At 35.6% G+C, this 144,179-nt stretch overlaps 3 protein-coding genes and 1 long non-coding RNA gene across 10 annotated transcripts; 2 read left to right on the top strand and 2 right to left on the bottom strand.

Annotated features, from left to right (window-relative positions):
• Nucleotides 1–25,947: 25,947 nt before the first annotated feature.
• LOC116167602 lies at nucleotides 25,948–27,952 on the bottom strand. 2 transcript variants are annotated; one of them, XR_004144578.1, is made up of 3 exons: nucleotides 27,450–27,952; nucleotides 26,364–27,406; nucleotides 25,948–26,310 (listed from the first exon to the last, which is right to left on the bottom strand). It is a non-coding gene; the product is annotated as an uncharacterized LOC116167602 (long non-coding RNA). The 2 variants fall into 2 exon arrangements; XR_004144577.1 differs by having other exon boundaries at nucleotides 26,364–27,398.
• A 14,037-nt stretch (nucleotides 27,953–41,989) lies between these two features.
• Nucleotides 41,990–64,667, top strand: LOC116168176 (ammonium transporter Rh type B-B). Of its 4 annotated transcripts, none has more exons than XM_031483857.1 (7): nucleotides 41,990–42,176; nucleotides 59,307–59,644; nucleotides 59,693–59,846; nucleotides 63,238–63,539; nucleotides 63,593–63,893; nucleotides 63,955–64,127; nucleotides 64,258–64,427. In XM_031483857.1, exons 1-7 carry the CDS (start codon nucleotides 42,032–42,034, stop codon nucleotides 64,282–64,284), a joined length of 1,440 nt encoding a protein of 479 aa, XP_031339717.1. In that variant the 5' UTR covers nucleotides 41,990–42,031; the 3' UTR covers nucleotides 64,285–64,427. The 4 variants fall into 4 exon arrangements, with proteins under 4 accessions (XP_031339717.1, XP_031339713.1, XP_031339714.1 ...); XM_031483853.1 differs by lacking the exon at nucleotides 41,990–42,176 and adding an exon at nucleotides 42,714–43,002; XM_031483855.1 differs by lacking the exon at nucleotides 41,990–42,176 and adding an exon at nucleotides 48,023–48,427.
• Nucleotides 64,668–66,531: 1,864 nt separating this feature from the next.
• LOC116167638 (venom acid phosphatase Acph-1-like) lies at nucleotides 66,532–68,370 on the top strand. Of its 3 annotated transcripts, XM_031483060.1 has the most exons (8): nucleotides 66,532–66,688; nucleotides 66,742–66,843; nucleotides 66,896–67,129; nucleotides 67,180–67,489; nucleotides 67,537–67,757; nucleotides 67,808–67,989; nucleotides 68,063–68,075; nucleotides 68,134–68,370. In XM_031483060.1, exons 1-6 carry the CDS (start codon nucleotides 66,608–66,610, stop codon nucleotides 67,961–67,963), a joined length of 1,104 nt encoding a protein of 367 aa, XP_031338920.1. In that variant the 5' UTR covers nucleotides 66,532–66,607; the 3' UTR covers nucleotides 67,964–67,989; nucleotides 68,063–68,075; nucleotides 68,134–68,370. The 3 variants fall into 3 exon arrangements, with proteins under 3 accessions (XP_031338920.1, XP_031338919.1, XP_031338918.1); XM_031483059.1 differs by having other exon boundaries at nucleotides 68,063–68,368; XM_031483058.1 differs by having other exon boundaries at nucleotides 67,808–68,368.
• A 3,945-nt stretch (nucleotides 68,371–72,315) lies between these two features.
• Nucleotides 72,316–113,239, bottom strand: LOC116167637 (insulin-like receptor). The gene is made up of 5 exons (XM_031483057.1): nucleotides 113,213–113,239; nucleotides 99,956–99,997; nucleotides 81,593–81,764; nucleotides 79,388–79,544; nucleotides 72,316–75,936 (listed from the first exon to the last, which is right to left on the bottom strand). The coding sequence occupies exons 1-5, from the start codon at nucleotides 113,222–113,224 to the stop codon at nucleotides 72,918–72,920; spliced, it is 3,402 nt and encodes a 1,133-aa protein (XP_031338917.1). The 5' UTR covers nucleotides 113,225–113,239; the 3' UTR covers nucleotides 72,316–72,917.
• Nucleotides 113,240–144,179: the final 30,940 nt, after the last annotated feature.

Here is a 144,179-nt window from a genome sequence, read left to right as displayed (position 1 = left end):
TATCCGAACCCAATTTATTGACAAACTGATAGCATATAATTTCGCACTTTGTGTTAGTGCAAAGTGGCTTTTTCTTTACGCATCTTTCCCCTGATATTATTTCCTAGTGCATGTATCAAACTAAACCTCAGTGTGGTAATGGTAATATGTTTTTAAGTTATCATAGACACGTGGGTAAGAGATTTATTGCGAGTACGGGTAATACGGAAACTTTAATTGTCATATAAAATCAACACTGCCTTCGTTTTAATACCTCTCAATCGAAATATAGTGCTAATACACCCTCTACCAGGTAACTATCAGCTAAATTTCGAAACGTTAAATAGGCTCATTGGTTACATTGTTTTATATTCATTGTGTACAACGTACACACAAATTAATACGCAAAAACCAACAGGATATTAGGCTAATTACACTTTATAGTATCGAAATGGGAATCGTGTGGAGAATCTTTGTTTTATATAAACCGTACAATACCCCAGTGTGTTTGCTCATCATAATTGCGTAGGGTGAAATTGTTTTAACGTATGTGTATTCTAATGATTTTCATGTGTGAAATACTTTATTCTGATGTGGAATCCAATTATACTTACACGTCAATTTCTGAATGAATTGATAAACTATAGGTATGGATTCTACGATTTTTTGTATATGAAAAGGGAACAATATGTAAGTCTATGTAAAACGACGGTGCAAAAAGCGTAAGAAAAATTAAACCCGAGGGATGCAGGTGACGTACTGGTATTGATGATAACAGTATCATCTTATAACTATTTAAGATATGTGGCTTTACCTGCCGGAATTATGAATGTTTTTAGTACTGAAGCATCTTTAGCTTTTGCTTCGAAAACAAATGATCCAGATTACCATGTGGAAATGAAGAAAAGTTTTCTTAAGTGGTTTGCTACCAAATTTAGAAGAACCATTGCTGATTATTATGGACAATGCTAGTTATCACGGTCTGTAACTCACTGGAAAACTTACCAAATTTTTGCTGGGTTAAAGCACAACTACATGCTTATGGGGTTCCCTCTAAAGTCGAGTCTACGTGAATAAAGCAACAACAACAATTAAATAAAAATATTCGTTAAGAAATAGGTGCCATATCCGGCGCTATGCGTCGAAGAGTTTTCGAAAGTCTAAGGGGCAGGTTTCATGAATGCCAATGACGAGATGGCGACCACTTGGACGATATTATTTTTCAAAAATAATTTTCCATGTTGTACTCTTTATTTTGAATAAACATTTATTTGAATTTTCGTTTCATGGCAATTACAAAAGCACGAAAATGTATGGCCCACCCGGTACATTTTATATGTTCTTGTTTTTTCTTACGCACAAAATTATGAGTTTTTGTACAATTTCCTTTCCCATTTGTGTATAAATAGAACCGCTACTTTCAATACCGACTGCTACCCAGATTCGAAAGTGACGCGGAACGTCCATTGTTTTGGCATGAAAGTAATGATGACTCTGCTCGTGAGTATAGGGTAAGTCAAGATTGCAGCATAAGAGAAGAAGAGTTTCCTGTGACTATAAAGAAAGCGTCGAAACACCATCTACTGCAACATTTGCTTCCCTTCGAAGAATAGATTGAAATAAATTTTTTAGGACAAATGTTATAGTAGGGATTTTATAAATCTTTTACTCTCAAAAATCGATGGGGTGGTCATCCAAAAAATGTTTTTTTGAAAAAATGTTAATCGATCGCTATTTTATTATTAAAAAAAATAAAAAATAATTATAAATACAAAATGTTTTAGAGAGGTGAAAGGAAGTTTTAAAAATTTTTGTCTTTTTCAATGGCCCTTAAAATAAGGAAGCTTGTGGAACTAAGAAAAGTTGTTTGTTTTCGGGGTGTAACGACTTAGTATCAACACCCTGTATACACGCTGGTGTCATTGATTATATACGAAGATATTCAATGGTGGTTTGTATAAACCGTACGTCTTTGACGTTTTTCCCTAGATAGAGAAGGGTTCATTATATGAAACGAATATAGGATCCCGATTCCCTCACGATGTAATATTGGAGATATCGCTTCCTGTAGGGTAGAACCAAAGACCGCATATGAACCAGCAACTTTTGTGTTCTCTCTGATTACCAATAAATTTGCAATCCCGCCCCGACGCTAGATCTTTTTGCAACTAAACACCAAATTAATGCACACGTTTTATATTCTGGTTTCCATAACCTGTTGGTCGCAAGAATTTTTCTATGCATTTCCCCCTTTTTCGATTATTGGGAGGGTGTTGCAAAAGATACAAATTGACAGAGCACGAGGAATTTTAGTACTTTGAACTAGACAACCTTGGTTCCCAATCTTTAAATCCTTAGTCATATCAGAATTGATTATTTTACAACCGAAACTAAAACTTATTACTCTCTATTAACAGGACCCCACGTCCATTATAGCGCAACCTTTCCCTCGCGTGCGTGAGTGTATCAAGATCTCCTGATGCAAGTTAAAATTAGTACCCGACGTTTCAACAGAGATTATAATAGAATCAAACTTGGGACCCTAGTATCGTGTTAACATTTTTCGGTGATCCTGCTAATAAGTATTTATCGTAGAAAAACCTTTTTAAGCAGTTGGGCACCCTATTGACTTTGATAACGGCACATAGACTCCAAACACTGAGACTTATTAAAGTCATTACCTCAGTAGGAGAGTCTGGTAGGCATTTTTGGGTAGATATTCAAGGCACGGCGAAAACTTATTGTCCAATACTTCCTCAGTAATACCCAAACAAAGAATTTCAGGCCTGGCTGAGGAGTAGGGGACTAAATCATCCCTTTTATTTTTAAAGATACGAAATTTCTATCTACAAATTTAATATTTAAAGAGCGAAAAAATCAATAAGCCAAATCATTTAATCAGGTCTTACATTTTGCCACGCGCTTGCAGTTTCAAAAAATGTATACTGGGCGCCATAAATACATGAACACCCAGTACACTTTGATCAATTTTGATGAAATTTGCAGAACAATTGTCTTTATTTCGAAATAAGAAACGATGAAAATTTCAACGTGATCCAATTAGGTACAACTAATTCAAATAACCCTAAGCGCTCTTTTACAGGAGGCACTGTATGCGAGATATACTGCATCCGAAATACAGTCTGTCGTCATAGGTAATGAAACAAAAGTTTCTGTTGACACTTGGTTTTAGTTTTATTAGATGAATTGAGATTTCTAGAAACACCGTAATCAATAAGTTATTGGCGATGTTAAAATAGGTACTTATTAGGCATCACACGCATTTGTGCTGCTTGAATAGTAGGTCATGCAAATCAATTACACCCCCAGCTGTGATGTAGGACTCGAACGATACCTAAACACATTGGCTATTAACCTTAGCCAGCCTAAGTGCACAACTTGTACAAGATTAGGCAAATTTCTTTGTTAATCCGATCACGCACTTCACCTCTGGTTTTCCTAGATAAACCGTAAATTCTTGACGATTGAATTACGATCACTTTTATAACCTCAAGCTAATCATTAGGCACACTAAAGCAACCCGAAAAGCAAAAATGAGGAAGACTCCTCTTTCCAACTGGGAATTTCACAAGTTCGATCAGTTGTTCTAAGCCTTGACTATTGGAGTGGGGCAGGTAGGTAGGTGTCGGAAAACTATAATAAAGTTAGAAGGGATTTATTATAGAAAGGGTCGAATACCTTACATAATTTATATTCGGAATTGACCCTTTATTACTAGAACCACTGCAAAGTTCTGATCTATAGAGGAAATTCGCACGGAAAATGTATAATGTTCACTAATAGCAATAATAAAATGAATTTTCGGTTTTTGCAGTCGTTTACAAAGCACTTGCATGTCGAAGTGTAATAACGTAGTGAAATTAGCTCGCATATACCTCGCAAATATTCATTGTGCAATTACTGAAGAATTCGATTGACATTCTTGTAATTTTTTCACGAATTATTGTAAAAAAACTAGTCGTGCACGCCACATTTTGATTTCGAGTGATTATTTTTATTTGAGTGATTACTCACATTAGGGCCAGATTATACACTTTCTGTTAAATTTAATGGATAATGATTTTCAATGAAACAGTATAATTTATCACAATAGCGATCTATTAGTTGCATTTAACAGCAAGTGGAAAAACTAACCGCTACTAAATTTGTATTACCTAAAAGCGAGTTTTGAAATATTGACTCTTCGGAACTTTTAGTATTCGTACCCCCTCTCCCAAATGAATTGCTTTTTCCAAAGTAAGCGAAGCGAATTTCCAGGATTAGGGTAAACAAAATGTTTCGCGTAACACGTGTCAACTGGTCAAAAAACTTCGACAACTTGTTTCATTGAATAATATAATCCCCTTTCTCGTTTCACCAATATATAATGTGCATCGGAAAATCAGGAGAGAGCTTATACTCGTATAATGAAATATTATATTCTAATGGTTCCTCAGAAAGTTGGATATTACAATTCGTTTGGTATTAAGTTGGTATCAATTATCATTTGGCTTCGATTTAGCAGACCCATTAGGCATTAAGAAGCAAATACTAATTTCTGAAAGTTGACTGCTGATACACAAGTAATAATTTCCTATATTGAATAAACAACCATATGTGTCGTAACCACATTTTAATTATTAATAGGTACATACCCTAAATACAAACGTATTAAGAAAATTATTGAATTACTCATCCGTCTGATGTAACCGTTTTGTTTGGCCTCAAGAATTTGGCCGCCACACGGAAATTTGCTTCAACACATTCGACATCACTATTTGTATTGGTATTGGTATTGGTAACATAATCTTTTTGCCTTGCAAACTCTGTCTAGTGTATGTTCGTAGTTTCTTGTGTTTTGACGAATTAATAGCGCCGTTTCTTAAATAATAGTGAACTAGTGATATTTACACTTTTTAAATCAGAAAGAAACCCTCTATCAAATGATACAAAAAGTAAAAATGACTTCCATTAAAAAAAACAAGGTTGATGATGGTTAATCCGAGACGAAATAGTGGCCACAATAATGTGTGATTTATTTTGAAAGTTTTTTAATAACTTCGGCAAAAAATAAAAAAAACTTGCAAAATTTCGTTTTTTTCAGGATGTTTCCTAAAATACCCGGAATTTTTTCAGTTTCAAAACGGCATTTTGTTCAGCATCAAAACACGCAACTTTGCCACATTTAAACTACCTATCTATCTCTTGCAGTTTCCAAGATCTTCATAGTGGCCCTCAAATTTGAATCAGCCTGTATAGCGCCTACAATGTATTAGTTTTTTTCCTTGCGATAGAATACGTAATTTTATTCTTTGTGGTTTTAAAATTAGTGCCTTCCGTTTCATTTCTAAGAGTATACCCACCGGTTTAGATTTTATTCATCAGCGGCTGCAGTTAATTGCTGGGTGTGCTGCCGAGTCCCGGAGGACCGTACAAGGTCGCTTTCGCAAGCGTCTGGTGGCGCACGAGTCCGTCCGTCCGTCCAACCACCGCCGCCCCGCCGTCGTTTGCACCAATGGTTTAGTTCGTAAATAATCTCAAATACTATAGATTTTTTACTTTTTTTGATTTAATTAAACTTTGTTGTTTAAAAGTCTGTTTAATTTTTTATTATTTTAAAGCAACTATTTGTGGCGAACTTCTCGACAAAGTTCGTCGCAATGTTGCTTCTGCATATCATAACCCTTGTCGGGCGGTGAATAAGCAGTACGTAAAAGTGGGGTTCTAATTAACATATTTTCTTGTATTCATATTGTGTTAAGGAATTTTGCGTTCTTGATTTTGGGAAAACAACTTAATGCATCTAACATTGGCGTTACCTTGACATTCTAGTTGAAATGTAGTTTGATTGTTACGGTACAAATTAGTACAAAGTGGCACTTAATATGTCTCGCTGCAACCTGTAATCGGTATATTATTTTTCCCAAAATAAATATGCAAGTGAAAAGACCAAATTTCAAAAGCAAAATAACATACTCAATTTAATCGAAAAAATACAATTTTGATGTAGTGCGTCAGGAATAGTACAACCATTGTTTATTAAATACTTTACAATGGTACAACACACTAGAGAACCCGTTATACAATCATCGCAAAACGTTAAAGTTGCGAATAGGTATTTCATGCATATTTCTTATTGCCTCAATAACGCAATATTAGCGCCAAGATTCCTCTGAGATAAAAACGTACAGAGCAACTTGAGGAATCCGTGTAATTTCTTATTAAAATCATAGAGTAATACTCTATGTTAAAATACAACAGTATTCACGCCTCACATGAGAAATTGTGTCTACTGCGCCGTGCCAATTTAAATTCTCTTGTTCAATAGTCGTAAATCTGGAATACAATGTGCACATGAATTATAAAAAGTAATTACGCAATTTTTATGTCCTCTGCAAATAAAAAAACCCTGCCTGTTATCGCCGAAAAGGGCGAAAAGCCTATCGAACGGAGAGATTTTATAGCTCAATACACGCGTTTGTACTTTGTGACTTTTCTCAATATTCGACAATATCCCGCTGACCTGCAATATGAGAAGTTCACTAATTGAGATTTTAAAATGATTCATTTTGGTTTAGAACGCATCCTTACAATTTTTTATTTTGTGAGACATGTCACGTATTGAAAACGCACTTGCACTTCTTTTTGATGGTACTAAAAGGGACTGTCATTTACACATACTTCACAATTTCGGCATCAGAAAGTATGCAAATAGAATTCAAAAATTCAGTCATTTCCTGTACATTCTCACATCATTAGGAAATTTTTTAACTTTTTCTAATATTGTCCTTGAATATATAAGATTTTTAAATAATCTTAATATTACGCAATTATTATTTATTAATTTTTTATTGTTTAAATAACTTTACTAGTTTTTTGTAGGTGTTACAAAGGAAATACACGACTAACGATTTGATTTTATTACTGATATACCCTGTTGGATTCGGTGAGAAATTGTCACGTGCAAATTTTATTACGCAACTTTTTATAAGCTTTGGCTTATCGTTTTTCTTTTTCATTTCTTGGATCTAAAGAAGTGGGACAATAGTCCATTCTTACCATTTTTTATAGTCAATACACCGACATCTTTTTTTATTTGCGACGCAATCGGCTATTCATAACTGCTTCTACTGCAGCGCTTTGAATTATAATTCCTGCACGGTTACTTTGTGCAAGAGTCTGTTAATTAAATTATCATTAATTATTCTACCGTAACAATCGTGACATTACCAGGTACAAGATTGTACAATCAGACAAATTTTTTTCAATTGTAAATCTTAAGATTGAAATTGCTGTAAAAATAGCACAGGACTAAACTGCGTCCTAGTCCCTCGGGTGTTTCGTTTCGGGCAACAAACTGCACCCTCGGAATTAAAACACACATGTATTTAGTCCCTTGGTATACTACTATTTACTATGCAGGTTTTGGGTGGAACTGACAGCTCTCACAGAACTTCGTGTTGAATACAACTGATGTCATATCGATCTGGCGAAACACAAATCAATTTTCCCTTTTTTTTCTTCAAAAACTTTGCTTCATATTCTTCGTCCACTTTCTGGTCCACACACCCTTCTTTTTTATCGAAAACTCCAGATGCGACAAAAAAAGGGGGGAGGGTCGACGCTGAATCTGAACCTGAATTTTTGTCAAAGTCTTAATTTCAAACCCTTTGGGGGTATATGGCTTAGAAAATGATCATGGGAATTGATTCATTCGTATATTCGTTAGTAGGTAATGGGTTTTCCAGAATTTCGTGGATATCCATAAAAATTAAAATTGGATTCTTCTTGAAGTCGTGCGTATTTTTAACAACGCAAATTTATGAAAGGTTATCCATCCACTAGAATTATTGGTGGAGCATTATTTTAGACATAAAATCTTTCAAGCTTTCTCTCAAACAAATAAAATCTGGCATCAGCAATGTATTTCCGGCTGCATGTAGCACTGTGCACTTGCTCCGCAGCTTTTTTGGTCAATATCTTGAGGGATCTATAATCCGTTGTGAGACCTGTATTATCCCAGTTCCGTATAGCACATATCCCATATCTCATTTCTATCCACTCTCCCCTATTCTGGTCTATAGTCCTTCGATCAGAGATGCATGGATTTCCGCTTTAAAAGTGAAGTGAAGTGATACCAGAAGTTTGGATATGCGATCAGATGTCGCCAAATTAAAGATGTCTTATACAAACGCACTGTATAGTTACTTATTTCAGTTTTAGACAGTTGTAAATAACATTATGTACACCATGCGGTCTCAGTCTCGGTCTACCACCTCGTCATGTACAATTTCCATACTCATGGTGTAATGATGCTTCTACCCCACCCCACCCCACTTGTAGTATAAATTGTCGGAAAAAAATTGGGTGTGTTCGTACAGTTCGACCAATCAGCTTGGTGATTGTTTCAAATTTTATCTAATCCGATGATTTTTGTAATGATTAAACGCTTAGGTAGCTTTTTATCCGCGATACAAATGCGTGTAAATTTTACTGTCTTGTACCTATTAATCTTCCTAAAATACACTCGATCTTAGTTTTAAATCAGTATAATTCTATTTTTAATTCGCTCAAATTTTGTTGCCTCCTGGAAAAAACTCTCGATCATAAGCATTCTAGTTGCAACAAACCTTATCTTTCATGTAAAAATAAAATTATCCAATTAAAAATCAAGCTCTTATGTATTTACAGGAGCGCCACGAAACGGAGCTTTGATTGATTGTCATGATGCTACGTCAATTGGATGAAATTATTTTCGAATTTTGGAAATACGGAAGACACGTTAAATACTAGAGTTGGCGTAAAAATGGGGCCGTTTGCCAATTTCGAGGCCGAGTTGCTGTTCGTTGAAAGCAATTACATTTTTCTTCTAAATTTAAATTGTTTCAATCGATCGCTTGTGCATGACCCCGAGTGCCTATTTTTATTTCAGTTTTATTAATAGATTTTGTAAAATAAATCTGTTTCATATATAAAAATGGTTTACTTTGCGGTTAACTGAGCCCAAATTACGACCTAGATAAGAGTTCCCATGATAAAGTTTCTATTCGTACCCAGGATAAATAATTCTTTGGAATTGTGAGAATGGTCAAGGCTTCTCAGTTTCTCAAAATTTAAAATTCTTTATCAAGATTTTTCCTAATAGTGGATGCCGGACGTGTTGGGAAAATTGTATAGTCAAAATTTTCAAAGTTTTTGTTAATACCTGAGTTGGCTCAATTAGAGCTAGCTGGACAGGTACTTTTGGGGGTGGTTTAGTGACCGTTTGTCTTTGCACATAGAAATCTACTGGTAAAAAATTATTGCGGATCTGACTTATAAAAAGCTAGAAAAACACCCAATAAGAATTGTATGAGTGTGAGAGAGACATCACTTTCCCAATGTTGACATTGACCGTAGCAGTTAAATGTGCCATTGATACTAGCTAGCTTGCACAAAGACGCATTTCTGACCTTAACGCTTTTAGTTTTTGGTGTATTCTATCTCACTTTACAATAATATAATGCTTATTGGGTTTCTTTCTGACTTATTATAAGTCAGACCCGCTATAATTTTCGTACATACCTGTATAAATAATAGTTATTTACATAGAAGTCAGGAAAATCACACATTACTGACGAGGAAATATTGAATTAATTTCCGAGGCAAGTAGTGTCACTTTACTGATGAGTTTTGTATTGACTTTAACTCGAAATCAGACGGACCGACAGACTGACATCATCGAGATTTTGTTTGATTCAGATTCCTGGTGCTTCAAAACGTGTATTTCCGTCAAAAAAGTGGGGGTAGAGTCTGTTTATTACTCCAATGCAATGCCTCCATTACTAACATGATTTATATATTGCTGCATTTTAAGTTTTCGGATGTAAATAATATAAAATGAGAGAGAAAGATACATATATTATTACTCCCTTACTAACGTGCGGGTAGTAAAAAGGACAGTGTCGAAATTGCTATATTAGCACTAAATTTTCTTTTCATCCTCTAAGATTGGCAAAAAATAACTTGATGGGAATTAATTCTGTAATACCTCCCATATTCTGTAAAGACTGTAAAGATAAAGGTAATACAATTACTCCCTGTGACAAACTACGGTCCAGATTTAATGAAAAAGACACCGCAAAGTTATGCGTGCTTCTCAAAGTATCACTTATTGTCTATCTATTTGGATTGCTAGATGTTATTAACGAGATTATTAGTTAATTTATTTCCAGAAATTGTTCTATCGTAGATAATTAATTGATGCTGTCACTTGCAGTAATTGGGTGGGGCAACCAACGCCATCGCATTTACATTGAAGTAATTGTTTCTTTGCCATTTTCAAATTTGTGGCGGTTATAGTTATACTCGTACGATTGCGAAGACTCCTTACGAATTAAGGCACGTAAACTGTTCGCTATAGAAACAATTTGTAATGCAACTGCACAAATCGTAACCAATTTAAATTTTTGCCAAAAATTACGAGAAATGGGGTTGTTTTTCGGTAGTGAGTGGAAGGCCAGATGTTTACCCAATAATTTCACGTTTTGTTGTCAAGAACAGTGTAAACTGTGGAGCAATCGCTAACAGCCTTTTAATTAGAATTGTTAATGGAAAAAGTTGCGGCACACGCATTCTCTCCACGTCACACGTTTTGAAAGATATTCCCAAGCTCATGTTTTTTTATTTCGTGTGTGTGGTTTCGTGTGTTCTTGGTCGTTCCACCATAGTGTAAATTTACACTATGCTTATATATTAGTACCAGCATACATCAATTAAATATCTACAAGGTCTCCCGTCAAACAGATTGGTTAATTACAAACTGGACGAAGACGATTTGATATACTGTTCTTTGATGAAATTATATGCATTGAAGCGTTAGTTTATACATCTGGTGGTATGGATCTTTCGAGTAATAGTTTTTTTTTGGTGCTGTTCGTAATCCAGAGCTAAAGCTCTCCTATTCGTGGTGTTTCATGTAACGAAATGAAATTTAGTGAATCCTGCATATGACTTCAAGCATGTAATGTAAAATGATAAAATAAACAAACCAGAAAATATAATAGTGTTTACAGTTGCATGCGATATAATTTATTCGCGCGGTACTATTTAAATTGGAGCAAGTGGTTCCACTTCAAACTGGCGTTAAGTGGAAAAAGCAATTAACCCTAATGTTTGAAGCAATTAAACATAGCAATGTTAATTACAATGAATGATTAATACATATTTCAAAAAGGGATCGCATTACAGTTTATGCTTTGCAGGTATAAACTGTTACATAATAGCGTTAAATTCAGTATTCGAAAAATCCATTACGTATTTTGTAAAATAGCGGTGTATTGTTACAACTCCATTACGTTTGAGCGGAAGGTTCATTTTAATTACGCGAAAACGAATCCGTGTAGAATTGTTATCGAAAAAACTTTAGAAAAACTCCTCGCTCTTTCAAAGACTAACTTTTCATGCCGATTATAAAAGTTCCCCGGGAATGAAATTGATTTTCAAAGTTGCCATCTATTAATTGCTTTCACCCCTTTGAATTATTCGAAGTTTTATTTCCACTTTAAAACACAATTAAGTACATACCTACCTCAAAATTCTCCATTTTGTAATGAGCGGTGTAACAAATGCAAAAGATATCAAATGGTTGCTACATTTGTGGAAAATTGAGCATTTTTTTATAACGCCAATCTCTAAGTGGCAAAATATGCCTAAAGTATGTATTGCAAATTGCATAGTTATTACTGCATAAATGTATTTTAATGACATTTGTTTTTCTTGTATTGGAAGCCTGCAGGTCAATTGATGAAATTTTTATGTCTGTGTATATTTTTCGTAAAAGATCCCATAGTTTTCTTACAATTGTCCCTCTATGTCAGAAATAACGAAAATCGGGTACCGAGCTGTGATTACCGCCCTTACGCGTTTGTCCTCAAGACATTGGTTGTCGTGTATGTGGAGTCGTCGCCTTATTTTATAGTGAAACATTAGCCAAACGATTTCGACCATTTAGGGACGAATAGAATTAATGCAATGTGGGTTCCCAAACAACCCTGGGCAGTTCAGCGCCAGCGTGAGGTTGAATCTGCTCGATCTTTTTTGGAGTTCTGACCGGGGATGAAACTATGGTTCTGTACTATGATCCACAACCCAAAAAGGAGTCAATGGAATGGTGAATAAAAGAAGAAAAATCTCAGATAAAGTTCAGGGTTTGGTAGACATTAATTTCCATGGTGGCCATCTTCGCTTCATTTCTTCTCCCCCGTAATTATTCCGCGATACAGTACTGACACTGGAAAATTGTTTTATTGAAAAAATTACGAAAAATGAAGGTTGTTCCCTTCACAGTATAGTTCCGTCCCTATCCCAACCCGCTCTATTAGAATTTTCCATTGTTGGAAGCGGTGCTGCTGATGATTCTCTATCCACCTGTAGAGCATCTTTGCCAGTTTTTGTTTAACAGTCTAGAGAGATCCCTTCACTGTCGATTTTGGGCAAACGCACACGGGACGAAATTGGCAAGAGTATGGAGGATGTTGCAGAATAGACCTTCACGCCTCTGTCGGTTCTTTAGGTCTCCTTTCTGCTGTTTATTTAGTCTATAGTTCCTTGGTTTCCCAAGTATTCATCTTGAAAATCATAAAAGAAGCCCTCTATGTAACAATAAGTGACGAAAACATCCCCATCAACCCTATGACTATTTTTCAAAGAATTAGAGTTGCTAAACAATCTGATGAGCAACTTGGAGAGTTTTTAAAATGCGAACTGTGACCTTATCCTTTGCCGTTTTTTGACGACTATGATATAAGAATGGCAATACCAAACATTCACACCAACTGAATTCACAACTATTTTTTTAGGCAAGCCCTTTTAGTCAATCCCTCTTCGCCACTAAAATTCTAGTCCGAGCTACTCTTTGCAAAGGTTTTTTTCATAAAAACCCTCGCAACCAGTCGTTTATTGTACTCTCGCCTTTATCCCAGGCTATTGGGAATTCAATTTGATTGCTTTTTGCAAAATTATATATGCTAACTCTAGATTTGGCTTTCTGTTAAAAGAAAAATTGCACTTCATTTATTACTAAAGTAATATTTGAAGATGGAAAAAGTGTACGGTTAGAATTGTGCCAAAGCTGCTGAGCGATGAGCAAAAAGAAACTCGAAGAATTCTGACATTTTGGAAATCATCTCAGTGAAACCAGTATCCGCTCCTTCTCCACACAGATGAAAAAACCAAGATGGGCAAGTCGAAATTCAAGGCGATGATCATCGTTTTTTACTAGTACAATCGAGGCGTCATCCATTATAATAATAATAAATAATAATAAAATCGTGGGTTGGTAAATAATGCACATAAGTAGCGGAATTTTCGATTAAAGTTATGGGAATGCTAAGCGGCGAACACCCTGTATTTTACATTACTCAAAATTTGATCAGGAAATCTGGTGGAATTTTGTTACAAAGAGGCACATAATTCATTAATTGTGTTTACTTCTATTTGTAGATTTACTTTTGCAGTAATTTTGTTCAGTAATAGACTCCATTTGTTTGTGTAATTTATAATGTTGAAATTAAGAAACATGTGGGTAAAGGAATTTCTGCATCTATTTCAGAATTATTTAGTAGATGTGTTTCATAAGTGGATTTTATCAAAGTAAATTAATTTAGATCATCGATTGCACATGTGCAAAGTTGTAAATAAGGAAATGGCGCTCGCATTTTGTCGGTCCTTGGCAAACATGAAAAGATGGAGATGGTCTGGACTTAAAAATAACAATGGCGCGTAACGAGGAGGTCTCGGTTTATTTGACTTAGCTTACCTAACACGCCGTTACGTATAAATTCAAATATGCATTTTCCGGTAGTCGTTTCAAAGTTTTGTTTGTCAGTTAGTGTTTACGCAATTAGTTAATATAATATCCACCCATTTAAATTTGCGCTATTGAACTGGAAATAAATTGTAATATTGTGTGTCCCCCAAATCATATGTAAGATAAGTCCCCATAATTCTAATGATATTATTGTTGTCTATTGCTTAACTAAATACATTTTAAATAAATTCCTTTCTTTTGTACACTGCAAGTAGGAAAAATATTGGCATTACAAGTATAGCACTAAGATTTGAATTCATTACGTACGGTATTTTTATTTGTTTGAGGGGGCAAAATGTATGCACAACCTCTCTAACTGTCTGGAAGTATGAATGCAACTGCTGATGTATTTGTATGGATTTTGAGATTCAAAATGGAAAATTATGTGTACACAAGAAATGGTAGGCCTTTCACCATTACAATGGATTAGACGTACACTTTTTTCATGTTGTACAAGAATACATGAAATCAGTTTTCCAAACACAAATCTTTATAATTTTGTTATTTTTCTTTTGCCCTCAGTGCTTTCTAGCTTACGCCAAATTGCATTCTTTACGAAAGATTTTCGAATTATTTCTATGTAAGCACGAAGAAAATAAAGAATGATATCCGCTGCATATAGTATGGCTGAAAGGATAATTGCCTTGTTATCCACCTTCTGCTTTATAAAACCTTACATTACTGACAAACCTGCATAGAACATACGTCTCGATAGACGAGGTTTCAGAATGTAATCGCATATTTTAAAAATAATGGTAGGCGAGTTAGAAGCAGATTTGAGTAAAAAACAAATCTCGAACACCATTTTTTGCAAGGTAGTAAATTTCTAAAGCGAAATCCGTAGCAAAATAAACTTAGTTTATAGAACATCCTATAAAACCTTTATTTCCCCCATTTTTATTAGCTCTCCCTGGAAACTCTATTGTTTCTGTGTTATATCTGTTTAGTTGTGATTTATCAATTTTTGTTTACCAAGTAATTTTCATTCATGAGTAAATGGACTGAAACATACAGTTTACCAAGACCTTCGGTTTTATTTCTGCAGCGGCAATCTTTAATAATCCCCTCTGCGTATAGCATAAACTATACTAAATTTACTGTTGTCGTGCACGTCATTTTCAAAAATTAAACTTTTGTACGCCTCTAATGCTTTAATACACGTATGTGCAAAATGAGTTACTTCACGAAAATTAGAATTTTAAATCAGTTTGAAATTGTATATAAATGGGGAAACGCTAAACCGTTGTCGAAACATTTCTCTTTATAATGTTGGTATTATGCCTTCTTATACTAGATATATTCGATAACAAATCAATCCTATCTAAATTCAAATGGGCTCGTTTCTATTCTGGAACATCGTTTCGAGGGAAAATTTACCGCATTAGGGAAACAGGGGTGCAATGGGCGTGTCGGTGCGTGATGACATCATCGCGACATTAATTATGAAAGTTCGTAGACGCAAAACGGTACGAAAAGTGGGCGGAAAATTTTCGACGGAAATTGCTGTCTGGAATTCCTACCTAATCCGGTCCTGCCCAAACGACTATTTAAATATGAACTTTTATAATTTCCCTTTTTCAGGTAGTCAATTTGGTTGGTAATTTCAAACTCAACGGCAAAGTGTAACTTTCTTTCACCAATTTCCCGGTCGAATAAAATGGATAGAAAGCTAAAAGATGCACGAATACTCTTGCGACCTGTCGCAAAACTACAAATTTTTTGGCGTTTTTAGCTTTATGAAACTTTTAACATAACCTTCGTTATACTGGTGCTGAATTATGAAATTCGGCACGTTGTGTAATATTCAGATTTTTCTAGTGGAAATAAATGCTGTTGCAATGTTTATCACTCTGAGCAGTACTAACGATTTTTTTGTAAAATGGAAAACTTTGGTTTCAATCCACTTTAGAGAAAATTTAAAAAGCGTTTTAATGTTACGAACACTAACACTTAAACATCACACTAATACCAGAAATTTCAAAGATAACATCAGCGGTAATTAAAAATTATTGTAATCTTTCCTTTTCAGAGCTTTTAAACAACAAAACAAAAAGTGAACCATTTTTTCAGGCATTTAGATCAGCGCATCCTTGTTTCAAAATGGACGTAACGTGGAGATATAGTTATCACTATTCAATATTGTTGTGTAAACTACGTCATGCGGACATTTTCTTTGTCGCATCTTCGATAACGATGGGTCATCCGGTATGATGCAAATTTCAAATTTGAATATGGTTGTTATTTGAGATTGAAAACCAATTCGATCATTCTATTTGAATTCGAGATCAATGTTATTTTGTCCCAGTTTTATTAGATGTTGTGTTTGTTTCGATGATCCCTTCGTTTGTTTTGATTTGTAATCATAAATTTGAGTTACGTGTTAAAAAGTTATGGTCTTTTGGAAATAAAAACGTGTTGTTGTTGTAAGAGTTTATCTCCAGTCAGTACGATAAAAGTACGTTATCGCTGCGTGAAGGTAATTAGTTTCAAGATATGCAGATGTTTTGCGCGGAGGGTAAACACAGGTGTTCAGTTTATCCTTGAAAGCACACATCAATTCTGATAAACAAGTAGAGGCGAAATGTGAGGAAAAGAAAGAACGTTTTTAGTCAGGGAAGAAGGCGGAACGGGGCCTTTTTTTGGCAAGCTTTTTCTTTGGTAAGAGCTTTGTTAGTGTATGGCAGTCTGCCGTAATAGATTTGTTTATGAAAGTTTGTCAGTTTTGTGTTTTTTGTGTCATTTAAAAAGTGTCGCAGTTGACCGCATATTAAGTATTATTAACTTTAAGGTAATTATAAATTTTTATTAATTTAGCTGGTTTCATCGATCAATGTTGCATGGTATTTGTACTCTGGCCCTGATTGTATATTTTTTTATTTCCGCTTTATTGATTGAGCATTTATCCTGAAAGGTTTTCAGCAGCTCTTTTGTTTTCTTTGTAATCAATGAAGTCCCTATGGCTACTAATGTCGTTTTATTATGAGAGGGGAGACTCCTGTTTATATTGCGAATTTGAAATGTGTTTTAACGGTTTAATTACATTTCATTCCCCCCTCTCCCTTTTCTTATATCTTACTTATACTGGTGTCATCGGTCCTCCGACCAACACACTCGTTTCACAACCCAACGTAGGTCCTATCACTAGACAGGTTCGTTACTTGACGATAATGTGCATGGGTTTCAGTTAGTTTTGATTTTTGATTTTGAGTTGCGCATCAGTCGCTTCTCTGCTGCATCCTGAGTTCAATGATTGTTTCAATCTACGAGGGGTTCCACTAATATTGACTGCAACTAGTAGTCCTCAATAGATTGCTTAACAAATGATAAACCAGGCACATCTGATCGCCAACTCATTCGTTCTTTCAATATTTAAACAATTCTAACAATCGCCGATTTTATACATACATAAATCTCAATTTAGTGAATAAATATTAACGTCAATCTCCTATTTTGAATTGGAAATAATAAAAATTATACAATAAAAAAAAGTAAAAATAATTCTACAGATATAAAGTATGAGGCAGTGACTAGAACAGAATCTTTAAAAAAAACTAAAATTTGGGTATCACGTTTATTCATCAAAATTATTCTCAAAATGTCTGTCTGTTTTTCATTGCCATGGTCTCTTCTGAGCGGTAATTTTCATGTCGCCACATACTTTTGTATATACTAGGTCGCTATTAAAGATAGAACGGAAGCTCTCACGTTCAAACCGTTTGAGATATAAACATGAAAATTAAAACGCTTCCATTTGAAGTTATTTCCACATATTTTGAAGTTAAAAAGATTTTTTACACAGGGTGTTTGAATGCGAATGCCATCTTGAATTTTTTTAAATGGTAATGAGGTCATAAAAATAAAGGCAATAAAATAAATAAAATGTAAAATAAAGGTCATGTGATACATCATTAGAAAGTTTATTTTTTTCTCTTTCTTACTACCTTAACCATGTTAGGTGTTAAATTAGAAAATAGTGCAAAAAAAATAAAAAAACCTTGCCGCACGTTTGGCTGGATAATGTATTGCACTTTAAATTTAGATACCTTTAAATTAACAGATTGCCAATCCAAAAGGCAATGAGCAGGTGTTTAATAAGTGACAAAAACACAGTACATATGGTTTGTTTCCTTACAAGTATTGTATCACGTAAAAAATAAATCATGATTAAGGTAGTAAGAAAGAGAGAAAATAAGCTGTCTAACGACGTATCACATGGTTGCCATTTAAAAAAATTCAAAATAAAATTCAAAATATGCGAAATAATTTGAAATGGAAGCCTTTTTAAATTTCATGTCTGTATCTCAAACGGTTTGAGCGTGAGAGCTTCCGTTACATCTTTGATAGCGACCCTGTATAAGACATTAAAAGAAAAGTATTTCATATTTAAATGTTTTGGTCCAATTCATATGCGTCTCGCACTACAACGTAGGGTCAATATGACCATATTTTAAATGTCTTATTGTTATAATACCTACATTTCCCTTGCTTCTTATTAACTACAATATTTTTGGCAAATTAAGCCGTTGGATATTAATATGTTTTATCCCAAGTTATTTCCGAATTAAGAGTCACACCGAACAATAGCTTTAGTTAACTATAAAACGTCCCCCAAGGCAGAATGGTGTATTAGGCTTGAAGGCTGTACCTACTTGCAATGTACTTAACTTAAAAATATTAGCAACTTTATGCGATAAATTGCGGGTACTTGCCGATTACGTTGTGGAAGCGAAGAAATTATTGCAGTCTAGGTATTAGTGCCCTAATCACTTTACTGTATCATACAAACGCCATCCGCTAGGTTCCTTTTTTAACATTAAAATGCTCTGTGTATATAGCAGGGATGCGAATTCGAATCCAAAACTTCAAGGGAGTAATTCCGCGCCGCTTTAATCCAATTTTTCTACTCAATAAAGCTAGAAAAAGGAAGAAAATTGCGGTATGGGCACTACAGTATATCAACTTTCCTGGTCTTTTTTGAGCGTTTTACATTAGTATCGGGTTATGTTACACACAACTCGTTAAACCATTGCCTCGAATAAATGTCTTCATCCATTTCAGTTTTGTGTAACAAATGTTTTGTACGTACAAGTCCCTAAAGACCTCAAACCTGTTAAGAAAATGTTTCGCCAGATGCAGGGAAATTGCTCTACTATCTTGTGCACATAACAATGCTTTATAGCGTATATAACTTAATGTTGTGCTCTTTTTACTGGGCGGCGAACGCCGTATTTTTATAATTTGAACCGCATTCGACTTTCAATACAAGTTGACGAGTAGTTTTCCGGAATACAAAAACAATTTATTGGGTAACTGTAACTAGTTCATGAGCTGAAGATACTCTACGTCACTAATTAGTTTAATAGGCAATGGCGAGAGGCGAGCTCATAACGTTTTGAGGTAGGTGTGTTAATTTATTACAAACTATATTATAATTAACCCCTCGCGTGGCTTTCATTCCCTCGGGTGTAATCATTTGTAGTGTAATTTTAATTTTACCATGCCGAGCAAAATCGTACATCAATATGAAATAGTTTTTATGGCAATAGACGTCATTTCATTTATAAAGTCGATGTTAATTCATTAGGATGTCATAAATCCCGTTGAAACTCACGTTAATCTCATTACGGACACAAAGAGACGTAGTTTCATTAAAAGTTCACGTTTGCGCCAGGCTTTTAAACATAATATGTAATTGCTTATTTTGCGAGTGAACTATAAAATAAGGTGCTGGCAGTGCACGGAATCTTAATTGTTTAATTAAAAATACTTCATTCTTCAAAATTTAAGCGCAACTTTTCTGAAGCGTTTAATCGTTCATTAATATGATAATGTTATAAAATCAATGTCACTCAGTTGGCATTTCATCTATGCTTCACGTATTTACGTCAATTTCAATTTTTTTTGTTGAAAGTTGCTACGTAATGATTATCCGACTTTCTGATATTGTCTTTTCTAAGATGTCACGGAGTAATTTAAAGATTCTCCATTTGTGACCTTCTCAATAAATGACGATAGTCATAAAATCATAAATTGGCAAATCCTATGCGTGAGTAATTTTTAACATCAGACCATTAAATAAAAATAACGACACTAATATAAATTAAGGCACGGAGATTGGAACTTGAAGTTTATCTTTTTCTAAATCCGTTTATAGATTTGTTCTCCCGTTGCCTTCGTATACTTTACTATTGTCTTAAAGCCTGCGAAACCACAATTAACGTTTAACTGAATTCTCAAGTTTCACTCTACCACCTTAGACGGCTTTATTTAAGTACGAAAATTGCCATAATTAAGATAAACCTTTAGTTCTACTCTGAAAGAGGTTCTTTCGAGTTAAAAGCTCTCTCATGGCTTTGGAATTTTAAACCTTGCCTTCAAGTTATAATTATTTGAATCTCTTAAGTAGTGATAAAATGTGTGTCTGCCGCAGGCATACCGTACTAGATCATAACTTCAATGACGAAGGTATTTGGGGCAAAGACAGATTTTTCTGCCACGGAAAAAATGTTATTTGCCTTGAAAAAGCCTAATTGTGACCACACAGGAGAAAACAAAAATTATGTAGAGGAGGAGACAATGCCAATACGCAGAATTAGAAAGATAGAGAAATTGTCTGAATAAGTAATGGAAGTTTAACGATCGCAAAATATGGGAACAACGTAAAAATTCTGTCAAAAGGGAGATTACTTTATCAGCATTAGGTCTTCGGAACAAAGGAATAGAAATAGCTAATGTTTACGTAAACGTTTTACTCTACATTGGAAATAACGAGTGAGGGAATAAAAAGTTTGTTGCCTACCTATAACTTTTTATTAGTTTCTTTTGATAGCATTTCTGAAAACCTCAAACTCATAAGTAGTAAATGGATGTTATAAAACTTTTTCTTTAGGTATAAATTATACACGCAACGCGATAACTTAACATTATATATTAACGAAACGAATACCTTCCATTTTCGATAACTCGAAGGTAATTTGTGACTGTTTGAATTGCGACAAACGTATTTAAAAGGGTTTATTAACCACTTCATACAAGAGAAAAGTTTTTTCCTTTTCACTACCACCATTAATAACAAATCTCGTGGGAAAGTATCCATCACGTACACTTCCTTTCCATCCTGAGTAAATCCACAGCAAATTAGAGGTAATGAGTTAACAATACTGACATGATTTCTATGTAAATTTATGTTTGTCTTGCGTTCAACAAACATACGCATACTTGAATTTCTGTATTTTTTGAGCGAATGAGTACATGGGAATTTGTAATGCATACTTTGAAAGATCGCATATACAAGTATAAATGCATATTTACGAAACTGTGAGTGTGTCAATATATCCAACTTTAAAATAATACAAAATTAACATATTCTTATTTAATTTATTTTAAATCTTTTCGGGATCTGACCCATTTTAGCCTACATTAGAGAAACCAGGGATTAACACAGGGATTGATACGTTCACGCTTTTCGATAGCCGATCAAAGCGACTTACCACAAAATATAGGTAGACCACGAAAGATTGGTAACACAAAAGGATAACATATCACGGATTACAACGGTAGTTTACTTGCAGCTACAAAATGGACTAAAACGTCATAAACATCCTTATTGTTGATAATCGTTGGTATACATCGAGGGGCAACGTCAAACCCACCTTGAATAAATTTTCCATCATAATATCGGGTAATTTGTATTTTGCGGACAGGCGAAAACTAAATGATCCAAGTCTGCTACATCATAATTACAAAATCGACGGTGTAGCTCAGTAGTAGAGCATTGGGCTACATAGCCGAGAGGTCTGGTATTCGAACCTGGACTGAGCTAAGAATTCTTTGTTCAATTTATTCAAAACTTCTTCATCTCGCAAAATGTTCTGATTCCGCAAGAATCTCTTTGTATTTCGTCCAAAACTACCTTCAATTTCTTAATTTAAAATACAAGTATTGCACATTAATTAAGTTGTGTTCTCTCATATTTAACATTTTAAAAATTGACTTTGTTTCTCAAAGCTTTTTTCTTAATTTTTATTAAAGTTTTTTAGAATCTTCTCCATTTCATCCATAATATTATTCCCACAGTTTTCTATTCCCTTTTTCTTGCATTGGCATAATTACCCCAACTTCTAGAGGAAGGTAATGGCTCAAATTTGCGTTTTCGTTTCTTCAAATTTCCCTCTGATTTAGTCATATATTTCCCGAGAATCTTTTCGCCACGATTAATTTCCGCTTATTCTCGCGTTATACCTCCTTATAATTTATCTAGAGCTTTCCCAAAGCTTCTTGCATTACCTGAGTTGAGGTGAATTTTTCATCTGTGGCAGAGATGGGAATTTCCTTAGATCAGTTTCGAGCATTCTGCCGGCTACTCCGAATTGGGTTTTCCTGCAGTTTTCCTAATTCGTAAGGTGCATACCGTAGTAGAGTATAGAACTACTTAAGACCTTCTGTAAAGGCACCTTTAAAAAGCATCATGGTCACTCTGTAATTGGGCGAAAGCCTGTTGAGGGATCCGAACAAGAGAGGGATAATAAATAAATAAAAAATAAACAACAATTTTCTTCAATTTTTCGACCATTTCACCGTAACAAATATCATTAAAGCACTCTGTAGCAAATTTTTCACCGTTACGGCAGCATCGAATACGTGATCTCGTCCACCCTTGGCGCTATGTTGTTGCATTTTTCCATCATCTGTAGTAATTCTGTTTTTGAAAATGGCCGAGATATAAAATGGTTGCACCGATCAAATTGATGGGACCTTTGTCTCGTTGACTAATGTGTTGGCGTAAGTTTTTCTAAAAAAAATCGGAAATCTAAGATTCCTCACCAATAGCCTTACCACGCCATAAACCTTTGAATCTTCTAATATGGTTTCAGAATTCCGAAATTGGCAAATCTCTGGTGATGTTCTGCCAAAAATCTTTCCGCTATTTCCTTTTCTTATATTTCAGGAATCGCTTTGAGTATTCAGTAAATAATAATAATAAATAATACCATTGATCTGGTAGAATTATATTTTTAAAGCGCCTCTCGTCGTCGTTTAATTTTGACGTTAAGGAATATTCAAAACCCACATAATAGTACAGTCGAGAATCCAAAAAATTATTGTAAGGAATATTCAATAAATTCCGATAGACATCGAGGAACCATAAAAAATTAGTTCTCAAAAACGAAAGCGTGATTGTTCAAGAACACTCTAGAATATATGTGAGCATTTGGAAGCGTTCGAGAATAGTGACGCTACCAGGGGTGGGCCGGATGGGATCTGGCCCACCAGTTGCGTTGCTGATTGCGAATTGTGCCGTTGTCGTTGCGGCATTTTGTTTTGGTAATATATATTCACAGTTTATAAATATGTTGCATCAATTATCACATGTGACATGCCTACTATAGTTTTACCACAAATATACACAAACGATACTGTGTGAAGTACCTGAGTATGTATTTTTGGATTACCGTGTATATAACAATTTGCAACCAAACGTTATTAGAAATAGGTATACATTTTGTTTTCATTGTAATTTAAATTTAAACGAATTAGGGCGGGATTTCCGCTCATTCGTGATTTGACGTTCAGTGGCATGAAGGGGATGCGTGAGGGCAGCTTACTTAAGGCGCGCTTTGTATATTTTTATATGATTTCTAATTAGATAAATTCAGTAGAAAAGGTGCTATTGTTCCAAAAGTGTTTTTACATACACATTAACAACAAATCTATGTGTAGAAGAACTTACTTCCTACTTACGAAGGCAGCTATTAAACACCGTATTTTGTGAAGAAATGGCATTCAAACCAAAGATTACTGTTAAAATGATGGAAAGAGGCCGTTGTAATAATCCTATCATTGTCGTCGTTCCACACAATTCAACAAAATTTTCCCACTCTGCGTCCATTTGAAATAAAAAAATTCCCAGGTCTTAAGAAGTAACTTGAATGACGCTACATAAAGGGTGACCTGGCAACTATTTCCGATACTTAACACGTATTTTTACACTACAAGGTGGCTCGATCTCATCTTCGACATTGTTTCAACCGAGAGAAACGACACCCCCATACAGTTGACAACAATATAATATGTTAGACCTCGTGTTAGACCGAAATGAGTGCAATTTGTGAAGTAAAAATTAATTTGAGTGGGGTACTTTCTGTGCAAATAAACGCCTCTACAGAATCTACAGACGATACAGTTAATGGCCCTCAATTTTTGTCACTATAATGAATTCGATTGTTGGGCTTAGCCCGACGACCATTATTTACGTCACATTAGTTTTGAAACAACTCGCGAATGACCAAATCAAAACAATTATACTCGCACGTACAACGATAATATTTTCTATGCGAAAACACATTAATCGAGAGAAGGTACATACAGTGATGATTATTCATATACCGCCATTCTATCATTCGGCAACACTAAAAGAATGTTATTTCAATTGTACCCCACATTACTCTGCATTGCAGTTCAAATCCATCGAAATGTTGGCGCATTATGTTTATTAAGCACGTTTAATTAATTCTACAAATTAGTAAGAGGTAATTTGGTAAATCGCCAGCTATACCGGATTCCCTTTATTGCAACGCGGATTAAGTTCCCTCTCGTTCCAATTCCAAAACGTTTATTTACAAAAACGACAAGTTGGCGTAATGAAACTGACTTCAAGAGAAGCGGGATGGAAAGTACGGACGAATCAAGTTTGTGGTCACGTTCTCTTTTTTCTTGGGGAAGGAAATCTGAGAGGTATGAAATGTTTGCAAATGGGATGATGAAAGTTTCTTATTGGCATACTATAATAGGGGTTCGGAATATGCATAATCTCGAAAGTTTTACACCGGATACTACAATTTCTCTTCGTTAGTTGGAAACTTTTTATTGAAAAAGGAACTTACCAATATTCGTTATGTACGTCCTGTTCGCACAGTGTAATTTAAAGTATCTACTGTACGTTCCTTTTGTAGTTCTGCTACCCCATCTTCACTAAAACATTTTTCGAAATTCGTTACTAATATAAAAAGTATCTATTGTATCCATTTTTCTGCTATACGGTAAACACGTTATGCAAACGGAGTTCTGCCCATAAACTCTATTGAATTACAAATACTACAACAAAACCCTTTCTAAGTTCTTAATAATTACAATAGTAGTGGAGAAGCCGTCCAATGTGGCACGAAAGAAAAGTTTTCCTATTAAAATTTTACGCTTTAACATTCCAAATAACATCTGAAATCCTCCAACGTGGAATGTAAATATTTTAATCTTCCAAACTGAGATATTGCAGATAAGAAATCTTGTATTTTGCTTAATTTTTCGTAAACTGAAAATAGGGTGAGAATTTGTAAACTTCTCGCTTAAAAGCTGCTACCAGTAGGTACGTTTCACAAAAGCTTTACCCGTTCCTTTTGTGTAAGAAAAGAAGCACGTTTATTAACAATTTAGGACTTACATTCCATTAAGCAATTGCTTCGGGTAACTTAATATCCTGTTAGGGACACAAATGTTTTATCATTTTTAACTGCGTATTCTTTTTCAAGTTAAGAAGTTGTGATTTTTTCCTCTAATTGTATCTTTTTATACCTTATAACGAGTGCTTTTGGCGTTTCGTGACATTGTGCTTTTAAATATTTTACTGATTTTTTCATTTTGTATGAGGAAATTCCTATTGGTTCCAACTTTTCTGTGCCCGGCATGTAGGGAAAGATTGCATTTATCACAATAAATTATAAATAAACTAATAAAGCTAAGAAAATTTCATCTTTCTCGGGGTCCGGTATTTACTTTTGAGATGGGTCTTCATAGTAAGGCTTTGGTGCTGCGTTTTTGTACCAAAAGTGTCCACAATTCTGACCTATATACATTTAAGATTTTAAATTGCGGTGGCAGGGCGTTTTTAGAAAGATATTTTATTAATCAACCGAAATATCTAGATATGTGTCGTTTGTAACGCACCACCACATATTATTCAAACAACAGCCATGTAGTTTATCGGAAAATTAATTTTCACTATTTTCACTAAATTATTTAATAGGCTACTATTATACACAAATAGGTGGCAAAAATGAACTAAAAATATGCTAAAACCGTTGTTTTCGCTAAAATGATCACCAACGGATTAATTTTCGATCCAATTACATACCAAGAATGAGTTTTATTGCATGACATACTTCACAAATCTAAGCTAAAATTAACTTATGTTCTTGAGTACATGGTGTGTGGCAATAGGACTGTAATATTAGGCGATTTCAATGTTCCGTATTTTTGTGATAATCACACAGAGGATCCTAAGTCTACGGCATGTAAGGACTTCTTGAATGCAGCTGGTTTTGAGCAGTACAACTATGTTCTTAATGCCAACTTGAGACTGCTGGACCTGGTAATAACAAATGTCCATTGCGCTGTCGCCCGTGAATCACTGCCCATCGTAAAGGAAGATTCCCATCATCCTGCAATTGCTATAACCTTGAGCCGTAGGCTTCCGCCGCATACCAAAACTAAGAAATTTAATTACTCTGATGACAGACAATGGAATTTTCGACGTGCTAACCTTACAAAACTCTATTGTGATATTGGTGCCATTAATTGGTCGTTCTTGGATCATATTACTGATGTTGAGCAGATGGTAGATGCGTTTTATGAAAAGTTGTATCGCACTATGAATGTATCCGTCCCGCGGACGGTCCCAGCTAATACCAATCGACACCCTTCCTGGTTTAATAAACATCTGAAGTCGCTGGAACGTCGTAAACGGCGGTTATTAAAAAAATGGAGATTAACTGGTGACAGTCTTGATTACGCTAACTATCAATACTTAAGGCGTGAAGTGAAAAAGGAGTCAAGAAAGGCGTATTATGCTTATTTGAAGAGCACCGGAGAATCAATCTCTACTGATCCCAAAAATTTTTGGAAGTTTGTACAATCCCGTCGTGGCGTTTCGCGGATACCTAGCGTCATGATTGGTGTCGACAACGAAAAGTTGGATGATCCTGCAAGGATTGTCAATGCATTCGCATCTTACTTCGCTAACAGCTTTGCTGTGGACTCCGCTGACCCAGATAAACTTCATAAAGGTGATAAAATTTTTCTCTCTGAATGGATAACTGTAGAGGATGTTTTAACTGTGTGTGGTAAACTCCCGACAACTTTCATAAGTGGTGAAGATAGCATTCCGAGCTTCCTAGTGAGGGACTGCCAATATTGCCTAGCGCAGCCTCTGGCGCGCATTTTTAATTTATCCATATCGTCCCATGTATTTCCCACCAGATGGAAAACGGCGCAGGTGCTACCAATTTTTAAAAAGGGTGATAAATCAGTGATTCAAAACTATAGACCTATCTCTATACTCAGTAACTTTGCTAAAGTACTCGAGTCATGTGTATATAACATCTTGTTTGGTCAATGTAAAGATTATTTCTCAAGCAACCAGCATGGATTTCTTCAGGGTCGCTCGACTGTAACCAACTTGACTTGCTTCACTGAGTTCATAATGGATGCTTTTGGTTCTGTATCTCAAGTGGGCGTCATTTACACCGACTTCTCCAAGGCGTTTGACAACGTTTGTCATAGGTTACTCATAAATAAGCTGAAAAACTTTAATCTTAGTAAAACATTTGTTCTGTGATTAAGTTCTTACCTTACTGATCGTCGTCAATGTGTATGTTATAAGAACTTCAAATCGGATTATTACAAAGTGTCCTCGGGAGTGCCACAGGGGTCAAACCTCGGCCCACTCTTGTTTATTATATTTTGTAATGATATACTTTCATCCCTTGGTGATTGTGCCCTTGGTTATGCGGATGACATAAAAATATTTAATAAAATTGAGACTTTGAGTGATGCACGTGATCTGCAGTATAAGTTAAACTTACTCGTCAATTGGTCGCTGTCTAACAAATTAAATCTTAATGTGGATAAGTGTAGTGTGATGTCGTTCTCTCGTAAGCAGGTTACGCAATTGCATAATTATGTTATAAATAATTGTTCGCTTAAACGTTGTGTGATGATTAAGGACCTTGGCTTAACGTTTGATTCTAAACTGAACTTTAATACCCACATTACCACCATTTGTTCTGAGGCGTTAAAGCTCTTAGGCTTTATTTTTAGGAATTCAAGAGAGCTGAAATCTGAAGATGCTCTGAAGACACTATACAGGGTGTTTTTTTGGGAGCCTTAGTTAAAAGTTTCTGGGAAAGTAAAATAGGTAGGTTTTTGAAAATTTGTACTTAGGAGTTACTCTGAAGGCCGAATCGATGTAAAATATTTTCAAAATGGCCGCACTTCCGGAAACACCGGAAGTAGATAGTAACTTCGTTATTTTAAATGGCAACCCCTATTTTTTATTGCTTTTTTGGATTCTACGTGAAATTTCACTTCTTTTGATACCCATATGTCGATATCTACCATTTATGGTTTTTAAGTTATTTTGACTTTAAGAAAAAAAATGGCGGATGCAGATGGTACCTTGATAATTGATTACTTGCAAACGGTTGTAGTCATGGCAACCTATTTTTATCAGTGCATAGAGAATGAATAGGGCTTTCTTTTAGTGCACTTAAAAAAAAGTTAAGTTGCGTACGACCGCCCCTATGGATATCCAAATTTATGAAACTTCAAAGACTAAAAACTCAGTTTTTTTTAATGGAATGACCACGTTCTTACTATTCCATGAGATAGAGAATCGAAATGGGCATATTTTGACAATACATGTTCCTATAGCTATCTTTAACAGTTTCTGACTTATTCCCATTTTATTGAATTGACACTATTTTTTTAGGATTTTCTTTTTAGTAGTCGGCCATGATTCTATAACAATTGAATTTTAAACAAATCTAGTGACACTAATCCATCACCCACTGTTATAGGTTAACATAAGTTTTTCAAAAATCGAAAAATGACTCGCAATGGTTTCACCTATTTTGGAATTTAATTGTTATTTATGGTGAAATGGGCAGAATCGCGGCGCGTGCTTTCCGTACATTCATTCGAAAACTAGAACGAAATTGTATGAATTTTTGAAATTTTGTACCCCTAATGCACTACAAACCGTTGAAGCACAAGTTATACAAAGCTCTACAAGAGAATATTTAAGAAAATGAATTGAATTGCAAATGCAAGATTAACAAAATAAATTCAATGCAAAATATAAAAAACTTTGTTGAAACATTTTTGGTATGGAATTTTTGCTAGAACAGATATCGCATTACCTCTCTTAATTTCCAGACTTATACGTTGTTTAAGAAATTCAGTTGAACGACTCTGTTTAGATTTTTCAAAAATTTTCTGTCCTATATCCTTATTAAATGAGTTATTTATTAATGAATTATTTAGACTAGAACTAGAATCAGTGGTATTAAAGAATCCATTCCTTGATTTGTTTAAAATTCGATTGTTATAAAATCATGGCCAACTACTAAAAAGAAAATGCGAAAAAAAATCAATTCCGAGATCAATTCAATGAAATGGGAATAAATCAGAAACTGTTAAAGATAGCTATAGGAACATGTAATATCAAAATATGCCAATTTCGATTCTCTATCTCATGCAATATTAAGAACATGGTCATTCCATTTAAAAAAACTGAGTTTATAGACTTTGAAGTTTCTTAAATTTGGATCTCCATAGGTGCGGTTGTACGCAACTTAACTTTGTTTTAAGTACAGTAAAAGAAAGCCCTATTCATTCTCTATGCACTGATAAAAATGGGTTGCCATGACTATAACCTTTTTCAAGTAATCAATTATCAAGGTACCATCTGCATCCGCCATTTTTTTTTCTTAAAGTCAAAATAACTTAAAAACCATAAATGGCAGATATGACATATGGGTATCAAAAGAACTGAAATTTCACGTAGAATCCAAAAATGCAATAAAAAATAGGGGTTGCCATTTAAAATAACGAAGTTACTATCTACTTCCGGTGTTTCCGGAAGTGCGGCCATTTTGAAAATATTTTACATCGATTCGGCCTTCAGAGTAACTCCTAAGTACAAATTTTCAAAATCCTACCTATTTTACTTTCCCAGAAACTTTTAACTAAAGCTCCCAAAAAAACACCCTGTATAATACACTCGTACGCACTAAACTTGAGTATGCTTCTGTGGTTTGGTCGCCAATTTACATCACCTACAAAATTAAACTTGAAAACATTCAAAGACGTTACCTCAAATATTTACTATATTTACGCCACGGTGCATTCCCAGAGAGAGGTGTAGATTATGGCTCTCTGCTTCTCGAGGGTGATATTGGAGCTCTTGAACGTCGTAGGGAATTTCATCAAGCCAGGTTTATTTACAACTTGATCATTAACAAAATTGACTCGCCTGCACTCTTGGCGCGCATTGGTTTTCATGTGCCTCAAAAACATCTCAGGAGGAACAACCTGTTTGTTTATAAACAATCCTTGTGTACGTCACTGATATCGCGTATGTGTGCCTGTCTTGAATCGGTTAATCGACATGTTGATATCTTCAACTGCAACGTGCGCGATATCTCTATCTGTTTTCTGTGATACTTGTATACTAGATTTATTTACATTATTTATATTTACATTTATTCACTTTCTCATCTGTAATTAGGCTCTGCTGTTGATGGGAAATAAAATATATTATTATTAAAAAATATATTATTATGGATTTTTGTGACAGACAATTTGTAAAAAAATTCGTAATTTCTTTGCAATGTTCGATTATTTTCCCCAAAAACGCGTTCTTTCCTCGTAAATAGGAGAAAACCCCGGAAAAATACCAGGAGCATTTTTTTTTGTTGGAAAAGTTGGAAAACTCTTCATTAACATTTTCTTACGAAAATATCTCGGAAAATATGAAACATAAATTATGAGCAAACCCGAAAATGTAAAATTGCGAAACTTGTTAAAAAAATTTAGTGGATGCCTAACCGGCTGTTCACATGTGGCCAACCCCATTTAAACTACATTATTATAGTACTATACAGCCGCCTTTCTAAGCAAAAAGCTCTATGCAATGTTCATGATTCTCCTGAAAGTAATATTAAAAGCTATTTCGTTTGAACAAGACTAAAATTGCTGTTGTTTTAACGTTTCAGTTGAAATTATGCACCTCAAACGATTCGATGACTATCAGAGGTTGCAGTGGAAGCCGTGCAGAACCAATTTTGAATCGATAAGCTTGTGTTGAGGATATTAAAATCCACACTCCATACAACACACGGGACACATTCAATTTTCGGTGTTATTCAAATACTTGTCCCTTTTTTGAACAATTTTCCCCCAATTTAAATTTTATTTGCTCTTAAATATTAAAACAGGTCTTCTTTGTGGGGCTATTCAATTTTGTACGCTTTCCTTGTATGTCTAACCGCAAAAAATCGCAATTTCATCTTTGGAGTTTACTTAAGACGCAATTTCTGTCGCATAAAGCGAAGTAGTTGCTTCACTATATTTTTACAATAAATTCCCCGACTTTGGATAACTATTTAAGGGACTGGTATTACTAAAAGTAAGGTCGAGAAATATGCTTTTAACTTAACTACCCCGTCAAAATATATACTTATAGCCTTTCGATAGAGAAGAGCTTTTCATTAGAGGATGGGCCCACGTGATTGCAGGTGCCTATACAACTTCAGATGTAAGGGTGGCAACCATTACCATTCTCCCTTACTTAATTTACTAAGAATTATTCTAAAAGTGAGTGTTGTGTCCCGTTGTAATATAATTTTTTCCTTTAACATTTCGTTTTCCGTTTAACTCGTTACCTTCCGTTTTCCCTCCCTAGCTTACTTAAAGTGGGTTTCTAAGAGAGGGTAGTCCGGGCGAGAAATTCAGTAAAGCGCCCTGTTAAGGTTCTAACGGCAAATCGTGAGACAAAGAATTTTAGTCTGTTTTTAGGGTAAGTGGACACTGGTGAATTCGATTTTACCTGTCACCATCTGGAAATCCGGCTACTAAGGCCTCAAATCAAGATGGCGGTCAAAATGGCGACTAAAACTCACTTTAACATTTTTTTCTTGTTGAAAACAAAAATATTATCACGATTTTTATGTAGCACATACGTTTTTCGAGTTATTATTATTTTATGAAAAACTTTCAAGCCAAAAAAATTTAAAATGGCGACTGAAATGGCGCTCCAAATACTGCGTTTTGTAGTATTCTTGATTTATTTTACCTTAAGTGAGCAAAAGAATTGTAATTTGTTTGCAAAGTCCGGATTAAGTGAATAAGTAATACAAACACTTCATTTACATTTTTTCAAAAATGGCGGACAAGATGGCGGAGACAATATGACGTTCGACGCTGAATGTAACTCGCCAAAACTTCTTCTTTAACGTCATGTAAGCCGATACAGTGGCAAGTCTCATAACGCCTTCAAAAGTCATTAAAGTAAGCAATACAATTTCAAGAACTAACCAATCACCTCCGACAGCAGAGTTCAGGTCTCTTAACAATCGAGTTGTACCTTATGAAACACCCAGAATTAGTACACCACTTATCGTTACGGAAGATATTAGCGCTGCCCTTCCAGAACCGAACCTGTCTCAGCAAAGGAAGTCAATACCATTGATATGCTGTGGATGTAGGGACACCAGATCCAAAAAAACTCCCGGATTTATTGACGCAGTAACTTCTAAGAAGAGTTCAAGACCGATAAACTTCTTCCATTGCCGTTCGTCAATCTTTCGCCTTCCAATCCTACTACGATTTACAGCTCCCTTCTAATCACCGTGGAGCCATGCAGAAAGGCGCAGCAATCGACTTGCGTTCGACCGAGCTCTCGAAGGAATTCAAGTAAGTTTCTACCGCCATTTTGACCGCCACCTTTTTTGCTACACATTTTTTAATAAGATAGTAATAAATAGTAAATCGCATGTACTACATAAAAATCATAATAATATCTTTGTTTACAAGAAAAAATGTTATAGTGAGCTTTATCCGCCATTTTGGCCCCCCATCTTGATTTGGGTCTTTTGTAGCTGAATTTCGTTGCGACAGGCAAAAACGGATTCAGTAGGGTCCAATTACCCTAAAAACACTTGTCACGAAAATGTCTCAAGATTTGCCGTTAAAATCTCAAAATTCTCGCCTGGACTAGGTAGGGTTGATTACGTCGCATTGCGCGCTAGAAAACCCCCAAGTACGTTCATCGCTTATTAAGAAATCCACCATCAATACATTGGTTCTAAGAACCACTATTACTTGGAATCCACAATTCCCAGCAGCAGTTCGTCCACCCGGTATATTACTCCATATTTGTACGTACGAGTTAGAGTGGAAACGAATATCAAAAATTTATCACGATTCTTTTCGGTGTAAATTATGTTTTGTTTTCAAATATAATTTACACCTGACAAGTTTGATACTATCAGTAATTTTAGGCACGTACAGAAAATTGATCTATTTTTAAAGCTCCTATTATAGATAATGCGCCATCATGCTGTAGGTAAGTTGATACTATGATTGAGTGGAATTTTTGTTAGGGATATTTGTTGGAAACACGCTTGGGTATGAACTGAAATTTCACATGTGAGGGATTTATTTTTCTTCTCGTAGAGAGAACAATTTGTTGTGTTAATGGAATTGCATTTCAGTAAGCTACACGCCTAGAGCAGACCTATTCATCTCTGAATTACGCTTTAGTCTATGATCATAAATTTATTTGTAGAGTCCGTAGTCGCCCATACAAAAACGGGATAATACATAAAGCAGACAAACCGACGTGCCATTTGGAAGCAAGGTGTCCATAATAGAATCTCTACTTCCTTATTCCCGACCAACTAAATCTGGATCTGTCGACGCTATCCTACTTTGTAATGGGAAGGCTTCAACTAAATCCTCTTAATTCGGGTACAGTTGACGACGTGTATAACGATTTATTACGAGGTCGGCGATTATCAACAGCGACAAAGCCTTTCAACGTCATGTGAAAGTTTCACAACGAGCAAATTTTACATGCTCGTTCGAAATTTCCTCCTTTAGGATCCACGAATTAAAATTACCGAATCACAAACTCGCAAATGACTTTTAAATTCAAGCTGATGGTAATATAAAATTAGGGTTAAAAAAACTCTATTGTGTAATGTGTTGGTTTCGTTTAGTTGTACAACAAAAGAAAGCAGAGCAATTTTAGTATGTAGTTATAATTACTTTTATTACAAAGCATTTTGTGCTCTCTTGAAGATAAATGGTTTTAGCCTATTAGGGAACTCTACGGTAACGTGGAAATGCAGGATGTATCGAAATGTGTGTTTGAGATGAAATAACTAAAGTGATCTCAAAAATACATGCGTTGCCAAATATTTATTTTAGACAAAATTGATAATGCCGATCAAATACCGTTAAAATATTCCGAACCCATAAACATTCAAGTTACACGTACAATGTACATGATGTGTCCGTATTGCTTGCTACTTTTCAATTTTGTCCGCCGATGACGGCAGCTTTGTTGCCAAAACGCATCCGACTATTGAATAAAACAAATAACATTATACCATATAATTTTATCGAGGTAATGCTCTATAAAATCAACTTACTGAATGAGTATAGTTCGATTTTGATATGTGGATATAGCGAATGTCGTGTATCAAAAATGCTTCAGATAATCTAATATGGAAGACGGTGGATGGCGTATAGTCATTTTTTGTCAATAATTCTCTTATCCCGTTATATCAATAAATCCACTTATTGTGCTTTAACTACAAATTATCTCTCGTGCTCGACTTGACTTCCAATGAGAAGCTGCTCAACATCATCCATTAAGATTTCCTTTACAATGGAAGTTATACTTTACAGTCGACTTTCGGTAGTAAGAATATTAATCATGCAGAAGTCATTTATAACTTCAAGATAAAACGTTTGTCATTCCTTATTTTCCATTTATACCGTTTTTGTGAACAAAATTTGAAAATCCGTCAAAGCAATAATCGTAACGGAAGTAGACATAATCATTTTCCGAGCAATTTACTTTGCCATGGGCTTTCAACACTAGTAAAAAGTTCAAGTTTTCTATTCCCCGATTTCGGTCTTCACTTTTAAATCGCCTTCTCTCGAGCTTTAACGTTCCTTAATAAAACGTAATAACTCGATCTAATTGCCTTAATTGAGTTACTTAAGGCGCGTATTTATAGGGTTATTACCCCATTTACACACAAGGTAGGTAAGTGATACATCCGATTTACATGCTACTGCTAAACGTTACGCTTACGCGGTAAACGTCGTTATATACCCATAATTAATTTCATTCATCGCATAATTAGATCTTTAACTGAAAAGCGTTATTAAGACGGGAGACGGGCTTGCACTCAAAGGATAACTCTAAGTTTAGTTCCCACAAATACAATTGTCGTTATACAACTTGAATGAACCCAATTAATTGAGACAATATTATTTCGTAAAATTAGTAAGAACTGTTGACTGTATTCGTTAAATCCGTTAACCGTTTTGGCAATGTAAGTTGCTATTAGTAATTCAAAGTAAATTAAAATATATTTTCGTATTGATACCATTCATCAATTAAAAATTCGCGGTTATTCCCAACTGCATTCAACTTTTTACCGGTAACGTCGGAACTTTTAATTATTGTTATGGGTGTATAATATTTTATTGATTTAACAATTTATCACATTGTAATTTTCATATGGAGTTTAAGAATATGTGTATTTATCACGAAAAGGAACCATTAGGTGGGAAATTATGCTAATTATGTACATATACAATACATTTATTTAATCACGGCTGTGTCTAAGAAGATGGATGAGGGGATTAAGGCTTGCCACAAAAAGGTTACAAATGTATCGTACTGAAATGCCTTATAAAGCATTTAATCATCTTTTAAATAATGAAGATTGTCAGTGCCCGACCATTGCAAAGCCGTTGTCACACTGCCTGAAAGCTTATAAACAGAGCTACACTTTCTGTAAAACAGACCTTCATAGGACTTAAATAGATCTCTACCAATAAACAATTTTTTTGTGAAAAAACGGCCAAATTTGCGAGTTATTATTTTATGGATTGTTTGTAGTATAAAAACCACACGAATTGTGACTGTTCCTAAGCTTTAAGGAGTTATTGCCAAATTTGTATTATATCGCATTGTGCCTTTTCATTCTAGAAACAAAATAATTAAAAACCTGCAAATTTGGAGTTTTTTTTTTAACAAGAACGTGGTTGTTTTCATATAGATACGATGAAGTCACCAAGGTGTAATATAGCTTTGTTCCATTTGGAACAAATTATTTTTTTTAATGTAATTTTGGCGTTCTTGAACGATATTCAAAAGACCCAGTGCGAAAAACTTCGGTAGTTCGCACACAATCGGTGGGCTTTAAATTAAACGGTATGATTAGTTAAATCCAAAAATGTAATTAACTATAAAGAAAATATACATTCACAATTAAATATACCTACGAAATAATTCCAGCTCAAGAGGAAGCTGACGGAACGAGGCGGTAGATGGGCGTCAGCAGGGGAATGCGACCTTGTTCCTGAACGGTTGCGAAACATGTAATGATTTATTTTCTCCATTACGTAGAATTGCGGAGAACCCCCGTAACATAAGTGGACATAATTAAAGTTTAACTAACGCCATCTTCCGGATTCTTTTCATGCCAAAGAGCGCAAGTTCTAACTCGTGAAAATTTTCTTTCCTTTTTGGAAGAGACTCTCTTTAACAAGTATGTGTAGCGGAAGTATCGCTAATTCTATGGGTCTAATAGCACAAATTAGTGTTGATAGCAATTGGTCCTTTTTTGTGCTCAGTTAATTGTCGTTTGGAAGCAAACTGAAGCACTTATCTTCATATACAGCATTTTGACGTAAGTCAATCGTCACTGCATATCACAGTTTTTTTTACGAAAAGCCCTCTTATTATTTAGAAGTTTGTTTTTTGTTCCTTGTGATCCGATTGAAATCTTGAATTAAGGCGCCAGGTCACGAAGGAGTGAATAACGCCGAGGATTGAAAAGCATCTGGGACAATTTCCGTAAACCTTTGGCGTCTAAATTTTGCCCTTTGAGGGTTATATGCGATTATATTTAATCGAGTCTGTGTATTTAATTAATTTGTGCACATCCGTATCTGATCAGTAATCTCTGTTTGAGTTATGATCGAGTTTGAAACGCGAATGTTGTTGGAGCAGATTCCGAGTAGAGCAAGGTCCTTCAGGCATTAATCAACTAACTAATAATAATAATAATATAATAATAATACTCTTTATTCCGTCGACTTGTTACAGTATGGAATGCGTCTAACATCTATTATAAAACATACAATACAGAAAATTGCTATTTAACATATAAATGTATATAACATTACTTACTTGTACACAGATCACAAACTTATATCACAGAACTGAAATATTCATTGAGGGAATAATAACATTTGATCAATAATACTTCTTTAAGCACAGTCTTTAAATGTCTAGTAGCTGAAGCATTAGTAATATGATAGGGGAGATGATTGTAAATTTTTAAAGGCATTACATAGCAGCTATCGGCTGTGTAAGTTAGTCTGTGAGGAGGATGGGCAGCTCTTATTGGATACTCATTCAATTTTCCCCTTTGTTTGATCTTACGGCTTAATACTTTTTTGTGTACATATAGTTCATTATGTATATTGCTGTCACTGTTAGAATTTTCAATTGCCGGAACAAATCCTTACAATGTTTCGTATGGGGCGCAAAAGTCATTGTACGTAGTATTCGCTTCTGGCAAACAAAAATTTTGGACATCCAATTGGTATTACCCCAGCATACAATACCATAACTCAATATCGAATGCACACTTCCAAAATAGTATGAGCGCATAGTTTCATTATTGACTAATTTTCTAATTCTAAACAGGGCAAAATTAGAAGTCGTTAATTTTTTTACTGAACATGTGTATGCCAATTTAGATTGCTGTCTAGATGTAAACCTAAGAATTTTACAACGCTATTTTGTTGTATGGATTTTGTATGTAATCGAATTAGAATATTAAAATTCTGCTCCCAATGTGAAAAAAAGAGCATGTCTGTTTTGCAGATATTCAATGAAAGTTCATTGTTACGACAATATGCATTCATTAGCTCTAGCTCTACTGACTGACTGCCCGTGATGCTTAAGGAAAGTATGTTTTCCTCTTGTACGATGACTGATGTGTCGTCCGCATATAATGTTAGTTTTACACGATTGCAGTGATTAATTACGTCGTTGATGAATAACAAAAACAAAAGAGGTCCAAGAGTACTACCCTGGGGAACTCCTTTAGGTACAACTATACCGAGTAGGGGAGAACGCACCATAGGGGAACAGAATTAATGTATTTTTTCGCGAAGGATACACAAGGCGTTTGATATGTATTTGAAGTTAGCGTTCAGCGTACGTTATTGCAATTGCCCAATGCCAGAAAGAAGATTGGAGTAGTACGTTGAACGCTAATTTCAAGGACCCCGTGGATCCTTCGCGAAAAAATGCATTGCCATTTCCCTATGGTGTGTTCGAGGGTGTGTTCCTGTGTTCTACCTGGAACACACTGTTTACCGAACTTTGCGGCTTGGGAAATTTTTCTTTGATTGTTTTTAGGATTGGATGCGAGAATTGAGCTCACTTCTTGGCGTCGACGTTCCGTTTTATTTAAGGTAAGCGTCTAAAATTTTTTATTACTTGTACTTGGCATTATCGGTACGAACTTTCAACCTTATAAGAGACGTTATTCAATTTTGGAGACAATTTTAGTTCATATTATTTGAGGTTCATTAATTTGATCCCACTGTTATTACTTCCCTGGTATCTTCTCAGTTTCATACGGGCAGAGTTATAGTAGAAATTGAGTGGCACTCAACCATATGGTAATTGGGTAGTAACTGGTAACACGTCAGAGAAACAGTCTCCAAAGATCTTGTGGCAACGGTTTTCTAAAACGGAACGGAAGCACAAATTAAATAACGGTATCTACTGGGAAACAAGATGCAGAAAAGCAGTACACAGCCCCCGTTATAGTTATTGGAAGAAAAATAGCAAACTGTTACCTTTAAATTTAATGGAACGGTGATCTCAAAACGTACGTGAGAATACCGTGAAAATTACCAAAAGATCCCCATAAGAATTTTGCACATAAGTATGTCGTGGAGTTGGTGCCTATGTCTCAGGGCTCTTTGATCAGTATGTAATAAAAGAGTCATCAATTCGAACGCTCGCAAAATTGACTACAGAGTCTGTTCATATCATTCTGAAAAGTTTGGGCGAAAACGATTACCACTGGACAATTGATCTCTGCGAATTAATGTCCCAAAGATATACTATGAAGATTCCAATAATCATCTGATTTAGCGATGAATGTACTTTCTTTTTGTACGGATTTGTGAGAAAGCACAATCGTAGGTACTGGAATGACGAAAGTCTACACTTGTTCCGAAAAGACCGCATAATATTCCGAAGAAACGAGCACCACAACCAACAAAAGATACTGTAGAGGTGTAGATTTTGGATGTAACTGTATCAAATTATTGCCAACATCACAAGCTACTACTTGTCTATTTCTTTGCCGTCACAATCGTCATTAATTTTTAGTTTCGCAAAATGGAAACTCATTTACTATGACTACAGCCCCATAACGTCTGCTTTATAAATATTAAATAAGATTTCAACAGCAAACACCAAATAAGTAAGATATCAGTTGCAAAGGAAATTCGGTGGGGTCATGAAAATACACAGGTATTATAGTAGTGTTGATCGTTTCGGCGATAAGGAGGTATTAAGCAAGAGGGTTGCAGTCAAAGGGAATAATTCATGTATTCGAGAAACAACGAATTGTTGGCTAGGTTGAAGGCATGACAGATTCCACCATTTTATTATTGATGATAAGTAAAAATCAATTTCGATAATTTGTTTTCGGAAATGGGAAACACCGGATTTAATCTAAATTTCATTGGAAAGTATGCGTTTATAAAGTAAACAAATATGTATTTATTTAATATGAAATTCGACTGTTTGTGACTTTCCCGTTTTACGTAGCACGCCTCGATCAGGGCAGATGGTCAAAATTATTTTTATATGACGTTGATTTGGACATTGAAAAACATTTAGAAGCGAAATTCCAGCAAAATTTGACAAACAAACAAGAGAATATTTACGAAATTATAAAAAACTGAACAATAAAGCTACATTTTATGCGTGGGTCGCGAAATGAACAACGTCACTTACTCGTTGAGTCTTCGAAGCAGGCACCGAAGTAAAAGATAAACGATGCTCAAAAAATGTATAATTATTGGAATCGTTGCAAATGTACACTGCAGTCACAAGATTAGGCAGCAATAGGGGTGAGTGCTGGGGCCACACTTGCAATCTTCTCCAATTACAAAGCCAATGAGAAGCCTAATCACCACAACAAATAAAAAGTGGTCACCATAATAATTCTAAATAAAGAAATTGAAAAATCTGTAGTATTACGCAATGGTGAAAGATAATTTCAAAGGGAATTTGATTTAATTAAGGTATTTTTGAAATAGTTAACCGAATCTCCATATTTTGAGAATTACAACAATTTCAAAAATACCTTATTATAATCGAATTCCTTCTGACATTCTTTTTTGCCATTGTGTAATACATACTACTAGGTGCATTTAAAATAAATAAAATTATAATTTAGGCTAAGAATCACGTGGGTTCTGTGTTCCCGTTTTTTCAGCATTGAGCATTGAAATTCAACTGGATAGTAAGCACTTTTTGGTCTATTTAACGATCCCGTAGAGATTTTGAAGAAATTTTGAAGACAGTTTGCAGATAGTAGAAGAGACCAAAATAAATGTGTAGGTGAAGGTCAAAATGTTTAATTTGCGAAGCTACAACCCAAAAAATAATAAAAAATAATAAATAAATAACTTTCTTCCAACTTTTTCTCAGCATCCATAACTGACAAACATAGGTCTTTGGGTTTCCCTGAATGAAATTTCGAATCTGGGTGTTTTTGAATATGACAATAATTAAGAATTGATGTCAAAAAAATTCAAGATGGCTACTTTTGAGGAACTTCCTAAAGTTAAATAGGCGCCATATTAGGTATTAGGAAGTTTGTAAATGTTTCTCAAAAGTAGCCATCTTGAATTTTGTTTTTGACATCAATTCTAAATTAAGCGTATCAAGAACAATAACTTTTATATAAAACTTTTTTTATATCTCTTATACTTTCGATGAGTTTCAGGCTCTTCACACGAAACAAAAAGATAGAGGGTTTTCGAACCTGATATTCCTAGAACACCTCCAATTTTCATTTTTAATGCAGTGAAACCCAATAATTCCAGATAGATCTGCAAATTCCCAGAAAAAGGTATGAATTCCTTTGGTGATTAAGGTAATGATCACCTCCTAGGAAAACTCCTGTTGTGAAAAGAATAAAAATGTGGGAAATTATATAATCATTTAGTCAATTTGAAAAATCTACACTTCAAGGTAATTTCAAAACTATAATAAAGAGATGCATTTGGTGTGTCTTCTGTGAAAATAATCAAAAAATTATTAGAACAATTCGGTTAAATTTAAGCCAAAGCACTAGAATTCAAGTTTATGCCCCAAATCCAAATAATCTAAATTAATTATAGCATATTAGTTTTGCTCAAAAATTATCAAAAAAGGTTATCAAAAGTTAACAAATTTGCAGTGATTAATTTCATTTATTATGTTTTTTACTCTGCCCTTTCGATGAACTATATCAGTTGTAATATTAAATAAACTTAACGTTGTTACATCACAAGGAACGTAAGTTATTTTATCAGATAGTAAAGAATGTAGAAACATAATCTACACTAAACATTTTAATTATAGTACAATTACAACCTTGCGACAAGACAAAATTAAATATGTACATTCGAGTAATTAGTCTATAAGTAACACGTTTAAGTTATATTAGGTTGTTTAAAAGTTATGGCACTATTAAGTGTAGTCAAGTGGCGGAGTACGCCATACCGCGAGTGAAATATGAATTCTAAAATTTTACGAGGAAATTTATCGATAAATTTGAGCACCTATCCGAGCTTTATAAAGCTATTGGTGCATTATCGTAAAAAACCTCCACGGAAAGGCTTTCGATGTAAATTATAAATTTTGTTTGTCTCACTATAATCATCCTTGGAATTTGATTACATTGGCCAACTCGGTTGTTACTATCGCACATCCCACCTATCTTGATATCCACCTCCCCCTTTGGCATTACCTAATTTGATCAGTTTTTATGCATAATTTAGTATCGCTTGGATCGTCGCAGCATTAGCAAGGATATGGCCATCGTTCCTAGTACACACTCGCTTATAACATCAAAAAGGAGCGATATTGTAATCGTGTTAAGTTTGCAAGCGATTTTGCTCGTACTTTTTGTATTTTTTGTTAGATATGGCGCAAGTGAGGACGAAACGATTTATCCTAGTAAGTAAATTTCATTAAATTTTTGCACTAGCTTTATTATTCCGAGGGTTGGTTAGCGCGCGAGATCTCTCCTAAGCACCTTGTAATCCGGAAATTAACTCGATTAATTTCAAATAATGCTCGCTACCTAAATATCGCAATGAGAATGATGTAGATTTGCATTCTAAACAACTGAGATAATGTGTTTTCTCATCCGAATTGGATGGAAAATGGGGTGCCTAAGACATTTATGATTGAATGAAATCGGCTTGTTTACTCGTAAACAACTTAATATAAATTTTGGACTACTGGTTCCCTCATTACCCGACAATGCTAACAAGTCGTTCATTACCATTGAGCAACTTCTCGACGTACGGCGCCTATTTACAAAGTCAACATTACGAACCCACAGATATTTGTTATATCATTATTCATATCTCAAAGCAACGTTTTGCGTCAACACAAAATTTAAATTTGAGATTTTGCTACCGTTTTGAAACGCATCTGTTATGTAGATTTTCTTAGCAGTTAGTAAGTGTGCGTAACACCACACGCGGTATTGTCTAATTGGAAATGATTAAGAGGCTACAAAAAAATATGTACGAAATAGCCTTTCAAATTCGACGCGAGGGAAGTTACACTTCTTTAACGCGACCGGAAATTCGCAATATAGAGCAGTTTAGTGCCGGGCTTATTTTATTATTCGCCCAGTTGATAGTGCTGGTATTTTTGATCGCATTTACCGTGTACGCACCCGATGCCGACGCAAGTGACTTGCACAATACGATTCATCCCGTTTATGGTGGATTCGATCAAAAATTCAACAGGATCGTTAAGTACCACAATCGTCTGTATTTTCTATTTTCATTCTAACCTAAATCTGTATTGACAGTAATAAAATGAATGTTATCTAATCCATTATCAAGGATAAATTAGCAATGTAAACCGCTGCATTATTTTTATTGACTAACGGCAATTGAATGCGTTGTAAAAATTGGCCGTTGAAAGTGATTTCAGAAGTTGCAGTTGCGATAATCATAATTACTGTACAAAACGTTTCGTGCGTGCATTATAAAGAGATTTATGGTTATTACATGAGAACTAAAGCTAATTTTTGCGTAATAGTACATTTTAGGTGCGCATTAAGCAAGTGCTGAAATTTTAAAACCATGAAGGATTAGGATAGTTAATAAGCGTTATACATATAATCTGCTTCCGTATTTAAAATGAGAGTGTTGGCTGATTGTTCTAAGTTGAAATTGCTTGCAATTATTCATCGCAGGAAAAGAGATTTTTCACGGGACGTAATATGTATCAAATATTCTGCACCTAATGTTCCCTAAAAGTTTAAAGCACATATTACTTGAGTGGTGATTTTTTTCGTCTTAAAAGCATTTATAAGTAAGTAATTTTCTTTCTGTTGATTGCGGTACCAATGAATAGATGACAGAGAGAAACCATTTATTCACCATACTTCACAACTAATTTATGATCTCTAATTAAAATTAAAAAAATTAAGGACAATCTTTGAACTACCAAACATGATAAACCACCACCATTTGTTTTTTTATTGTGTAGCTTCTAATCAGTAGTCATCTGAAGCCATTATACAATTTTATTCCTCCTGATGTGGCAAAAATATCATTTATCCTTTCTTAATTTGATAATTTTATATTTCCACCACAAATTGTAGATCATAAAATTATCTACAAAAATGGTCGTTATACTTTTTTTTCCTAAGAATCGCTATTCTTAAGATACCGCCATTCAAAACGTTTTCTCACCGCCTGTGTTTTTTATTGTGTTTTTTTAACGTGGTTTCCCCGGTATGCCTCCTCCACAATCTGTTATGACGGATTTTTATGGGAAAATACTGTATTTACTACATAATGATTATTAATTTTGAAATTACTATAGGTGATCTAAATTCTGTTAATATTTTAATCTGATCCATACTCTTCAAATTCAACTTCAGCCGGTGTTGTTTTCTTCCATTTCTTCTTCTTATCTTCATCGGTATCAGATGCATCTTCGTTATTGGATTCAATAGAAGTTTCGAGCAAGACTGGCCTTGGTAATTAGTGCACGCTGCTGACGCTAGCAATTAACACGTGTATTCACTCCAAAGGAACATTCAACATTAAAAGTATTTCACTACAGTCACTTGAAGAAGTAGGTAGATATTGATCAAGACCACAACGGACTAGAGGTTTGCATGTTTGCACTTTTAATTCATAGTTTGCAATGGGGGCAAAATTGAAAATGATGATAGGATCGTGTGTTTTTTATTGTTAGTAAATTTTTAAATCAATCTGATTTTAACACAAAAAGAATTGATACTTGAAATCTGCTTTTCACAAAAATCGTGCATTGCTCTAGGAATCGAAATATTATCTGTGACCCGTTGCAAGCTACCTCCTCTAACAATTCGTTTGATTGCAGTTTCCGAGGCAGTTTCAGCACAATTACGAAGTGTTGTTTTAGCTTGAAACATTACATAAATTCTACGCTGAATAATATTTTCTTCTTTAAAGTAAATAACGAAAGGATACAACGTAGTTTGGTCATTTGTCCGGTGGGGTGGATTCTACTTAATCTTGTACCAAAAATATAAAATTTTCAAAAATATATTACAACACCAAATCGCTATGTAACATTTTCCTGTCCACTTGGTAAGTATTAATGTTGTTTTAAACAATCTTCTGGTTCTGGGGTCAATCTACGTTAATATCACCCTCCTTATAGAAAGCATCAACAGTTTTAACTGGAAATTCTTCAGCTTTTCTTAATTTCATATACTTGTGGCACTCCAACATAGTCTGCCATAACCCTATATATCAATAATATACTGACTACAATTAAATTCAGATGGTAGTTGCAGTGCAACATGTCGGCAGTAGACTTAAAATTTGTTGCTTTTCCTCCGATGTCGTGTAACTGAAAAATTTGGTTTCGTGATAAGTTCGAGATTTTCAAAATTAGTCCAGGAAATGACAAAACCTAGCATTTTTTCAAAATGCATCGATATGCATATAATAAAACTTTAGGATCTTCGACCATTTAAACTTGGACTTCTGGCGTCGTATAATATCTAATACCAAACTTGAAGCCAACATCTGCAGCGCCATCACTGGGTATGCCTAGGAACTAAATCTGAGGCGCTAAATATGAAATTTGCAAGGACTACTATATCCACACAAAATATTTATACAATCACTGTTTAATTTTATACATTACGAATTAATTTATACAATAAATAAATTTGAAGTAGATATAATTTTTGGATAATGATAACAATAGATCGTGAAATAAGTTTTTTTTAAGAAATATACATGTTTATTGCAGCGTCTAAACAATCTCCAGAATAGCGTATTCTCATATGTCTGGTAGTACACGACGGTGAGAGAACCATATTTTGATGACCAGAGAAAGTGTTTAATTGAATTTAATTTAATTTTTAATTTTAATTTATTATCTCTCTCTTGTTCTCGGCCCTCAACAGGATTGCGCCCAATTACAGTGACCCACATAATGCTTTTTAGAGGTTCCTCTGCAGAAGGTCTTAAGTTGTTCTATACTACTCCGGTATTTACCTTGCGAATTAGGAAAACTGCAAGAAAACGTCTCTCGCTTAATTTGGAGCAAAATGTTTGGAATTAAAAAACTGCAATTAAATACTGTAGCATTTTTTAATTATCTTCAGTTGTTTTGAGGTTTTTTGAAGAGGACATTTTTCGTAAAATTGCAGAAATTCGTTTTTCACATTTAGCTCCAATTTGTTCAAAATTATGTAGTCTAAACTGGTCAAACTTCTAGAATGTATTAATAATATACCTACATAAATAAAGATCACTGAAAAAGAGTAACGATTAACGATCAATTTTAATTAGGGTGGTAATTAGGTTTCGGTGACTTTTTCGCTGAAAAAAGTGGGAACGGACATTATCTCCATCATAACTCGCACAATTTTTACGCCAGACTTTTTTAAAGTTTTTTTTAAATACCTTCGGTGTCTCATTTTTATTACTTGACAGTTTTTCTCGTCTAACTGCTAGGAAACAGATTTTCATTACCTGAACAACCCAAACTTACTCAGTAAAATACAAACCGCTTGTACAATGAGTGAAAATTCTTGTGGGGACGAACCTTTCGCGGGAACATTTATGGGGGTGACTGTTCCGAAGAAGTTTCCAATTTAATTAAGCTTTTTATTTCGTTTTGTTTTTTTTGTAAATGCTGTTATTACCCTTGAAATGCGCACGGACGCGCGACAGATAGTGTTAACGGGTTGTTGCTAGGCTGTGTCTTAAGGGTAGCTTTGAATTGGTTTTCGTGGGATGTGGACCTAACTGAGAGTCTCAAGTATCAAATTTTGTTTTATCCCCATGCCACCGAATTTCCTATAATCTAAATTCGTATAGAATCAAAAGGGGTTGGATCCGTTGAATCCAAGGGTCACCTCACAAATCGAAGATGGCTCGGCAAAGATTAGCATCAAAGCCAACATTTTACTGTGTTTTGAAGGCGACTGTTTACAAACTTTCAAGCTTAAGGTCGAAATTTCAGGTTTGAGGTCAAGCACTTTTAACAGATCTCGTGATCTTTTCGGCGTCGTAGACGCACTTGTACAAAAAATATTGGGGCTTAGTGCTTAGTAAAAACGAGAAGAATATTTACAAAATTAGAAATTACAAACTAATGCAAACAACATTATAAAGAGCACCACAAATTCTTACGCTATTCGAAGTAAAAAAATAAGCAACATTAGCACATTTTATGTACTTAATTTGCTTTAGGGATTATGAATTCGAGGTTAATAATCTCATTATTTAAATCTCGATTAAAACAGGGAACCTGTTAGTTTTAAATAATCGCTACCAATCGAATATTGTTTTTGTGCAAACAATGAAGGCATTCCACTCGAAATGCAGCAAGTGCCTCGGAAGCAATTCTATAATGGATATCTTTGGGACAAATAATTAACTCTAGAACAGTATGGCATTAACATTGAATGGATTATTTAAAATATACCTTTGAATATCTCAAGCCCGTTTCACATTCAAAAATTATTTCGTCGAAAGTGAAATAAATTGCAAGATATGCTGCAAGTACCTATTGCGCATGCCCCCGGCTAAGAGAATTTCATCTTTCACAAAAACTTTCAGCATGTACAACGCGCGATGGAATTGTTCTACGTTCGGCTTCCCGTTGCTCATGAAAATCTAGTAATTTTCTACTTAACCAATGAGTTGCGCTAAAAATACACAATTTTTATCCAAAGTTAAAAACTTGTTCTGTATCGACGACCGAATTATAAGAACTTCTACTTCAACTGCTGTTTGGTGGAATTTTCCTAGTGAAACAGACCAGTGTTGTCATTATTGCTTAATTGTTCAGAAGTTGCTGGCAGATTATTTTCCTAACTGATCTTTTGAGCAGATTGCGTTATATTAGTATAAAGGATTCAAAATGTATGGATTTGCAAACTATTCGTTAAACTCGTTTCTTTGCCTTCCTTTGTACATACAGGTTTTAAACAGCTTCCACTTTTCCAATTCTACCATTAACCACCATCAACCTATTTGGTGACCTTGTTCAACGACCATTATCTTCTTGTGTGAATTTTTATAGGTAAATTACCAAATACTTATACGTTGGCTAATCAAATAAAGCTGTTAACTTTACGGCTTGTACTTGCTGGATAATTTCATTATCTCAGATTAGTGTGCAATGGCATAAAACTCGGTTGCTATCTCCAGGTTTAATAAGCCTTTTTTACAATTATAATGGTGTGCTTTAAGGCGCTCTGCAAATAAAATTTGAATTTAAAATTTAATTATAAGATTAAGCAAATTTTTGCCAACCTTGTTCCCGCACTGTGGCTCACTATGAAGCAATCTCTTTTAATCGGTGCTTTTGTGCTGTGTGTGCCGCGTGTGAATTTTTCGGAGCGACGACCAAAATTAACTTGGCAATCGCTCAGATTGGCAGTTTCTGGCCGCCCCTCATCCGATAAGGATTCAATTTTTATATCCTTATGTCCGGAAAGGAAACCAGCCTTAACTCTCAGTGTGGTGCAGTATACACTTCGTTAACAATGCCGAAGACCAGCAGCAATCGAAAGCATTACACCGCCATTACCGTGACATTGGTGGCTCAATTAATCATGGTTGGTTTATTCTTCATGTTCGCCAAGTACGCTCCTGGTGCGGATGAACCCGATGGAAAGCAAGGAGGAAACCTTCATAATGATATTGATGAACACTATAGCAGTTAGTATACATTTGATATTCTTATTTATGATGGTTAGATTCATTTCTAGCTAGCCTTAACGCCAGTAATATAAAAACAATTATACCACAGGTTGAGCGTTAGACACTGCCATTTAGCCTTGTGTTGAATGCAATCGAAGCTTCAAACTGTCCTTACACGTCAAAAATATCTCTTTTTTGAGTTCGGTTTTCAGAAATAGGCCTGTAACATACCCCGATAATGCACAGTTGGTCCAGTTAACTGTGATTTGAAAAGTTTGACTGGATAATTTTTGAACATTAACAAACGGAAATTCTTCACTTAGTTAACTGAGTGTAGTGGTCTAATTGGCCCTTAGTATGTTTAATGATTACTAAAAAGTAGTTCTTCAGTCAATCTTCATTATATCAGGACTGAAGATTGAACTCTCGTGAAGTAAGTGGTGAGAATTTAAAAAGGCACTAAGTTCTGTAGCAGATCCACTGTACTATTTGACAAATTTCTAAATCGGACTATTTGTCGTAACAGTAGTTGTTATACGGGGTTAGTTTGGCGTTGCATAACCTTTATTGTGACATTTACTTGCTTGAGACGGTTGTGTGCTGTTTTGATATCGATATATCTCTCTTCATTTGACTCCCTTCCCCTTCACGCCTTTGTGAGGGCACGATCGTTTTAATAAAGGTCCTACACTTGTAGCTAAAATAGAATTTGCCATGTAAATTTTTAGGATATCAACCGAAACCCTGATATTTTTTTATTTCACACAGAATATTTAAAAAAACGAATTCGGTAACTCAATTTATTGTAAAAATACCTTTCGTAATTTTTCTCATACATTAATAAACAAATGTTTAAATTATTACTTTATTTTTTTAGGAGGCCTTAATATTCTCTATAGACGTCATAGTATTAATTGCAAAACCCATTTAAATTCAAAATTTCGTATTATATACAAATTAGTAAAGTTCAGAAATTATATTTTGTATTCTAATTCGAGGCCAATTCCTTGATGCCATGCGACATCATTTTTCAAAACATGGCCGCAAATGGCCGTTTAATACGCATTTGTAGCCAAGAGAGCACAGACGTCCTTCCTGTCCATGGAATACTCGATATCAACCAATCGTTGACTTAGTTCACCGTAGAGTGGTCTGTGCTACCCAAAATTTGTGCTTCAGTGCCAAAGCTTGCAAATGACTTGCTCCAGGCGCATAAATAGCATATTTTGAAAAGCTTTGATGTAAGGGAGAACACGCTAATGGGACGATACGACTTGGTTTCGTTTATTAATCACGTGGTACTCGAAAGGGGGAGGGGGTTCGAAAAATCATGGAAATATCACAAGGATGAAGAGGGGATGTAGTGAGATAATCACGTGGTTTTATTTTTTCGCTAAAACGCGTGATTTCTAAACAGAAAAGCGGCATGTGATCGTGGCTCGCCGTTATCAGGCGAGGATTTCTCCGAACGCCGCGTCAACAACCCGGCTCGGCTTGCCAGTCGCCAGTATATTCAGTGATACTGTTGAAAAAGTCTCACTAATCCGTGGTCCGAGGACAATGTTCATTAGATATGTTCCGTTCTTGTTCGTGCACCATGTATAATTATAGGTTTTCCACATGATTTTTATTATTTATATGCCAGCCAAAAAAACCTACAACTTTTATCTTTATCACGGTCCTTAATTTTCCAGAGTGAAAAGGTACCTACTTTCCTGTATTTAAAGATCACATTCAGAAAATATTTAAGATACTTTGTACTAAAAAAATACATGTGATTTGGGAGGAAGAGGAGAGTAGTCTTAACCTCAATACTTTTTCCGTTGTTCTCAAGGGTACATCTAGGTTTTTCAGGACTGTAATTTCCATGCGAAACCCTACCCAATCCGTTTTAGGTTACATGCATGGTCAGCGAAAAAGTCAGTGTTGCTTTTTTCACTTCTACGATGTCGTTTAAACTTGTCCAGTTTTGACATACGTCAAGGTTCTGCCTATAATCACGCTGAAGGTGCATCTCTCGGCCCTGATTGCCTCGCCCTGTATGTCTATGGTTACCGCCCGCAACCGTCTCACCCGTAAACATGGCGATCCTGATTTTATACGGCCCTTTATCTGCCCTTCAACAAATTAGCTAGTTTTTCCACGGCACGTTTCATACGCGCCACCATTCTAAGCAATGTATGCTCTTCGCCTGCTGTTGTCAAGTTAGACACCGTTGTGGTCCTCGACGCCAGCCGTATACAGGGTGTATTCCGTACGTATCTAGTCACAGCCTAACGTCGTTGACTGGCCAAATCTGTTCATCCTCCTTTAGTATTTGTTTCCCGGTGCTCTGGTATTAAGGCCAACTCTACCCGTCCACCTACAGGTGTTAGCTAATGCTGCATATAAGGGTAGCATCCGGTCGTTACAGCCTTGTAAGTGAATCAGAGTCCAAAAAAAAAAAAGGCGAGCAAAATTTTTTCACACTGAAATCGGTACTGGTGGTGGACAAAATTGTCTTTTGGGCATCGATGAAGGGCCTTTGGACGTACGTTTTTTCACCAAATTTAATGAAAAGTTAGAATGTTGACATCTCTTTGTCAACAGACGACATGGTCATAAAAGATGTATCAGACCTCTTTAACCTTCTGAATGTAAGTTAACGAAGTCGATATCTTAAAAAAGTGTATGAGAAGTTACGGCACGAACGGATGAACAAAGATAACGATTGACTTTTGAAAAATGTTCTAAAGAAACCAAAAAAATCGCATTACATTTAACTCTTGGTATAAATAGAGAGTGGGTAACGATATTTAATCATCTATCGCATTTAACAACTTTTTTATCCACGACATGCTCAATCGAATTACCGAAAGCAATTAAAGTGCATGGTTGTTGGATGTAATACATTTCATATGTGCATTCATAGCCAAGACCGCCATCAAGGTCGAATTATTTAGATGCGTTTATAGATTATTCTAATTGCTTTGAATTTATTCCTTCATCCTTGTGATTGCATAATGAAACGTAAACACTTCAATGGTGCTAATATCTGATTTACGTCAAAAATTTTGCCACTCCCAATTAGGTTAGCTACAGGTAACTAATTTTGGAATAGAAACAATGTTTGAATTATGCATAAATTGCTGCAGGTTTGTGTGCAAATTGGCGCAGTTTCACAGGCTAGTGAATAACTGTTGTATTTCATTACATTAGCTATCTATTAAACATTTCGAACGTTTACAAAAAATAAACAAGCATTAATTCAACAGTTCCCATTCATCAGAAATTACAAAACAATCCCTTTTTCCAAATAAACCGAGGGTCTAACGGGCGCCACCCCCAAGAAAGTGGTCAAATTTGCATTTCTTCTTTAATTTTTCTAGCCCCAATATGGCGGATTATGATATGTTGTCGCCACTGCCCTAATACAGTCACTATCTAACCTTGACATAGTAAAACACCTTTGATTTAAGGATTTCTTCATTTCGACAGCACAGCTCTAGATCTCTGTTACTCTTATTCTGTGTTTTGAAGATTCATTTGCCATTTGCATTGAAATAAATTGCCAACATAAAAGTATTTTCATCCACCCTCGTATGTTCAGGAACAAAAATGAACATTTTATACAGCGTGCGAAAGTATGCAACTATACCCAGCTGTTACCGTTAAAGGAAAAGGGAGCATTGAATTAGAAAGCCATAATCCGAAAATGTGTTTAGTGCACAAGAACACATCTACGGCCTTTCAAAAACACGTAGAAGTGACAAACCCTGTCTTATGCGACCTACATTTCCTCTATAATACCTAAATCCCCGCGTCTTCTGACGTCTTTCATGATCTACCTCAACTTTATTTCCCCATAGTTGGAAACGTGACATACTTCCTAATGCGCCCCGGTTTCCCGATAGACACTTATCCTCCCTTCTGAATTAGAGATGTTACTCTATTTCGCTTTACGTATACAGTTTTTCTTTAAGTGACTACCTAGAAGGAGCCCTAAATCAAAGTTTAATTTGTTTTACAATTTCAATACAAAAAATAATGGAACCGTCACGCCTTTCAATTTGGAGAGCTGGAATAAAAATTTTCCAACTGACTTGCCTACCTACATTTATCCAATTGGGTTGTAGGAATATCAAACATTAATAATAAGCAACACAAATAATTAGAGTTCCATCTGTAAATTGATACACGCTTATTTACGTAACAATGCTTGATTAATAAGCGTTAAGTTAACTTGTGATCATTATATCAAATTGTTAACAGGGATTTGTTTAGCCGAATCAAATTGCTTTTAATGAATACATCCGCTTGTACAGATAAAGGATGCAAATTGATTGCCTACTTTAGATTGAAATGCACATAGTAACGTAATAATGTCTTCATCTTCTACTTGGCACGCCATAAATGAAAATTATAAATTTCTATGTTTGGTTTCGGTTGTACTTGCCGAAAGAATATCGACTCTAGTTTTGATATCAATTGCTTGAACACCAAAATAAAGAGAGTAAATGCCCTTTTGGAATATGGGACAGTTCTTTGGTTAACGTTTTAGATCATTCTGCCTTACATGTAATGAGTGATCGATTTGAATTTTAAAATATACACCTTTGTGAATTATAATAAAAATGTCATGTTAATGTATAGGTAGAGCACCCAACGTCCTGTTTGTTGACCATGAAAAATGACTTTTGGGTCTCCTATTTGTACATGGAAAGAGCTATCGATGTCGATTGTAACACAACAAAATATAATAATAGTTATTTATACACGACGATAAAGGGATATTTTAACCATTGAGTGAATTAACTTTCACGAGATGGTTAGTTTCCCTTTATGGTCATGTATAATACAACATTTTACTTTATAGCAGTAGCCAAATAAATTTAATTTAGACGTCAAAAATAGCAGGGGCGAACTGGCCCGGGGGGAGGGGGCGGGTGGCGATTGCCATCTGACCTGTAGGTCATAATGGCTCGTTGGAAATTTATTAGTTTCTTGCAATATTACTTATTAACACGTTTCTCTCATTGGGGTTGATGTTATCCATTAAAAAATTCTGATTTTATTTAAGTGTTTTACATAATGAATTTATCATTTTTTGTCGTATTTTGAAAGTGATGAAACACAATTATAGGTGACGCGCCTCGTTTGGATTATGTATATTTTGTTACTTTTAATTATCAGGTGCAATTTAAAAAAAAACTATATTGTATTTGATTTCGGAGAAAGGAATACTTCATTCCACCTGGCCCGTAAGTACCCAGTTCGCCCATGAAAAATAGCATGCCTAGGCAATGCCGCCGCGGTCGTTTCCTTAGAAACAGCATTGTCATATGTTCTGAACTTCGTTTTATATGATACTCTCCGTCCCATTTAAAATAAAAATGACAGAGGTCATTACAATGCACAATCATCTGTTTCACTTGAGCAATCCCTTACCTTTACCCTTACGGTTACTCATTCAAACTTTTAAAATGTCAATTTAATATCTGCTATAAAATAAAAGATCTTATTTTTTTATTCGGGGCGCTAAGGTAAAGTCCTTACTTTATAATCGATAGTATTCATGCGTCGCTTAATGAAAATGAAATTCCTAATGCAGTTAGCACGGATTAGTTAAGACTTAAAGACTTACGTATAGATAGCCCATTACACTTCAAGAAGGTAGAAAAATTTAATTTATGTTTGGAATTCTATTGCTAACGTTACAGTCAGAATTCGTTCACAATTTTAGAGGCAGAAACGCTATAGCCCTCAGTGAGTATAGATGGAGAGTTTTCTTAGAAACATTCTGGGGTTCCACGTTTTTTAGAAATCTTTTTGGAGGTATGCGAATTACGGTTTCCTAAAAAAAGTTTTAGGAATGTTTCTACCAGGAAAATTTATTTGGACAATCTTTTATGATTTTTTTCCAAAAAACCGTTTCTGAAATCCTCCTAGCGAATTGACGAAAATTTTTCCTTTAAGTAAACTGTCGTTGCCCGTATAAGATTTCACTGTATGCAACGGAAAGTGTTTTATTTTTCCTTTAATTGTTTGTACTTCCTCTTAACACAATAATCCGCATTTTTCATTAACGGAACTCGCGGTTTGAAATTTTACGTTCAAAACACAAGTATTGGTAGGGCTACGATCCTAAATTCGAAACTGGTGCAAATTATTAATGGTTTCGCACTCGTAACAGCAGCGCTTGGAATGTGACACTTTTCTCAAATACTCAAAAGTTTTGGGGCACTAAATGGTTTTAATCACTGCAAAATTTAATGCCTGAAACTTTTAATGTTTTCGATATTGTGAATCATATACTAGATATAACCGTAAAACCGAAAAATACCATTTTTGCAGGTACATTTTTACCCCTCATCACTTAAGCACAACTTCCCAGGGGGGAGGGGGGAATCCTAGGATAGTCATATTGGGCAACAAAGGAAGCCATTAAAATAATAAATCCTTTTGTAGGATTTAAATCCGATTTAGATTTTAATCCTACAGGCCTATTGGAAAACCACGCGATACTATACCGGGTGGTGACTTGCGTAACGCATCATAGGGATTTCAATGTAAAATTCATAACATGCGATTATTGGCTCCCAAAATTATTTTAGAGCAAAAATGTATTAAAGTTTTTTGTAGAAAAATTTTTTTACGCCATTCAACCGTATTAGTTTTCAATTTTATTCATATAAAGACGGAAAATTGGAAAAATAAAACCCGCAACTTTTTCAATAATCTGCGATGCCATGGAATTTTCTAAAACAAAAAGATATCCACTTACCAATTAGCAGCAGTTCGAAATGGATTTTATGATCGACTTGGTTACTGTCTTGCAGTTAATGGTGACTTATTCGAAAATTTATTGTAAATTGTTATATGTATTAAGAAACCGTTTTTAGTAATTTGGTCTTTCTTTATGTTGAATTCGCTGTTCTAAATATACTTTTTTATAGAATTTGATTTGTTTTATAGCAGACATTCCATGGCATCACAGATTATTGAAAAAGATGGGGGTTTTATTTTTTCAATTTTCCGTCTTTATTATGTAAAAAATTGAAAACTAATACGGTTGATTGACGTAAACATTTTTTTTTTTATTTCGGTGGCATAATGATGATTTTGTACAACTGTTTTCGGCCAGTTGTACAAAGACAGTGATTATAGTCGTTTTTTTTTGGTAACCCATCCCTTAACTTGGCAGTTACTAGTTAGTACAAGTAGGTACTTCGTTGGGTACTTCCATGTTTGAACTTCAAAATGTCAGTCTTACTACGCTGCCAACCTAAAACTTAACGGCATAAAAAGTGTTTCCAACATAAAACATGTTAGTTCTAATGTTCCCTATAGTTTCTGATAATGATTTTTTTAATTAAATTAAAGCACCGAAATAGAAAAAATAGTATGAAAAACGCGTGTTACAATGCTTTATTGTAATACTCCTATCTTGCGGACACTCGTGGCTACGCTTCGCGTCGCCACTCGTGCCACAAGATAGTCGTATTACAATAGGTCGCATTGTAACACTTGTCTTTCAATATACTATTTCTACAGAAAACTTTAATACATTTTTGCTCTAAAATAATTTGGGGAGCCAATAATCGCATGTTATGAATTTTACATTGAAATCCCTATGATGCGTTACGCAAGTCACCACCCTGTAGATCCTATCGCGATCTCGACGCGGAAAATAAAATCTTCAGTTGCAATATTGATTTCTCGTAACCAAGAACGGAATCTCTTCAACATTTGTGTTTACAACACTCTCTGGCGGGCTTGCATGTGAATCCTTCAATAATCTCCCGGAATGATCACCCTTTTCTCACTTTATGGTTAATTAATGCCTATACCATTGACTAAATATTAGTCAATGCGCCTACTAAAATGACGGATTGTACTTCATTCCCCTTTATTTCCAAAGACGCGAATTTAGCAAATTCCATGATTTTAAGTGTTATCATGATACCAATGAAAGATGAAATACGATACAAACTTCAGTCTTCATGGCTCTACCGAAAGCAATTAAGAAACGAATTTCCATAAAAAGGAATACGTAGAAATGTATAAATGCACGTCCCTTGCACTGCAGTTGCGTCACATCCCGATTAACGATTATTGTTGTGACTCTGTCTCATTAACCTAGCAATATATTATCTGTTTAAAAAACTGTGAACATGTCGTGAACCACTGCCATTTCGTAAGTCCTGTGCAACGTAAAAATGATATTTGATAGATCTAAATGAGAACTGTACAGCTCTACAAAATAATATCTATCAATAGAACGTGCTAATTATACATATGTTATGTTCATTCTTTGAGCAAACGTAACAAAATTACCACGAGATAATCACACGGTAAGCTCAGACAAAGTAGAAGTGGGTCGGGATGATTTAGTAAATTTCAAAAGAAAAGACACAAACTTACAAAAAGGGGAACAAGGCAGGCTTAGAGATCCTTGTTCTGATTTTTATAAACTAAACAAATAAAATAATTCACAAAGTAGAACATACACAATAATTGTTGTTACAATCGAGAGTAATTTAATAAACGATCTCCTATTACAAATAGGACGCTGTAGTATCTATAGGACTAAAATGTCAATGTTTAAAATTTAACTCAATTTTTAGTAAAAAGGAATCAACTCATAGTAATTACTAATTAGAATTCAATTGTATCGAAAATGAATATGTAATCAAACGTGATATCAAGGAGTCATCGAATATAAAAATTAACTTTAACGTAACGGCTTTTTCAGCTCAGAAGACGGCTTTTCTGCCTTTTCTGTAACAGATAACAACACAAACAAAAAACAAAGCGGATAGTGATTAGGGCGTAACATAAATATTGCGGTAGCAATTCTAACGTCTGACACTCGGGTACTCGTATACTATAAGAGTAATTAATACTCAATAAGAATCAATAATTCGAATGACTTTCCACTAGCAAAAACAAAATTTCGATCGATAACGACTCCTCCGTACAGGTCGGTGTAACAAAAGTATAAATGTAACGTTAACTTCAAGAAAACCACACGAACCACAAATAACTAAATTTCTCTACAACAAGAATGTGAATAAGATAGCACGAATAAATTCTTCGCGATGACACAAGTAACGTAACCAAAAATCATAGATATCGGTTCCGGAATAGGTAAATTCAAAAAGGAATTTACAATTCAAAAGGAATTCACTAAATCGGTAATCAGACTAATTTAAAAGATATGAAACGTAGTTAAGCTTGAATTCGGAGTGACAAAAGTAGACAAAATTGAGTCTGGAAGGTATATTCTTAAAAGGTGTGGTATAGTATAATAATGAAAAAATAAGACAGAAAATTAGGAGAAAACTGTGAGAGAACTACGAGAAAAATTACGGAAAGAAGACAAAACCCTACAAAATTTACGTATTAAGGACAATGCTGGGTCAAAATCTTTACATATCTCACACTAATTACATGCAAATATAAATCCGCCAAGCGTATTTACTGGACCAGCCGCAACACATTAGAAATAAATAAAAAACTCCAAATAAATATATTATAATATCCACTATGAAGTGGAGAAAGTTAAGTGACAGTAATGGCGTATCAAGAAAAATTTGCAATAACCACTATAAATGAAAGATCTTCTCTGAACAAGGAGGAACAAATACAGGGAAAGTGCAAGACAAAATTAAAGAAGGGATAGAATTGCAGAAAGGTGAAAGAATGAAACCTATAACACTAGGATAGCCTCCAACGGCAAACTAAAGAATTAAGGTAATGACGACTCTACTACAGAACTAATTAACTATATGGCGTAAGAATACCACCTAAATTACAATGACAAATTAAGTCACTGTAACTGAAATGAAAGTATGAATCGAAAAGAGTTACTTAAATGGAATATAAATTTGGAATTTAAATAAAACGTTGCACATATTCCCGACTGGCGACTACAATCTTTGTCGACAGGAAGACCATTTTCGGTTTTTCTAGGTTGCCTTAAGAGCTACGATGGTGGTTAAAATTGTGAAAAAATAGCTAAATTTAAAGCCAAATCTTTATATTACCAGAAGTAACCCATTTAGTTTCCTGAATTATTAAATAAACCCCATTTTTTAAATTTTACTTTCACAGAAAAAAGCATTGCAGAGATTTAAACTATGGCAGTTACTTTTGCAAGAGGAATTTTAACGTAACTTTCAATTTAACAACAAATTTGTAAATAACCTATTTCTTCTAATTGAAATGAGGTACTACACTTTATGGTTTTCTTTTACATTTTGATCAAATCGCCATGTGACACAGGAAATGGACGCACTGTATATTAAGCCAATACGAATATATTGGCGAAAGATACGTAAGTTATTCATTGAACTCTTTAACATTTTTATTGTTACACGACGGCGACGTTTTCACGGATGTTGGCGCCACTTTGCTATTTTAAGATTCTAAGATTACGTTGGGTATAAATGGAACGGTTTTTCAATTGTATGTTTCGAAAAGATTAGCAAATTAACCTATCATTTTCAAGATCTAGTACAGACTTAACATACACAACTGTGCAACGTACTTATACTATACCAAGTGCTCAGTAACTCATAAAATTCTTAGCGTTGGATGCAAACACCTCATTCTTCAAAGGGAAACCCTTTTTGTTAACCAATAAATTATGGAATATAACAGTGCAGTTGCATCCGTAACGTAATGGTAAATAACGTAAGTATGTCTACTGGTGTGTCAACATTTTGATTGTCACTTATTGTGCATGTGCCAGAGTTTCTCTTCATTGGCACCTTTTTGTAAAAGGTATGCAGATAATTTGGCGATTGTATATAGTTTTGGCAAGCCAAACTTCAGTAATGATAGATATTATCCCACGTGCAATAGCATATCAGTTTAGTTACCATCAACTAATCCTACAATAACCTCTTTTCAGTGTTCCAAGATGTCCACGTCATGATATTCGCCGGTTTCGGCTTTCTCATGACGTTCTTGCGAAAATATGGATTTAGTGCTGTTGGTTTTAACTTCTTGCTGGCGGCGATGATGATACAGTGGGCGATATTGTGCAATGGCTTCTTCAACCTGGACGAAAACACGAAAATACCGCTAAGCATTGAAAGTCTACTAAAGGCAGATGTTGCGTCTGCGGCCGTACTAATTTCAATGGGAGCACTACTCGGAAAAACATCATATATACAACTTCTAGTGATGGGAGTGATCGAGATCGCAGTTTTCAGCTCGAACATGTACTTGGGATCTGAATTTTTCAAGGTAATTATACAACTGCTGTAGAAACTTGTTTTATTGCTGTTTGAATAGGTGTCTGATGCTGGTGGTTCAATATTTGTACACGTTATGGGGGCTTACTTTGGGCTCGGCGTAAGTTACGTACTTTGCAGAAATAAAAAGGGCTCCGAAGTTCAGAACACGTTAGAAGGTTCGAGTTATACCTCGGATTTGTTTGCGATGATCGGTAAGTTTACATAGTCGTAATTTTCATCAAGTCCTCGAACTTTGTTGAAGTTACAAGTTTTTCCCTTCTTTCCCGAATACATAAGCTATTCTTTCTAAGTTTGAAGTGATACATGTAGGCTTTCAACCGTAAATTGCAAACGCGCACTAAATTTAATTACCATGGACGGAAGCACGTGCTGAAATGTTCAATATCGCATATTAACCAATAAGGAGAAAACTGCCGTAGGGTTCATTCATGCGAAAACACAAATTTATTCAGGTGCGGAAAGACGAGACCGAAAAATAGACGGTAATGGGGAACGGAAAGTTTCCAGTGGACTTATTTTCTTGAAAATGTGCCATTTTGTACGCGATATGAGAGTAGTTCTCATTGTAATGGAAGCACTAGCAGGTATTGCAAATTTAAATTAATAATCACAGACGTACATTGCCTGAAGGGCGACATACAACTGTAATGCTTTAGAAATCGTCAACAGGGAAATATAAAAGGCCGATAAAGAGATAAAAATTGTATATAGATGGTTTATGTATGAATTTTATACCCATATTATCTCTAGGGATATCTATAAAATATCCTATAAATTGAGGTGATTCAGACTTTCACATATACAAAGTATCTCCGTTCCCGCACTCAGAAAATACGCACCATGAATTTGAAACAAAATTTTAAGCGAGCCATTTTAATTCTTTTATCTGAAGGTAAGGGGTAGGGTCCTGCAGTATGTAATGCACATTGTTATTCCAATTCTCAAAACAGAAAGTTGCATGATTTCTATCCAATAAAAAAAAACTGCAGCTATTTTTCTAAGAAAAATACTTCTTTGGTCCTAACTTTCAAAAAACTTTCTTAACTAGCATAGGCATGTTCTTAAAATACGTCCTTTTAAACATATTCTTAAGCTTATAAATGGAAACGCTATCAATTTGATATTTACAGCTGATTTTGTGTAAAGTGGGGGTCATTTTGGTGGCGATAAAAACGTGAACACTGAACTACATTTTTAGATAAACCACGATATTTAAATTTTTGAATACATTTTCTATTGCAACGTAAATTTAATTGCGTGCTTTATTTATTTCCTTACAACTAATTAACAATAAATTTATAATATTCTTGAAATCAATTGATTTATAACAGTTAAAGTATTTTTTTATCACTCACATATGCACAATTTATAACAGCACGGACTACCTATTTATTACTTGCGCGTTGAAATGGAACTAAGAAACTCAATTCGGTTAGCTTAAATAGCAACACCCAGAATAGGTCATGGTCTAATTCTGACTAGATGATACGCAACTGGGGTGCTCACGAAAGTTGTCGAACATTCTAGAACAAAGACTGTTAAAGTCAGTTGAAGTTAGTGTATAATAGTAGGTGTATGTCTTAAGTTTAAATAGTAGATTAGAATTTTTATTGTCACTGTAATACCGCTCAATCTTGTAATCAATTTCATTAAAGTTTAACGTTAAAATATATTAATTACTTCATATTTCCCGGAAAGATTACGCCACATTCCCCTTCGTTCTTTATCGTCAATGACTAATCTTTCATAGCGCCTCGATGTCTATCGGGATCTCTGGACTATTCGCTATACTGCCCCCCCCCTTCTTAAAATTGTTGCGTCTCACGAACGACGGTTGAAGCGGAGACAGTCCCAGGCAACCCTTATTCGATTGCACGAACTTGATAGCGATACTTGCACGAACGACTCCCTCGTGCATCTTCCATTTCCTGGTTCCATAGAATACCACATTCAGCAAGGTAAGGTGCAATAAATTTCGTTGAAAGTGGATTATCGTGGTCTCACTTGCATCACATTCGCTACTTCCTGTTTGTCGGGCTCGTTCTGTGACGCGTATGTAACCAACCGTTTTCTGCTTCTGGTTTTCCTCGTGGTAGCTTCCGTATCCAATATATTATGTCGTTTATTCATTTACCGTATACGGCCCTTCCCAAATTTTTTTGTAATTTTCACGTACTCCGCACGGTTCCTTTTTGGCCGGGTCTTGCACCAAATTTCAAATCGCATGCTCAGGACTACTCCAAATCTGCTAAATAGTTCTTTTACCAGAACCTCTGCCGCAGTTGTCCCTTCTTGATTTGGTAGCGCAGATGCTTCCGTCCATTTGCTAAAATATCCATGGCTACCAAGATGTATTTCTTTCCAAAATCTGTTTCCGGTAAGAGGCCTGCGATATCAATAGTATTCTTTCAAATGGGCTACCCACACTGTATCACACTGTCATTGGTGCTTTCTTCTTTCCTACTGACCCGATGTTTGTTGCACAAACTGCACATTTTGTTCACCATTAATTCATATCTTGTTTGCAATTCACCCAGTAGAATCGTTCCCGCACCTTAACCAAGGTTTTGTTACTCCCGATATACCATCGTGTATCTGTCGTAGTTCTTCAGACTTTCTGCTCTCCAGTATCACTAGCTGTATATGTGGTCCTGCCATCATTATTTTCTAAAACCCTCTTAAGAAGTCGGGATTTTGTCGGGATTCACTGTCACTCCATTTCTTGAAACCAGATGACCAAGGCATTGTACTTCTTTTTGAAAAAGGTTGCGCTTCTTTGTTTAAGTTTGAGTTTGGCACCGTGCAACCTCATAAACACTCTTCATTTCTTGATGTATATCGAGAACGGAATACTAAAAGTGCATAACGTGCGTATATGCGCAGTTTACCTATACTTCCTATCTTTTTCTATGCTGAAAACTATACGTTTTAGAGCAGGCAACCTTCAACCCACGGCCCGCGGGCCTGATCCGGCCTGCCGATAAGTTTTGTTCGGCTCGCTAACATAATTCATAGTAAAAACTTCATACGGCCCGCCAAGTTATATTAAAAATTCGAATTAATTAATTAATTAATTATGATTATGTTACACCGCAGCATCTAGTGGACGAAATCCGAAGCTACCAAGACGTTTGAAAGCCTCTTTGAAGATGCATTTCTTTTTACACAGATATCGGCAGGTATTTTCCAGAATTTTCGTCGCGATGTATACCGGGTGGAGCAATAAAACGACCCGTGTTTTTGGGATTCAGCAACATTTTTAAGCCATATATTGCAACAAACGTTAAGAGCATAAATCAAAATTTAAAAGTACAGTTCATGGGAATTGACATTTGATGGAACCCCTGCAGAATCTTTTCAAATAATTGCGTGACTATGTCTAAATTTGAGTAGACTCATTTAGTTGCTATAATTGCGTTGAGGAGGCGGCGAAACACGGCTAGATTTCCTCTCCCTATTTCTTGATAATTGAGCTCACATTTTAACAGAGCGTTGCTTACGTCCAGAGTAGTTTGATAATCATTCAATACAATTTCCAACCCAAACTTTTGACACTGGGACTTTAAAAAAATGGTTTTATAGGAACCATCTTTCTGTGGATGTTCTGGCCAAGTTTCAACGCAGGTGAAGTTGAAGGAGACGACAGGCACAGAGCGGTCATCAACACATATTTAGCGTTAGCGTCTTGTTGCGTCACGGCTTTTGCCGTTTCAGCAATTTTCACACCGGGCCACAAATTCGACATGGTTCACATACAAAATTCCACATTAGCAGGTGGTGTTGCTGTCGGAACGGCAGCCAACATGATGGTGCAACCTTACGGTGCTGTGATAATCGGAATTGTGGCCGGTGCGCTCTCTGTGCTAGGGTATGCTAAATTGACGGTAACACTCACAATTCACAAAGCCCCGACTTGTTCTAAGTAATCCAATTTCAGCCATTAATTAATAGTAAACTGAACATTCACGACACGTGCGGGGTGCACAATCTGCACGGAATGCCAGGGGTACTGGCAGGATTGATCGGCGCTCTAATGGCCAGCATTGCTACAGAAGATACCTACCACCATGGCTTGTACGAGATTTGGCCGGCTCGTGCCCCAACAACAGCCCAACACACCCCAGAAGTGGGCAGTCCAATTATCGGCGATGGCCGATCGGCTTCAGTACAAGCGGGCTACCAACTTCTGGCAGTCGTGGTAACTCTGCTAATCGCCATAATCGCCGGAGTTATTACAGGTAACTTCGCAATTAATACTAACCTTTAAGCGTAAACTTAAATCAGACTTAAACAATACAGGCCACATATTAACCGAAGACATCACATCACCATTGAGACGAAAAGACGATTTTCTAGATGTATTGTATTGGAGGATACCGGACGATGATAAACTTCCACTTCAGGAAGTAAAGTTCGGCCCCATTTTTAAAGTACAACCCCTTCAAAAGTTCTCAATCACTTCTGAAACTGCGGTACCTATACATTAGATTTCTTAGGCATTATTTAGAGCAGTCCAGGCTTTTAGATGGCATGCACTTTGTTCATTTGTATTTTGAAAATGTGCCTCAAATGTAGATACTAACGCCAGTTTAATGATTCTAGGATTCATTATACTCTCACCAGTTGTAACGCGTATAAGTCCAGAAAATAGATACGACGACGCTCTCTCGTGGCACCTTCCTGATGAAGAGCACGCGGAGCCATCTCCATACGCTCACGATACCGAGTTGAATGGCTCCAAGCACGAATCTCCAAGTGTTCTTGTTATTGAAGAAATCTCTCATTAATTTTAGAAGGAAATCTTTCAGCGTTTACAGTTATCTTTCTCTTTCGCTGTGATAAGCTGATACCTGATAGTGATTAAATACTGTAAACTACGCCTAGATTTCGCTTTGTTAGTTTAACGAAATGGTTTATTATTTTTATATAAACAGTTGTAAGTAATAGTCAATGTACACATACGTAGAACTAAAGTGAAAAGTACCTGCAAATAAAGTAACGTTTGAATCAAAGTATTGATTTGTGAAATTTCCGCCACCTACCGCCAGCCAGCTGAACACGTAAGTAGTTTCAATTTTCAACTTTGTGAAAATGCTTTCATTCAGTGTACATTCCTGTATTCAAATTTCATGTGGTTACTTCATAAGATAGTGTTCTATTCTTCTATTTACACTATGTTCATAGTTAGGTTTGAGGAAGTATACTCTGGACTCTAATCCAAAAGGTGTTCTAATGAATATGGTATAGAATTTAACATTTTTCAAATTTTCATCGAAGTTCTAACCAATCAATCATCGATACAGAAAGAGGATTAATTATTATTAAACGCAAAGTGCCCATAAAGTATAATAGACATAGATTAAAAAAACAAATTCAATTGGCATTTTAATAAGTTTGAATGAGCTATGTTGCTCTTTAACCGTGAGAGTAGATAAAGAGACCACTTTAACCGAAAGTGTGAAACAGATGATTATACATTCTAATGACATATGTTAATTTCAAATGGGACGCGGAGCACGATTTAAAATGACGTTCACAACATATGGCAATGCTGTTTCTATGATAACGACTGCGACGACAGACCTTGCTATTTTTTACGTCTGCATTAAATTCAGAATTGTCAGAAGCTTTACAGTGATTTTTATATGGCTTCTAATATAAATAAAGCTTTGTATTATTGTAAATAGTAAAGTGCAAGCAATAAAAAAATGCAACTTCTGTAAATCTTAAAGATTTGAATAAATTTATGATTTACGCCGCGCTACTAAGAATTCAGATTTTTGTTACATTTACAGAACTAGCTACAATCACCGATTAAAAAAAAACCAAATTGTCTTCGTCATTCTGATTTGTTGTAAGAGATATTGATTATACTTCAAAGTGCAAAAAAAGAATGTACAATGAAAGATTTAAATACAGTACGGTGACAAAATAAATTTACGGAACAGAATTACAGTACCTACTTACAAACGTCACGTGCGAAAGTGCAAAATGCAAGAGATCGATAGTTTAAATAGGTACGGTACGGTTGTTAATTTACGGAAAAGCTCAAAATTATGATATCTTAATAACGTAACTTGCGAAGATGCAAAAGGCAAAGGATCCTCTCTGAACTAAGCGTTTATCTTATATAAATTTTTCAAAATACGGAGAGGGAACGTAGGAAAGTCCAACCAGTCAGCGTACCAAATACGAAAACGTTCAAAATTAAAACTTTTCTAATTAATTAATTTCTCGGCTTTTAATCATATAAAATCGGGGCGGGGGCACCTACTATTAATCGCACTTACTTAATTTGTCGGATTTTTTTATGCTAATAATGACTTAACGAAGCTGAAATTCTAAAATATTAATTTGCCCTCGTCCTCTAAATCACACGAGCTTTCGAACACAACAAAGATAATTGAAATCTTGACGGGAACGGTTGGAAATGACGAATTAATTACAGCCTTTGTTTACGGTAACGGTGGCTGAAGTACAACTCCAGAAACTAAATCAATTACCTTTACCTTCAATCTTCAACTCCTAGAACCAACAGAACTGCTGGTCAAAATGTGATGGCTGTTTAAAGCTGTGATTATTTGTACCTCTTTACAAACAAACCTTTTGGTTTCAATTCAGCGTTGTATTTGAATTGCCTATTGTCAGATACAGATTGCTAAGCAATTTTACTAGTTTTTTCATATTATGGAAACATTCATGACTATAAAAACAATTTGAACAAATATACAGGAATTCAAATTAAGTTAGAATTTACTGAAAGCGAAGAGATGCAATCCATTATCGGTTCTGATTTCAAAATTTATACGTAATCTAAAATTGTTGATTAATAATGTATATACAAGACCTTTACACTGTGACATGATGTTGTTATGCTTTCTTCCCAATCTCTTATACAAGGAAGTAGCTATAACGTACTCGTATCCACACGTGTGCCAAACCTTCTCGTAAGATGAGAATTTTACTGGTTTTGCTGAACGTAGTTTTTGTTTGCACTTTACCCCAAAATTCCACGCTAAAACTGGTGCATGTGGTAAGATATTGTTTGGTAATTTTTTCACAGTTTGCTTACAATTTTTTGTATAGTTTTTCCGTCACGGTAGTAGAATACCAGATGAACACGAGCTATACCCCAACCATGAACGCTACGAATCATACAAACATATCGGATTTGGTCAGCTAACAAACGTGAGGGTTTTTTATAAACTCTGTAATTTACTTGTTGCCGTTGTAATTTCAGGCAGGCAAACTAAGATCTTATCAACTTGGTAAAGTTCTTCGTAACAGGTACAATGACTTTTTGGGAGAAGATTTCGAAAGTAACGCGGCATTCATACAGTCAACAAACATCGAAAGGACAAAGATGACCGCTATGTTACTACTCGCTGGTTTGTTTCCTCCATCTAAGAGAGATAAGTGGAATGAAAAATTGAATTGGATTCCGATTCCCCTTTCGCTTGACCAAGGCGATTACGTATGCTTACCATTACCATCGTTAACTCTGTACATTAATGTTTTTAAAAGGATCTATGGAAGCCAATTTACTATTGTCCAACTTACCTTCGTGAAATGACAAGAGTTTTGGAATCACAAGAGGCGGAGGAACTAAAACAACAATACAAGCACGTGTTCGAGTTGGCCACACATAAAACAGGCAAAGCATACAATACTATGCGGGATATATTTCTTTTGCATCAATTAATTCATGTTGAACAGACAATGAATGCAACTCTACCAGATTGGGCTGTTGAATCATTCTCCGATTTACGCCACATTGCCATTATGCAATGTTATTTTGAGAACAAAAACACCTTAATGAAGAGGCTCGCTGGAGGTAACGGTGACGTTGCATCCCTCACGTAATAAAAATGAATCCTGCAGGTCGAATGTTATCAAAGGTTATGGAACATATGAAGGACAAAATTCAGAACACACTAAACCCTCCAGGAAGAAAAATATTCTTATATTCTGGTCACGATTACAACATTGTTAACACACTCGCTTCACTGAATTTGTACAATAAACTTCATTTTCCTAATTTTAACGCGGCCGTCTGTATCGAGCTACATCAGGAGCCATCGACACTTGCCTACTTTGTGAAGGTTGCGTTGAATTGCTTTGAATTGTACTGCTCTAATTATTGACTTTTTAGGTATTTTATTTGAAAGATGTGTTTGACGAACCGGAAGCCCAATTTATTCCGGAATGTGGATATATGTGCGAGTTTAGCAAGTTCCAAGAAATACTTATGCCGTATTTACCCATTAACTATACAAAAGAGTGCGAATCTGTGATAAATTTAGATTAAAAGTGTAGTTAAATAACTAAACGTAGGTATGTAGGAAATAGTTGATCCATATACATATTTCCTAAGATAATCATTACATGTTACATCTATTTTGGGCAGTTTGACAGTTCAAGTAAGTATTGTTTATGGTTATCTTCAAGGCTTGTCCGCAATGCAATTGATTTTACCAGGTTGATAGAAATTACCATGAGAACAATTGTTGTAATCATTACTATACCTACCGAAATCTACCAACCCAGTTAAACAGCTTGAACTATGGTAAAGTTACAGACAATTTAGTTTGGGAACACCTAAATTTATAGGAGCAGGATTTTTTCCAACATTGTACTTACCGTTTTATATAATATTGGTTTTAGTTTTGTTCTATTAAGAAGTAGCCGCATTAAATTTGGCTAGCAAAACTGCTATTCTTGTTATATTTCTTCTTCTTCTTCCGAGATCGCGATGTTCAAAATCAGAAAATAGCTTCGACTTGGACGGTACCTGATTCGAACGCGAATTCCAGCATTCTACCTGTATTCTAAGAGAGTTCTAAGAGAACTCTAAAATTATCCCAACAAGTTTGTAAGAAGATTCTAAAAATTATATAGATTATAGAGTCTATAAAAGTTTCAAAGATTCTAAAAAAGGATTTAAAAACCTATTCTATAAAGATATTAAGAACATTCCTAGTAGATGATCCTAAAATACTAAGAAGGCTCTAATATGACTAGACGGGCTTAGGGAGAAAATGCCTACAAGGTCCTAAGACAAGTTTCAGGATTCTACCAATACTCGTAAAATTATAATGATTCCAACGGTTCTTAACGTTCTGAAGGTTGTAAAGGTTCTAGAAATCGTTTAACTGAGGATTCTAATACGATAGTATGAAGATTCTAAAAACTCTTAAAATGGCCCTAAGGATTATAATCACAAGAAGAGTGCAAGATTTCAAAATCCTGTGAAGGTTCAGATTCCAACAATCACCGATGAAAAATTATTAAAGGTCCCGAAATTAATGGATTGTCAGAGGGTACGGGACAGTAGAAAAAGCCGGAGCGATTCTGGGTAGAGAGTCGTGCACTGCAAGACTACACGTTGCGCCCGATTATTCTTATACTAAAGCGACACAAATGCACGGTTAAGAAATAGTATGCTCATACTCAGCTTGCATACAGTAGACTCTCTATAATCCGGCACTGCGCCAGCCCAGAATTTCGGTAATCCGGTGCACTTTGACGGGCGTGGTGTGGGATTCAAGTTGAGATACGTTATTGAAACTATGTTTATTTTTCATTTTTTAATTTGGAACCTTTTATTCGTTGTGTTTGCACAATACAACACCTGTTTTGTACGTTTTAAGCGTTTTATTGGTAATCGGACATTTTCACTGATTCGGCAGTACCCCGGTCCGATACCTGCCGGATCACTAAAAGTCTACTGTAAGTATCTATATCATTCTCGATGTCTTTATCGTCATCAAAGTCGTTATTTTCGGTATCACCATCCTCGTCATTCAGATTTATTACTCCTCATTACGTTTGAAAAAAGTTGCCAAAACAGAAACAGATCCTTAAATTGGTTTTATTTTCACTGTTCAAAACATGCCTGTGTATACCGGTATAAAGATTCACATTGGTGCGCCCAGTTTGGCGACCGTGACGGGACTTTTGTTCGTGAGTTTTGTTCTGGATGTGGAACAGCTTAAAAAACTTCGTGCATCTTCCCGGCAGGCGTTTATGAAAGCGTACAAAGTGTTAGAGGTTCTTTAGGCTGGCAATATTATAACCACTAAAATAGTTGAGGTGAGAATATGTTGGCAATTGTTACAGGAGAGATATGAGACGTCAGTGAGGACAACTGAGGGAATGCATTGCCTAATTTCAGCTGATGAAGAAATTATGCAGGTAGTTTAACGGTAGACAATATGGATAAAGCACAGAAGTACACCCGTATATTTCTATACGCGGTAGAAGAGACATTGCAACTTCTTAGTCCACTTAGTCCCGCGTCAGTTCAATCTACTCCTAGAGGATCGACAACAACCGGTTACAGCCAAGAAAATCAAACTACCGCTTATTAACTTGGTAAAGTTCCACCCGTGCGTGGTTACGGTTCTGGAGCAAATTTTAGAAAATAGATCGCGACGCCCAAATAGCTACCGAAAACAAATTGGAATATTTAATCGCAGAGATGGTTCCCTGCAGGAAAGCTCGGTCCATGTCTTTGTATGAACATCGAAAGATAACTCAAAACAAGAACAGCTGTTTTGATTGTTTGAAACGACGCCATGGTTTTCGACAATGCAAAGAGAAACGATTATTTTCGCTTAAAAAAAAGTTACAATTGGAAAACCGCTTGTTAAGACTCGTTTTAATATTTAATAGTTTTAATATTTAATAATATTAATTGGGCCCTTGCAGGTTCACCATCCTCATAAACGACATAAATAAATCTGTCAATGGCATTGGAAGTATAATTAATTACGCTGACGATACCAACATCGTACTACACTCATATAAGCATCAAGCATGAGGAACTCGAGTATAAGGCGGAATGTGCAATGGAAAAAGTAGAACAATATTTCATCAATAATAAACTATTACTAAATAAGAATAAAACAAGGTGTGTTCTTTTCAAACTGGGTCAGTCATATGCGGACATGGTAATACCGGACAGCATTATTGTCGGTAACGATTATCTACCACTTTCAAATCATACCAAGTTCACCTTCCAAGATAATCTGAAATGGACTAAGCATATCCAACAGTTAAGTTCAAAACTTAATTCGGTGGTGTACTCGATGAGGGTAATGAAGCAGTACCTAAATGTCAGCACACTGAAGATGATATATTATGCTAACTTTGAAGGCAGGCTAAAATTCGGGATAACATTTTGGTGTCAGAGTCTGGAACATAGAAGAATCTTCAAAATACAGAAAAGGGCGATCAGGTTACTTTACAATATGAGGCATAATGAATCGTGTAGGGGTGTGTTTAAAAGGCATAGAATATTTACATTAGTAGGATTATACATATACGAAGCGTGTACCTTTATGTACAAGAACAGAAGCATGTTTGCAAAATTCAAGATAGGTCACAATCATGAAACGGAGCTTTATATAATTATCCACCACACAGACTAACGGCAACAGAGAAAGGCTGTCAATACGTTTGTATTAAATTACATAACAAACTCCCTCTCTCATTTCATGGCATGAACTTGAATCAATTTAAGCGAGCACTGAAAGACTTAATACTAAACATAGAACCGTATACATTGGAAGAATTTTGCTTTTAACCTGCTTAAATTTTCTTTGACACCTTTTGCTATACAGTGTAATGTTAGCATTGTTTGCAAAATAAAGAGCATTATTATTATTATTTATTTATTTGCAGAATATGTTATAACTTATAGTATAGGAAGGTAACTTCTTGTCATAATTAACACTTTTTAATTAAGAAATTCTTCGAAGGTTTACCGCTCTATTTCTAACAGTTCTTCGCCGCCTTTTTAAATTCTCGCAGACTCGGTAAGTTTGTTATATATTGGGAAGTCTTAAAACCTTATACATTTTGCAAGAATGGTCCAAAAGAAGAGATTATTGAACTCATTCGGCGAAAACTGAGAACTCAAATTCCCTAAACTAGAAACCGGATCGAAATTGATAGAATTGATTTCCCAAAAATACTTTTTGACTTAATTATTTCGTTGCCGATGTCAAGTATAATTTCCTTTTGCGCAGCTCCAGAAACGCATTTGATTCCTACTCTGTTTTAATTTATTTCTTTAACGATTCCTCAACATTGATCAAAGTAGCTCGGTTTTCCCGAGTCACAATTTTAGCGAACTTGCGCGTGGATTATTTTTAAATAAAACTTTATGTTGTCTAATCTCACCAAACAACATCGTGCGTCTTTATGAACCTATAAAATTTAATTTAGAATAAAGATAACCAGAAAAGAGGCTACATTCAAACAGATTTTAATTCTCTAAGAATGGGTTTCGAAAAATACACCTGTTTGTAATTAAGTTAGTTCGTAATAAAATTAAACGATACAAGCAGGATGAGGAGGAAGGAGGTTACCTCCAACTAGACTTGGTAACACCCTACAATAATTACATTGGAGATCCTTACTGCCTCAAACGAGATTGAAAACTTTATTCTCATATGGGAAGGTAGTTGAACAAGGTGCAGGTGGTACAATATTATACATACCTACCTATATAGGTATATGCAACATGTGACATAACTTATATGGTAAAATTTCTGAATCTAAAAGGGGCAAATATGGGAGGACTATGTGATTTGGTATATAGCATGTTATACCTTTGAAAATAAATGCTCTAAAATAAGTACAGTAAATTCCATATGAAAAATATAATTTTATTTTTACAAATATAACATTTACAAAAATGAAAGCTTTTTGTTTAATTTATTAACCTAGATATTGATATGGAAGGAATACTAATTTGTAATGCAGTTGCTTCTTATAATAATAAAGAAGACTAGGAATACAACTGCGTAACCCATCTGGCCATTTAAGACTTTTCCTTGTTTTTATATATATCGTGTATATAAGGCAACATGAATTACTCTATACTACAAATCACATTGAAGTAGGTAGTAGGTGTAAAACAATTTTTCCGCAAATTGTACCTTAACAGACAACTTTCAAGCACCATTTTAACCAACTACTATTTGTACTCTTGAATTTTATCCATTCCGTTCAAATAAACTTCCCGTTTTGGTCCACTTTGATTACTTCTAGTCACGTTGGTCTAATTGCTGCTTGAGGGCTTAAATCACTACAGTTCTCTGCGGCCCTCAAATAATAATAAAAAACAAATGCAAAAAATGTAACAGAACATAACATTAATGACTACGGGAATATCACATTTAGTTAATACATTCATGTATTGAACGTTCATTGCATCTCACATGTAACATTTTATGAGAGTACCTATACCTAAACTACCGGTAACTACTGCCAGAGGGCATATTTCTACTTTGGTTTTCAAATGATGATAACAGTGGCGTCGGATTACTAGATTGAGAGTCCATTGAATAAATGCTAACATCATCGTGAGATGTCTTCCAATGAATCGCCGTACTCTTACCAAGAGGAACTGTTAGGGCTGGTGGATTATAAACTCGGTCTTTACAATGTAGTCTATACTCTTCCCCTTCTGAGCTATGGAAAAAGGAAACTAATCTAAAATTCTGCCCAATATTTTGTTCTAATTTTTCGACTATGTCTTTAAAAAGAGGCCGATGAATAGGTTTCCATTTCCAACATGCGTCCATTATTTCATACAACAAATCAGGACACTCATGTGGGCGCTCCAACGTTCCTTGCGCAATCACAAATTGTAAAACTTGTTCGTTTGCAAGACCTTGGTACGGTTGTTCCGCTAACGTGGCCATTTCCCATAGTACTACGCCATAACTCCAAATATCAGAGTCAGATGTGAAAACCCCATCAGCTAAACTTTCGGGAGACATCCACCTAACAGGCATTAGGCCTCTAGTTTCTTTTCTATAGTAATCAGTCTCATAAATATCTCTGGTCATACCAAAGTCGCCAATTTTCACAGTAAAGTCTGCTGCCACCATGCAGTTACGAGCCGCTAAGTCTCTATGGACGAATTTCTTCGCCGCTAAATACAGCATACCGTCCGCAATCTCAGCTGCCATTCTGTACATTTCAGCACAAGTTAAGCTACTAGAGGAATCACGAGATCTCCGCAGAAACGATTTTAAATCGCCTCGCGTCATCAGCTCCATAACAACGAACGGCGGTTGACCTTTCGAAACAACACCTAGAAGTTTTACTACATGGTGAGCGTCACTAAATGACTTCATCACGGATGCCTCATTTAAAAATGTCATTTTATCATCATAATCTGTGTACGAATTCGCAGTTTTGACCGCGCAAGGCATGTTTTTTGACTTGATGAACCCACTGTATACCATACCGAAAGTACCGTGCCCTAATTCCTTCATGATTTCAATGTCAATCCTGTCGATCTCCCACTCGTCTTCGATATAAATCGGACCCGCATAGTCCGGATTAACATTCGTGATTAAATGCAGGCTATTTAACCTACGTTTTCGTTTATAATAATAGAAATAGTATATTGCGCCAAAAATGCAGAACGTTACTAAAGCGACCGGCACCACTATTGCAACAGGCGAGACGTCGTTGTCGGGGAGTTCAATCACAAACCTCACCGATTCACTATATTTCCCCTCACCCGCAAGCGAAATTGGTTTCACCCTAACCGCGTATTGACCTGGGGGAAGATGCTGTATAACATATCTTCCACCACGCACTGAAGAATGATTAATGCACTCCGTTACGTTCTTCGAATTCTCTAAATCGACGCGTTTGTACTGAAGCTGATAGGCTACAATAATGGAATTTGGCTCCTCGGGCTCTGGCCATTTGAACACGGTATCCGATTTCAATACTTCGGCGGTAAGTCCCGATGGAATATAATCGGCGTCGATTTTTTTAAACGTCCTATTCGATGCCATTACCGAAGCACTACACTGTGATTCGTTATTGCAGGCTTTCAAGTAGAATATGTAACTCGTGAAATGGTGCAGACGCTGTACAAGATAATTCGTGACGTTGGGGTCAATTTTTACAACTTCCCGATCGTCGTTCGCGTCGGTAAGTAACTGATCGTGTTTTCCACAGCTACCTCCAAATGGGGAATCATGTGCGTCTACTAAACTACAAACGTCTTCAAAGATATCCACGTATTTATTTTCTTTATTACAACAGGTCGCGTTAGCGCTAGAATTCGTCCATAAGTTCGTCACTTTTTCGGATTTATGGTCGGTATAGAAGGTGACGTGGGGATGATGGCAGAAATCTCTTTGCAGTGCAACGCCATAATCATCCTCTTGAGCAATGACAGTTAAATGATAAAAATTTAAAATTCCATTCGTGTGTTCGGGACGAACCCAAGTTAGCAGTATTCCATCACTGCTTATTGCATCGCCTTTAATGTTGAGTGGAATCGATGGGTCGTCGGAAAGTGTCGTAAAGTACCGAATTTCCGTTTGTCCCCCAATGGAAGGGGGTGATGTGTATGTTTTGATGTAATACGCGTATTGGGTGAACGGTAATAAGTCGCCGATTTCCTTAGAGTTATTCGAAACGAATACGCTATCCCATCCGTAAACGCCGCAATCGTCGCTTTCATCATAGATCGTCATATTTCCCATGGGATCCTCGATGTAATATAGCAGATATCCAACAACTGTCTCATTAGCACCAACTGCAAACGCATTCCAATTGAGTATAATGGTTCTGGAATTGACATGTGTAACTGAGAGGTTGAGATTAAGATAATTGCAAGCCGTTTTATCTCCGTTGGAGAAGGTTGATACGTCAATTGATGAAAACTCGATTCCAGTCACGACACGAAGGCGTTCTATCTCTTTCAAGCATAACATTGGATTGTAATGGAAGGAGATCGTGCCTTGCTTGATGGTTAATGTGAAATTGTCCCAATCCCACAACTCGTGCAGATGTTGATTTTCGAACACAATAAGCGAGTGCCTTGCGTTATCTAACTCTTTGCCGTGAATAACGCGCAATTTCTTTAAAAAATTCAAACTCGTAAGCGGATAGGAGCGGTACACCTTCAAGTACCCGTCGATCTCCTCAATCATCCCCAAAGATTCTTCCAACTCATCGGCGGCACTTTTCGAAAACACTCTAATCGAAAGCGAACTGGAGATGTGCGTGCATCCCACCAACTTCTGCGCCGCTTCTATTGTATCAACCAAGATTCCGTCGCACGATTTGACGCACTTATTTCCGCAATACGAACACCAACCCTCCTCGGCCGAAACTTGCTGGTAGTACGGTGGACAGCTATTGACGCACTCCCCTTGGAAGACCCACCACGTGCCATTGAGGACCGTGGGACATTCTGCCTCGGTTACACAGTAACCAACTGCAGAATGCAAGATTCTGCAACAAAAAGATGGATTGTAAGATTTGAACACTTTAAAACAGAAGCCGCCTAGTTTATGTAATGTAATCCGTCTGTTATAAGATTGATTTTTATGAATCGCATGAATAATTGATTACCGAAATGTTTCTTTCAATCATGGTTGATTAACAGAATGAAGACGTAATTCGGCCATTACTACTACGTCTCGAGTAAATATTCTGACACTATTAATTAAATATGAGTTATAGAAATAACTTAGTAATGGGGCAATCAAGTCAAGGTGATATATTGAAATGGTTGACCTGAGGTCTCTTTTAATTGTCGACTTACACTTTAAAGTGCCATAATGCTCGAAATTACTGGTACACTATGATGACATTGTTTTTTCCTCTTAGGTTTGGGCCACGTGTCAACCACGAACTAATTTGTCCAAAAAAGGGAAGTTGACACTAGTTGAGATTGACTCCATGCGTAATTGACTCTTAACACTCAAGACGAGGATGGTCTTAGGTGATAGGTCTTACATGAAACAGAAGAAGATGAAGTGGAAGTAATAAAATGGCAAATAAAGAGGGAAGTGCATTGGAAAAGGTAAAATGGAGGACTGATGAACAGGAAGAAAAAAGGGAGGCAAGATAACGAGTTGATTTCCAGGGAAACATGAAAATAGGAACATTTCTTAAATTTTGTAACAGAATACAAGGTGGAAACATGGAACCCAAAGAGAAAAAATAGGAAAAAATGAAAAATAGCATGCCGAAAGAGTTCACATGCAAAACCCCATTTACGAAGAAGAATATTAAACGCAAGGAAAGAGCATGAGGTATTATAATAAAAGGGGGAATTAAAGAATGGTGAAAAGAAATCGACCAGAAGGCAGGCAGGAGAGAAAAGGAATTTAAGTGATGACGATTTTAGAAAGAAAATAGAAAATGTGATGACAGAAGGAAGTGGTTATGATCTGATTCTATTGAGAAGAAATGGAAACGCTAGAATAGGAATAATTGTGAGTGTATCGATGGGAAAGGAAAATAGGGATAAACAGCATGGGATCAGTAAAGCAACAGAGAGGAAGAATTGCTATTAGATTTCGGTAATAAATTGCCTCATGTTAAATTAACAAGGAATTAAAAAAGAGCAGAGAATTTTAAAAAGGAAAGGAATAAGAGCAAGCACCAGGAAGAGGAAGAATGCAGAGGGGAAGTAATAGAAGAAAGCGGAAGAGATCGGGCAGAGAAGAAGACGAAGAGGAGGAAAGAAGAAGTTGACAAGATAAAGATATAAGACAGAGAGAGAGAGAGAGTAGCGAGGTTCAGATGTGGAAACGAGAATAGAGGAAATGAAAGATCGAAAAAAGAAGAAGAATGGAAATGCATAATGTGACCGAAAAGAGAGATAGATAAGATGTAACGGTTTATTTTCTCCATTACAAGCATAGTTATTGTTCACGGTATATTTACTTGTGGAAAGATCCTCGTAACTTTTAAATAGATGACTCACTGTATTGTTGGACTTTTAACAACGCAGTATTATCTCGTGGTGGTTGTAGATTGTCCACTTTCATTTTCCATATCCAGTTATACTTCGTTTTACTAAAACAGGTGGAAGGGTTGGTTAGAAAGCATTGAATATGCTATCATCAATATTTATTATTCTCGGGCGATTGAATTCATTAAATTCAAGATTAAGTTGTAATTAGGACGGATTAGGACTCCAATAATGAGGATTTTAATTGCGTTTTCTCTCTTATCGTAAGTACCGCCATTTGCATTTCGCGTAATTAAAGTGCAACGTTCTTTAGTTTCGGCTATAATTTTAATCTTAACTGTAAGAACCAGTTTAAATACCGGATACGTTACGTTACATACGATTTCTGGTTCGAGATACGAATTTTGGTAACCTTGGATTAAACTCACCATTTATCTGTACGTCCTTGACAGGTCAACATCCGTTGAACGAGATTTGATATCAGAGATCGATCCTCAACAAAGAGACAACTTTCGTAACTCTTTAGCGTATAAATTCATAAGTGTTTTGTCCTTCTGGGTTATATGCTATTATTACATTCAAGTAAGTTGTTAAGATTAGTACCTACTTTAGTATCTTTGCCATCTCAGTTAAGTTATGATCGAGTTTGGAACACGAATATTATTGTGGCCCTCCACTTCCTTCTGAAGTGGTTGGCCGATTAAGTAGGTACCGTACCTGTTATAGAAGCAGATTACGAGTAGATCGAGGCCCTTCAGGCACTAGTATATACCGAGCTCTGCAGCTTGTCGCTTGGGAGGTTTTATTTTGATTTATTTGCAGGTTTTCGATGCAAGGACTGAGCCCACTTCTTGACGTCGACGTATATCTTATGCAAGGTGAGAGTTGCTTTACAGGTTTTACTTGTACTTGGCCCTATACTTGAGAATTTTTGTCCCGAATATCGTTTATTTGGGGAAACTTGCTTTAAAATGCAGTCATCAATGTAATCGATTATTCTTGATTGGGGTTTGTTAAACTGGGGAATTTCAATTGTATATTGAAGTTATCAAGATTTTTGTGTAACGTAAGTTATTCGTAATTCAGAATATTTGGGGTAGTATTGTGAATATTTGTGTGTTACTCTATCCCATTGTGGAAATAATTTTTATTTTTGCCATTTGTTTGTATTTCTTTTGGTGCCTAAATCGAATCGATTTGTTTTTACTACCCTTGTATCATCTCAATGTCATACGGGGAGACCGAAGAAAATCATTGGACAGTAAGCGAAGGAGAGAGAATTGAATTGGCATTGGATCAATCAATCAATGTCATGGAAGGATCACATTGAGAGCACGGTAACCCAAATGCCGAAAGGTTTTAAATATTATTAAATGTCTGGGCAATATAAAATGGGGAGCGGATAGGGAGATCCTTTTAAATATATATGTATAAGACACGCCAATTCAGCTCAACACCTCAACCTTTTGTAAAAAAAACATCACCGAATACCAGCTAAAATGTATCATCTCCATAGCACTTATGTAACCTTTTGTAAACCTTTTTAAAACTACGACGCTAAGGCCTGAAGATTGTTGTAAACTAAAAACCGAAATGGATAGCCTAAAACAGAAAAAAAATGATAGGTACTTCATAAATAGCTCAATTTAGGAAAAGTACATTTTCGGAAAATCCCTTGGGGCTAAAACTTGTCAGGAAAGTTCGGTGGTGGTTTGATAACTAAGTTTTGTTATAAATTCAGCAAGTAAGAATTTTGCGCAACCGTTACGGCTTAATGCTTAATTATGATCTATTTACATAATACTGATGTGCGGAATAAAAGAATGCGTACGGATGCGGGTAATGAACTATTCTATTAATGCCTGTCGAACAGGCTAAATTGCAACAAAAGAGTTAAATTTGATCTTTCTCAATATGCTATTTCATCACCATATCAAAATTACAAATTGAAATTAAATTGAAAATAATGATTAATCTTACTTGTTTCTAGGACATCGGGAAACGCATTTGGATCCATCTAAATAATTTTGACAGGTGTAGCATCGTTTAGGATCCCTTGGTTCGCTGCATCCGTAGCATTCGCTATCACAATTGTCGTCCGCCACCACTTGACAGTAATTTTCATTCCAACACAAGCCTGCAATTAATTTTCATTAAATTACTATGAGACTGTAATTATTATCTTAAACCTTGATTTAATTTAGTTATTGACAAGCTAATTAGCACACTTTGTATGCCTTATATGTATGGTGGGAACGTATACTTATTTCCTTGTTTCAAAGCGTTATTTGAAAACGTGATATAAATTTTATGGAAATAGGCTCTTTGATTTATGTCGCCCAAAATTTTTTTCCGGATTGCATCACATTCGCGCGAGACTTTGACATTTACCGTAAATCTTGGGGGCAAACATTTACATTTTTCGTAAAGAAGATTGTACAAACCGTCGCCCGCCGGCAAAGGCCTTGATCTAATTATAAAAAGCGGATCGGAAAATAATCAGGAACCGACACAGATAAATTTAAAAATAGAAAAATCTTCATAGCGCCTCCTATTTTATTTAGACGTAATGGGCGCAATCCGAATTCATAAATTTATGCGCCTAACTATAGAAAAATTGTTGCAAATTCCTGGCGGAGCCATATTTGTGTTGGAGGCGGCTAAAAATGTGGCGAAACTACCACGTGCCTGGTACTCGAAAATCAGTAGAGGAAACTGGGTTATCAATACACTAAATGCACCACATCCTACTTTTTATGGTTCAAGACTTAAAATACTGATATAGCGACGTCTAAAAATACAACTAATTTCAGTAAGATATAATATTAAATCCATAAAATTGCACTCTCTTTCAGTAACGACGAAATGGCGCCAGTAACTTTGAAAAATTCCGTAAAGGAACGTAACATTTAATAGCGAAACCTTAAACTTATATGAAGATAGGTATAATATAATCGTCATAAAATACACAGGCCGTATATTAGTTCGTGACATTTTATTGAAAATTACCTTATACTACTAATAGATCCTCAGATAGATTTCAATTTCAGTAGGAATTTCTGACGATTGATTGATAAAAAATAAACCGAGGGCATTCTTTACGGTTCAATTCTGGGATAAATATTATTTTAAATAATTTCATTGAATATTTCGAATACCGTTGCAAGACGCATGAAAAAGGTCGACTTGTACGCTTGTTCTCACACATAAAGTTAAAAACGACAAACCTGGAAGAAACTGAAGAATTTAAAAAGTTGAAGATTCGATCGGTAGAATTCGAATGAAATAAAGAATCTGGAAGATCTAATTGACTAAAAATTTGAAGAATATGAGTGTGGGAAGAATTCAAGGGTAGATTATCCTTAATGTAGCCTGGGGAATTTAATTGAAATTCGAAGGATAGATGAGGACGAACTCGAGGAAAATTTAAAGAAAAACAATGAATATTGGGGAAATATGCCAAAACCTAAGAGGCACTTAAGAGCGGTATGGACCTAAAAAAGTATTGAGAAAAGGATAGGGTGTGGTAGGCACTTCAGAAGGACTTTCTAGTTCCCTTGATTTTATTTGATGCGTAAGCAAACAGTTTATAATTTTAAAGAAGGGTGTATACTGATCATAACTAATCACGGTACGTAATAAGTTTAAAATTCAATTGAAAAAAGTGTCGTTGGTTTTCGTTCGAGCGATTACCGCCAGATTTCAATTTGATTTCAAGCGATTTCGAACTGATTTCAAACTGATTTCAGGAGATTTCAGGTGATATCAGGTGATTTCAGTACTTGTGTACACCTAATTTCAAGGGTGAATTACCCCTCGATTTTAACTTACTTTTTCTGCTTTCATTTTATCGAACTTGTTTGTATTTATTTATCCCATATTTCTGAGTGTCACTAGTTAATAAAATGGCGCATTCATTTACTAGTGTCATTCGACTAAAGCTGAAGTTTTCATAAAATAAAAAAAAATGAAAATTGTGATAGTTAGATCTTGCTAGAGAATTGAATAAGGTTATGTGCCTATGAAGTTTTTAAAAGGTCGACACCCGATTCCAATGTATGAAATGTAGGACTTGAGACCTTTTTTTGATCCCCTCCAATATTTTTTCGTTAACAATTCAGAAAACCTAGTAAATATTAGTGGGAGGTAATGTATGATGTTTACAGTGGGAGTTCTAATATTTACCATTACACTCGCTAGGGCAGCTCTCGCAGTACTCATTCTTGCCGAAATAATCCAGCCTGTGAGAAGGGCTAGCAATTTTGGTCCAATTGATTGTATCCACATAACATACATTAGGGCAATTTTCTATCCTCGTCGATCCTCTAGCGATGTATTTCAAATTCCGCAGGCCAATCTGAAACCAACGGAGAATATAAATTCATATTCAAATTTGTCATTCGTCAATAATTAAGGTGTGCATCAAAATATTTGATTTAAAATTCAGGTTATAAATATAGCTGGGTTTTAACGGCAGTAAACATTTCAGATAGTTATGAAATGAGTGTTACTGCATATGAATGGCAAGTTTCACACAGTTTGTTGAATACAAATGGGGATATTTGTTTTAAAAATCGCAAATAATTTATACGACGAAATAGGCATCTGACAAACTGATTTGGCAAGTAGACAGATCAAATTGAAAAACTTTCGATATGTAAACATGAGTTAACATACGCAATGAACTAAAAACAATAATTTTCATCTGTCCAAACACCCAATCCTTCCAATTATAAATTATAATTTGGACCACATGGCTCGATTAGTACGCATTAACACACCCCTACAGGTTTACAAGATGTTACTCAGTAATTAATACTCAATTCCCCTGCCGTAAAAGATACTAATTAATAGACACTGCTTATTTGCCAAGTTAATTGTGATCTATCATTTGTATCTGTCTAGTGTTTTGGGTCAATGGTAATTTATACTACACGTTTTTGCACTCCATAAAGTTATGGATTGCCTCTAAAATATTAATCAATTTGGCGTTGTACTGCGATATTACGTAAACATGCATCAAATTAATCGTGGAATTCGTGACTTTGCTTCTGAATGGCAAACTAAAAGGGAGCCCTTGTGAGACACGTAAAACGCATTATCTTTCTACTTCTCATTTTCAATTCAATCTAGCTTCAAGAACTACGTTATTTACATCGTTTAAATTGCGAAAGATAAATATATTTCTGTAATGAAACACTCGTACATACAGCTCCTTTCAGTAAATCAGAATTTCTTCCTTTAGAGGTAGGAAGAGATATCTAATTAACTTTCAGTTAACTGAAAGTTAATTAGGGCATCCAATGAGCATGCAATTAGTCACCAGACCAGGTGTACCGTGATTTAGTTTGATATTTGAATAATTTTCTTCAAGTGACATGGACTAGATCGAGGACTGATGAACAACGATAAACTTGTGTACACGATTTCAGTAGATATCGGTGTTGAATAGTTAACAAACATACATTTTTGAATTCATTACCGTTATACCGATTGTGGGAATGGAAATGTTGAGCAGTAAAGCTAAAAATAAGCAGTGTATATTTACTGCATAATTTTTAAATGCACACCGAAGTGTAAGAACAGTTTCACATATATTTGCATATACTTATTTAACAATAAGTTAATGAATTTGTTGAAAAATAAATAAATAAATTACGCAACAGTATATACTAGCATAGTGTTTCTATTCTTTACACTAAGATACTAGTAAGCTTTGCTGACCAAACTACTATACAACGGAAGTATTTCGAAGATTTAGACTGCTACCTCCAAAATGTTAGAATGAAATATGTTTATTTCAAAAATTAAGTGTATACATGCGGTAAATCGTGTATTGCCCTGTTTCGTTGCTTGCCAGTTTTATTGGCTGTTTAAGTTTTTCGAAAATTAAGTGAGATTTCCTTTTAAATAGGATAGACGCGGAAAAGAAAACGCTTTTTTGCTAAGTTCGAGACCGGAGTGCCGTTCCTTTATTAGAGCATTTTTGCCAGTTCCGAGGCCGGAGTGCTCTCCGTCCGTAGCAGTATGTTTTTGGTCGTATACAGTTTTCGATCCGGCTTGTTAGAAGAATTCCGCTCCTTTCGTGACCGACTACGTTTTTGGTTTGAAGAAAAACGATATTCAAGTTCGAGTTTTGTTAAGAGTTTGCAGGCCGGCCTGGATTCCGTTTGTGCTAATTTTTGAAAGAAGTTTCTGCAAGTTTCATTTTGTCGAAGCGTTTAAGGCGGCGGTTTCAAGTTTTGGATAGACATGGTTGAACCTGAGCCCCTTCCATACCAACTGTCTATCCACGTGCTTGTACAATGAACCTTTTTTTAGCCTTTTTCAATATGGATTCTAGTAATGAAGTACCCATTTTTGATGAAGAGCAAATCTGATTGGCGGGACTACCCCGAAATGGACGAGCTTAAGGCGCTACTACCCACGCTCCGAATTCTGCTGAATTGCATCTTTCAAATAGGTACGACAAACTAGCTTTACAACAAAACCTTACTGAGATAAGATGGCTCCTGCGAATTTCTGGATCCGAAAACTTCCTAAAGCTATTAAGAGGACAAATCTCTATAGAAATCAAATGATTTTTGCAATTCCTCCAGCCATACAATTTACTAGAAAATTCCACTCCTTAATTTTGACACCCTGTGACGTTCTATGATAAGTAATGCTTACACTGTTCGAAGCTTACATTTTTACTATACGGTTCTTCAGACCTGTTGAGGCCAATATCTGCTTTTGAGCTCAGTTTAAACAAAATATTGTTAAAACTTGCATTTGATGATATGCGCTCCTCAGTAATGTCTCTTGAGGCAAATATCTCCCTTGAAGATTAAAAGAAAAAGAAAATCCCGCATCGCGAAATAAACGATTCCAAAATCTCGGCAAATAAGCCACCCTGTATGGTAAATAAAATTAACGGACGAACTTTCGAATGCCATTTTTCTAATAAAAAATGTGTTAATAAAACCAGTTACTCTGCAGGGATCTTCTTTTGTATCAAATGCAAAAAAAAATGTTTGCTCTAATATAATATGTACTCGTAATGTGAGGTAAGGGTAAAAATTCTATCTGTCTGTCTGTCTATGGGCATTGCCAAACCACAATGACCTTAGAATAAGAAGATCAGCTATAAACAATTAATAAATAGTATAATTAATATTAAATCAAATCTGGTGTAACAGAGAGTAGTATTTAAACGTTTCTTTCTGACAAAAAATAAACATCCACTTATCTCTCTTCTTAATGAAATTTAGTTTAAGGGATATTGCGGGGTTTACTATCGAAATACCATCAAATTTAAACGAATTTAAAGGTCTTACGGCCTTTTTATTGGACTAAAGTAGACTAGCAACCCCGACAATAAAGTGGATACTTACAGAAAAAACAACGCAAAATTCATTCAATGAAAACTGAGCACAGCTTACATAGTAATAAAATTAAAAGCTTATATTTATTAAGGAACACGAGTATTCTGCGTTAGGGTGTGCAATGCGACGTTTCTTAGATCCTTTTTAAGAACCTGTAAAAAGATATTCCGTGGATTTTGCTTTTAGAAATAATATATGCCGAGGGCTCGAAGAAAATGTAGACATTTATTTTTCATTTGGTAGACACTTATATGGATTTTACTAAAACTTTATGAATTTTTTGTGCCGCACTTACAAGAATGGTATCCAAAGTACACCAAAGAGAACCACTTTTGCAGAAAACCTATTCTCATTTCGTGATAAACACTATAGTTGTGCAATAAATATTCTAAATTGTTATTACAGTTTGCCGAAAAGGGAACGCGTTTCAGAAGCTCAATATTGCGAGATACAAATTAGATAGAAGTTGGCAAGAGAGTAAAGCATTTTTCGCAATTTGAAATAATAACATTCGGCACAGTACGTACATTTTTATTAAAATGAAATATGTATCATTTTGAATTGAAGTAGGTATGTTAAACGAATTTATTTAGGTTAATGAAAATCTAGAGGTTAGTAAAGTTCCCAAGGAGTGCATTTATTTAAAATAGCGCAACGTGTAGTATCAAAGACGTAATAAAAAATTGTACAAATAAAGATAAGCTTCAGTAACCTCGTAACTCGGACCTGTGGCCATCTAGATAGTGAAAAATAAATCGAGGGCACACCAATTACACAGTTGCACGCTTTTTCATTACCCTACTTACGTGAAACCATTATAATAGTAAAACTGAAAGAACCTCTCTTGTAATTTTGTAAAAATAATATTCATTGTCCAGGAAATTAGTTTCTTTATATTCTCATCTACGGAGATCAATTATGTTTGTTGTTAATAACTATTTCATTTGGGTAAACCCAAAAGCCTCCCCTTACCGCGCTCAAGATTCATTAAATTACCTTTTGGTTGCTGCGTAAACTTTGGCGAGTTTTAGATGCTCGTAAATGGCGGTAATGAATTTTCATTGTATAATTAAAGCAATCGGTAAGCCAAAATTAAAGTTTGTACTATGGTGTAATTGGACGCTTTTACCTTGTATTCTTTGATAATGATTACGGTAATGTTGACCATTTGCACCCGCGTATAAATTAGCATAAAATGAATAAAAGTTTTACTGGAGCGGCCCAGAAAATTATTTTAGTGTGTAAGTCAATAATGAGTGAATGAATAAATTCTGTCACCAACTGGAATATACCTATTAATATGGCACTTCACTCTAGAGCTAGACTATTTACTTGGCACAGATTATATAAGAAATACGTACAAAGACTCTCTTCTAATCTAATGCCTATTTATAATCCACAAACTCTATTACAAGAGTAATGATAAGTTCCTCAAACATAAAATAATTTGATTTCCACCTCACACAAAAATGAGTCGAAATTTCAAATATACCTTACCTATTTATATTTTCTAGTTTGTGTTTGCCGACTACAGAAACCCAACATTGTTTGTTCAGACGTTATAGACAAACGGGTAATTTGAGTCGAGTACGTAACATTTAGTGGCGACCGTGACAGGACTCTGTGTTGTTGATTTACATGATTTCTGTCACTTTACCGTATAAACTGGCCGTTTTAAACTGAAGACCTTCGCCTATAGGTAGTGATTTATAAATACCTATAAGATGGAAGTTGGAACAATTAAAAAAAGTAGGAAAGTTTCGCGATCTGTTTTCACTAAAATAGGTAACGGTTAATTATAAATAAAGGCGACATGAATGAGATAAGTGTACAATATTAACTATTGAGCAATAAAATGGAGGGCTTGCTGAAGAAATCTACCCGTTATTTCTTGAGGATGAAGGGGCCACCGAAGCAGATTTGATAGCTGAACAGGAGCAGTGTGACGGGTACCAAAAGAGACATTCCACTTTGAAACTAGAATATAATGGATACCTGAACACGATGATAAATATGACGTCGTGGATCTTCGTCAGCTTCATATTGTATAGGACTATACGTGCAATTCTGCGGAGACAGGCGGATCTTCGTCGTACTAAGAGATTAAGGTTAAACAACCAAATGCAGTTCCTGAAAATCAAGTTGGATTCAAGAAAGGAGGAAACAAAGAATATACACTTGATTCCTCCGACCGCTACAGGTTTAGTCAATGCTTTTGTAAGAACTGAGGTATATTTTACGCTCCACATTTCACCCTAAAAAAACGGACAGAAATTTTATCCGCAAAAAAGGCGTGCTTTCGTTGCTTACAATACGGTCATCAATCACGACACTGCCGAGTCCAAATAATATGTTTAATTTGCGGTAAATCGCATGTAACATGAATGTATCCCGAGCCTAGAGCTAATAAAACTTTAAAAGAAGATGGATCTTCCCAATAAATTTTCCACGAATATGATGTCCTGTACAATGGGACAGAGAGTCATGTCTGGTTGCAAATCTTGAAAATCATAATAAGCCAACTTGATCGGTTATATCTTAAAACCACATTGTCTGTTTGGAGAATCTATATCTGAAATGAACAACGAAGCCATCAGATTGAGTTTTGGACAATATATTTGATAGCGTTAGCATAGTACCCTCAAACGTGGTTATAGTATGAAATTCAAAACGTTTCTATAGAGGAAATGATTGCTGTAGAAAAATATTATGAAGGTGACAAGAATTGACTTGCGATGTGTCGCATTTTGAGAGAGAACTTCAAGATTTCACACCCGCAGACCGTCCATCCTTGAAAACAAACGAAATTATCTTAAGGATTTTATAGGCGAAAACAAAACTGATTCAGTTTATCTACACTTCCATTTATTCTGCGGCAAAGCTCCCTTCAAATGATAATATGCAAGTATTAAATTAAGAAATGATATGCTTCACAAGTATTAGTACAAATCAAAAACGATGGTAAGATTTATTGGTTTAGTGATCATTGAGTTTACACAATTCAGGCTTTCGGGAATAAATTGCTCTGAACTTAATTTATTTCATTAATCAATTTATTTAACTTTGTAGCTTTATTTCCCCACTTTAAGGATCACAGTTCGACTAATTCTGGTCGCAATACAATTCGTGACTTGCGATATCCAATAACATGGAAACGGAGTGTAACGATTGAGATAATAATAAAAAAATTCATTTTAAGCTTATTAAACGGCACATCTTTCTTATTTCGCTTTTCTTAAGCATAATTGGGATGTAAATGTTTAGTGCAAGCTTAAAGTTTTATAATTTTGTTCTGGTTTTATTAACCAATAAACGATATTAGGTTGGTTTTTTACAACGTCAACGACTTTATAGTAATTAGTGTATAATATTATGTTGAATGCGCAAGGAAATAAAAAGGTGGACAGTTCAGACAGATATAGAGGTCAATATGAAAGGTCCAATTGTTCTGCTATAGAGTGGACTTCTCGAAAACTAGCATCCTTGTTACATACTAATATGTATTTTTTGTTCTCAACGTTCCGTATAAATTTATTATTTATTAATATTTATTTTTTGTTTCTCAACGTTCCGTAATAATTTGTCATCAATCAAATATTGTGAGGCAACGGAAGTGTTATAATGGAAGCAGAAGCGGAAACAGAAAACAAAGTATTTTTTGCAGAAGCGGAGATGTATTATAACCTCGATTATAACTATGACAAAAACTGGAATAATTAGTCATAAAATAGAAAAACATTAAACAATGAATACATATTTAACGAACGGAAATCCTTTAAGTATATTTTAGCATATTTTAAAAGAAAATAAAATTTTTGAAAAAATCCTGAAAGTATAACTTTTCAGAATTAAAATTAAAGCGCATGACTCAATAAACAAAAGAAAAATAACTTTCGAAAACTAACCAAAACGAATAGAAATCGATCCAAATTCCATTTTCTCACACAATTTTTATTTAAATTTTTCTTACGGTTACTACGTGTACTAAAACTCTAATTCCTATATCGTGACTACGTTTATTTCCTAATGTACCAGTATTTAAACCCCGCAATGACAATAAAAATGTCAATTTTATAAAAAGAACCTTATAGTCAACAAACATTGAACTCATTTATAGGAATATTACCGTTTAAATTCCCAAAATAATTACGAAAAGAAAAAAAATTCCTTCTAAATGTGTTAAAACATAATTATTTTCTGATTATTTTCAATAAAATTTAATGCAATTTCTTAAAGAGAACTGATAGGTAGTTATTTTTATACAAATAAAAAAATTTTACGTTACCTTAATTACCTATAGGGGTTTCTGGAATTGATGGTTTTCCTATGGTACAAAACAATACGGCTTTTCTGCCTTATAGCTAGACAATATAAATTGAAACCTGGATATCCAGAAGAAGTTCTGTTTCTGGATATTTTCTACAACTACTTTTTCGCATACAAATGATCGAGCGATAAACGCGCAGTTTAGGTACATGACATTTTGCATCCTTAATAAAATAAAAATTAATGCCGCAACCTTTTGATTAATGAAGTTTTTCTTTTTAATTATGCATTTATAGCATCTACTATCAACCAACTTTCCACTTTCGCAAGATGAGTTATTATTAACGCACTGTATGGCTAAAAAGTTCAAATCTACACGAGGGATTAATTTGTGTCCTTTCTACATACGAAATCTACCACACCCTGGTTTCATCGAAAGAGTTTTATTTTCGCCGAATTTTCAAAAAAGTCTTCGAAGGAAAATGTACAAATTAAGGGAAAATTGAAAAAAAATTAAAATATCGTTAGGGAAATTAATTTAGGGTTTATGGCACTTTGACTGTCATACCTATTTTAAACAATACCTACATTATTGTAAATTGAAACAAAAACAAATTAAAAGCGCAAAACAAAGAATTCTGTTAGAAAGCTTAAGCTACTTAAGTATCTTTCAAGGATTACCTAATTAATTAAAAGAAATGAAGTTGATATCGATTAGATTACGGGACTTCTGTTTTTAACTTGCAATAATTAGCATCATTTGATCTTTCAAGCCCTTCTTTTTTTCCTAATCGCACTTTAAAATTACATTGTATTAAATACCGAAATTTCATTAAGCACAAACGATTTTATCAAAATCGGATTCACGTTATCGAAAAATGAAATTTAGTGACATTTTATACAGTTGATTTGTATTATAAACCATTTGAAGCAAAAGTAAGGGAATCAAGATCACTGTAATGCGTATGTAACCCCAAAAAGCAAGAAAAATGACCATCTGGGAGGCTGGCGTAGGCACCTCGAAGTCATGTGTACAGCCGATCTAACCCTCTCACTATTTTATAATGAACAACAGTGCATAAAATCAATAGGAATATAATGATTTTTAATAACTTATGGCCTCTTTCACCTTCCGGGAAATTCGCCATCAAGCAAATCTGCATGCTCTAAAATACGCGCCACGACGATTGTCTCCCAGGAAAGCTCGCCCCGTAAAATTCGCTAACGAGAGCTTGCCCCGGCAATCGTAACACTAAAAAATATCTCTGTCCTTTCGGAAACCTTCTTCAAAGAAAATTGGAATAATTCTCCTTTCTGATTTCGTTCTATTTCCGAAAGAAGTCTGAAACAAGACAAATATTTCGGAGACATTTTTTGTTGTATATATTTTACAGTGGTATTCTGAAATATCAAATTTTAGCAAAACTCAGACATCAAATTATATTATATCTCAAGGATGTACTCTATAGGTGAAAAACAACTTTTGAAGCTCCAATTTAAGGAAGAAATGACAGTATTGAAAGACAATTTTCTCATATACCTGTAAGCCTGTAACTACTTTCATTTTATTACGCAGTAAAGTTTTTTCCCAAGTCAGAGATCTTTCTTTGAAATGAAGTACAAGAATAATACCTACACAAATGTTAAACTCCGTAAGTATAAGTCGCGTATCTTTCAAAAACGACGGTACGATTTGTTCATAATTGAATTTTGTCGATTTCATTGAGATCTGAATGGTTTCACGTCTAAAGAAAATTACATTTACCAGCGCAGGTAATGTAACATTTTCACTTTGTTGCCTTACTGTGAACTAATTCTGGACGCAATCGTAAAGCTAAAAACACATAATAATAAATTTCATTTAAAACTTATTAAACAGAGCTTAAGAATAATTAGGAATAACGTTTAAATTTCATTTTAAACTGTGCAAGCAACAGCAAACTGTAAGTGCCTTACTTTACGGCAAAAAATTATAAGAAGTAATGTAGACTTTTCGTGAAATGCGCCCAGGCATTACAGAGTTTCAAAAAGTTATAGAGATGGTTCTCCTATCTATATTTAAGCCATATATTTAAGGACCTGCAGCGGCTGCAGCATAAGAACTTTGGCTATAAGTAACCAGACTGACGCTATAATAGTTTTTCCACGAAAATTTGATCGTGATAGTATGTGCCGTTTTCGAGATACGATAGGGGGGTGACTATTTCAACCCCTTGGACGGCAGTGCATCTAGGTATTTTTGTTGATTATTTATTCTCGAACTATCATTAGCCATCCACGAAAATTTGGTCGTGATAGAATGTGCCGTTTTCGAGATACGATAGGGGGGTGACTATTTCAACCCCTTGGACGGCAGTGCATCTAGGTATTTTTGTTGATTATTTATTCTCGAACTATCATTAGCCATCCACGAAAATTTGATCGTGATAGTATGTGCCGTTTTCGAGATACGATAAGAGCGGCAAGGTCTATTTTCGTTTCGGGTGTGTTCGGAAATTTTGGCCGCCAGTATTGGCCGCTCTTTTCACACCGGTTTGTTTCACGGCCTCCGGAGTTTCTAATCCTGATCCCTCTCAGTACAGGGATTTAGTTTTTGGTGATAGAAAAAAGTTACACGAGGCCAAATCGGGAGGTGTTACCGAACAAAAACTTTGTTTTAACCCCGACCCTCAAAAATTAGGCGAAAGGCGCTGGCACGATGTTATTTAACAATTGACTCACAAGAAACCGCGTATTCTAGAGCTCCGTGAAAATAGCAGAAAATCACCACCTCTAAAAACGCCGAACATATCCGAATTACCATAGGCGTGCGGAATAACACAACTAATGGTATTTCACATGCTAACACTCAGAACACTCAGATTCATACTTAGCACACCGGGAAACAACGGTCTAATTGACTTGCAATGGGATTCGCGGGGTGTAAACAACCCTTCACTGAGCGAGATTGGTAGGTACCACTAAACCTCAGCGAGGCGAATATCTGGATCGAATGTGTCATTCTCATTAGGGGGATTGCCATAAATGTTATCTAAGACAAAGAAGTCGAATTCCAATATTGGACGAATTTCCGACGTAACCGTTGACGACGATTCAGGTGCGATATGTCTCGCGATGTGATGAGCAATACCTTATCTCGAATTTCTAGCACAATTGTACCCAAAAGTACTGGAGAACGACCCCAATTGGCAGCTATAAATGTAGATGAACGACTAATACATGAAGTCAACTGACTCAAAAAGGAGCCCGAAGCGACAGGTTGAACGATTGGATTAGAAGGCCGGGGCGAAAAATGTAACAAAGTATGATCCTTGGCATCAGAAGTTCGGCACTTCCGATTTGACAAGCATTTTACCACAATATGTCTAGGAGCCAAACAATTGAGGCGCAATCGATGGCGCTTGACGATTTCGAAGCACTCTTGCGGACGTTTTCCCTTGCAGGTAGGGCAAGCGAATATATATTGCATATGCACTTGTGAAATGATCCGAACGAGGATCCGACGAAGTACTAACCAAGGTGGTTTTAGCGAAAGCCCTAAAGAATATCACAATTCAATTTACGAAGCGATATTCTTTGCAAGTGATCTACAAAGGGTTTAGTTTCAGTGGTTTGAATCGAATTGCGATCATTCGAACTTGATAGCGAACATACATGAAACAATTCCGCGAACGCCATCACCATCCGCAACCCTTTCATCGTACCTAGATTCTTCGTGAGTGAACAATTTAACCACCACCGTTCGTCTTCGCCACTTGGCCGTTAAAACAACAAGTAAGTTTCTTTTTAGCGCATTTTTGCAAATTTATTTGTAAAAAGTAGCTTTTAATCTCACTTTGGCTGGCTGGCTGGCTGGCTGGCTGGCTGGCTGGCTGGCTGGCTGGCAGCAAATGTGGGCGCGTAGAAGAACTCTTGTAGAAAGGCAACGGGCGTACGTGTATCTACAGGACCGTGAAATTTGTCAACCTTAGGGACATGGCTACATGATGTGGGGTTGGCGACATCTGGGCGTCATCCTCGAGCGTAGTATACTAACGTGAAGGTTTTTAATTTTTTTTGCTATCTTCTACTACAGTTTTGGTCCGATTCTTTTCAAATTGGTGTCGTCGGAAAGATATTGTAAACGCGCACAACTCCTGCGTGGCGGAATTTTGTTTTTTGTCCTAGGGGCGAAATTAACGACCTTTTGCGAGGCGCGCGCGCGTCTTCGAGAAGTAGTCAACTTCGGGCGCTTTTTACCTTCCGTTGCGAACTCACGCGGTTTAACGTTTCGTAAATCTCGAATCGCTGTCTCTCTTTCTCGTGTCGCCAATAGAAGTGAATTGCGAGTGAACGGGACGTCGGAAGTGGGTACCGTCAAAATGGAATGTGGTAGCCCGCGACACGATCTCACTGATGGTGGAGTCAAATCTTCAATCGCGAATTGCGGGTGAACGGGACGTCGGAAGGGGGTACCGTCAAAGGAAATGTGGTAGCCCCCGACACGATCTTCCTGATGGTGGAGTCAAATCTTAAAACGCGAATTGCGGGTGAACGGGACGTCGGAAGTGGGTACCGTAAAAGGGAATGTGGTAGCCCGCGACACGATCTCACTGATGGTGGAGTCAAATCTTCAATCGCGAATTGAGGGTGAACGGGACGTCGGAAGGGGGTACCGTCAAAGGGAATGTGGTAGCCCCCGACACGATCTTCCTGATGGTGGAGTCAAATCTTCAAACGCGAATTGCGGGTGAACGGGACGTCGGAAGGGGGTACCGTCAAAGGAATGTGGTAGCCCCCGACACGATCTTCCTGATGGTGGAGTCAAGTCGAAAGTGGCTAATAGAAGTCCCTTACGATTCTCAAACGAGGAGTTTGATGAATTTTTCTATTAACTTATCGTCTGATCCTGATCACGCTATTATTGTATGGTATTGAGGCCAACCTTAATTTACAATGAGCCGTTACCAAGAAAGTTAATAGTACATAGTTTGTCATTTGTGATTTCATTTCGTTTGTACATAATAATAATACTTTACTTATGCGTACATTTCTCTTCAACTTCCATCTTTAGAAAAAAGCACGAGAAAAAATGTGCTTTCATCATACAGTCGACTAATCCAGCGCATGACATTTTTAGTATCGATAAATATAAACGTATTAAAAAAAGATTAAATACAAGAAACATCATTTATATTATTAATACTTTACTTACGAGAATTATGAATGTAAATAAAGTGGCTGTACATCCTCCAGTTGTATGTCATAAAATTTTCTAGTATAAATAATTAAACATTTCCAGGCTTAGGAAAGGTACCGCATCAAAAACAATAAAATTAAAAGAGTTTTTTCAGGAAAAGGAAACTTGGCTATGAAATTGACTATGAATCTTGACCACTAAATATGGTTATTATAAAAACGGTACAAAAAGGCAAGTAGGGTGTGATGGCATTATATATCTTAGACAAAAATTTCAAAAAAACTGCATCACAAATGTGGATTCCATCTGCCAATTGTTGTAGTCGCGATCTACAATCGTACATTTAGAAAGCAGCTTTTTGGTGGCTCTTGAATGTCCTCCAATCTCCTTGGAAAATACTTACGAGGAACAAGCCAACGAGAGGCTTTGGGAAATGCTAAAGTTTTTATAAGTAGTAATTAAAAGTCCTTTGAGTGGTATGTATAGGCTACATTTAAAATTTCGAAGTGGCGGTTAGTAGGAGAAGAATATATATATTTTTTTTTGGTACGTTTAGAGTGGACTTGTTATAACTAGACCGCGCGTAACGTAGATTTTACCAGAAACGCCTGTTGTCAAGATAGGATAGGCAACCAATTGTTCATCGCGGGGCAGACGTACGTTCTGCAGCTTGCTTTAGCCATGTTTATTCTAAATTTTAGAAGCAAAAAAAGATAACATATAACTGTTAACTGTTTTAATCGAATTTATTGGTATTTTATTTGAACTAAATTGGTATATAACTGCTTTACTCTAGTCCTAATTTGATTTATATGTGTATTTTGGTGGTGAACACGTATGGGAAAATATACTCTTAAAACTAAAGATGTAAGTAGTAAGATATGATTATTTAGCGGATTTTGATTCAATATATGCCTATCCAAAAACCCAAATGGGCTGTAACTGTTATTTATTTTTCTTAGACTGCTGATAACCATTTTGTTTACAACGCGGTGTGGTGTGGATTGAATGAAAAACCTGAACACATTTTCAGCAATTTGGCAAATTTTTAATGCATATCGCTTGATACGTGCAACAATCCTCCACGATTTTTTCTAGTTAAAAGCTTTGAATGACTCTCTGATGCGAACATCGCATCTGCACATATGGAACATTTAATAGACTTAGCTATTTTTCTTGTAACAAAACCGGAAATATACTTAGTACCAGTAAGTACTTAGTTACGTCTATACCTAATAGGCAAATAGGTATTGCCGTTGTCTTGCTGGTAAAGGATGTGGAATAATATTTCTACGTTATTTTAAGTGAATGGGAAAGTCGAAAACGCTCGGTATTGCATTATTGTTTAACACCTTCGTAGGTACCTTTCTAAAATCGGCTTCATTCCCCGCAAATGCACTATGGTGGGAGTAAATTTTTCTCTTCGAATGGCTCTGATTCATTGGCCCTTTAAACTTTTATCCATTGAAAATCACGAGAATGATTAATGAACGGAACATCTAAAATAACAGCTTATTTCATTATATTGCATAAATCATCCCAGCGATTTTTGCCCCGCGGTGCATTGTGTGTTGCATACTGTGTCGACAACACCTTAGATACGTTAAGCCATTGAATAAAAACACTATAAGAAGCCTAACGCTTATGGAAGAAAGCGCGACAAATCTCACAAATCCCCTTGCACCCGCATTGGTTGTGACCACCGAACTCTCCTTGCGGTAAATAGGAGGAAAGCAAATTCTCATTCTTCTCAGTTCAAGAATCGACTCTATTGACAGTGTTCCCATTATATTCTCAGTTCAAACTCTGTCGCGCTTTATTTCCACGGGGTTAGGCTTCTTATAGTGTTTTTATTCAATGGCNTTCAAGTTTCAAGTTTAGAGTGAGTAATTATATGTTAATTATGCTCCTATAGACATTATCGTTCGAGGGATAGTTATAGAGAAATTGCAAACTCTATTTCTCTTTAAATATGAAACAGAAAAATTTTGTTTTGTTTTGTCTTATTTTCACGGTCCTAGACCCACCTTTAAAAATAAAGCAATTTATCTCAAGGATTTATAGGCGAAAAACGAATTCGTTCAATTTTTCGAATCCCGCTTCAATTTGACGGAGAAATGACAGTAATGAGAAACAATTCTCTCATATTCATATAAATAAATTCATTTTATTTCCTTGCCCAGCTTTTTTCCCATGTGACCACCTTCGCTCCCCAATGCTAAATTCTGGACTGATAATTCGTAATTATTATTCCGGTCACGTGTGTCTATATCAGGAAACCATTTGATTATGTAGGGCCAATAATTTACATCGATTAGATTGAGGTGGCTATTGCAATTGAAAACTTTCGCGCCTAAATTACTACTCAAAGCAGAGGGTAGCTTAATGTTACACATTAAAGCGCTATACTGGTGTATTGTGACATTTTCGTTTAATTAAACAATTTAATGAACATTGGAGCTTTATTGCCTTACTTTAAGGATCTGCAGCATTCCGGTAATCCTGGTCGAAATACAATTTCATCCCTTGGCAAACCGTGAAATTTGCTGTGTAAATAAAAAGACATTTTAATTTTATTTAACGGCGCGCACACGTCGGATACGACAAATAAATGTTTTCATTTCCACTTTCAAGGTTCTAGTTTTACTATGGCACAAAAAAGAGTCCATAATACATTGTCTGCCCTGAGACAATTCTTTCAATTGCAACTACATAATAACGCTGCTTTAGCGCATAAAAATTATACAATTAATTCTCATATCTGCAAATTACCAATTCGACCTTAAATACATCTACGTACAAATATCCTCGTGGCAGAAATGAGAAATGAAATAGAATGGGTACTTCGTATATTAAAGTTAATACCGAAAGTAAAATATCTCTTCAATCGGATTTCCGGGAGACAAAATATACGAAGTGTGCATCCAAGAAGAAAAAGAGGAATAGGATTGGATTCGGGATGTGGAGCGTTAGAAAGAAACGTTCTTCTTCAAGGCGAAAAACTAGAAAACTCATTTATGGTTAATAAAAAGGTAGAGACATAAGCATTATCACAGTAACTGTGATAAAATCATAACAATCCAGGTATGCATCCCGACAAGGGATCATGATGATGACGAAGACGCAGAATGGAATGCCAGTGTGGGAACGGAGGAGGTTACGGGCGAGTGATTGGAAAATACGGACTCGGAGAAAGGAATGAAAGGCGAGATTGAACTGATTTGAGTTTTGCCACACACGTGCTTTGAGAAATATAAAAAAGGCGATACACCTGAAAAGCCTCAAGAAATCATTTTAAGTAACAGATAGATTTTATATTGGTAAAAATGGCTAATGGCCCATCCTGTATATAAGTACTGAGGGTACAAAAAATAGCATTCAAAATTGAAAAAAACAGTCAAAGTAAGTTTTTTTTTAATGAAGTCCTTCTGTTTTTCTAACCGTGACTTATTAATGCACAAAAAATAAGGGGAAGTAATTTATTCCAAAAATTTTGACTAATATTTTTTTATTGTAGGTACACGCGTATGGTTCTTAGTTAATCAATGGAGAAATGAGCTATCACTGTCACCCACTCGGTTTTGAAAAATGTTCACCCAAAATCGTCCTGATAACCTTCATTTTAAAGCCTACTTTCTGTCAGGAAATTTTAGTTTCCATGACACAGGCATCAGAGCAGGCTAAGTTTCCTGCCGCTTGTCACTTTACCGCGGCCGCACCCTCACTTAACCGGCCGCATTTTTGACATTTCCAATTGTCTATAATCACTCCTGTCATCGCTGCCAGATTGACATTAATCAAAAGTTCCATATAAAAATTGAAATTTTCGGGTAAAATTTAATACAAAACTCGTCAGTAAAATGTCATTACCTCACTCAGTAATTAAAGTACTCGGCCCTCGCACTTCAATCTTTCATCGCCGGTAATGTATCATTTTCCTGACTTTTATGTAAATAACTATTACGTCCATGTTATTATGATAGTCCCTCTCATTCTCAGTTGTGTGTTTTTAACAAAGCTTTAGTGACAAGAACGATCGCGAATGTTTTACCACCTAGGTAAGGGTAAAATTAGAATTTTACAGAATTGAATATTTGCCGCAATTATATTAGCGTGAATTGGACAATTATGTACAGTAATATTGTTCAAAGAAACAAAAGAGAATTACACTGTTAATTTATTTCCATTGTCATTCATCTCTAGACACAGAAGGCGAATCACATTTTTTTCCAGTAACTAACCTTAATTTTGTATAAAAATAGAAGCGTCCAGTTTACATTTTTGATATTTCTACGTATTATTAACCTTTGCCTTGGAGAAAAATAAAATTGGACGCAACAGGTTTCCTTCAATTAAATAACATTTGGCTTCGATTCCGCTTTAAAATGTATCTCAAGGCGGTTTTTTGTTAATATTGGATATTGTTCGGCAAAGAACAATGATTACAGAATTGCGTGCGAGGCAACTGGAACGCGTATAGCCTTCTACCCTGCACCTAATTGATATTTAAAAAGGACGTAGATTTGAGTTAGAATGTAATGATGCTATAGGATAAAGAGCCAACTGTATATAAATTTTCCCTGGAGGTCGCAATATAAACATTTGTATATCATGCACTTTATTTTTAAAATAATTTAACAATTACTTGCGTATCCCCACTAAAGCGTCGTTTTGGGAGTTCCAATGCAGGGAAAAGGATACGGGCGTGTCAAATGTATAAAAACTTGGGCCTGCCTACACATTACATACACATTATACAGATTTGATTGAATTTTCGAGCGCCATCTCAGATGATCAAGATCAAGTCTGCTGATTGGCTTAGCAACAGAGTAAGAATTCAATTTGCGTAGTTTGGAATTTTTGTTTATAGCCGTATTGTAATTTGTTTATTTTGTTTATGTAATTGTTAAGAATTTGCGTGTTGTAAGATAAGTACAATCATTTGTGTCATATTTGAAAAGTTTATCTCATATTTTTCTCCGTTCATAGAAAAGGTTTACACTTATCGCTGAAAAGTAATTAATTTTGTAAAAAGATGTTTGTCAGTTTTTGTAATTATTCCAATGCGGAATTAAAGAAACGATAAAGGAGATATTTAAAAAAATGGATTCGACTAGAAGAGAGCTAGTTGAGGAGATGGAAAAACAAACAGCTCAAATTACAGAAGACATACGAAAGATATCCAGACGACGTCAAATAGTTCAGTGGAAAATTCAGCAACAAACCAAGTCGAAGAAATTCACGACCTGAAGCAAGAAGAAATTGCAGAAGTTCAACCGCAAGCAGTCCAAGAGTATCAACAGGAAGTGTAAGTTGTCGAATAAGAGTAAGCGGTTGAAGTGCAAGAGAAAGAAATTCAGGTACAGAAGCATCTTAATAGTTTTGCAAGAGTATTCCCTTGAAATCAAACACATAAAGGGGGAGAATAATTTAATTCCAGATGTTTTCTCAAGAAAGGAAATATGGAGGAAGTGCGATCTGGAGTCTCATTTTATTTGTTTATTAATACCTGTATAAACTCCGTCCGCCTGTCCGAGCGTTTTAGATCTTAGCGCGTAAAACGTTGACTTTTAGGGTGAACGATGGAAAGAAATTTTACGAAATCGTCCCGTATTTAATCAGATACACTCCAACATTCTTATTTGCAAAAAACGTTTAAGAAATCATGTTTTTGTAAGCAAACTGTTGAAGAACCCATTATTGAGACAGAAGGCTCCGCTATGTGAAAATACTTACGCTTGTAGTGGAAGGATAGTTGGGTACAAATTTGGCACTCACCTGAAACAAAAATTTTCATTAGAGAAGTTGTGCCATTAAGGTAGGTGCTGTAAATGGTACAATGAGATGAAGGATTACATTTTAAAAAAATACGGTTGCTATTTGCAAAAAGCCCAAGTGCGAATTCAATGTACATAACGGGCGATCAAAAATGAGTTGCTGTCGAGTCGCCTTTGGAAGTTCAAGTTAAATACGATTTCCCATGTAAATAAAAGTTCCAAAGGTGACTCGACAGCAACTCATTTTTGATCGCACAGTATAATTACCTGAAATTATGTCAAACTCAGATTACATTGTTCTTACCTTACATAATTATATTTCTGTAATGTCCCCACCCGTTCAAAAGTACAAATTTTGATATGTTGGAGGCAGCAAAAAAAACTAGAAACACTAGAAACCACAATCAAAATTCAATGAAGTACAAATCTTATTCTGTTGATGCTAATTGCAGGTGAATTTGTGGTTTGGTCTCTTTTTTTCAGTTTTTGTGACATGAACAGCTACAATATAGTTACAGAGAGTTTACAAAGGAATGTAAAGGTAGCCAGAAGAGTACAAGAAACAAGCGTGAAAGTGTTGTTGAGACATAGTTAATGAGGAACGAGACAAATGGAAAGTGTACGTGAGGGAAGAGGGCGGTCGAAGAATAAGTAGGGGAAGCGCGAGGAAAGCTGGAAGGAGGCGTAAATAATGCTAGCTAGAAGAAGGCGATGTGGAGGAAACTTGATCAAACGAAAGAGTGTGTCGCAAAGGAGATGTAAAGAGATGACATGAAAACGGTATGTAGAGAATGCGAGGGAGGTTTGGATGGGAGGGGGTGTAAAGATGTAGAAGAATGGTAAGGTAGCGTGCATGGCGGAAATGTACCTAGGTAAAAAGGCAAATGTGAGTAAAGTATCATGAAGAAGGAGTTAAAAAAGCCCCAAAGAAGGCGTACGGAAGTTAATAAGATGCACAATAAGTGCCATAGTAGCACGTAAAGAATGTGCGATTAAGATGTCAAGCAGAGAAAAGTACGGAAGGGTGCGAAGCCATGAAGGAAGCGTAAATAAGATTGCAAAACGTGAAGACGATATGAATGAGGCATTAAGGAAATATGAAAAATGCGCGACGGAAGTTGAGAGAAGTGATAACGAGATAGGTAGGGGGCGGAAGACGGAAATGAATGGGAAGTAAGGCGGCTTAGAAGCGACAAGTTGTAGTAAAAAATTGCAGAAACTTGTAAATACACTTGTAGTCTTCTTCTCGCTTCATGGTGAACAGGATAAACCAATAAATTTTTCGCGGAGACACGGTGAAAAAGAAAAGCCAATTTTAAAGAGTCAAATGAGATGACGCTACATTTTTTTTTTAATTTTCCTGTTATTTGAAGCAATTAGCAGCCTTAATTACCCCTTATAATGCTACCTGTATGTAATTAGGTAAGTCATAAGAAGGTTGCTATTGCAAATAAACAGTTTACTTATGTAAATGTTGTAAATGTTACGAATTAGGATAACCTCATTAGACAGTGCTTATGAATAATATTACCTCGCGAAAATACCTCTAATTTAATTTACTGCTTTATTTATCACTTATGTCCTTAAAATCTTTTCATAATAATACATAATGCACTATAGAATGTGAACACATTTTATTTCCGTGACGAAAACCCATTACAATGTTTGAATTAGAGATTTATAAAAACAAACTGTCAACCTTTACTCACAAATTGGCGCACCTCATTTTATTAGACTTCATATAGTCTTCCCAACGCCCAGCATCATGTCAACGTTGAACCTGCTAGATTGTATCAAATTGCCTTTCTAACATTGTCATCCAATCCCGTACAAATAATTACACAATCAGTTAGAAACGCTATCTCTGGGCATACTTCCGCAAAAAACAAGATCGTCTAGCTAGCCCTTACATTGATCACAATTCATTCACAGGGGCGCCGACAAATTATGGAGGGGCCTGACATAGTTTACTCGAGAGCCTTTTACATTCTGATATAAAAGACAACACACTTTAATTACCCTTAAACACTGTTTCATTCTTAAAAAGTGAAGTCAAAATTAAGTATAAAAACGTCGAAATGCATTGCATATAAACTGACAAAAAAGTATTAATATACTCAAAGTTAAGAAATATTTTTAATTTTAATGTTATATTATTATTAAATAGTAGATACACTTTTTTTTGATACAGTAGCGTAAAACTTATTATACTGCATAATCAAATTTAAGAGAAAAACTCAAATTGTCTTGTCTTGCACAGTAAATTTCTACCGCTCCGATTTATTGTAATAATTGTAAGGTAATTTCCCATTTTTAATGAGAATGACAAATGTCATTGGAATGCACATTGATCTGTTTCACTTTATCTACCCTTGCCTTGCCGTATACAAGGTATATTATACCGTACTGAAAACGCTAATTTGCTTATAATAGTACATTATATATCAAGGTAGAGAAGTCCGTGGTATATATACTATTTTTTTCACTACTAGCACTTGAAATCCTCTAAATTAACATATTATATTGATAAGAGAGTTAACGGTTGGACAGAATTGTTTGTTTCTTAATTTAACATGTCAATCAAGTACGTGGAAGTACAAGTCAAACAGGCCGTATTTTGTTCTGTCATTGAGATTTTTCAAAGAGTAATTTCGTTCGAATTTTTTCAAAATATGATAATTTTAGGTATGTAATTTCTCTGGAAATTGCGAATGGTGGCAATTTTTCGTTTTAGAGAACTTGTCTAAACGTTCATTGAGCAAAATTTCGGGTTGTGTTTTCTGAAAGTGACAGCGTGACAGTTCTCATTATTGACTACTAGTTAATAATAAAAAATTATTAACCACTTTGAACAAATGCCGAGAAAGCCTACTTTACAAGTGGAAAAAAGGTTAATAATCATGTCATCAGACGCTAGTAGTGAAAAAAATAGCATTATGATATCTTGTTAAAGTCAATAATGTACATTGCATCGCGTCTGTGCCTAAGTAATTATTTTGATAGCTGTGTGTCATCTTTTGTTTTTAATATTAATACAACTCCATTATTTTAGCTCGGGTAAAAAATGCCCTATATAAAATAAAGTAGGTACTAATATTTTTCTTAGTGTGGGCGTTTGGGTTTTAGTTGAGTAAATAATCTGAAATTCAATCCCATTTCATTACTCTACGAACTCATTCAAACGATTGCCGAGAGCAGAATTTAAAAAAGTCATAATTGACGATCGTCAATCCTAATCCTCCGACCTTTACACTAAACTGACGTAACTTCAAATCGATACTTAACTGTGGCATCTGAATGTAGGGACTTCACGATATCTAGACATTTTAGTCGCAGTGATACTATATGGATCGATGTCAACCGTTAATTAACCCTTAAAAATAGAAAGTCACGAATTTAACCCGCACAATTTGGAAGATTTACAGAACCCATTTATGTTATTGAGAAGATATTTTTAGCACAAGTTGGAAAGTGTTCGAATCAAGGAAAGTTTATGATATAATTGAAATAAATTTAAATGACGGAGAAATCGTTACGTCTAGACTTATAAAATGGGTTGGTCGATGAAGGTGAAAAATAGGGCAGTTGGAAGATTGAAATGTCACATATCGATTTTAATACAACTATTACGTCCATTTAATCAGACGAAAGTGCTACACGTGTCTCGATGAGGTAGAGAGAAAGAAATTCGTTTAAAAAAACAGCTTTCAATCGGAAATCAGTAGGTTGATAATAGCCGGCCATATTTTGATTATAATGAGAATGACTTTTAAATGTTGGAATTTGTTGTGCTCGTTTTTCATAGACGATTGTAAGTGATCTGTTTTGAAATGTAACGACAACATTCCAATGCAAAAGTGTAAGGATAAATTCCTAATTATTTCCTTCCATTCATTCGCTACGTTTGGAATTGGCAATTATGTTATTGCGCTAACGTGCTAAATAGAAATGGGGTGTGTTTTCTGCCAATTTAAATTGTGTTAGTTAAAACTAGTAGCCACTCACCATAAAGCTGCTAAAGAATATTTTTTTATTGGCTTTAGGACAATCAAAATCTCTTTCAAAATTGCAAACGCCAACATAAAACAGCAAGAAAGCGACATTTAGTTTAATGTATTCATCCCCGCTACATCTATATCTTCCGATGGGAAATAATTGATCGAATCATAGTCCATAAATGAGCCTTCGCTAAATAAGGACTAAACGATTGGATTAGAGCTACAAAGATGATCATCGTGAACGCGTTCGTGTACCGTTTTAAAGTGTTCAAAGGATTGAGAGTATTGAAAGAGACAGTTGGAGAACGTCTACTTGTGTTAACAAAAACCCATTTTATAAATGGCATTTCAGGGTTGGCAATCTTAAATTCTGTCTCTGTCAAATTGTTGGCATGTATGCGTGATAAATGCAAGTTATTCAAATCGAAATTAGTGAAACGGCAATCGTCCCATCTAATTGATAGATCATTAAGTTAATTGCTCGTCGTGTTAGTTAGAACACGGGTGGGAATACTTCAAAAGCTTTCCTTGAAAATGAGCGAATGATTTTAGTGATCTGTAACTAACAAAGATCTGGAGGTAATAGGGCACATAAGCATAAAAATAACTGATTAATTATACCTGGTGGCACTTTACACGGGAGAATGCTATCTAAATACGTTGGTTTCCAAAAGCTTTCGTCCAAGATATATTGGCTTTTGTTTATCTACTGTTTAATTGGGATATTAGCGGTAATATATGCTTAAACAAACTTCCCACACATACCGTTTAACCTGTTGCGTAACTAATAATATCCCTGTTCGACGTTGACGTGTTCGTTCAATGAAAACACGTACGACGTTTTTTTATTCAACCAGTTGGAAGAAAATCTACAATTTTTACATTCGTTCTTACTTAGTGCTATTGTAAAATAAAGTAGAATTCGATGAGATTCCTTATCTGGCTTTAGGTGAGTTCAGATATAAGCTGTATTACAATAATTTGAAGATACAGTAGTGTATAAATAAATTACTTTTGCAGCATCCGAAATCAAATCAAAAAATCTTATTTTGAAATCTTTGATCGCTTTTTGTTATTTAAAAAGATAAACAAATATTTGCAAATACAAATGTTTTAGAGAGCTGAAAGATAATTTTGAAAATTTTTGCTTTTTTCAATAAGCCTTAAAATAAGGGAGGATTTTTCGAAAAAAGAAAGAACGTCAACAACTTCGAACCGGGGTACCATATCAAAAATTGGAACCAAGAATAGTTGTTTGTTTTAATAAGTTCTAACTGCCGTTTTCGGGTGTAACGACTTAGTATATTAACACCCTGTATTATTAAGAATGAATACAATATCGTTGATAAATGAAAGAATCAAGATTGGTCCTTTAATCGAGCCTTGTCGCACACCAATATTCTACAGCAAAAAGCACGATTTGTGCTTTATTTCTACAATCTGAGATCTTCCCGATTACATCTCGAATTCTATAAAACTCTAATTTATTTATTTATAATAATTACAATTTATTCTCCAAACAGACTGTATACGCCAATCACCACATCTTAGAAAAACAATTTAATGTAAAAAACGTAAACTATAATAATTCAATCTTTCAGTTTCCATTAAATACAGAATATTTCAAAGCATTTAGCTTAAACCTTCGTGAGTAGCCATATAGGGCCGATCCTAACTCAACTCCATGTAAAATCCCATAAGGCGATTTTCTAGTGTCAATGTCATTTGAAGGTGACTAAATAGAGAGGTTAATAACCTAACGATTAACGACCCCACGAAGTCGGAGGGGCTGAGGGGGGTTATTGACCTCCAGATTTTGGAGGGGAGTAGCGATCAATATCGATTGAAGGTGGAGAGGTTTAACGACCCCACGAAGTCGGAGGGGCCGAGGGGGGTAGGTCATTGACCTCCAGATTTTGGAGGGGAGTAGCGATTATAAAGTCTTCAGATTTAGGCATATTTAATAATAGTAATCATGGCATGGATAGCGTATGCTGAGCAGACATGGACCAAAGCAAGCGACTTTGTAACGGCAGTTGAACGCCTCAGGCAACTCTTATCGGCGTTAGTATTTGACGCCGAACATGAAGCCGTGTACGGGAACGGTGAATATAGTGCAGAAGAGTGTCTGGCCATTGCTAACAAGTACGAGTTGGGTGAAAAAATTTGTGACAGTTATTTAAACTTTAAAATATGTGAGAGATGTCTCATACACAGATTGAAGGATGCTAAGTTGGAGCAATTTAGTAGTGAGCTAAGTGAGTGGATAAGTCTTCCCGACAATGAAGAAGACCGTTGCAATTGATGAATCGCAGAATTGTGTATATAAAATGCTGACGTGGTCGTTTGCTCACCGTGAAGCGCGAAAAGGACCATGGGAAACCGCCGCCCTCGATAGATTTCGTTTCCGGTGTAAAATCGAACAGATTAATAGAGTTCTATCTCCTGTATTAGAGCAGAGTCATCGTGACAAAGTTTATCGTGACAGCCTCTCCCCTCCATAACATTGGCAATATAAGTGAGGCTGTAGTAGGACTTGAAATCATTTCAAAAGTGTACGCGAAGTAGTTAAAATGGATCTTGATACACTAAACAGTTCCACTTTCTGCAAGCCATTCAAAAACGTGAAGGACATGGAGGTGGGCGAGAAATACAGAATCGTAAGCATCGACACAATAAACACCAAGTTCGGCGACCGAATACTGGTAGAGACCGGAAACTTCAAATGTGTTCTACCCTTGCGTTTCTACAACTACTTTAAAGAAGATAATCGTCTTGAAACATTCAGAGCCACCATAGCCAATAAGGATGTTTACATAACAAGTGCTGGATCTGCTGGGCAAACGACTAATTTAAAGTTTATGTAAATATAGAAATTGTATCTAATAATGAAAGTCTAAAAATAAACATGATATACGAAATTTTTTTTTTATTTCATAATAAAATTAGTACTTCATCATAAAACTGCTCAGTTTTGGCATCGTCGTCTAGGTGTGCAGTTCTTATGAAATCAGTGCACATGGATACCAAAAATAGCTTCAATAATAACTACTTTACGTGTTCGTGTTGGTGTTGTAATCGCAACGGAGATGATGATGATGATGATGCTACTCCCTCACCTCCCCACATTGAAAATATACATAATAAAGTGATCGAAGAACGTTTAATCGATTGTACTTCGTACGATCTCCTCGATGGTCAGTTCGTTGAAGTAGGTTACAGTACACACCTTAATCTTACACCAGTTCTACGAATCGCTTGCTCCTCCGACGATGCTATAGTGATGATGAAAGAGGATTGGGAAACGCTTCTAAAGTGGCAAACATACCTTGAAATGAAATTTCTTCGATCGCATGAAATTGAAGGTCGTATTAATTGGTCGAATGTTAAAGAAGAGGAAGATATCGAATATGAGGAAAGTTCTGAATCACTTACTAACAATATTACAATTTTTTACAATTGGCAATCGGTGAAGGATGCTGAGAAAATGTTAAAGAGTGTGACATTTCGACGCGGGAACCATTCCTGCGCAATGAACAAGAACGACGTTGAAGAGTTTTTCAACCAAAAAGATATTATCAATTATCGACTAGAATTATTGGAATCTTACGCGCTGCCATCTTTTTATCAAAATATCATTGAAGAGGTGAATAACTACCGACACTTTCGGAAAATGGAATTTGGTGACGATGGTGACGAATGAATAACTTTCCCATTAAATACTTTAACCGGAACTCTTTTACTCCTACATGATAAAACTACTTAATCTTTTTGCTATTCACTTTGTAGGTGGTTTGGATTTGGACTAGTATAAGTAAATTAGGTGCATTCAAACAAAGTTTATTGGATGCATGTTTACAAAAATTGTAACAAATTTTTGTTTAGCGAGTAATTATTTGGTAAACTTATTTAATTATAGCTTCTTAGTCTCCATGAAAAATTCTATACAGAAGGTCTGTCCAGACCTTCCAGCCCGAGAACTCCATAGACGAAATTTCTTCCACCACATCACTCATTTTAAATTTAACTTCTTCATTCTACGTTGGCATTGAAGCAGTTCAATATCCCACTTTAATTTCTTTAAATTTATTAATAACTCCTCAAGTCTCTTCTTTTGCGATCCCTTTGATTTTATCACGACTGCTCTAATAGTTTTTGTCATCTTGCTATCTATTAATTAAGCCTAACAACCCTAACAGATCACTTTATATTCCCGCAAGTTAACCACGCCCTCGTAAGGCATCCCCTCCCTCGAGGTAAATCGTTGACCTTTGTTTAGTTTACAACAAGGCGCAATTAAGATCGTTAACCTTTGAGAGCTCTAGTTTTAAAGTCGCCGCCAGGGGGAGAGGTATATGACCTTGACGACACTAGAAAATCACCTTATGGGATTTTACATGGAGTTGAGTTAGGATCGGCCCTATATGGCTATCGTTAGGTATTAACCTCTCTATTTAGTCACCTTCAAATGACATTGACACTAGAAAATCGCCTTATGGGATTTTACATGGAGTTGAGTTAGGATCGGCCCTATATGGCTATCGTTAGGTTATTAACCTCTCTATTTAGTCACCTTCAAATGACATTGACACTAGAAAATCGCCTTATGGGATTTTACATGGAGTTGAGTTAGGATCGGCCCTATATGGCTACTTTCGTGAATGTCGGATTTATTACTCAATAATCCATAATTACAGAAGATTGCATTAATTGGATATTGAAAAGCAAACATCCAGTGCCGGGAAGACATTTCTCCAGCAAGCCGTTACATCTTCAAGAACAGTTCTAGTCACCCATTTCTAGACAACAACATTCAGTGCCGAGACTAAAAGAGCATTTCAGCTGCTTAGAGAGTTCCACAAGTGATTCAAATTCAACTTCCATTCGGACAGCAGCTAATCTGTAAAGTATTACTTATTTGCATGCTAATTATGGAATCATCGCAAGAATTGCGAAAGCTTCTTGTTAAACGTAGTAGTTTAAAAGCTCGTTTAACTAATTTTCAAACTTACATTGACAAATGCAGTTCTCAGTCATATATGATTTACGGGACAGAAATTAATTGAATTTCTTGCTGTACAATTAGAAATTGAATGTCTAATCAAGGATGAAGATTTGGAAAGTGAATATAATGCCCGTGAACAATTTGAAAACGAGTATCATTCAACAATATCACGTGCGCAAGGTTTATTACAAGGCAATTATGCAGAAAATGAGGCAAGCTCAGGTTCTAACTAAAATAATAATCAAAACTGCAATCAGTACTCGGAAGTAAAGTTGCCTACAATAAATTTACCAACATTTTCAGGTGAGTCAAGTGACTGGTTACAATTTAGGGATTCATTTGAAAGCTTAATTAATAATAATAGTCGTATTACTAATGTTCAACGTTTTCATTATTTGAAAAGAGCCTTACAGGGTGAAGCTTTTGAAAGTATAGCCAATATTCAAGTTACAAATGACAATTTCTCAATAGCGTGGGAATTATTAAGGTCTTTAAAGCATTAGGACAACCCACAGAATCTTGGGCTACTTTAATTACATATTTAATATTTACAAAACTTGATCCAGTGACAATCAGAGAGTGAGAATCTAAAGAATTTCTAAATGATTCACCCAATTTAGAGAATTTACTTTCATGTTTAAAACAAAAGGCAAAAATGCTTAAGAAAATGGAAGAGAAGAATACAGAGGCAAATTCAGCCCAAACAGTAAAGGCACAATCGTCCAAAACACAAACAGTTTCTAAACAAAAATTTAATCCCTATACTCAAAAAAGCTTTCATACTTCAAACCGTTTATGTTCAGCGTGCAATGCTCCAAATCATAAAATTTACACTTGCACAAAATTCTTAAAGTTGCCCGTCCCTGAAAGAATTGATTTGGTCAACAGATCCAATTTATGTGTAAATTGTTTAAATCGTGGGCCATCAGTTGAATGATTGTAATTTCGGTCATTACAAAAAATGCACTGTCAAGCATAATTCCCTTCTACATGTTACTCAATCAGAGGTCAATCCTAATACACAAGCTGAATAGTCTTTGGTTTCTTTCAATTTAAGTTCAAAACAGGTATTTTATCAACAGTCTTGTTGGAGGTAATTGATACAAAGGGAAATCGTCAAGATTGCAGGGCACTTTTAGATCCAGGGAGCCAGTCTAACTTCATTAATTCAGATTTCTGTTAGAGACTTGGATTACCACTTAATCCCATTAATATTTCAATTTCAGAGGCTTTCAAGGTAGAATCCAGAATCCATTCCATTTGTAAAATTCAAATTTATTCAAAAAATACTCCATTTAAATAAATGTGACACAATCAATTTCATTCCATATAATAATTTATACAAGAACGAGGCACTTATTTTTTTACGTCTGCTACTTAAGGGTAAAAGATTGAATCTTTCTAGCAGTAGAATTTGGGAGCAGCCTCTTGTAGGGTAGTGTCCATCACATCGTAAGGCTAGCTATTTTAAGAGACGACGTTGTATACCTACGTTCTAGGTATTCTCCGTGTTTTTTAAATGCTGGATTTCATACTAGAACGCCATATTCAATTTTGCTTCGTACCAATGTAGAAAAAAGTAGTATGTATACTATGGACACAAAAATGGATTAAAAAAAGTACTGTTCCATTTAAACAACTTTGGTATCTCACAATCTACTTTTTAATGCACCCTGAATATTTAGCAAAAAATGCACAAGAAAAGATTATGATAGACGTATGTGAGCATTTTTTTTAAACCTAACACCTGATTTTTAAATAAATTTGTTCCATTTTTTAGTCGCTCACTGTATGTTGCCATCGTGTGTTGAGACTTTCGTATGAATTGGATAAACTATCGACTTTTTAATGGACCAGGACAGGTACCAGATTAATTATTAATAAATAATCTACGAAAGTGGTATAAAATAAGTAGATGCTTCAAAAAAATGTGACTAAAATTCAAAATTTTCTAACCATTGGTCTCAAATTGTAGGGTAACAATATAGTATATTATATACCGCGGGACTGAAGTAGTACTTTTAATCCCGAAGGTAAAGTTTATGGCCCGACCGAAGGGAGGGCCATAATTTACCTGAGGGATTAAGACCACTACTTCAGTCGCAAGGTATATACGATATTTTTCGTACTTCCGAAACTGAAACACTTAAATATGTATGGAGTTAGAGAACGCGTTCTTTCCAAAAATCGCTGTTTAACAAGTTACCATAGGAACGTTGCGTTGGTACGACAATCCCTATGCTATGGTAACAAAAATAATTTGGAAACTGTCATTGCTAGTGTCATAATTTTGGTGGTGGGTGACAAAGGTGTATTTGATATTGATAAAAAGCGGCCAATGTAGGTAAAGAATTGATACCACAGAAATCCAAAAAACTATATGAGCAGCAGTACGATGCGTTTAAGAAGTAGTGCCGCATACAAAATGTGGAACAACCTACTGAAATTGCCTTGTTAGTAATTTCATCCTTCCGGGATTTTCGTCCAAATTTAATCCCGGCGGGACAAAAAGTGACACTTCAGTACTTGTCATAACGGAGTGAAGTTGTCACTTTAGTCTCGGAAGTACGAAAAGTTAATTAGATCCTGCCAACGACTATTTTTAGAACAATAGTGCACGTTCAAGTTGCAAACCAGTATGTATTTATTAGAAGCCTTAAACCCACGCTGAAGTAAACCATTTATTTTACATAAAAAATGTTAAAATCATCACTTGGTGAACGGTACGGAACAAGTGAATAATTTTAGATACATGGTTCCATAAAGTCGACATACAGGGGGTAATCACTGTGTGCAATAGGTCGGTCGATAGGATTGCAATGCTTGTGCAATAAATCTAACTGGCATAGACTTGCCATTGCCTTTAAAAATGTTGTTGCATTTTTTCTGGAAATGAGAGTGCTGGTTCTCTACAGAGCATTTAAGAAGAAACACTTGACGAAATGCAAGAATTTGCTATGAATGTATCATCATATGATCACGGAAGAGGGTGATATTCGAGATCATTTCGGAATTTAGCATCTCAACGAGGCAAATTTATTACTCTCCTCTTTTTTGGTCGCTAACCAAAACAATTGATTTACGAGCTGATTTAATTCTGTATTAGGTAACACGTAAACACTGTAATACATAAAATCATGTTTTTTTCTGATCCCGTTTCCGTGGGAATTTCGGAAAGTTTTTTACTAGCTCAATAACTTTCGCGGGCATAAGTCCAACCATTCCCTAAAGCTTCTCGCAATTGGATGAACGGTTTAGACACGCATATTATTTTACATAATAGCAGACCCGACGAACGTTTTATCGCCTATCCCGGCGAACCTCGTATATACCTAATTACAGTGACATTACCTAACATTTCCATATAATGCTATTACAGTAGTGTGCACATTTTAAATCCTTTGAGGTTTTGTGAATTAAGAGATCCCGTTTCAGGACATGATCATGAAAAATCACACTCTGCACATTTTAAATATATGAAAGTATTGTATTAATTTTGCTTTGTACTGGTATGCTATTCTATGCGCAGAAGACTAATTAGAGTCTGCAGGAGGATCCAACTGGCTCTGTGATGCACTAATAGGTGCAATCAATAAAATATGAATAGTGGGAGTACGTGATCTTTCGCCTTCTTACGTGCCGGGTACAGTAGTCCGTTGTATAATGACAATGTGCACATTTTAAATCCTTTGAAAACTTGTGTGTTAAGAGATGTCATTTCAGAACATATGTTGAAGATTGGTTGCATAATAACCTATACCTAACACTTTTTAATTTGATAGTTTTTAATTTGATTTCTACACTTCACCTGAGTTATGCTAATCGCTTTCATAGGGGCTGGTATTTCTAGTAATGTCGTCGATCGTCTAATCGTCAATTGCCCGGCGGGAGGCTAGGGTCTCAACCGATTCAGATTTTTTTAAATTTTGTATGACTTAACATTTCTACATTTATGTTGCTAGATTGTTGATGCAGGATGTCACACATAGTATTTCTAGTTTTTTATTAAAGACAATGTCAGTGTTCATAAAAATCGGGCAAAATATGATAATGGTCTAAATCTACCTGCTTTTCGAATTTCCTCTACAACTGAGTCACTAATGCTGCAACACAAAATTTTCTGTGTCTAGCACAGGTACCATGCTCACGATGCAATAGTTGACCCATAATTATAGGGAAAAACCTCAACAATTGACCGTTTTTTGTTACTTACACACTTGCGCATGCGCAATTTTGTTCAAAAGCTCAGCTTTCCCTTTTATGTTTAGGAATATCCGTACCAAATTTGGTTCCATTCGGGGCAGCCGTTTAGCCGGAAATGAGAGTACAGACAGACAGACCTGCAGACAATTGCCGTGAAAAAAGTGATTTTTTTACCTCATTGCAATTATACCTCCCTTATGTACACAAATACACTCCACAGACAATACTTGAGAACAACACACATAAATTATATTGGACACTACTCACAGATAAAACTATTCACAATAGTAGACCAGACATTACACTTATAGATAAGACATAAAAATCCAACACCTACACAATAAACAACACAAATTAATTAAATTGATGAGTTCGTAGGTAATAGTGTTATAAATTATAAAAAAGATAGGACTAGACCATAACTTGACAAGAAGAATGACCTACAGACAGATACTAATCGTTACTTGATTTTAATCCGTGCGATTAGTTAACCTAGATCCGAGTTGTAAAAAGAAACAATGACCATAAGTTCCTTATGGAAAGAATTGGTAAGGTTGTCAACGCATTCAAAAGAGTATCGGTAGATATCTGAGACTAATCCACAATCTACAACATTAATTAACAATACCACACCGCGTTTGGCGTTTTGAATCTTCATTTTTTTTTTTTTTGTAGGTGGGGAAAATGCACCTTATGCACACTCCATAATGAGGAAGTTCGGAGTAGTGTGGGGCTCTCCCGTTACCCAGGCATACCCACTAAAACCCCACCTAAGGCTTCGGCTTCAAAGGCCATTTGCCTGTTTTCTGACTAACGGTTTATATATCACAGTTTATAAATATCACATGCACAGTACAGTAACTTATACATAGCGATCAAAAATGAGTGACCGTCTAGTCACTTTTGGAATTTTTGTTTACATGGGAAATCCTACTTAACTTGAACTTTCAAAGGCGACTCGACAGTCACTCATTCTTGATCGCCCGTTATATAGGACATATCACAGACATTTTACATTCAAACATTCTTTACAATATATCACAGTCTATGTATCACATTGATAGTATGCATGAATCGCAGTACATTTAGACACTTGCCTATGTTGTTGAAATTTTCTTGCCATATAGCACTGATTTGGTGGAGGTTGCGCGCATTTCGGTACTCCGGACAATCACAGAGCATATGATCCAGTGTTAGGTCTACTCCACAATATAAGCACTGAGGTCGGCCTTCACCGGTCAATAGGTAGCTATGTGTTAAGGCAGTATGTCCAATCCGAAGCCTATATGATTTTGTCGAGGCAAAACGACTCGCACCTACAAGAAAGAGTGATCCCAAATTGGGTTTGACTCTCTTTAAGAACACATTCGATGCCGACCACTGTTCATTCCAACGCTCATATATTTGAGATTTTACAAGTGCACTTCTCGCTTTAACGGACATATTTTCAAAATTAGTGTCTTCTAGATGTAAATATCTAAGTTCCTCTCTAGCTCTTATGCCCATTGCTCTGCATCTATTCAAACGCGTACTTGTAGTGTCTTCTGTAAGTAGGTGGTTATTCGGGTGATTGTCATTTGGCAATACCTTTAGATAGTAGTTTACTAATATCTGTTTTTGGCGAAGAGCTAGAGGAAGGATATTTGCTTGGACTTGTAGGGTATGCCCCAAGGGAGTACCTTATAGCAAGATTCTGAATTTTTTCAAGTTTCCCAATTAAAGATTTATTGTTACATGTAAAATAGACAGAACACCCATAATCAAATTTAGATAAGATCAGTGTCTTGTAGATGTCAAGTAGTGTTTTGGCGTGTGCTCCCCATTTTTGATGGGCTAAAACTCTGATTACATTCAGGGATTTTCTGCTTGCAGTTACAATGTTCTGTATATGTTTACACCATCTTAATTCTCTGTCAAATGTTAACCCCAGAAACTTGACCTCTTGGGGTACACATACTACACGGCCATTCATGAATAAGACTGGGTCATAGTGTGGCTTGCGAAGTCGACAAAAATGTAAGTCCTTTGTCTTCTCTTCTGACAGCACAAACCCAACATTGTTGGCGTTTTCCCAGATTTTGTTTATTGCGCCTTGTAGTTTGCGGGTTATGACCCCGACTGTTTTTCCTGAGTAGCAAATCATCAGGTCATCGACGTATAGACATTTATCTACTTCCTCATCAACGCCTAAAGCTATTTCATTTATGGCAATGCCAAACAGGGAACAGCTTAGTGTTGATCCTTGTGGCACTCCATTTTCCAAAACATGCTCTTTTGAATAGGCGTCACCGACTCTTACGACAAATGTTCTGTCTTCTAAAAATGACTGTACAAATTTTGGTAGGCGCCCACGTAGGTTACACTTGAACATGTTTTTCAATATCCCGTCATATCAAATGCACCTTTGATGTCAAAAAAGACTCCAATTAGGTGTTCCCTATTGTCAAACGTCCTGAGAATTCGGTCACATAACCTGACGAGATGGTCAGTCGTTGATCGCCCCTTTCGAAATCCAGCTTGATATGAGACGTATATGTTGTTGCTTTCCATGAACGTTTGCAACCTCTTATTCACCATTTTTTCCAATAATTTACCCAGACACGAGGTCAAACTTATTGGACGGTAGTGTTGTGCTAACAACGGGTCTTTACCTGGCTTACCGCTTAGGTATAGGGACGACAATGGCTCGTTTCCATTCTGGAGGGTAAGTAGATTTACTCCAACACACATTGAAGAATTTTAAAATGATTTCTTTCATTTCAGCGCTACAATGGCGTAGCATCTGATTATGGATACCATCTTGGCCTGGCGAGCAGGATTTGGTACTGAAGATTGCTGTCTCTAATTCTTCCAGAGTAAAAGGTAAGTTATAATTTAGATTTTCTTCTGTGTTAAAGTTGATATGTATATACTTTTTCAGGTTTAGTGCCCAAAAATGTGGGAGGATAGTTAGAGGAGCTACTAACCTTATAGAATTGATCAGCAATAGTGTTAGTTATATCTTGCAGATTATTTATAACTTTTTCCTCAGTGTTTCGCAAAAACGTCGGGTAATTGGGACTGATTTTGCCAGATATAGCTCCCACTTTCTTCCACACTTCACTATTGGTAGTCTCCGGGGTCATGGTGGATACGTACTGTTGCCATGAATTTCTCTGGGCTTCCAGTATTGCCCGGCGACACTGTGACCTTTGTTTTTTGAATTCTATAAGATTATCCATTGTGGGATTCCGCCGAAGTTTGTTCAAAGATTTTTTCTTTAATGAGATTTTTTCTTTAATTTCAGTTGACCACCATGGAACTATCTTTCTTATTTTGCCAGGTTTTGATTTTGGAATGCTGGCCTCGGCAGCATTTATAATAGAGGAGGTAAGAGTTTCAAGAGATATATTTTCCTTACTAGGCGGGTCATTTTTTAAAAATACGTAAGTATTAATCAATTTCCATGCAGATTTAGTAGGATTGTCAGAAATTTCAATAATATTTTGACAACACGTTTTTATTATAATTTAAAAGCTTAATATGTTTCGTCCTCGGCTTCATCTTTCAGCAGATGTAATTCTGTCGTAGTGTCAGACACAATTTGGAGATGGTATTGAAGTTTTTTAGCTTGTTTGTTTGAAATCAAACTCAACTAACTTAAAGAAAGCTTAATTCGTTCCTCCGCCATACAAAAAATTTGCTTTCGTATAGCTTGCTTGCATTCCCAGTTCCAAATAGAATATTTCAAAAGCTGAATTTCCCAAAGAAAAGATTAAACGAGATTTTACCTCTTATGCATATATAAATATTAACGAGACACGATTATCATAAATAAGACAAGAGCCAATTTCCATAACCGTTACTATATTTCTGCGGAATAACATTGTTGGCTTGATAGTTGACAAATAAGGTGATTTAGGTACATACACTAAAAGCCCGAGTCTGAAATTAGCAGATGGATGAACAGCATAAGTCATAAATTAACCTTATCTAATTATACACGCGATGGTATTCTATCTATTTATCATATAATTAACACATTATGAAAATGTTTTTTTCTAGTATGTTGATATATGACCACCATCTAGCGAATTGCCATTAATGTTATCGTAAAGATAATAAATAATGTACTTAATACCATAACATGCCACTGAATGAATTAATACATAAAGACTTTCTCTTTTCACTTGGAAAGGTTTTCTGATACATCTGAAATTTTAGAAAAAAGCATGGCGTATAATAAAAGGTGATTCTACGACTGCAAATGTAGTAGGTGTACCTCTACGGAACATTGTTGTGTAATCATAAAGCCAATAACGTAACGCAATCAATTTTAAGCTCTAGAGCTCTAGCATAAGTGTTGCAAGATTTCTATAATTTGCCCTGCTTCCCATGCCACAACAGAAACTGCCTGGAAATTTTGGATACTGATGAGTTGTTCGTGAGTATTTTATAAGAGAAACAAACGGTGGGAATAAATGTGTAGAGCTTGAATAAATCTTGTTTTACCTGAAATTCCTTTTCCCGAAATCGCCATGAAACCTTCATTTTCATGTTTATATATGTCGGGAAGTTAGTTAGTTTCCATGCCAGTGACAGTAACACTTTACCAGACTACTTTTCCTGCCTCCTGTCACCTTTACCAGACTCCTGTCAAAATTGACATATCAATGTTTATAAAAAGTTCTATGTGAAATATGTTTATATTAAAAAAAAGATTCTAGGAAAAATGTAAGTAACAAAAAGATATAAGACGTAAAGATAAAAATGAAATCTGCAAACACTGTAAATGTATAACTTTACGGATTTTCAAATAAAAACTTTTATACAAATCCTCATTTCTCGCCGTTCAAGATTTTAAATGTACAGAGAAATCTAGTTATTTTCAATTATAGAATTTCCGCAGCCAAAAGCTCTCCGATTACCAATTAATTTCGGCTTTGCACGCCCACGACTGCCCGCTGCAGCCGAATAAGTGTGTATTTCCAAACTTCCAAATTAATTAATTAATTGTGGATTAATTAAGTACCTTAAAAACAAAAGCCCACGCTTTTTGTATACCTATCACCTTTCATTGATTTTAATTGGTGGTTGCTCTCTAATCCGTGCTTTTATTTAAATTAATCCGTACAGTCAAAGCACATTACCTCAGTGTATGGAGCGCTGCATCCAAGTATTTATATATGTGCTAAGAATATGCTTGTTTAAGTATAATTCGTATAAATTCCGAAATACGTTACTGGAGTAAAATATTTTATCTATTTCCATTTCTAGTGTCTTGGGGTACAAATTAAAACTTTACTATTATGTGGAGGCATTAAAACTGAGTTTTACAGCTTTTTTTAGTACAGTATCGAACTTCAAAAAGACCGTAAACCTACTTTCGCGCGAAATGGTCAAATTAGGGAAATGTTGTGCAATTAGAGTTAATTATTACTTTGGATATGTCAGAAAAACTGAAATTTGCCGATCTCGTTTTTATTTTTGTCTAATGTCATTTGAACAGATATAAAAAAATTAAAAACACTTTCGCATTGTCACTTTTTGAGCTCCACCAGACAGCGTCGAGAGATTTTGAATACAACGTTTCGTTTCGGAGGAATCATCAACTTTATTTTTTTATATGACCCGTAAAAAGTACACACTGTATTGAGTAGCATTTTTTATTACGAGTACATCGATGTACGGCACACAAAAAAAAACAAAATTGGGAAACTGTTGGTTTCAACAGGATAGTTGGGCGATAATACCTATCGAACAAATTTCCTGAAAAATGGAAAATATGTCCGACAGATATTCACGCACGATTAAGATGTGCGCAGGTGCACCATCTTGTTGAAATCAACTTTTGTTTTTTTGTCCCCCTTATATCGTTGAATTCGTAATAAATATGCTACTCAATACAGTGTGTCCTTTTTTTACAGGCCATATAAAAAATAAAGGTGAAGGAACTATAGACTTGGAACCTATAAAATTTTAATTCTGATTTGGATCGCGAGCAAGCAGATTTTTATTTATTATCACAAGAGTTTGTTAATCACAAGTTTTATAAAATGTTTCTGATTTATTAACGCACAAGTAACAGTTTTACACTTGATTGTTGATTATTGTTTTTAGCGGATTTTCCAACGAAATTTTAACCATAGATGGTTCTAGTAAAGAAAAACGTATCATATGTAGTAAATATCGAACTACAATGTCATTTGCAAAGGCAAACACAACAAATCTACCTAGCAACTATAATTCAAACATTCAAAATTCAAAAATTATAACAGTTTGTTGAAGCGTGTTTTTGAAATATTACCATACTTGGTATCAACCTGATTTACGTACCAATTTGGCTAGAGGTGGAGGTTCAGAAGTAAATTACTTAAATAATTGCAAAGGGTAGTGTAGATAAACTAATTTTTATGGTTATTTGCTTTTGCATTGCATAAATTACGTCAATATCCTATTTTATACCTACTATAGATTTGTCACGTGAACTCAACGTTACATTATAGTCCAGGGAATAGAGGGTTTTAACTTGCAAAATGAGAAGTAGTTCCGATTTATTTTGCATGTCATAGACAGTCATCTGGTGGTTAAGAATCTAAGTTTTCGACCTCCCACTCCTTGTGCTTCCCCCCGTACCACCCCCAAAACCCCTGAAATTTGGTTGGTTTCTTAGTTTTTCAATCATATCTTTTTAATGGTTCACTTTAGAAAAAAATATCGTTTTTAATAAACATTTCACAAAAAAGTAGTGTATATAAAAGTTGTGTAGAATTTTATAGTCCACAATTTCTGATAACAATATTTTTTTGTAAAGTAAACCTATAAAAAGATATGATTGAAAAACTAAAAAACCAACCAAATTTCTTTGGTTTTAAGGGTGGTACGCTTCCCCCGTACCATCCTTAAAACCAAAGGGGTGGGAGGTCGAAAACTTAGATTCTTAACCACCAGATATTCTTGTATGACATGCAAAAAAATTGGAACTTCTCGTTTTGCAGGATATGGTCCATTTTCAGTCTCTATTTCCCGGACTATTATGGTTCTCCAAATAACCATGGGTGGCCTTCCAGTACTTAACACAAATAGTTTCAACCACGACCACCGACCTAAGTTATCAAACTATGAGCCACAAGAGCCTGGCATTTTTTGAGGGGAGGGTAAAAGTATAGCCCTCTAAGTTATTCTTACTAATTAGGGTACAATATTTACACAAATCCTATACAAATATATTCTAAAATTCTAGATTTACTTAAATTTATCTCAACGTATTGCCCTCTATATTTGCAAATAAAATGAGGTCCAATGCAAACTCAAACCCGCTTTGATAGCGTAGCTCATTGAAATACGGGGATTTATTTTTTCTCAAGGAGCCCAACGCAAACAATTTGTCCATCATACAAACGCAACAAATACGGTTATCTATAACACCTTTTTGACTTTGTTAGATAAATGTGCATAAGTGAAATTTGTAGCTGCATTGCATTGCGCAAATCGATTTTACCTGTGCGAAATAACAATTTTCTGTTAAAACCTACCGAGCTTGAATGGAATTTGAAGTCTAATGCAGAAATGCAGAAGCTACCAATTAAAACAAAAGCGATGATAATGCCGGAGCGAGGCGGCTCATTTTTTGCCCTTAATCAGATTCAAATTTCCTCAATGCCGCTGTAAATTAGAAAAGCGGTTTGGGTCTGTACAAAATTAAAGTCAAAATACCGAGTTGGGAAATTAGAGATGAGAATTTTTGTTCGGGAAGTGCTACGTTCCTTGGGTAATCTAATTAACCGATATTTGTATTTTGTAAACGAAGACCCGATTAAAGCGCCTACGTCAAAGTGGCAAATTTGGCATGATTTATGTTTCGGTGAACAATTATTATTTTTAATTACCGAAGTTTTCAAGAAGTCTCTGTGCTTCCCTTATAGGATTATGATTCCCTTTAGTTTTATAAACTCGCGTCTGATGGATAAGAATCACTTCCGCAAGATATAAAAATAAACATAATAAGTTGACAAGTCATTATATTTATTGAAGTAACTCAATGGACCTTGAAATCTTAAAATATCCTCAATTGTGACCTCTTTTTATTGAGTTATGTTTATGTTTTCGCATGAGTAATTTTAGAACTAATTGTAAAATATGGGTCCTTCGTGTGCATTTCCCCGGTGTTAACAAATCTTTGAACACGGAAATTGTTCAGGTTTACTAGTTTTTAGAGGTGCTTAACAGACGTTTAACATATTTTATTACAAGCCTCAGTCGTAAATCGAGTGAAATACATTTCCCGTTCTCTCATTTTAATGGAGTTTTCCTCTTTACCAATTTTAATTGGAAAATTTAGAATTTGTAATTCAATGGGATACAGTTCGCAGTTTAGAATGTTTGTATTTATAGCACAGTATACAAGGGTAAAAGGAACTCTGGCTTATTTTATGACTAAGTTTATATAAAAATAGGTCCGCAAGCGATTCGTTACCGATCTACAGGGTGTTATAATTTCATCGTAAATTAAACCTTTAATTTATAAACATACCTATGCAAATATTTAAAACGCGAACTATCAAAACTAATAAAAACAAGAAATTGTCCAAATGAAGCCAAGGCCTAATATTGTAAGAACGGTATTTTAGTAGTAATCTTAACGGGACGCAGACACACCCCTGATCGTAAAATGTGGCGTAATACTAAACAGGTTATGAATGGACGATTCATTCTACACAGATGATGGATGCATTGGACTTGGGCGTTTTGAAGGGCAGTTAAGTTCCGTACGCGCCCTGGTATTAGTATGAGTTTGGCATAATAGCCCTGGAATGTGAGTGATTCTCAGGTGTCGATGGTCAGTAACTAGTTGTGCGAGCCATCATGCTGGCCATGCTATTGTTGAACTACTATTATGTAACCCCTCGAAGATATTTTGGGAACAGTCCTGAAACGATTCTTTTGTAATCTGATTCAGCCCCTTCGTCACAGACACCAAAAATAATGACGGGACATCCTGTATGTGAGAATATTTCAATTTGTTAAGGGCAAATCCGGTGGGTTATTTACGAATAAGCACAGAGTTGGTTTGTTTTATTTGAATTTGTATCTCAGTGTTGTTTATTCTTTTAGAAATTTTATTTTATTAAGAAAAAAACGTAAGTAATTTTAAGATTTTTTAAATTTTATTTGTCGACCTTCTGCACGCGGATTAATATGTCCAAACGAGTTTTGTAAGTTTCGCTTTCTTGCAACGATGTTAAATTTTTTTTCATTGTGTCTCGGAATATAAACTAAAAGTTCGATTTCAACTAGTAGCAACTTTATTTGAGCAAAATGTACTATGTTCACTTTGCACAATACGATTCCACGTCTACTCAGTTTCAAATTCGAAACCAATATTAATCTTACATTGAGACGTAAAGCCTTCGTTCTTTACCGTAGTCCAAATTGATGGAGGTTGTAGAATTAAAATCGAGTCTACCATTGATCCCTTGCTAAGCGATCGACACTAAAAACGTGTTCAAAAAGCGGTAAGATTAATGACTGGTGTGTTCCATTAAATGGATATGTCGATCAATAAGAAAAGAGAAAATTTGTCAGCAATATGGTTTATTCTAAAGGAAACGAAATTAATGTTTGAACAAACGTGACATGTGCTCCAATCCGAAATACGAAGGGCGTCAATGGTTTTGTGATTAATTTCAGTCTACAATAATTAATTGTGAGCACACATTCGTGTTCTTGTTAATCTTTATGTTATGTATTATATACAAACATCTCTCTTGTTTGATACAAGTTATTGGATATGTGTAACTCAAAATAGTACATGTGCACAGAAGCATTAAATTACCGTTTCGGAACTCTGATCAAATATTATATAAATGAATAAATTACAGTATGTTCCTATTCTATACTCATTGCGATCTACTACAGATTTATAGCTTTTGATTTGAGGCGGCACTACAAATTAAGAACAAATCGCGCTGCCAAAACAATTCTCTGCTTTCTTCAGTTGCTTAAAATGCGGTTTTTGCTGATTTATTTTTCACTTCCCTTTACCGACGCAAAAACCCTACTCCCATTCACGCATACATTGAAGGTGATTCATCAGAATCTAATAAAAATACTTAACGCTTATTTTTGCGTGGAATAAATAATTAGATAATTATGCAACTATTGGTTTCCGCGCGATTGGTCAAGATCCGATTAAATAACTTTTGCCTAGAAATGTTACGGAATATAGTAAAGTGCTTCCATATTGCCAAATTAGTACTTGTCAACTTTATTTAGCTAACATTCCCTCCCTAAATGTCCAGGCACGAACCGAGTTAATGTGTTGAAGTGATCAAAACCCATCTACCTTCGAGATAATCCCAATATAATTTATGTGTAGCCTTGCGCGAATAGACTTAGAGAAATGCACCTTTATATAATTATGTTCTACGAGTAGATTTTCGCTTGTTATCTTTAGGAAATGTAAATTTCATTTTGTTATAAACGTAGTCACCGCGCGTGGAAAATCAATAATCCCTTTCAAATCGAGAACTTGAGAAACTGGCAGGGAAGGTAAGATTGCTTGATGCAATTAAAGAAGAGAGGATCTGGATCTGATCATTCGAATACGGTCAACCTCAACCCGTGTTTCTGTATAAAGATATGGAGGATTGGAAATAGTCCTATGCATAGTAAGTTGCTGAATAGAGAAACGTCACTTTCTGTCGTCCATCGCTGATGTCTTATTTCGCAATGAGAAATAAAGTGAGCCAATTTGATTTTTTCTCGTAATGCACACGTCAGTATTTCCCGCACTGCAGTTCTAAACATTTGAGTAATCATCCACGAGTAAAAAATAAGAGGAGAGAATATAACGGTGGTGGGAAATAGCATAACACGCGACGGAAGTCGTAAAAATATCTTCCTTTGCGCTGGTAAGTTATGTCGACTTGGCTTATCATAAAACAGAAGAGACGATGTCAGTTTTGTTTTATTACACCACTGCCAATAATGACGCGTTTCTCCCCACTCTTCTCGCACTTTTATCACTTCCTTTTTGTCCATTTCCGTCAAGTCCCCTTTTAATGCAAGGTTCTCTCCTTTTATTTTTTACTCGTAGATAATCATCTACCGTCCTATACATACATGATATGTGTGTGTATGCAAGAAGTGATGATGTTAATTTTGAGTATTATCTCTGATGAACCCATTTTACTTTAGCCAAGACGCGAACCAGTCACAAGGTCACTTCTTAGTTACGTCTTTGGGAAATTCCCTTCCCACAGGTCATCATTTTTTCGCCGGGGAAATCCAATTCACCAAAACCACGAGTTTGCACTACGAAACAAGGTCACTCATTTAAGTCTTTGTTTGTTCGAATACGTTTGGAGAAATTTACAAGGTTATATATATTTGCAAACGAAACTAGGACAAGAACCCATTTTACATTAGTCCAAACAAGGACCACGGTTTTGTTTTTCGAATGTAAAAAAAACATGTTCGTAATTACGGCTTAAAAGAAATCCGTTCTATTTCTTGTTAATCTTCAATCGCCCGCACACATTTTAACATTAGCGTACCACCAGTTTTATGAATCTCTCATCACTTCCTAAAAGTTTACGCGATTCTCACAGTGATATTGTCTATGTATCCTTTTGCGGGTGAATACTTTTTATGAATATAATATGTAAGTACACAACCTTTTTTTGTTTTACTTGAATAATTTAATTTTTTTTTCTTCTTCGTTAAATTTGAAACGTATAATTTGTCATTTTTTAAGAGCAGCGTTGCCCTTTTGAAATCCCAACACTATCTCTTAAAGTATTCATCCGATTTTGATAACATTTGACATAATGTTGGAATTAAGCTAAATATAATTCCGAATGCCCTCTTGGCGTCCTAATTTTCTACCAAGACTTTCTTGCCAGGGACTCCCAGGGATAGACCTGGCGCCATAAACACTTCTGAGTTACGTAACTAGTGCAATCTGAAAATGCTTTTCGAATGCCATATTTATTTAATTTTTCATTTAATATATCTACAGTTACATTTGCAAATTATGGGTCATTTGACCCCCCGTCCCATTTAAAGATTTGTGGGGGATTGCAATCCGTAGAAACAGCGTTGAAGTTTCAAGAATTATTTTTGCCTAAAAATTCGCCCCCGTCGATATTTATTTATTATCCCTATCTTGTTCTGGGCCCTCAACATGCTTGTACCCAATTACTGTGACCGCATAATGCTTTTTAGAGGTGCCTCTGCAGAAGGTCTTATGACGTTCTATACTACTACGGTATTTACCCTACGAATTAGGAAAACTGCAGGAAAACCTAATTCAGAGTAGCCGGCAGAATGCTCGAAAGTGATCTAAGGTAATTCCCATCTCTGCCACAGATGAAAAATTCACCTCAACCCAGGTTCGAACACCCGACCTCCGGATTTATAGTCCAACGCTCTACCACTGAACCATAAAGCCGGATATAGATAATCGACCGGTTTCTGGATTTTTGTTCGGTCACTAACCCACTCTCAAGCGCCTACCAGCTAGCTCAATCAAACACAAATATTAACAAAACCTTCTAAAGAAATAATTATAATTGTTCTAAAGCACGTCCAGCCTCTTCCATGACGAAAATCTCGATATTGATGTAAATTTTATTAATTTGAGAAATTCAGTTGAATACTGTTATCTCCTGTCTTGAAATATGGGCTCGATTTAACACAAAACTAACCATTTACAGATGAAACAAATTTATTCGACATCAATCATTCAAATAAGCTGAAAGAAACATTATCACTCAAGGCTAGAAATACAAACACCGCGCAACAAGCGAACGATGAGTAAGTGATAATACTTCTGAGAATGAGAACTTCACTTCTTCACCTTTTCAGATTGACCTACCTTCTACAGGTTCTGCTGATATAGAATTTCGGTCTTTAGTGATGGGAAAATTCCCTTTAACGGGTACTGAGAAACAACGACTTCTTTAATTCGACTTAAAACATCACTTTCCAATAATACGCTCAAATAACGGCAAATCTGCAAATCATCGAAACAATAAGCGGCAACGTAAAAAAACGATTCACGTCAACCACCAAACAAGCAACGATTAACGCCCGTTTCTCTATTTAAAGCAAACTCGGTTTCTTTTATTTATTTTATTTTATTTTGCCTTTATTTTTGAGTGGGCGGGCCAAGGCTACTCTACCAACCCAACCCACTATACATTTACAAATATCCATGCCCGAACCCGGATTCGAACCAGGGACCCTTAGCACCACAGTTCAGCTTTAACTGAACTGCGCCACACGTGCCGGCAATTTCCATTTCTTCCTCCACATCCATAACATATCAATGCGTCATTGAAAGATAAACTGCACCTGTGTTTTCTAATTAGCGTATACAGCGATAACAAAACGCATAATTTCAGTTTTCAAAATTATGTTATGATTATTGATTACGCTATAGGTAGTTCCTCTTTCATTTAATTTTAATTTGGGCTATCATTAGATAAAAATGCGACATTATTGCTTTTATTTAAAGTGAAAGTAAGTAAAGGTGCAGGAGTTTTTCTTTTTGTATAGACTTTTTATTTAGTTTAAAGTGCCTCAAATTGAGTCCCTTTGTACTTCTCTTCCTGACTAGAGTCGTCCGACCCCTCAATGTCACTTAAACCATCCCACACGCGAGATGAACCTAAGGATGCTGGAACGGGTGGCGGCTCTAATCGTAACCATATCCGGCCAGGATACCCCCAACATGGACCGTGTCATTTGGAGGCACAGTCACATTCCTATTCAAATGGCTCCGCAATGGAGTCGCTAAGAAGATCTACTTTGTCCTGTATGCCGGCAGGATCCGACAGGCGTCCCTCGAAAGGGTGCTCTCTAAGTTTTTCTCCAAGATGTTTGTAAAGGAGAATATCCGTCTTGCCATTTCGTTACATATGGTCAAAGATACTCGATGATGCCAGATTGAGATCAATCACAGTCTAGCTCCGAGTAGTTACGAACGTGGGTTAGCAACCCTCATTGAGAATCTCTAGATTAGTGCTGGTCAGATAATATTCAAGTATTGATTTACCCCTAGGGTCAAGGTTAGTGCTCCCCCATGTAGGATGGTAAGCATTTGAGTCACAGCCTATAGTGAGGTGTTTATTGTTTTTCTCAAAATGTTCTATCAGTTCTGCAATCTCATTACTGGGAGCTGGGAGGTAGGTTGTCAGAATCTCCCGGGAGATATACAGTTCCGTTTCATTGGTTCCATAAACGTTTTAATAATCCAGTGAGTGATTGTCGGTATATTGAAAATTCGTTTCGTAATACCTTCCATGAATTTGGCGCAAAATCCTAAAAATTCATTTATGAAGATAAAATGTGGGAAGTAAAAATGATAAAGCATCATATGTAGGTATGTATTCAAAAATAAAGCCCCAAGCTTGAATATTCAACTAGTAATGATTGAATAATTTTTTAAAATTCATAAATCTTCGTATGAAAGCCACGTAATTTTTAAAAAAAGTTGCAATTCCAATTGTTCCACATTGAAACATTCTATCTACAGGTTATAAATTATAATCAAACTTTTGGCATTTTTTATCCATCTATAGCTATGACATTAGACAATGTTGAGGTAACGCTTATTATCACCACCTTTAAATAGGTCTGTTAAAACATTAAATAAATAAGGTATCGAAATAGGAATAGTTAAAATATTTGTCATCGACGGTTCAAGGCTTACAAGCCGGCGTAGTTCTAAATCCTTATGCAAATAAAACGCCATTTCTGGCTAAAATGTCAATTTATATGCGACCGCATTTGCGTATTAAACTGATGACTTCTAATTCATTAACCTTTATACGAATTTCAGACGTAAGTAAAAAACTGCAAGTGAGATTTTTCAGTTTCCTCATTAAAATGGGGCACTCAAATTGTACAGCTAATTTAATTATGTCTGCCTCCATTCCCAAGCTTTCCGGTTCGCTTAATTCGATCGTCTATTAATAATAGTACGAGTAGCTTCAATTAATTTATGTATCCGAAACGCTTTTGCCCCCCCCCCTCTATTATAATACGCTTTATGAAATTAATCATCACTAAACAATACGTATCAAAATAATCCGGATAATTAATTGATTCACGTTTCTAAACATCTGCGGATATGTGATAATGAAATATGTCAAAACGGGTTCACGCATTTATGTAGTATGTATCGAATATTGAGTAACATTGCTAACTGTTTTGTCCAAATTTGGACAATTATTAGGTATAAACATGACAGTTTTAAACATAAAATGTCCGAAAACGCCAGAAAGCAACTCCGCAGTAACGATATCTTCACTGAATTATCACAAAAATACAGTTAGGGGTGACGTGGTTGCAATATACCGACCAATAATAAATAAAGCTTTCCTGTCAAAGAAAAATTGGATTCCAATTGATATCTTTGAAATTTGCATTGAGATGATATGCGGGATTCGTTCGTAATTCAGAGAAAATAAAATCATCAGAAGTAAATTTGAACAGGTCTTCAAGACAGTGGGAAAATGAAATTTCATTGTCGAATACCGTTGAGTCGGGTTAGTTTCACTAACTCATAAAAATGATTAATTAAGGGAAATTTTTCCTGGTGAATTTAAATAAAACATGTACGTTTAAATCGAGTTTAACAATGTAAAAGACTACGAAACATCTATCTATTTATTTATTGTCCCTTTCTCGTTCTGGGTCCTCAACAGGCTTTCGCCCAATTACAAACTGACCCACATAATGTTCTTTAGAGGAGCCCCTGCAGAAGGTCTAAAGTTGTTCTATATACTATGAGTAATTAAATAGTTCACTCAACGATACTGCCATTAAGTAATTAACCTTCACTCACTCAAGGTATTCACCTTACGAATTAGGAAAACTGCAGGAAAACCTAATGCGGAGTAGCCGGCAGAATTCTCGAAACAGATCTAAGGAGATTTCTATCTCTGCCACAGAAGAGAAATTCTTACCTCAGCTCAGGTTCGAACACCCCACCTCTCGGCTATACAGGCTGATTCAACTTCAATGGCCACCATGGGGATCTCAGAAACTGTAAGAGATAGGCAAGTAGTTTAAATTTGGAAATGTTGCGTATTTTGATGCGTAACAAAATGTCGTTTTGAAACTTAAAAAATTCAGACTTTCGGAGATATCCGGAAAAGGACGAAATTTTGCAAAATCGTTTTTATTTTTTACCGAAGTTATTGGAAAAATTTTTTCAAAATAAATAACACATTATTATGGCCACTTTTTTCCCCCTACAAGATGCTAGTTTTAAATTTTAAATCCGTTTCGTCTCCGGTGAACCACCATTCTGCCGGCTACTCCGAATTGGGTTTTCCTGCAGTTTTCCTAATTCGTAAGGTAAATACCGGAGTAGTATAGAACCACTCTGCAGAGGCACCTCTAAAAAAGTATTATGCGGGTCACTCTGTGATTGGGCGCAAGCCTGTTGAGGGCCCAGAACAAGAGAGGGATTAAAACATATAAAACCATCAACTTTGTTTTTTCTTATGGAAATAATTTTTACTTTTTGTGTCATTTGATAGAGAATTTTGTTCTGATTTCCAAAATGTAAACATCGCAATTGTTAAAATATCTTCATTTTTGCCTAGAAAAGTTTGTCTTGGGTGGTATACGTACGTTTCTTGCGTTTTTACGAATAAATAGTGCTATTTATGATTAAAGATAGTGATGTTTTACATTTTTGAAATCAGAAAAAAATTCTCTATCAAATGACACAGAAAGTAAAAAACACTTCCATAAGAAAAATCAAAGTTGATGATGGCTGACTGGAGACAAAACGTCAAACTTAAAATTTAAAAGTAGCATCTTGTAGACGGAAAAAAAGTGGCCATTATAATGTGTCGTTTATTGCGAAATATCTTTTTAAATAACTTCAGTAAAAAATAAAAACAATTTTCCACAATTTCGTTTTTTGCCGGATATCTCCGAAAGTAGTCAGAATTTTTTCAGTTTCAAAACAAAATTAAGCATCAAAACACGCAAATTTAAACTACCTACCTATCTCTTACAGTTCCCGAGATCCCCATGGTGGCCCTCGAATTTGAAACAGTGTATAGCCCAATGCTCTACCACTGAGCTACACAGTCGGTTGACTGTTAACGTTAACGTGTTTCGTTTAGACCATATTTCCGCCCTTTGAGAGTACCCTCCTCTGGTACACCGTTCTGTAGATATTATACTGAAAGTTCTGACATCGCCAGTAGATGTGTCTCGTCCGGACGTTCCACTTACCCGTTATGACTATCTTCTTCCGACAGTTCGTTTTCAAGATATTCGCTTCGATTTCACCAATAGATAATGTCTCGTCCAGACGATTTACTTTGCGTTTATCAGTACTCTTCTCCGACAAACCGTTTTGGAGATATTCGTTTTGAAAGTTTTGACAATATATGTATTTCTTCTAGACCGTTTTCCTTAAGTACTTTTTGTTTTTTTTTTGCTGCTATGTCCAAAAAAAGTGTTACTCTGTTAAGAATATGTTGTGAGTGGTTTCCATAAAATAAAAATTAGCCCCCTCGACCATGCAGAAGTTCGCCCCTGGCCACTCATTTCAAGCACGTAGTACTTTTCATAATTTTGAACACCATACAAAATACTACTGTGATTAAAATTACTATATTCCGAAGATGGTTCACTACATTTTCTAGCGAATAACGAAAAGCCACCAGTATCAGCAATTGTCACAACTTTATTTAAGCCTAAAGATTCTTCATCACCTCTATAAAATATTTATATTATCGGTGCAACAAAGACGCGTGACCAATCAAAAATATTTACTTAATAATGCAACAATAGCGATTAGCTGGTAAGTCTGAGTCACAATCGAAAATGAACCACAGTGAAATATTAAAAGATTGTGTTATCGCTATTAGTCCCACTTCCTATCTCCCTACACTTGTTGCCACAACAACTATTTGAAAAACGTATACCTAATGGATTCAGCGATGAGCGTAACAGCATTAGTCCCAAGTTTCATAAAACAAATATTTTTCGATTTCGGTGTCAAACGAAAAACACGAAAATTCCTTTGCAGTGAAACTGTCCCACTAATTTTTCCATCAATTAACTCTGTGGCCAGAATTCCGAAAATTTAAAAGTACCTAATGCATGGAAATAGTTGTTACCCTTAATTCGGGGCGAGCTTTTCAACAATATATTGCAAACCTTATTGTGTTTATTAATATTTTAGAACTTGTAACAATGGCAAAATATGTTTGATACTCAAGGTCGAAGGATATAACTCACCCTTTCTACTAGCACAGTAGGACTTTTTTGTTGTTACTACTAAACAGTTATTGGAATAATTTTACAAGGAAAGATAATTCAACAAGATCTTCGATAAAGTGCAGAGTATTAAATAACATGAAAGTGTCATTACTTTCGCCCCTTTTTTATAATTGTTCGCCCTTATGCTTAAACACGATTACGAATTTTCATTTCGGACGTAAATAACAAGCACCAAAGCTGTAGTATAAAGGCACAAATGGCAAATAAGTAAGGCCGTTGTATAATAAAATTTGCATTTTGATTAAACTTTTCCATTGGTGCTCTTAACTAACTTCTTACCGTAATGTTGCTTTAATATCGGTAATCCGGTATGCAACACGTACCTGAAAAATGAAAGATGAGTTAGATTCGTTACTTTTATTTACTATCACACAAAACCGAAATGCAAATTGCAAATGGCAATCCAAAACAACCCGAATAATAGTCGCAAATGTACAAACCTTAATTTAATTTTATTGGTAGTATTTTTTTCTAAAACATTTTAACAAACATTAAGGTTGGAATACGCCTGCCAAGTAAAAAATGAAAAAAAGAAAGAAAGTGGACATTGAGCTGTGTCCGCATGCGCCCATCTGATTTTTACGATATGGGATATGCTTGTCTTTATTAGAAGCATCTGTGGTTAAAATTCCAAAAAATATATGGATAAACAAGAAGGTTGACATCAAATGAGACGGAATGGCGGACGGATTTCGGATTAAGCTGTACTATTCCTGTATAACAGTAGATTGATTTTATGGCGGTGAAACACTTATTTTAAGCATCCCTCAGACTTTCTTAATTTGTCTGCTGTTGTTTGTCAGGAAACTGACAAAAAGGAATAAAGTTTCGTGCTTTTTTGTTATACATATATACAAGTCTTTATCCCAATAAGTGATACTGCAAAAAGAAGAGATGGTTGTAGGATCAGACAGCGTAAATTTTCTCCTGGTACACAACAAAATTAGTATTAACAGAGTGAATTAATATACTTCTTTGTCTCTATGGTTTCAGTGGACTAAATCTGTCTGACGCGGATTAATAGGGCTCGGAAATGGGTGATTACACAAGATCACAAAAAATAGCACAAAATTAGTAGGCGTTTAAAAACATTTAAATCGGTAAAGATGATTATTCAACGAAGCCCATTTAATTAAATAAATAGTATCCACATCTGAAAAAGAGTTATACACTTCGCCTTCTCCCATCGAATCCCTTCATTTCACACTTTGATTAATTTTTTCCGTTTCATTTTGATTTTAATTAAACGCGAATTAGTATTTCCGACCCGATGAATTTTCCGCCATTAATTCAGAACGCACGAAACATCTCGTGTTAGAAAAACTTATTATTGCCGAGTTTATTTCGTTCACTTATATCGTTTTTGGGGAGGAAATAAAAGGGGGCAGTTAATTGTCGACTGCCATTTACAGTTTCTCCTAAGACCGCTCTATTGTTAAAATTAAGCGTTTTCTTCGGCTGGGTGGTTGGGAATGCGACACGTTACCAAGAAAATTTGTTACATTACGAAGATTCAAAGATAGCTTGGGAAACTGTTTTGTGTGAAAGATAATGAAGATAATTCCATTGTACGTTTAGATAAAGCAAATCTAATTAAACCGTTTATATGCGTAATGACACCATAATTCAGTACGGCCTTTTGGCATGAATCGGATCTTTGCAAGAATTTAGTACGCATTTCATAATAATGTAGTTCACTCAAATACTACACGTCGTCTTACCACCAATGAATATGCGTGGTTGTATAAAAATCCGATCATATGGAAGAGAATGAAACATGGCTCTGTTTCCTCTAAGCTAAAACAATAGAAGGAGAATTTAATACTTAATCGTTTTATTCAAATGTACCTGGCGTCATGCTTTATAACAATTTATTATGCTCATTTGCATAGGAAGTATCAACCCTCATGTTCGTGAGTGGATTTTGGATATGCATTTTTACACAATTGTTAAACAAACATTTATTTGTATTGTAACGTTAGGCGTACAAAAAAATAGCAAATATTGCACAGCGTGTTTTATTCGAGTGCTTATTGCACCAAACCAAGTTGAATGCACCCCGGATATCCAAAGCTACACTTTTGGTACCTAACTTATTTGAACTTCCATACAAAATAAATTTGGTAACCGGAAGTTACCACTGAATAACGTTAATGTTCGATGGTATCAGCATCGCCTTAAAGTGACAGATTGCCCGATCACCCCTAAATTTGACTTTCCGATGTAAATTGAGGATGTAGGTATCAATTTTATTGACGGTATTTAAGAGATGATATGTGTAGATTAAGAGTCATCCAAATACGTGAATGAAGGTTCCCCGACAACCCTAAAGTGGACTTGTAGTCCCCCATAACTTAAGAAAAACGACTACATTTAAAAATTATTTCTCTGCAAATTGTATTAATTTTATTGTTGAAATTTAAGGGCGTAGATTAAGATTCAACCAAATTCGTAAACGCAGATTGCCCGACCACCCCTAAATTAGACATGCAATCCCCCAGAGCTTCATCAATTCGTTAAAATATATCATTGACAATTGCGATTTATTGTCACTCAAAAATTGATGCTATTGTTCACCAACAGTGTAACGAAGCACCTGTTTTCCGCCTTGAAATGACCGGATTTAATGATCACTCACTAGATGAACACCCGGTATCGTGAAGCGTTTTAACTAGGACGCTTCGTTACGAAGGTTGCCGCTCCGAAAATATTTATTTCTGTGTAGGAGTTGTAAATACATGGTAAAAATTAGTTGGGCTGTATGTAATTTGCCGTTTGCACAAGTCCCCGTAGGAATATTTAAATTGTTTTTACAGCCGCCGAAAGCTCTCTTGCCAGGGAAGAAGAGATCAGTCCGTTAATTACCGATTAATGGATGTTAGTTTTCTAATAGTATACGAAAATCCAGCATTAAACCGGCAAGGTCGCGCAGTTCAAGGAAAATATCGACCTGATAACAGATTACACCGCTTGACCTCACATTCCAAGGACCAAAAGGACTGCCGAATTTGGATATTTCATTCCAACTATTTGGATAAGTATAATTATCCGTAATTAGTTGAATGGGTTACAGAACAGCATCCGATTAAATCAAGATTACATCCGGCGCCCTTCAAAAACTTTTGACACCCGTCCCGTACTTTTGAGACGTCTGGAAAAGAGGTTAAATTAAAGAAATTTTTGGATGTAAATAACCGAATACGCCGGTCGACTTGGAATTTCATACGTTCCCTCCATTGGATTGTCGAACTTTACGCTTAATTTAGAGGGGATCATTTGCATTTGGTGATTAACCGAAACGTAAAATCTTTTTTTTGCCTTTGGTGTTTTAATCGTGTTTAAATCTTTCCGTCTTTTGCACTTACGCAAGTTACGTTTTGTAAGTAGGTACCGTATTAAATTTGGATATTTTCCGTAAATGTATTTTGCATTCAGACCGTCTAATTTTTGCTTTTACATTAAGTTTACTGTACCGTGTCTATTAGCTTTTGCTTGTTCTTGCACAGCAATTCCTACCGCTCCGCTAATTGCAAGGTAAGCTTTTTGCTACTTTCCGTTCCATTAAATGTAATGGGGGGATATTGTCTCGCTTTCCTGAATTTGCTTTCCCGTAGAAACCGCTACCGAATTCGATTATTTACAGGGCCCGGTTAGGAAAATTGTTGTGTGCTTTAAGTTTGTTGTAGCATTCACCAGCAGTCGCCCACCGGTTGCCCCTTTAAAATCTCTGGGACCGCCGTTCTCCATTCCTGGAGCGTACCATCGCCGATCGCGTCTTGTCCAGGAGCGAGAGGGACCGAAAACTTCTGGTTGCGCCCGAAGCACTCAAGTTCCGCCGTTTCCTGCCTCCGTTCCAGTAACTATCGCCGCCGTCGCCTACAGATTTTGACTTTTAAATTACCGCTATGTTCCTTTCTCTTACCTTTATTACATTTCATCTGTGTAATTATACTGTTTATTTTGTTTAGTAAAGGAGAACCAAAGCCAATGTTGGTGCGCGAGCTTCTAGCGAAAATTCGTGGAAACGCAAAATATTTCCATACGATTTTGACAAAAAAAAGTCAAGTAATTTGATCACTATGCAAAAATAATAAACCTAATAAAGTTAATCTGTCGCTTGATCCCAAAAGTTCCGAGGCGCGGTCGTTGTTAACTGAAACTATCGAATTTCGAAATTGCAACCCAGTCATTTAAGTTAGCATAAATACCAGTAGCTAATCAGATGTGCTGCAGCAAACCTTGTCTGATTAGATTGTAGTATCAAATGAAGCGCGCTTAATTAGCAATTATCACTTAAGTGTGCCTGCCGGCTGAAAATTCCGAGTTCCATGGCCAAATTTTTTAGAATTCTATCTATGGTAACAGCATAATTTAGATGGCGATTTTTGATCTCTCTTGATCTGTCGGTATTGTCGCATTTTCAACGCGTTAATTTTGTATTATACCGTACCGTTTAACTTCAAGGTATGCGCTTGATATTTTCATTCCGTTAAATATAAAGGTAGCTGGCTTTCCTTTGTTCGGTTTCCCGTTGGAGGCCGGTATGCGACGAACTTTGCCAGTAAGTCCGCGCAGGATCACCCGTCAATATACTTCATTAAGTTTACGGGCAATGGGCGGTGATCGGCGGTGTTGTAACGGTGAATATCGGGCGCCACCAGAGGATTCACAAGTTACAACAAAACTCTGCTTCTGCCTTCTGGTCAGGCAGGATTCGGAAAGATGCATCGCATCCCAGCGGTAACGAATGCCTCAGGTAATCAGCAGGAGAAACGGTAACTCCAGAAATCCACGAGTACAGTAATGACAAGACGGTGGCGGCTCTTCAGAAAAACTACAACAAAATTATGGTCCAACCGACAATTTCCCTAGCGGAAAAAAGCCATCAAAGCACAAATTAATTAGAGGTTCGGTACGAAAGCACAATGAAATTTTTGGTCAAGATTAAAATTACCACGTTACTTACAAACTTTCAACGATGTCGAAAAGCAAAAAGATCCCCCAAAAACAAGCGTTTTCTTTATATAGAAATTTGCAAATTGTGGAAATGGAAATTGGTAAATCCGGACCGCCCAGTATATTGAATACGAAAGCGGTCCAAATTAAATCGTATTTAATTAATAAATCCGGGTCACCGGAAAAATATGCAACCAACTCCAAACTGTAGCTATTTTAAGAGCGCATCTCTCGACCGAAGTTACAAATAAATCCGATAAGGTTCACTTCAACTCATTTAATCAAGTACAGTTGATTGTGATTACTTAATTGGGCGCGTCCAAACTTCAATATTCGGTAATCCAATTAACACCAATTTCCCATTTTTTACTATCTTCTTGTGATTTAGATTATTCGTCTCTGACGAGAGTGGGGATGTCATTTACGCGACGCTCGCACGTGCCTTTTCGTCGATGTATGGGTGACTACTATTACCCACTGACTCCCATTGCCCTATACGTCATACAAAGTTTTTACCCAATATTTTCTATACCTTATAATAGATTTGGTTCAATTTATTCTCCGCTTCAAGCGAATGAGAATTGCTGCTATAGTTACTTGGAAACACTCAAACGAAATGATACCATAACCCTCGGTTCCAAGAGTGTTAGTAACCAAGCAAGTTATTCCTGGTCCACTTTATTGGTTGAGGTGTAAACGCGTAAAAATGTAGAAATTTATATAAAATAATAAGCCCAAGGTGGCAAAGAGCGGCAAATTATCATAGTCTAGGCCCCTCTAGGGGGAAATGTTCGGCTGAAACTTTTTATGAAGGCACTTTTTTAGAGTTACGTAATTGTAAAAGTCTTTGCTAAAATTAAGGAGATTGAATAATGGGATCCGTTGAATGTAATTGCAACACTCTTTGTCTTTGCTAAAATTAGGGAGATTGAATAATGGGATTCATTGAATGTTCCAATCTGTTAACCAAGGATTTATTTTCTACAAATGAAAAGCGCCCCACGCTTTAGTCGATAGGAAAACTTAGATATCAATCCAAACCGTATATGTGTCATAAATTATAATATAAGACTCAAATGAAACGCAGTTTTCTATGAGCCATACATCAAAGTATCAAACCTTTACTTTTCCTGTAACAATTTATTTTACCGAAAATCGTCCTGAAACCTTCATTTTCATGCCTACTTTCTGTCAGGAAATTTTAGTTTCCATGACAAAGGCAGAGCTGATTACGTTTCCTGCCGCTTGTCACTTTACTGGCCGCACCTGTCACTTTACCGGCCGCACCGTCACTTTTCCGGCCGCATTTGTGACATTTTCAAATGTCTATAATGACTATGTCATCACTAACAGATTGACGTTAATCAAAAGTTATTATAAATTATAAATATTGAAATTTGATATTTACGATTTCGGGTAAAATTTAATTCAAAACTCGTCAGTAAAATGACATTACCTGACTCGGAAATTAAAGTACTCGGCCCCAAAGGGGCCTCGCACTTCCTTTTTTCCTCATACCAGTAATGTATCATTTTCCGGACTTTTATGTAAATAACTTTCGTAATTTTGTAAATGAATATAAAGATTATTTTGTAACATCTTTGAACTAAAGCGAGGACTAAAGGACTAAAATTCCGGTACAGATTATTCAGATTTTCACACGAAAAATTGAAAATGTTACGCTAACATTCGATTTTGATAAAATAAACTTTGACGTTACATCTTTTTGGACGATTCTCCCCATTTTATAGCCTTAACACAACATTTACTCGCATATAATAACAATTACAAAAGTAAAGGGATATAGCAGCTAATCGCGATTTGGATGGTATTACGGAAGATACATTGCAAAAGTTGCCTACGGGCACGTGTTTCACTGTACGCGTCGACGTCGGTTGTAAAAACATTTCGCGCCATTCCATTCTAATTACATGCTTGATTAATGAGAATAAGCCGCAAAATAGAATTTTTACAGTTATTCATTGTGAGTGAAGTAGCGCATTCAATTTAAAAGCGTGCCAGATTAATAAATACCTTTGAGTTGGATCCATCGTTCCTCGAAATGGGGGTTGAAATATATTATGTTATCAAAAATCTCTAAACCTTCCCCATATAACATGGTAATAAATACCATTGGAAATTGACGGTGTACGCTAACGTGATTAATACGCTTTGAGCGCTTGAGAACGGCGTGGGAATTGTTTGGACATTGGACGATGACAATTAAATTTTCTAATCAGTTCGTGACAGTACCAAAGATATGGCATCAAACGAAATATGGGATATTTTCGTGGCTAAGTAGATAATCTAGTATGTTCGGAAGTCTCAATATCATTGTCAAAATTAATACTACTTATAACAGAAACAATAGCGAAAGTCGTAACAAAAGTTTAGTAGCAGTTATCCAAACTTCTACAAGTTATTCACATACACGTTCAACATGTTTGCATTCTGGCAGACGAGATCTCATTTTTATGGAAACTACAATTTTTGTTTCAGCTTTTTATTTGCGCTATACTGGCGCTATATGATACATCTCAATAGCCTGTCAGGGAAATTCAGTATTCTATGAACGGACTGCTTTTCCAATACATATTTCATTTTTCCAAAAACAATAAGTAAAAATTGTTTAAGTTGAGTGGTGACACAAATTTTATTCTTTGCTTGTTTGAAATACCGCCAAGAGCGAATTCTTATTTTCTGTTACGTATGCCCTGCTAAACGAGGTAGGCTTATTTCATGAAAACATTCCAATTGTGGAAAACCAACCTGAGCGTCCTGAGCTATGTTTGGAATAGGAAGCAATAAATTTCACTAGCAGGTATAAACCAAATCGTGTATGACGCAATGTGCTTAATGTACGTATACCTTTCAGAAACCTTTTAGACTTTATTACTTACTTAGTATTTTATGAGAGGTACATTAAATTTTAGTACAGACAAAAAATAATAAAATTCGAGTCATACATTCCCGATCATCACATCAAAATATAGACATCTGCGTGTATTTGCGCGATAAAATGATCCATACAGGAATATAGTGTAAGATTTTCATACGTAATAACACGAGTGGCCATTGCCGGAACTTTTTTCCAGAGACAACGAATGGTTTTTGGATCATCAAGGACCACGTGTGCTTGCACGTGTAGTATATCAAATCCAAAAACCATTCGTTATCAAATACCAGAGAATATTACCAGAGATTTACATGACCGTGTGAACAAATCGACGCCCCCTTGGCCCTTTTTAGGGAAGCCGATGGTGCTTGCTTGTCTGTCTGTGAACGCGATAATTGACAAACGCTTGGACCGCTTCGATTATGGTAGTACATGTAACAAGCTATGGCGATGGGTCAAATCCAATGACCCCGTATGGTCACACCGATCTGCCGCTTATCTAGATCCGCTTTACACGCAGTTCATTTAATCCATGGTATCATAGTGTATCTTACACTATGATAGTAGATAGAATATTTTTAATGTTGATAAATCATGTTAGCTTACCACACATTAAACATGATGCTTAATTAAGAAATCGTCATTAGGGAAAATTTTGAGTGTCTTTCATTTATCTCATATATCCGCCCCCCGCCCCACCCCACCCCACCCTTAACCCATTCGCCATTCAAGGATTGGTAGGTGTAGGGAAACAGAAATGTGCAGGATGTTCAAAATTGCTTGTTTTCATGTTTTTCGGAGTTATTTTCCATACCTTGCTTAGTTCTGCAGCAGTTTTTTTTCAAACGGAATGTATAATATTTTTTGCACCAATAAATTCCTTATTTATTCCTAATTAGAAAACTATATAGTTATCACTTAACAGTATTTTTGATAAGCAAAATTTGAGAAAAGCAGGAAAAACCGTTATTAAGTCTTGAAAATGTGAATTAAATACAAGTAGGCCGTGGAATATACACTGTGTCCAAGATAAGGGTGTCTATCATGAAGATCTCCGAAACCATAGAAGATACGACAATGGTCAAATTAGGGAAAATTTGCGCAATTAAACAGTTATTGTCATTTTTTAATGAAAACCAAAAAAATCCGAGTACTTCCGAAGATATGCCAGAAAAATTAAATTTGGCGATTTGGTTTTTATTTTTTTCGTATATTATTTGAACAGATACAAAAAAATTGACAACACTTTCTCATGGCCACTTTCTGAGCTCCACAAGACACCGTTGAGAGATTTTCAATATAACATTTCGTTTTGGGGAGATTATCATCAACTTCATTTTTTTATATGGTTCATAAAAAAGTATTAAGTGGCATGGAAATTTTCTGAAGTAACGGCTCGACGGATTTTGTTCAAATTTTGGATATGTCTATTGGGCATACTGAAACGAAAAATAACGAGCCGGATTTTTGAAAAAAAATTTTCGGAACGCCGTAACTCATCGAACTTTTTTTTTTCAAATAGCAACCTAAAATTTTGATTAAGTTATTCAAAAGACCTTATTTTTCTGTGTACAACCTACAAAAATTCTGCCATTGTTATTACAAAAAATGTTTCGCCAAAATAGTAAAAATGTACTGTATACAAATGTATGTATGAAAATGTATAAAAATATCTCATTTTTTAGCGCCGTGACGTCATACAACTTTTTTTTTAAATAACATGGCAATATTTTTATTAAATTATTCGAAATACTTTTTTTTGTGTACAACAAAAGTATGCTTCGTTTTAATATAAAAAAGCGGAGAGAAAAATGTCAAAGTTAAAAAACTATCTAGCAGCTTAGCGCGCGTTTATTATTTAGGATGAGCGATTGCAGAAGTTCGGTCGTTGCATTCTTTTTGGTTTTAATCCAAAGAACTAAGGTAAAATATCAATACCTATGTTAAAATATCTGTGTACATGTATAAATACTGCAGTTTTTAGAATGATTAATTAATATCACAGATTTTTAATCTGTGTTAATATTAATACTGTAAAGAAAACTGGCCCATCTATCAGAACATCTGCACGAGGTCGCCGACAAAAAAAAAGGTTATTGACAACTTAATGAGGGTGTCGTACCCTATACTTAAGGGATAAGTTGTAAAATGTCATTCTTATTCTTCCGTGGCGATTGAATTGAATAAGGCGAACTTTTTGTTTACTGACTTTAGATAAATGAAGTATTAGTAATAAGTGTTAGTAATAAACACAAACAAAAGTAAAAAAACACGTGCGAAGACGTTAAACGGTGAAGAGCGCTTTTTGGTCTGAGCTGAACTAGGAAGCTTCTCCGTCAAGAATTTGCCACTTTTGTATTATTATAAAAACACCCCCTTACTAAGCGACTATTTATGCATAACTGTTATTCTGTATATAGTTTTTTAAAATGCCACAAATAACTGAGTTATAAATCAAAACCTTTTTATTGCATTATTGCAGGTCATACGTCAAAAAGTCGATCTATGCAGCTTTGAAAAGTAGCCACGGGAAGTGCAAACCTCATCACTCTATCCAAGATATATAGAGACTGGTAGGCGCGCTTATACTTGTAAAATTTGACGCCAAATCCGGCGCTAGGTAAACTCAATCCATAGATGGCGCCAGGGTGATCAGTGTACTTCAAAGTAATGTCATTTAAATTGTTTTGGGTTATGTTATGTACAAAATTTTTTACTTAACGACTAGTGTGGTTTGGCATCTACAGTTTGTTATACCTAGTATTGTTGCAAACAATTTCGGTAAGAAAAATAGACAGGTACTAATCAGATGTATAAGCAAGTAAACTTGCATATTGCACTGTTCACTTTTTTCAAAAGTGCAAAGCATTGAGGAGTTCCACTGAAAAGGATGCTCGTTATCACAGTAAATAGTAGCGCAATACCTGCATTGCAGACTTCTCACCCCTCCAAGCTGTCGGGGCTTGTAGTAGATTAAGCGAAGTCAACAGGGCATTGATCAAGGTAAACCATGTAAACAAACCACGAGCCCAACCCTTCTTAGGCTGGAACGAGAGATTTTGCTTAACCGCCCAGACCAATAGGAGAACCTCATCAAAAAACCTAAATCCTTAAGATGGGCGAACACTTATGAATGCGTAGCTGAATAGTAGATAAGCATCAAATGACCCTCTCCCACACAATCTACGGTGTAACTGTGTAAGCAATCATGCCGAGAGATGTAAGAACCTCTGGCACAAAATCTTGACTAGTTGGAATGGAAACAGGAGTTAAATTTGATTGGGATCCAGACCCCAAGTTTAACGTAGGAACGGCACCAGGTTTTAGGCTTCTTTTTACAATTTTCCCATTAAATGTTGATACAAGTATATATTTATTTTCAAAGTGGTTAGAACAAATTCTACTTTTTGGAGGCATTAAAATACCGGCAACTCTACACCATTCCTGGAGCTTATCAGGGATCTACAAAACAAAATTTGTAATTATTGCATTTATAGTAGGTAAATTATTTTGACTAAAAGGAAGTCAAAATGCTTCAATTACATACTGAAGGAACTTGAAATAAAGATGCTTCATTAGTTAATCGCGTATTATGGTCACAAATCACTCACTTCCTCATATTTAATCATTTAATTCAAATTTAAATGTCGCGTTTGAATAAATGACAGTTTAAGTGAAGTACAATGAGACGGGTGGCGACATCTAGGGATCGATTTTAACTGGCGCCGCATTCTGTCTTACATAATGGCGGCGAGTCATCCTACCAGTCTCTATATATCTTGACTCGTATCTTTTTAGTTCTCAAAATATCCCCCAAAAATATCGACGACGTGGCTTTATTTCACTAAACTTGTCTACTATACATAAACATAAATTGATTTCTGGGAGGTTTCTTCATTCTGTTTTTTAGATATGATCGCTGAAGTCTTGAAGTTGTCAGTATTCTTCTACTCTTTCACCAGGATGTCGTGGGATACTCGATCAAAGGCTTTTGATAAGTCTAGGAAAGAGGCAACGGAGTGTTCTCCCTTTTCAAAGGATTCCAATGTACGATTTATAAAATAGTTCAAGGCGGAGATCACTTCCCTTCCTTCGGTCTCAATGACCTGAAAGCAGATTGTTATCATGCTTCCTATTCGGTTTTGTTAGATTAAAGTTTCTAACCAACTCATGTAAAAAATTCACTCTCCTTAAAGATATAAATTCCAATGAGATCGTTTCATGCCTGTAGCAAGTTTCTTTTGATCTCTTTTTGTGAGGGTGGCGCAATTTATATTTTGGAACTTGGGCCTTGTGCAGAGAATAAGGATTTTATTGAGCATAACGTAAAAACAAGAGTTCTTGCTAAAGGACTAATGTAATAAGAACCTTTCGCTACATGTTTTTGTCGCCTTGAATGATAAGTCACATTCGATTGATTAAAGATTAAAGGTCTAAAATTGTAACTTGTAACCTTGACCTTTCGCAAATACGCATTCATTTACGTTAGTACTTGTTTGTCTTGAACGCCCATTTTTACATAGTGATGTAACTCCGTACTACTACGACTACTACCCAATACAAGAATAGCGACTAATAACGCTAGACAAACATGTTTTGGGTTGCAAAACAGTAGTTTTCTAGAGCACTAGTTTACCATACGGTCCTTTTTCAGTTGCCTTTTTTGAACGAAAACTATTAATTACTATCCACGAATCAAACCCGTCCACCACTGCAGGGTGGGATGCCAAACAAATGTGTGTTAAAAAAATAACATTAAACCTGCTATGTAGGTAGTAGAATTCCTAGTTCTTAATTTTTAATTAAAAAAATACAAACAACAAAC

This window comes from Photinus pyralis, unplaced genomic scaffold (assembly GCF_008802855.1).
Source record: "Photinus pyralis isolate 1611_PpyrPB1 unplaced genomic scaffold, Ppyr1.3 Ppyr1.4_LG4, whole genome shotgun sequence".
Classification (NCBI taxonomy): Eukaryota; Metazoa; Arthropoda; class Insecta; order Coleoptera; family Lampyridae; genus Photinus; species Photinus pyralis.
The sequence above is the reverse complement of the archived record's forward strand: the minus strand, read 5'-3'. Positions and strand labels throughout refer to the sequence as shown.

Excerpts from the sequence above, each read along its gene's own strand:
- LOC116167638 (XM_031483060.1), top strand. The coding sequence starts at position 66,608 with ATGAGAATTTTACTGGTTTTGCTGAACGTAGTTTTTGTTTGCACTTTA. Across the intron at positions 66,689-66,741 it reads CGCTAAAACTGGTGCATGTG|TTTTTCCGTCACGGTAGTAG; the intron begins GTAAGATATTGT and ends TTTTTTGTATAG. Across the intron at positions 67,758-67,807 it reads CACTTGCCTACTTTGTGAAG|GTATTTTATTTGAAAGATGT; the intron begins GTTGCGTTGAAT and ends TTGACTTTTTAG.
- LOC116168176 (XM_031483853.1), top strand. The coding sequence starts at position 42,729 with ATGATTAAGAGGCTACAAAAAAATATGTACGAAATAGCCTTTCAAATT. Across the intron at positions 43,003-59,306 it reads GATCGTTAAGTACCACAATC|TGTTCCAAGATGTCCACGTC; the intron begins GTCTGTATTTTC and ends ACCTCTTTTCAG. Across the intron at positions 59,645-59,692 it reads TGGGATCTGAATTTTTCAAG|GTGTCTGATGCTGGTGGTTC; the intron begins GTAATTATACAA and ends CTGTTTGAATAG.
- LOC116167637 (XM_031483057.1), bottom strand. Across the intron at positions 81,765-99,955 it reads ACTATCCTTCCACTACAAGC|ATTGGCCTGCGGAATTTGAA; the intron begins GTAAGTATTTTC and ends CGTTGGTTTCAG. Across the intron at positions 75,937-79,387 it reads TCCCGATGTCCTAGAAACAA|AATCTTGCATTCTGCAGTTG; the intron begins GTAAGATTAATC and ends TTTTTGTTGCAG.